The sequence below is a fragment of the Heloderma suspectum genome, chromosome 2 (genome assembly GCF_057233095.1).
Source record: "Heloderma suspectum isolate Gila_16-S chromosome 2, 16-S_ref, whole genome shotgun sequence".
Classification (NCBI taxonomy): domain Eukaryota; kingdom Metazoa; phylum Chordata; class Lepidosauria; order Squamata; family Helodermatidae; genus Heloderma; species Heloderma suspectum.
In genome coordinates, this window is record NC_139459.1 from 86,108,020 (window position 1) to 86,252,198 (window position 144,179).

At 43.8% G+C, this 144,179-nt stretch overlaps 1 protein-coding gene across 2 annotated transcripts; it reads right to left on the bottom strand.

Annotated features, from left to right (window-relative positions):
* Positions 1-38,272: 38,272 nt before the first annotated feature.
* Positions 38,273-102,129, bottom strand: SYK (spleen associated tyrosine kinase). 2 transcript variants are annotated; one of them, XM_084834038.1, is made up of 14 exons: positions 101,713-102,062; positions 80,052-80,502; positions 79,669-79,829; positions 75,544-75,682; positions 68,921-69,008; positions 65,374-65,423; positions 62,356-62,424; positions 56,342-56,426; positions 52,301-52,478; positions 50,854-51,063; positions 44,465-44,651; positions 43,697-43,837; positions 42,485-42,597; positions 38,273-41,206 (listed from the first exon to the last, which is right to left on the bottom strand). In XM_084834038.1, exons 2-14 carry the CDS (start codon positions 80,457-80,459, stop codon positions 41,134-41,136), a joined length of 1,902 nt encoding a protein of 633 aa, XP_084690164.1. In that variant the 5' UTR covers positions 80,460-80,502; positions 101,713-102,062; the 3' UTR covers positions 38,273-41,133. The 2 variants fall into 2 exon arrangements, with proteins under 2 accessions (XP_084690164.1, XP_084690165.1); XM_084834039.1 differs by lacking the exon at positions 62,356-62,424 and having other exon boundaries at positions 101,713-102,129.
* Between the last annotated feature and the right edge of the window lie 42,050 nt (positions 102,130-144,179).

Below are 144,179 nucleotides of genomic sequence, written 5' to 3' on the forward strand. Positions count from 1 at the left end.
CCTTCCTACAATTTTCGGATGCAGTTCCTTTTTGCCCCTCTCCCCCAACGAATGGTTGAAAATAAACAGGTCGAAAAATTCAGTGCAGCACTAGTGGATACTAACTAATGGTGGGCACTTCAGATAGTACACCAAAGAGAGAGAAGTGAACCAAGGCCCACATCATACTTTTAAGATGTCTTAGGAAGGTGGGGGAGTGTGAAATGATATGATAAACCAGCCAAGCTGGCCCAAAACATTTTGCTGTCTGAGGTAAATAGCACCTCTTCGCATCCCATGTACAAAAGTTGACCAGACTGGTGATAGAACCTTACTTCAACACAGGCATCAGGACAGCATAAAATATTTGTCGGAGCCTTTCCTCAGGTTATAGAAAAGAGACTGAATATACGATTAGCCACTGGCCTGCACATATTCTTAATGGTCAGAATTCACAATACCTTTTAAAAGACCCTTTAATGGAAAGATCATAGCTCAGCCGTAGAGCACATGATTTGCCTGCAGGAAGTCCCATGTTCAGTCCACAGCTCCTCCAGTTCAAAAGCTCAGGTAGCAGGTGATCGACACGGCCTCTGCCTGTGAGAGACTAGCAAGTGGCTTCGAGTCAGAGCTAACAATACGATGCTAGGTGGACCAATGGTCTGACTCAGTATATGATCTAAGATCTACATTGATGCAGAATAGGGAATATTACACCTGTGTCAGTAACCAAGTCTTAAGGCCCTCCCGTCTCATATAAAGGGAATCTTCGCCAACAGGAATCTGCCAAGCTCCTCATATGTTGGAGTATAAAATCACCTGTATATATCCCTCTAGTGTAATGCCACCTGTTTCTGTAAGTGCAAGTCGACAATGATGTAGAATGATATGTACATTTTGTTACACAGACATGGCCAGCCCAGTATGCTCTGTGCACATGCCCCCGCACTGAAGAACATAGGGAGCACAGACTATGTGTCCACCTAATCCAGTACTATAATCTGAAAGGAAATCATAGAATCATAGAATAGTAGGGCTGGAAGGGGCCTACAAGGCCATCGAGTCCAGCCCCCTGCTCAATGCAGGAATCCAAGTCAGAGCATCCCTGACAGATGGCTGTCCAGCCTCGTCTTGAAGGCCTCCAGTGTGGGAGAGCCCACCACCTCCCTAGGTAATTGGTTCCATTGTCGTATTGCTCTAACAGGCAGGAAGTTTTTCCAGATGTTCAGCCGGAATCTGGCTTCCTGTAACTTGAGCCCATTCTTCCATGCCCTGCACTCTGGGATGATCGAGAAGAGATCCTGGCCTTCCTCTCTGTGACAACCTTTCAAGTACTTGAACAGTGCTATCATATCTCCCCTCAGTCTTCTCTTCTCAAGGCTAAACATGCCCAGTTCTTTCAGTCTCTCTTCATAGGGCTTTGTTTCCAGTCCCCTGATCATCTTTGTTGCCCTCCTCTGAACCCTCTCCAGCTTGTCTGCATCCTTCTGAAAGTGTGGTGCCCAGAACTGGACACAGTACTCCAGATGAGGCCTAACCAGTGCTGAGTAGAGGGGAACTAGTACTTCCCGGTAATAGGAAGCTATACTTCTATTAATGCAGCCCAAAATAGCATATGCCTTTTTTGCAGCCACATCACATTGTTGGCTCATATTCAGCTTGTGATCGACAACAATTCCAAGATCCTTCTCACTTGTAGTGTTGTTGAGCCACATATCCCCCATCTTGTAACTGTGCATTTGGTTTCTTTTTCCGAGGTGCAGAACTTGGCATTTATCCCTATTAAATGTCATTCTGTTGTTTTCTGCCCAGCGCTCCAGTCTATCCAGATCACTTTGAATTTTGTTTCTGTCTTCCAAAGTATTAGCTATCACACCCAATTTTGTGTCATCTGCAAATTTGATCAGCATTCCCTGCACCTCCTCCTCCAAGTCATTCATAAAAATGTTGAAGAGCACTGGGCCCAGGACTGAGCCCTGCGGTACCCCACTCGTTACCTCTCCCCAGTTTGAGAAGGTCCCATTGATCAGCACTCTTTGAGTCCGATTCTGTAGCCAACTGTGGATCCACCGGATCGTTGTTTCATCTAGCCCACTTTGAGCTAGTTTGCTCATCAGGATATCATGGGGCACTTTGTCCAAAGCTTTGCTGAAGTCGAGGTATATGATGTCTACAGCATTCCCACAATCCACAAGGGAGGTGACTTGATCAAAAAATGAGATCAGATTCATCTGGCAGGACTTGTTTTTGACAAATCCATGTTGGCTTCGAGTAATCACTGCATTGTTTTCAAGGTGCTTCCATATGGATTCCTTTATCATCTGCTCCAGAATTTTCCCAGGGATTGATGTCAGACTGACTGGTCTGTAGTTCCCAATCCCAGGTTCCTCCTTTTTACCCTTTTTGAAGATAGGGACCACATTAGCACTCCTCCAGTCATCTGGCACTTCACTCATCCTCCATGATTTCTCAAAGAGAATAGACAGCGGTTCTGAGAGTTCTTCTGCCAGTTCCTTTATTACTCTAGTCTGTAGTTCATCTGGCCCTGGAGATTTGAACTCATTCAAAGTAATTAGGTGTTCCTTGACCATATACCTATCGATCTCAAGCTGCAATCTTGCCTCTTCAGCCTGTACTTCACCTTTGCCAGGGGGGTCATAGACCCTCTTTTGGGAGAAGACTGAGCCAAAGTAGGAATTGAGCACCTCTGCCTTTTCTTTGTCATCTGTTATCGTTTTGCCATCCTTATTTAATGGCTGAACAACCATTTCTTTCCTCTGCCTTTTACTATGCACGTAGCTGAAGAAAGCCTTTTTGTTGTTTTTAGCATCCCTCGCTAACCACAGCTTTAGCCTTCCTGACACCATCCCTGCACTTCTGTGCTACCTGCCTGTACTCTTCCTTTGTTACTTGGCCTTCTTTCCACTTCCTATATGTGTCCTTTTTTGTTTTCAGGTAATCTCTAAGCTTTTTGTGAAGCCACATTGGCTTCTTCTGTTGTCTTCCACCTTTTCCTTCTTGTTGGAATTGTTTGTAATTGTGCCTTGAGAATTTCCTTTTTTAAAAGCTCCCACCCATCTTGGACTCCTTTTCTCGTTAGCGTCGCTTGCCATGGGACCTTACTGATCATTGTTCTGAGTTTATTAAAATCAGCTTTCCTAAAATCCAGGGTACGCGTTTGAGTACGCTCGGTTTTTGCTTCCCTTAGAACCAAGAACTCATGGTCGCTTTCCCCCAGAGTTCCTGTAACTGCTACTTTATCCACTAAGTCATCTCTGTTGGTTAGGATCAAGTCAAGGATAGACAGTCCTCTAGTTCCTTCCTCTACTTTCTGACGTTATCTGCCACACAAGTCAGGAATTTCCAGGAGGGGCCATGTTTTGCAGAATTTGTCTCCCAACAAATATCGGGGAAATTGAAATCTCCCATTACTACTACATCAAGCTTCCTTAAAACATTGGCTATTTGCTTTTCAAAAGTTTCATCCTCGTCTTCTCCTTGGTTGGGTGGCCAGTAGTAGACTCCGACCACCAGGTTCCTTTATTCTTTGCTCCATTTATTTTGATCCAGATGCTCTCGATGGGGCTACCAAGCTCATCCTTCTGTATTTCTGTGACGAGATATGTATTTTTCACATACAGTGCAACCCCACCTCCCTTTCTGTTCCTCCTGTTCTTTCTGAACAAGTTATATCCTTCAATTGCTGTATTCCAGTCATGAGAGTCATCCCACCAAGTCTCCGTTATACCTATCAAGTCATAATTTCCCTCCTGTATTAAGAGTTCAAGTTCGTTCTGTTTGTTTCCCATACTCTGGGCATTAGTATATAGACATCGAAGACCATGTGCTTCATAGTCTGGCTTTCTTCTTACATGTGTCTGAAGACTATTATTGGGCGCTATTAGAGCTGTTCTCTCCGTTGCAGTGCATGAGCTTACATCCATTGTTGCCCTCAACTTTACATCTCCCTTCCCCATAGGATTCAGTTTAAAGCCCTCCTGATGAAGTTCTTCATGCTGTGGCCAAACACATTCTTCCCATCCTTTGTGAGGTGCAACCCATCCCTTGCCAACAGCCCATCTTCCAGGAAGTATAGCCCGTGAACCCAAATCTCTCTCGTCGGCACCACCTTTGTAGCCAGTCATTCACCAGAGTATTTTTCATTCCCTTTCTATCCCTCTTCTAACTACTGGAAGTATGGATGAGAAAACTATCTGGGCCCCAAAGTTCTTGAGTTTCCTTCCCAAAGCTTCAAAGTCTGACGTGATTTCTTCATAGCTCCGCTTGGCGGTATCATTTGTTCCCACATGGATGAGAAGACAGGGGTACCTGTCAGTGGGCTTTAAAGTGCAGGCAACCTTTCAGTCACATCTCTAATCCATCCTCCCGGAAGACAACATACCTGGCGAGTCCACGGGTCTTCGCAACATACTTGGGTCTCGATCCCACGCAGCAAGGAGTCTCCCACTACTACCACTCTTCTCTTCTTCTTCTTGTAGGCCTGGGTTTCATAGCCTCTGTTTGACTGACCTTCAGCCTCTTGCTCACTCTCATGTAGGTTCCCCTGTGATTCTTCCTCTGCAGGCTGTCCTCTAGTCTCATCCACAAGTACCTGAAATCGGTTCCACAGCTCCACTGCTTCCACTGGTGCAGAGTGGCGTCTAGTTCTTCTGCTGCTAACTGTCACCCTTTTCCAAGGAGTATCCTCTACTCCATTTTTCTTCTCCTCAGCATTTCCCACTGCCTCATCTTGCTGTTGCCCTTCAAGCTTCTGGTCTTCCCTTTGCTGCTGTAGTTCCCCCATTCTGTCCAAGAACTCTTCTTGTTCTCTTATTCCCCGGAGGGTCAACAGTCGCCGCTCCAGTCCACTTACTTTTTTTTTCAGCAGCGTGATCAACTTGCACTTGTTGCAGGTGTAGGCCATGTTGTTCTCAGGCAAGAAAGCAAACACTGCACACACCTTGCAGGTCACCACCACTGGAGAGTCCTGTCCTTCCATAGCCTCTTCTTCCTTTTTGTGTCTAGCTTTGTGATTGTTCTAGACTAGCCTGTGCCTGCTCCTCTACTCAGTAGAGGTTAAAAGCAGAGTCCCACTGGTGTGGAAGTGTGTGTTACAAGACAAATAAATGAAAAAAAGTTAGTTAAAAAATAAAATAAAATGAAAAAATGAAAAAAATGTTAGGGGCCTCCCCCTTGACCTCCCCTGCTGAACTCCCCTGGCCAACTCCTGTTTGCTCCCCCTGTCCGCTCGCTCTGGTCGCTCGCTCTCTGGGAGCTTGCTTGCTTCTGTAGTCCCTGGACTAGCTGGAGCAGTTTGCTCTGCACTGCTCTGCTCAGCTGGGAGGCGGGGAACAGACTGAAGCTTCCCGCCCACTCAGCTGCTGGGAGTACTCAGTCCACACACACCCAATTCAGTTTGAGCTCTCAGAAGCACCTGGTGAGCTCACAGCCACTCAGAAGGATAAAGGGCTTCCCTGGGCTTCCTGCAGCCCACTTACCTCTTAGCCTCTGTCTCCTTTGTCTCCTTTGTCTCTTCTACCACTGCAACTCCCCTGGCCAACTCCTGTTTGCTCCCCCTGTTCGCTCGCTCTGGTCGCTCACTATCTGGGAGCTTGCTTGCTTCCATAGTCCCTGGACCAGCTGGAGCAGCTTGCTCTGCTCTGCTCTGCTCTGCTCTGCTCAGCTGGGAGGTGGGAAAACAGGAGTTCAAAGGCCTTTCCCAACACTTCCCACCTGATCCATTTAACTGGAGATGTCAGAGACTGAAACTGGGATCTTATTTATGCAAAGCATGTGCTCCACTACTGAACTATGGTCCTTCCCTAAGAGAATGGGGCAACCCCAGGTCAGGTATACAATGTGTGCAGAAGTGAACCACAGGGCTCCATGTACATCCTTAAGCATACTGGCACAATGCATTTATGCTATCATTCCTTTCCATGTTTTTGAGGATGTTCCATTTTCACGCATGACATTCTTTAGCGTTGATGGGAAGCACTTTTTTTGTTAGATGGATACTTCTGGTCCCAGAGGGTGTTTCTCAATTACAAGAATATTAGTATGAAACTTAAATTAAAACTTAGAAATGTTCCTCTGTTATAAACAAAATATTCCCTTTGGCAATTAAAAAAAAAAACCTTGTGGTTTTAATTAAAAGGGCTTATGAGCTTATCAGAGAAATAACTGATTTTCAACCATGCTAATTATTTTTGTACATTTGCTGTTTAGAGTTGCAAATTACTTGACAGTACATCTAATTGCTTTTAAGGGATATGAATATTTAATGTGTGTACAGTGCTTGAAAAGCAGGATTTTCTCTTTCCCTTTTTTATTAGGAATTGTATATAGACTAAAGTAGTGCAAGGGTTTATTGGAAATGAAAGAAAAGATGAAGAGGTCTCCATACCCACAAGAAGCAAGCTAAGCAAAAGATGCCTAGATTAAAATTTACACCACTGACATTTTTTAAGCAGGCATTTTTAAAGCAGGCATGAACCAAAAGAAATGTAGATACTATGATGTCTGCCTTCTGTTTGGGGGGCTTTGTTTTCATTAATATTGGGGAAAGAAGGAATGGGTATTGATGTAAATGTATCTGAAGGCTGCCTTCTTCTATATGAACTTGCCTGTACAAGCAAGGCTTTTATTGTGCACGCATGATTGCTCACTCACAGTAGTTTGCAGGTCCTTTACATGACGTCATCCTCCTCCAGGGCCTTGCCCATGCTTTGCAACCATTGTTGTTGTTGTTGTTGTTCAGTGATTAAGTCATGTCTGACTCTTTGTGACTCCATGGACCATAACACAGCAGGCCTTCCTGTCCTCCGCTCTCTCCTGGAGTGTGCTCAAGTTCATATTCATTGCATCGGTGATGCTATCTAGCCATCTCATCCTCTGCTGTCCCCTTCTCCTTTTGCCTTCAATCTTTCCCAGCATCAGGGTCTTTTCCAGTGAATTTTCCCTTTGCATTAGGTGGCCAAAATATTTGAGCTTCAGCTTCAGTATCTGTCCTTCCAATGAGCACTCAGGGTTGATTTCCTTTAGGATGGACTGATTTGACCTCCTTACAGTCCAGGGGACTCGTAAGAGTCTTCTCCAGGACCACTGTTTGAAACCATCAATTCTTCGGCGCTCAGCTTTCCTTATAGTCCAGCTCTCACAGCAATACATTACTACTGGGAAAACCATAGCTTTGATTAGACGGACCTTTGTCGGCAAGGTGATGTCTCTGCTTCTTACTATGCTGTCTAGGTTTGCCACAGCTTTCCTCCCAAGGAGCAAACGTCTTCTAATTTCATGGCTACAGTTACCGTCTGCAGTGATCTTGGAGCCCAAAAAAATAAAATGCTATGATCTTAGTTTTTTGAATGTTGAGTTTCAAACCAGCTTTTGTACTCTCCATTTTCACCCTCAACAAGAGGCTCTTTAGATCCTCTTCGCTTTCTGCCATTAGGGTGGTATTGTCTGCGTGTCCGAGGTTGTTCATAATTCTCCCAGCAATCTTAATTCCGACCTGTGATTCATCTGACCCGGCATTTCCCATGATGTACTCTGCATATAAGTTAAATAAGCAGGGCGACAATATACAGCCTTGTCGTACTCCTTTCCCAATTTTGAACCAATTGGTTGTTCCATGTCCGGTTCTTACTGTTGCTTCTTGACCCTCATACAGGTTTCTCAGGATATAGGTAAGGTGGTCCGGTACTCCCATCTCTTTCAGAATTTGCCACAGTTTGTTGTGATCCACACAATCAAAGGCTTTAGCGTAGTCAATGAAGCAGAAATAGATGTTTTTCTGGAATTCTCTTGCTTTCTCGATGATCCAGCGAATGTTGGTGATTTGATATCTAGTTCCTCTGCCTCTTCGAAACCCCGCTTGTACTTCTGGTAGTTCTCAGTTCACATACTGCTGAAGCCTAGCTTTTAGGATTTTGAGCATCACCTTGCTGGCATGTGAAATGAGCGCAATTGTGCGGTAGTTTGAACACTCTTTGGCGTTGCCCTTCTTTGGAATTGGAATGTAAACTGACCTTTTCCAGTCTTGTGGCCACTGTTGAGTGTTCCAAATTTGTTGGCATATTGAGTGCAGCACTTTAACAGCATCATCTTTTAGGATTTTAAATAGCTCAGCTGGAATACTGTCATCTCCGCTAGCTTCGTTGTTAGTAATGCTTCCTAAGGCCCACTTGACTTCACTCTTGAGGATGTCTGGCTCAAGTTCAGTGACCGCACTAACATGGCTATCAGGGACAGTAAGATCTTTCCAGTATAGTTCTTCTGTGTATTCTTTCCACCTCTTCTTAATCTCATCTGCTTCTGTTAGGTCCCTGCCTTCTTTATCCTTTATCATGCCCGTCTTTGCACAAAACGTTCCCTTGAGATCTCCGATTTTCTTGAAGAGATCTCTCGTCTTTCCCAGTCTATTGTTTTCCTTGATTTCTTTGCATTGTTCATTTAAGAAGGCCTTCTTGTCTCTCCTTGCTATTCTCTGGAGCTCTGCATTCAGTTGGATATATCTTCCCATTTCTCCCTTGCTTTTCATTTCTCTTCTTTCCTCAGCTACTTGTAAAGCCTCATCCGACAGCCACTTTGCTTTCTTGAATTTCTTTTTCTTTGAGATGGATTGAATTGCTGCCTCCTGAACAATGTTACGGACCTCTGTCCATAGTTCCTCAGACACTCTGTCTATCAGGTCTAATCCCTGAAATCTATTCCTCACCTCCTCTGTATATTCATAAGGGATATGATTTAGGTCATACCTGAATGGTTTAGTGGTTTTCCCTACTTTCTTCAATTTAAGCTGAAATTTTGCAACAAGAAGCTCATGAACTGAGCCACAGTCAGCTCCAGATCTTGTTTTGACTGACTGTATAGAGCTTCTCCATCTTTGGCTGCGAAGGACATAATCAATCTGATTTTGATATTGACCATCTGGTGATGTCCATGTGTAGAGTCGCCTCTTGTTGGAAAAGAGTGTTTGCTATGATCAGCGTGTTCTCTTGGCAAAACTCTATTAGCCTTTGTCCTGCTTCATTTTGTACACCAAGGCCATGCTTGCCTGTTATCCCAGTTATTTCTTGACTTCCTACTTTGGCATTCCAAGCCCCTATGATGAAAAGGACATCTTTTTTTGGTGTTAGTTCTAGAAGGTGTTGTAGGTCTTCATAGAACCCATCAACCTCAGCTTCTTTGGCCTCAGTGGTTGGGGCATAGACTTGAATTACTGTGATGTTGAATGGTTTGTCTTGGATTCATACTGAGATCATTCTATCGTTTTTTTTATTGTACCCCAGTACTGCTTTTCCCACCCTTTTATTGACTCTGAGTGCTATGCCATTTCTTCTAAGGGATTCTTGCCCACAGTAGTAGATATAATGGTCAGCTGAATTAAATTCGCCCATGCTTATCCATTTTAGTTTGCTGATTCCCAAGATGTCAATGTTCAATCTTGCCATCTCATGTTTGACCACCCCCAGCTTACCTTGATTCATTGATCTGACATTCCGGGTTCCTAAACAATATTGTTCTTTACAGCATCGGACTTCCATTTCACCACCATACACATCCACAGCTGAGTGTCCTTTTGGCTTTGGCCCAGCCGCTTCACTCTTTCTGGCGCTACTTGGAAATTCCCTCTGTTCTTCCCCAGGAGTATATTGGACACCTTCCGACCTGAGGGGCTTATCTTCCGGCGTCATCTCTTTTAGCCTTGTGATACGTTCCATGGGGTTTTCTTGGCAAGAATACTGGAGTGGGTTGCCATTTCCTTCTCCAGTGGACCACATTTTGTCAGAACTCTCCACCATGACCTGTCCGTCTTGGGTGGCCCTGCATGGCATAGCTTATGGTTTCACTGAGTTACACAAGCCCCTTTGCCACAACAAGGCAGTGATCCATGAAGGGGTTTGTAACCATTACTGTGGTGTTTTTCCTTATGAGGAAAGTCTGGTATTATTTAGAAATGGCACAATGAGACTTTCATATAATTGTGCAATTCTGTTATACCACAGTGCTATCTAGTGGTTGTATAATGAAACACATAGGAAGGCAGAGAAAGAAAACCCCTGGAAAATGCACGTATAAAAGAGCCGATCTTAATCCCGCAAAGAATCTGCAAGCAGAAGCCTCGGTAAAGATAAAAGATAAAAGCCTCATGTAGAAATGCCCTGAGATCATCTACTGATGCTCTGCTCTAAAGGTCCCCACCTTCTGAAGTTAAGAGATTGGCTACTAGGGACAAGTTCTTTTCTCTTGAGATGCCCAGACTATAGAATGCCCTCCTGATTTCTTTAGGCACCAGATGAAAGCTGTCATTTTTACTAAAGCCTTGGGTGGGTTTTAATTCTGGAGGGATGATGTTATTTATCTGTTTAGTGTTCCTGTGTTGAATTTATATTTGTATTAGATTTTCATTTGGTTTTATTCTTAGTTTTGAATGGGCTTTTATTTTTGCAACCTGCCCTTGAATTTCAGTTTGATGGAAAGGCTGTTTGAAGGGAAGGCAAGGTTAAAATCTTTCACACAGATAAATAAGAAAATAAATAAATAAATAAATAAAATTCTTCATTGCTATGGAAGATGCAATTGTATATTTAGAGATGAACTTCTGCCCTCTATCACTTGGTCATACTGCCCTTCTAGTATGCTCAGTGCCAGCTCAGGACTTGGGGTTTCAGTTGGGTACGGCACTCTCTGTGGGGTCTGTTAACCTGAAAGTGATGAGATATACAAATGTGGTATTCTTACACAATGCCTTTGACCATTTTGGATGAACTGTGCAAGTGGGAATGGCAGTGCTACAGAAACTCTCATTGGGTCCCCACAAATGCTTGACCATAACATCCTCTGAAGCCTGCTCTGACTGAGCATACCTATGCTCAATAGCAGGAAATATGCAGCCTGAAGGGATAGCATGGCCATGTGACATTGGAAGAAGGAATGGGAGAGAAATCTGTTCAGCCCGCATTTTAATGCGAACTTATCTAATTTCGCACTTTTGAACCTATACGTGAATTCACAGTTTAACAAATTTTTCCATGGAGTCCTTAAATTTAAAAACGCATACACAAATACAGATATTAGGGGAAAGTGCACAAAAATGTGTATATTAGCGAAGTTAAATTTAAAAATGCATCGTATTAAGAAAACTGCATGCAAAACTCTGTATATCAGGCAACCATACATACCAGCATGCATGCGTTAGGAGAAATGCACACAAAAATGTGTATGAATTTTCATGCAAACTTTTTTTTTTTAAGTCCCTAAGTTTGGGACAAACCAAATTTAAGATGAGAAGAATTAGAAACTTGAGAGAAACCAAAATTGACAGATTTATCCATCCTTAATTGGAAGCTAGGCCTTGTGAAAGTAGTTGCTACAAGGAGCCATGCTATGCAGAAGGAATGCGGGCACCTCCTTCTCTTGGGGGCACAAAATGGCATAGGGCACTGTCCGATGGCACAGAAAAGGTACCTCTACAACCGCAAGACAACAAACAGCTGGTTCTCTGGTTCACCCAGCCAAGCTCACATCTTCCTCATGGGGCAGTGGTAGCTTCGATGATGGACTACAGGAAGGCAGATGGGAGAGGACTGCCTTCCTGCCCCCATCATCTTGATAGGCACTTCCATTTTAAAGGAATAAATTCCCGATGCTTCTTGAATATGGGTGATTATGTGATATTAAAACTAGGACAGACTTCCTCTCCAAACACCACTTGCACTTTCTGGGAAAAAGCTCATGGATGTTACTGAGGCTGACTACAGGGGAACTAGGGGAAGAAGAAGAAGAAGAAGAAGAAGAAGAAGAAGAAGAAGAAGAAGAAGAAGAGAAGAACTATTAATACATTTCTAGTGGTTTGAAGTTGCATCTCTCCACATGCGTTATGCCACCAAACACCAGCTGCACCCATTTACTGAAGTGGCACAGACCAGTACAGATAAAACCAAGCTGTATAGCTGTCAGTTTAAATTTACTCACAATGCTTCATGTAAAACAGCCCGCAAACAGAGAACTGGAGGGCACGGGCCCCTACAGATCTAACTAAATGTCTGCAAAATAGCTCTGTTGGAACATAGCATCTGCTTCATGCAAATCGTTGGCCATGAGCTGCTATGCAAATATGTTTGGAGCAGGCACAATATGCCCCTAATTCATTTGCATTGGCCTGTTATAGTAGGCTGGCTATACAAACGTACGTACATATGTACATACGTGTGTGTGTATGTGTGTGTATGTATATATATGTTGCTGCCATTTGCTAAGTGTTACCATGGATTGAGGGAGAATTTGCATGACATTGAGGCAGGGAGGGGGCAGCTTATCTGCACTGTGGGAAAGAGAGTGCCACAGAAAAAGCCATCTTCATTTCTTCAGCATGGCCTGGCTCTTCGAGAAGCTACTATTACTCAGAACCCAAGCCACTGTATGCAAATAGTCAGGGCTGGCATCAGAGATAGGCATTGTTGGACAAAAATTTGGGACAGATCAGACAAGGGGGAGCTTAGCTATGCCCACAAAACTGACTTTTTGCCCCTATAGGAAAAATGCGCGAAATGGTGTTCCCAACTATAACTATAGGTGGCCCAGTTGGGCCACCCACAGTAATGTACTTAAGAACAGTTAAAAGCTTTCACATTAAAGCTGATAAATGTATATAAAGTTAATGCAAACTTACTGCATATGTACATGTTGAGGCATAGTTCAAAGATGTATTGCCCTAATCATCCTCCCTCCTTCCCCACACTCTCCTGCTTTTGTTTGGGACGTTTTAAGGTTACAAAAAGCAACACCCAGCTCCTCCTCTCTCTTCTTTATGATTTTAATTATGCTAACATTCAGGGCCAAGGTGACAAAGAAATACTCTGGCCCAATAAAGAGTATTGGAGTATTTGTTCCAAGGATGCCTATTTTCCAACTTCAGCTAAGCCATGGATTCATTGGGCATCATATGTCATATCTAGACCTTGTTTTCACCTAGGTGCCAAACCTGTGTTAGGGTTGCACCACTTCATACAAGTAAGTGGGGGCTGGCATGATTGAATGTGCCTCCTTTAAAAAAAATACCTCCACATTGAAAACAAAATAGATATCACATTTAAGGATTCTATCATAGTCTTTTGTCTAGCATCCTAATTTTCTCTGTGGAGGGACTTGGAGTGAGGCAGGGGGAGAAAACCACTCTTTCACATTCAACCTCCCATCCACAGTTTTGGGACAAAACTAGACATGGCACAGGAGATCCATGATCAGGATATCTCAGGGTGTTTTTATTTTTATCTTTAAGCAATTATCAGCTCCACATGGCTCCTTTGAATATCGAGGAAGTGGTAACCCCCCCCCCCGGTACCCCTTCCCTGCTCAAATCAGACACATGGGTCTGAAGTGGTACAGCCTAGACTGGAGTTGGACAGACTTCAGGCTTGTGGGGTCTATTCTGCTTTTTGTTTTACTGGAACCCCAAGATCCACCAACTAGAACCCAGTGCAAAAGATATAGAATTAAAGAACAGAGTGCCTTTGAGTACATTTTGAAACTAGGAATTTGTGTTAAGTCCCAGATAAGGTGGCCACTTGTGAAAACAGGGTATGTATCACCAAAAAGAGGACAAAGGAGGAACCTATTTGCATGAAATTTGCATATACTAATTTATATGTATAGGTGCAAATCTAGAAATGATTATTATAATTTAAATAGAAATACTGTACATCTCACCATAGTGTGGAAGACTGTGACCAGGGGGTTGTCTCCACAAGTGATTAGCTGCGAGTTGGCTGTGCTTGGAGGTTGTTTGTGGCACATGATGTTGTGGCTATCTCACAGCCATCCCTGAAATTTTTGCGGAAAAAATGGTTTTCCTGAGGCTACTTTTAGTCCTATTGTTTTCCTTAACAACTTCTTTGTGAACCCAGTCCTCCAGAGCTCCCCCATCCACCCCAATTTCCCAGCATCCTAGCAATCTGCTTCAAATTCAGTCTTCAAATTCAGATTTCAGCTTGCCCATTTGGGAAGGGATTCTCCTTATCAGCATCAGCATCATCATTTCCTCTTTTTGTTTCTCTGAATTCCACTGGGAGATGTTGGCTGCAATACTAAACCCACATACAAGGGAGAATGGGGCTTACTTCTGAGTAAAGATGCATAGGATTGCAATGTTCCCTATTTCTACCTCCCCCCCACCCCAATTTCCCCACATTCCAGCAATCTGTTTCAAATTGTCTTCAAATTCAGATTTACGCTTGCCCATTTTGGAAGGGATTCTCCTTCTCTATCGTCATCGTCACCACCATCATCATCCATTCCTCTTTTTGTTTCTCAGAACTCCTCTGGGAGATATGGGCTGCAATTCTAAACCCACTTACAGGGGAGGAAGTGCCATTGAACCCAATGGGGCTTACTTCTGAGTAGAGATGCACAGGATTGCAATGTTCCCCACTTCTAGCCCCCCCCCCCCAATTTCACCGCATGCCAGCAATCTGCTGCGGAGTTACTGCTCCCCAGCCGATTTCCCCCCATGTGTGCACTTTTGCCTACTGCTTCCACCCACCTCTCTTTCTCCCTTTCTCCTTCCCCCTGCAGTGAGAAGGCAAGATCATTACTGCAATCAAGTGGAGAAGTAACATAACAGAGAAACTACAGAACATCAAAGAAGCACAACTTTGCAATCACGATTTCTCAGAGCAATGGAGAAGCGAAGGAGCGCTTTAGGGTGAGTTACCACAGTTAGCCTTTAACCCTTTCACTGCAGGGGAATGAGATTTATTTCTTACTTCTGAGTAAACAAGCACAGAAAGGGGGGGATGTTAAAGATTGAACGCAGGCTACCTAAAGTGATTTGAGTGATTGAGTGTCCCCATTAATGCAGTAATGTGAGGGGTCGTATTTAGTCCTGTTGCTATTGTGCTATTGCAGTTTTGGAGGGTACATAAATTTTAAAAAAATGGGTGAGGGACAGTCAGGCATAGGTTGGGGAGGGTGGGGCTGCTAACATACACACTGGCCCGAGAAAGCAGAAGGGGCAGAACAAGGTGGGAGTGGGAGGGAGGGAACAAGCTCTCTAAATGATGACAGGGACAAGCCTCTACCCAGTAGCCACCCAAACAATTCACAGTAAACTATGTCTGACCTGCCCAGCTAGCTCTGGAATAATCTGCATTTTCAACCCCTCTGTGTCCCCAGATGGAGCTGATTCAACTCCAGTAAAAACCGCAATGAAGTGGAGAGCGAACTAAACCCGTCGCTGTGGAGATTCCTCTCGGTGACCTGTGTGACTTGCTCAGCCTGCTGTCTAGGTGCTGTTGATGGGCAACTTCCCATTATCTTTAAACCAGATTTGGACTGGATATCCTTTCAAGTAGAGGACACCTTCACAATAGAGGACTGTCCTTTGGCAACATTTCCAATAGAAGATTGTCCTTTGTAAAAGAGGAGTCATGGCCACCCTACATCACAGCCCTTTCACACAAATGCCCACTCCTGGTTACCCCAAGCTTTCTGTATTTCAGCAGAAGAATTTAGGGTGTGTGTGTGGGGCAGGGGGAGTCATTTTATGGTTACTATTGTTAACCACTGGGAGTCAGAAACTCTGGGTGATCTATTGCAAATCTATTGCAAATCACCCAGAGGTCTACCAGTAGATCCTGATCTGTCTTCTGCCCACCACTAGCCTAGACACATGTTTACCACCACAGCGGGAATTAGGACTGAGCTTCAAATGCGTCTGTACAGACATATCTGCAAATCTGCATACACATCGAGATGACTGTACTGAATGTCCCCCTCCATTGGTTGGAGAAACCAGCAGGTAGAGGAACTGTGGATCAGAATGCAAGACTGTAATAGAGCAGCACTAAGTAAATATGTCACAATAACAATCTTTTTTTTTTTAAGAGAGAAATTTCTCTGTATGCCAGGCTTGATAATGTTCCTGCCTACATATGCTACTGTTTTAATATTTAACTCAGTACGATAACACTTTTAGCAAGACCTCCAATTTAGCCATTTTTAAAAGCTAATTACAAGGAGGCTTTGATGTCTTTCCCCTGGTGCAATGCTTTAAAAAGGCTTACAGAGTCCTGTGGACAAATGTGGCAGAGCTGGATTTGGTAGTTGTTCTGCTGTTCTCCAGACTAGGTTAATTAGAAAACATATTAAACAAATGGGGAGCTTAATTAATTTCTCTGACTCTAGATGGGAAGGCTGATTATATCTGGGAACAATCATGATAATCCCAGTTGCTTAATAAGGGTAATTCAAGCCAAGGTCAGTTTCATTTGCAAAGTGACCTTTTGGAAATGTGTTAATACATGTTTTGATTAGAATCTGGTAAGTAGTTATAAGGATGGTTATAAAGATGGTTATAAGGATGGTTATAAGGATGACAGCCTACTCCAGATGAAGGTGGTTCTACATAAGGCTGAACATGGACCACCCGATCCTCCTCGGAGGCCACTTTGGGGCTTCCGAGGCAGGCCCAATTCGCTTCAGGCTGATTTGGGGAGGAGGGGGGCTTCAGCCTCTGGATCCAAAGAGGGATTCAGACATCCAAATCCCACTTTACTCCCCCCGCCCGACATGCTGCCCAGCCCCCAGCTCCTTACCTGGGCCTTCTAAATGCATACCAACAGCCATCTTGTTGTTCCATGGGAGGGGAAGCCATTTTTTAAATGGTGACTCTCTGTAGTTCTCGAAATAGATCCTGCAGGATCTGTGTCTCCCCAGAACAACAGCACACGTCCAGAGGGCTCAGATAAGGAGCTGGAGGCTGGGCAGTGTTGTGTCTGGGCTGGGCTTCCAGATTGCTCCGAAGCCTGCTAAGGCACTTAAGAGCGACCTGACCCACTTCGTGCCCCCTCCATCTCGCCTCAGAGGTAGCACGAAGCACTCCACTTCGACTAGGAGTTCAGGCTTTAGGCCAAAGTGATGCACAGCCCTAGTTCTACAGCCCAGATAGTTCTAGAACGGAAGGAGAATTGGATGTCTTGGCAGTAGTTATTAATTTTTTTAGGTTTACAGATTTTTTTATTTTAAAAATTTATTTTAAAGAAAAACCCTTCATCCACAGGATCCCAGGGTGTACACAGCAATAAAACAAACGACAAATCCAGTATAAAAACCATCCAATTATGCAATGAAAAGCAAATTAAATAACAACGACAACTCTTCAAACAGCAAGCCAAACAAAAACACAACCATCAGTTTAGTTCAGTTTAAAGATAAAAGTCAAAATTTAAAAAGAGTAAAATTGAAGTGTTGAAATGCCTCTGCAAAAAGAAACATTTTAACTTGGCGCCAAAGAGAAAACAACATCAATGCCAATCATATCTCCTTTCCAAGGATATTCCAAGGTCGGGGCACCACCACAGAAAAGATCCCCTCCTTTATAAGTACATAGAGTGTATCTCCCACTGATGTCATTCAGAAAAGGGCCTCCTCTGACGATCTGCACAGACAGGATAGTATGGGAGGAGGCAGTCCTTCAGGTCCATTTATTAATGGTTATTGATTTGAATATAATGTGTATTAACTGGATATTTCTTGGCCTATTGGAAGGTACTTTTCTGTTTTATGCTTTTGACTTGATTGCTTTGGAATGGCATTATGAACGAATATTTATTATTTGACTTGTTACATGATTGATCTTATGTTAGTTATGCTTTGATGAATTGTTTAATTGCTTAGTATTTAAAATTTTGATATTTCTGTATTGTCTTATGAATTCTTCTATACTGAGATATTGTAGATTAACTGTTTCTGATGTTACATTTTTGTCAGTTTGATGTAAACCACCATGAGCATAAGACAGAAAAGATGGTGTATAAATAGCATTGACAGTGATGTTGTTGTTCTCTAACAGCAGTTCCCATAAGAAATGTAGTGATACGGTAGGTGACAAGTCAGAAAATGAGAAAACCTAAATACAAAAATAGGATCCTGTGTGGACCACACTTTAAGAAGGATGCAGAAAAACTGGAGGGGGTTCAGAGGAGGGCAACGAAAATGATCAGGGGACTGGAAACAAAGCCCTATGAGGAGAGACTGAAAGAACTGGGCATGTTTAGCCTTGAGAAGACTGAGGGGAGAGATGATAGTGCTCTTCAAGTACTTGAAAGGTTGTCACAGAGAGGAAGGCCAGGATCTCTTCTCAATCGTCCCAGAGTGCAGGACATGGAATAATGGGCTCAAGTGACAGGAAGCCAGGTTCCGGCTGAACGTCAGGAAAAACTTCTGGACTGTTAGAGCAATTTCACAATGGAACCAATTCCCTAGGGAGGTAGCAGGCTCTCCCACACTGGAGGCATTCAGGAAGACGCTGGACGGCCACTTGTCAGGAATACTTTGACTTGGACTCCTGCACTGAGCAGGGGGTTGGGCTCAATGGTCTTGTAGGCCCCTTCCAACCCTACTATTCTATGATTCTATGAAGAACTTGATAGCTCTTACGGAGTAAGGGCGCAGTCCTATGGCTGCTAGTCAGTGGCTAGACAGCCATAGGATAGGTCAGTTCCCTGAGAACCGACCTCCACCCCGTCCTGTGCTGCCTCGCAGGCAGCACGGATCAGCCCAGTGCTCCATGCTCATAAGAGGAGTACGGAACAGCGAAAACGGGGTGTTCCTGGGGGCAGGCCGGGGAGGGGAGGGGGGAAGTGCCATTCCAACGCTTCCTATGCATCATCCGGCATTCCCCCACCACCACCCTGCTCCGACTTCCCGCAGCTAGATAGCCGAAATTGGTTGTCTAGCCGTGAATGCAGGGCAGCTGAAATGCGGAGGGGATGATCCTCCCTGCATTAGATAGGCAGTGGTCTCCGAGTTTGGAGGCGGCCACCTATCCTGATAGGATTGCGCCCTAAGGCATTTTAAAGTTTGAGGTTGTTCCAGGCCCTTCTAGGGTAACGTGGTGAACCAGGGAGTAGTGCCAATGGAACTAAATGGCTAAAACTGGTCATATTCCCAGCACTGTGATGTGTAGTACCCAACCCATCACACACAGACATCTCATTTTGTTCCCAGAAAGTCTGCTCTCTGAGTCAGGAATCATGTAGAAGCACTGAAGTGTTAACAGAATAGCAACCTTTATTTCAACTACAACATAGCCTAGAACAGCTTTCCCCAAACTGTTGCCCTCCAGTTTTCACTACATGTCCCATCATCCCCAACCAGCATGTACGTTTCTCACATACTACTAACACTAAAGAGAATAGCATTGGTGATGATGAGCATATATACAACCAAGTTTACTATAGCCACTGTTTGTCCACTTGTGATACTTCTTTTCCTCTGACCCCATTATAGTTCTTGACATATTTTCACAGGCAAAGTAAGTTGTTTGCAAATGATTTTATACCTACACAAAAGTGACTTTATACCTGCCATCAATTCCAAATCTTTACCATTGGAGGGGGTGTGTTGTGTGAGCTAAGGAAAGATGTTTCTGAGAATTCAGGCCTTGAGTCCACATTGGATGTGTCGTACAGGCATTTCCACCCTCCCTCCACATTGGATGTGTCGTACAAGCATTTCCACCCTCCTCGCCCTGGAATGCCCCCCAGAACGCCCCGTGTTGGCCACTCTGCACTCCTCTTGCGAGTACGGGGCTTTTCCACACTGCCTGCGAGGCAGCACGGAAGTGGGGGAAGGTCTTTTCCCGGAAAACCATATAGCCTATGGCCATCTAGCTGCTGACTAGTGGCCATAGGATTGCTCCCTCCGGCAATTACCACATTTGCTAATAACGATGGGACCCAGACCAATATATGTAACTTGAAATAAAACCACACCATTATTTTGTTTGCTTTTCTTCATCTCTTCGCATAATGACAAAGGAAGCACAGGCGTAACAGCAACAAGAAATGTGGTGCCCTTCTTGTGTTTTGTTCTTACCCTTTAGCCTAACCCAGGAGGAGCATGGCCACTTACACATCACCTAAGAAAGAGGACAAGCAATGGCATGGATTTGCATACAATTCAGATATGCTAATGGATATATACAGACACAAATGTATTACTATAACTTAAATAGAAATACACTCCATCTCACCATAGTGGGGAAGACTGACCAGGTATCTGTGTGGCTGCCTGCTCGACCTGCTGTTCAGGCCCTAACTGTTGATGGGCAAGTACAAGGCCTGGCTTCTTACACTTGTTTTGGGTTTTTTTTAAAAAAATTATGCCAGACTTGGACTGGACAGCCCTTCAAACAGAGGATGCCTTCAAAGAGAGGACTGTCCTCTGACAGCTCTTCGAACAGAGGACTGTCCTCTGTAAAGTAGAGAGCATGGCCACCCTATCCAGGAGCAGAAGGTAGACTGGGATCTATCGGTAGACTGGGCCCGCTCATAAAACGTGCCTCTTCCTGCTCCCTCTTTTGTCGCAACTTTGTGATTCCCTGCTGATGTGCGATATACTTTATAGTCTCATGTCTGATATAGACATGCGTTCCCCATGTCTTCAGGTAAGGTCTTGCTTAATTATTCTTGATATAACAGAACACCCTGAGATGGAGAATATATCATAATCAGCCCTTTTAATTGTGCTTAAGCCTAGTTAAGATTTTACTCAATATTGTCTCATAAACATTTCCCAGTTGTGTCAAATCAAAGCATTTGCATTTTAAACATTGTCCTCTCATGTATATTACAGTGTCCTCAGATGAGTTACTGATATCATCCTTAAGTGAAAACACACTTTGCTAGGAATTTCAGCAGTTTGATCAAGCAGCCAAAACATCTTCCTAACATCCTCCCTTGAAATAGCTCAGTAGTACAGACAACAGGGGATGACTTTCTTCTTCAGACCTGACAAATTTGTACTGTGAATAGGGGAAAGGAAGGAAAGTAGTTGCAGATAGCTGATTAAATAAGGCAGCATATGGACAGCTAGTGTTGGTAAGCTGGGTTGATGTGACCTGGATCCAATATTCCACCAAGGAATGAAACTCACTGCATACTTACACTTCACTGCCAGTTTACTGTCTTTTACTGGAATCTGCTCTACTTTACAAGAAGTTGCCAGAAGGCTAAGAGTAGGACACCCCTATGGCTGGCCTTGGGCAAATCACTACCATTCTTCATAGCCTACTTTGCAGGGCCATTGTGAAACATAGAGCCCAGTTCTATTCCTGTTTACCCATTAATAAATTTGGTGGAACTTACTCCCAAGGTAGCCAAAATCTACTTTCCTGGAAAGTAGATTTCACACATGTTCATGCATTCACACATGTAGATCCATCACTCGTTGACAGCTGCACTGAATGCTAACTTGCACGTGTGAATGAACTATCACATCTCAAATCCTACATATATAACTATCATGACACCTCACATCATTTTGACCACAAGGGAATCAGTTGTGAGTCATCAAGTAAGCGATTGCGTTGATGAACTGGCCCCTACTCATTCAAATTGCCAGACAGTTTCAAATGCAAGTGGGAATTAAGCAGGGAGGAAATTGATCTGATATCCACTTCTGCATCCCAAAAAGAGAGAGCAACAGAAGACTCAGGTTTCCATAAAAGTTGGATGTGCTCATTTATATGTATAGATGCCAAGTTAGAAATAATAATTCTAATTTAAATAGAATTACAGTTCATCTCATCATAGTGGGGAAGACTGTGACCCAGTGACCTGCTTGCCTGTCTTGCTCAGTCTGCTGTCCAGGTGCTGTTGATGGACTGTTTCAAGGCCCAGCTCTTCCTTGTGATGGTTCTTTATCTTTATGCCAGACTTGGACAGGACAGCCCTTCAAATAGAGGATGCCTTCAAGACAGAGAATAGTCCTCTAGAGGCTCTTCAAATGGAGGACTGTCCTCTGTCAAAGAGGACACACGGCCACCCTAAATTCCCGCCTATTGGAGGCACTGACAGCAATGGAAAGGGAAAACCGGCTTCCTTGTACCATCTACTCTGGCTGCTGAGTGGTAGCAGAGCTCTGGCAGTAGCTTTGCTGTAGATCTCTCACCCCAGGACATAGGATTTGTCTGCCTAGCTGGACCCAAACCACTATATTAATTTCATTCCACTGCATTCTTTCTGGGGGTTGAGGTCAGATAGCTATATAGTCAGTACTGGAAATCTAAAATCTTCTGTCATTGATTTGTAGATGGAGTTTTCAGCAGACTTAAAACAGACTGACAATCTGAAATAAGCATAGGCTTAGATTTCTAACTGTTTTTCCTTGAAACAGCCACTTAAGTAAAGCAGTCACTAAGCAAATAATCACCTAAGCAGCCAACCCTTTGAAGGGGTAGATGGCGGTTCCAGTGGTGGAATTTTGGCAGTTGAACCACTGTGGACTCACATTGTTTGTATGTTTTTATGAATGTCTGCATGTTCTCCCTCTGTATATCTATGTATCTATCTCTGTAATAAACCCACACATACACCTGCTTACAAAATCAAAATCCTCCTATAATTAGGAGATACAGATGCTGTGGTTCTGCTTGTGTGAACCACAAGGTTAAGGCCGTACCTATGCTGCTCACAAAATAACATTATAATTATTGTTTTATTATTTTTTTGGTTCTGCATTCTCTATTTTTCACAAAATCCATGTCAGATGGAAACAGACGAGTTGATTGATATCAGCTTTGTATGAGTTGGGTTTGGGAGTTTCCCCTCTCCATTTAACCATACCTGAAAAGCAGTCCTAGGCTGTGGCTTTATTCATCAGCTTTGTGAGGGCAGCTGAATTCTGTCAACTCCCACAAATGGTGCCTGGTTTCCGGCAGATGTCCCAGATGCGAGGCTCTTGTATTCCACCACAAAAAACAGTTGTATAAAATGTTATGCTCTCTCTAAGCTGTCAATAGAACTGCTTTCAACTTAGCTGGGTTTTTAAAAAAAAATTACAGAAGCTTCCCAAATGATTTGTGGCTTTTGTCCACTAAATCTTTTCTGTTTGTGGTACAGCAAAATGCCTCTTTATAAAAAAGAAAGAAAAGATAAGGGGATGTATTTTTCTTATGGCTCATCATTAAAATTTGGATGCTATTAATAATTCCTATGGCATTTGAGCCCACAAACCCCCTTTACAGACCTTCACAATTACAGGGCCTCAGCTCTGGGCCTAGTGAATGGTTTGAAGGCATGACACGTGGGGTTGGATCCAATGCCGCCCTTACGCGGGCGGCCCAGGCATAACCTGCCCTTCCAGAAATAGGCGTTTCCGCTCATTTTGGCGTTTGCTCTTGGAAGCACCACATCGCAGGTGCCAGTTGGGGCCACATGCGCATCACTGCTGGCGTACCTGGGCCACCCATACAAGGGCAGCATTGGATCCAATCCATGGTCTGAATGTTGAAACAAAGCAAGTTCTCTCTTTTAAGTTACCCTGGTGGGACAGTAATTGGAAGGGAATCTCTCAAAGTGTGTGGCGATTTTGGGAAGGAAAAAAAGGGGGTAATAAGTAAGGTTAGACCTCAGAGACTCCGGTGGCACTGGGCTATAAATGAAAATATATATTTCAGCAGCAGGAACTAAGAAATAGCAGTTTGCTCAAGCAGGGACAGCCACCTCACTGTTACTATAACTACAGCCAATTCTTAGCACATCTCAGGCCGTGCTTGACAGGCAGTGCCTGAATTCCATCTTGCCTGGTTTCCATTGGATAGGTTTTCACATTCTTAGATTGGTTTGCTAGCCCCTTGACGTAAAGGGGGCTCCTGGGACTTTCAGAATCATAGAAGGGAACTAGAAGGCCCTCAAATCTAAGTCAGGGCACCTGATCGTCAACCTTCCTCACCCTCCCCGCAATGCACCGAACAGCCTACACAGTCTAGGCCATTGTGTGCTACATGCCAAGATCAGGTACATTATAGAAAAGGCACCTGCAGATCACTGATCCACTCAATGCAAATGAGTTGAACCCCTTTGCACAGGTAGCAACGTGGGCTTCTGTAGCTGCAAAGGGAAACTTCACTAATGGAACTAACCAATGTAATGCAGTGAGCTGTACTCATGATTGCAATTGGCTTTTTGTATATTGGCTACCATGCTAAAAGTCCTCTCTATCCCCACAAACAACGTATGTGGCAATAACTTTGGTTCTGCAATGTTGGATAACGATGGAACACAGTGAAATAATCAGCATGAGATCAACATGAGAAACTTTATTGGGAGCCTGTTGTGTTTCCTTGTGAAGCTGGTTTAATACATTAATTGGCTGCAAGGCTTTACAATGTGCTTGTTGTAAACAAGGACGTGCACATTAAGGCTACAGTCCTGTACATGCATGGTGTTATGTTACAATGCTGCATTAGCAGAACATGTAAGCTTGTGCTTAAGGTTTCTGATTCTAGCTGAAGAGCAAAACAACACCATTTGTAATGCATCTGTATCTGTGTTTAACTCTGCTTCTGTGGCAGCATAAAAATACTATGCAAGGGCAAATATATTTAAAGGGCAGTAAATAGGCAGAGTCAATTCATTGGGATAGGCTAAATGTGGCAGTTCATTGCTTGAGTCAGGGCTGGATAACATGTGGCCCTCCAGATGTTTTGGCCTACAACTCCTATCATCCCTCACCATTGACTCTGCCCTACTCAGTGAGCTTATTATGACCCTTTGCACGTATTTGTCACTAGGGAGATGCAATGTGCCAGAGAAGTAAGATTTCTTTGCCATCATCACTGCAACAGAGTAGGACCTAATATGGGCTCTGTCCTGGCCTCAACACATGTTGGGCTGTGTGTCTATACATGCAGTTACATTTATTCCTAATCCACTTTTGTACAACTCAAATCTTTATTTAACATAACATAAACAATAAACAACTAATAAATATAAAATCAGTAGAAGGCTGAGGGAAGGATAAGGTGGCTGAAGGGATGAACTGGAGGTGATGAGATGAAGTGGACTTGAGAAGTGAAAAAGCAATGCTAAACCAGGCTTTCAGGCTACAGTCCAAACCGGCACTAGAAAACTAGGCCTGGGGGAGGTTTCTTCCCAACTGAGGAAGAACTGGGGCAAACCATATAGAAACTCTTCTTAGGGATAACTAATCAATGCATGGCATCAAGGCCTGATCAGTTGCTAACAGATACATACAGCAATTGCAAATGCCTGGGGGTAACATAACAAAATAACCTGATGCTCAATTAGGGCAGAACACTCCCTGCCTGGAATCTATAGATTCCACTATCCATATAATTTGCTGACTTTACAGTATAACAGCTGTTGTTGTTGTTGTTGTTGTTCAGCCGTTCAGTCGTGTCCGACTCTTCGTGACCCCATGGACCATAGCACGCCAGGCCCTCCTGTCTTCCACTCTCTCCCGGAGCGTGCTCATGTTCATAATTCATTGCATCGGTGATGCTATCTAGCCATCTCATCCTCTGCCGTCTCCTTCTCCTTTTGCCTTTAGTCTTTCCCAGCATCAGGGTCTTTTCCAGGGAGTTTTCTCTTGGCATTAGGTGGCCTACTGATTAATGAAACCATATTAACTCTTTGTGTGCCTTTTCACAGGACATGAGCTGTACAACCTCAACAGGTCTAAAAAATGTTTTTACTGACCCTTGCTTTGTTGTCTTCACTTCAGTCTTATAGAGGATGTCTTTTTCTGCTTGAAATATTTCATCCAATGTACGTGGCCCAGTGCACAGATTCCAGTGGTGGCAGCTGCTGGGCAACTTTTCTGGCAACTGGTGAAAACTGTGTGCAGTGTGGATGAGACATGCTATAGCTCGTAAGAGCGTTGTCCACTTGGAGAAGCGGTTGAAATGCTGAGCACTCAAATAACTTGTGTGTGTGTGATACTGGTTTCAAGAATGGCCACCTGGGGATGAATATCTGCATCTGTAGTTGGGTTCACAAGTTCAAAACAGGCTTCTACCACTTGGGAGACATTATCTTGGTACAAGAGGAACTCTGGTCCCTTTAGCCACACAGACTGTATCAGATGAGCTGCTGGAATGGACCTTGTAGCATGGTCTGCAAGATTCTGATCTGCGGTAATGTAGCGCCATTGTTCTGGTTGCATTGATCTCCTAATGCACTGCATTCTGTTGTTTACATAGACATAGAATCTCCTGCTCTGATTGTGTATGTAACCCAGCACTTCTTTACTGTCAGTATAAAAAAATGACGGGTTGGATATCCATCTCACCTAATATTAGTTCTGCTGTCCCTACTGCAACCACTGCACCACATAGTTCCAGTCTTGGAACGTATGTTCAGGTTGTGGTGCTAGTTTTGCCTTGCCCAAGCATTTAAAGTCATCTAAGCTAGTGGATACTGCCACATCTTGGAGTGAATCTAAAAATAATGGTGACTTAAGAAGCATTAATTCAAGTTACAGAGATTATTCTGTACTTCAGGGGTGGGCAACATGTAGACCCCCAGATGTTGGATTGCTGTGTGGCATGGGCTGATGGGAGTTGCCACATGGTGCCCACCCAGCCCTTCCTTACCTTAAGAGTGACAAAGAAAATGATAATGTTTGGCCTTTCACTGGACAGATGAAAGTCCCCTGTATTTATCATCTGGAAATAGCATGGATTTGGGGGAGATGTTTTTTACCCCAAAACTCATGTTCTTGTGATTATTCAAAATCCTTTTATTCCTATTAATCACCAAACTAATATGCAAGTCTACTTATTCTAATGAGATTGAAGTGGCTGTAATACAAATTTTCAATTCCTCCATTTATTTTCTTATTTGGTACTGCCTCTCCAAAAAAAGAAATAGATGTCAGTACTTGTCGGAGGTTCAGTGAGGGTGGAGGTGAGGTGGAATATCTGTAACCAACCACAGTGTAATGGACTTAGGCATAGATGTGTCCTACATGTGATTAACTGGCTATTTCTGACACAGGGCGAGTCATATGAGTTACTCAAATGGGTGAGTCATCCATTCTGACCTTCTGTTCATAAACCCCCAACTGGACAGATTGCACTAATATATTCCATATTTTCATGGCACTAGAATCAGAAGGCTGAAGGCATACTCTTGAAATGGCAGCTATTCTGCTCTGGCCTCTATATTGCCCTTGGAGGCTCAACGAAGACCTAGTTCAGATGTAACATTCCCAGTCCAACAAACCATGATTTGCTGGAACAGGAATGAGCAACAGGAGCAAACATGCCTCCTCTCCCAACATGTGTCCAGTTCCAGAGAAGACTTCCTGATTTGTTAAACCACAGTTTCTTGTGATAAGGGAGTATTTAAATATAATTTCCCAGTTCAAAATATAGTTTAAACACCCTGGTATGTAGGATTTAAACCACAGTTTCCTGGTTTGGATCTCACTGGAAACTAGTTTACAAACCAGGAAGCCTCTGATCTTGATTACATTAGTGAAGGAGGGAGCGCTCAGGTTTGTTTCCCTTTCCTATGGTTTATTGGACTGGGAGCATTACTCCTAAATGCAGCCACTGTCTGAACTTCAGCATTACATCTTTAAGAAGCATTGTGACACTTTACTTGGGCAGGTATTTTAGGGAGCACCTGCTTCTATATGACCCCTCTCCCAGTACACTACAATTATTAGGTAAAACTATCTTCCAGATACATTTGCCTTCTGTGATTAACAACCACAAGGAACAGGGCCTTTTATGTGATGGCACCTTTCTTATGGAATCTACCCTCCAGAGAGGCTTGCCAAACCAGTTTTATAGAAGTTATACAGAAACTTTCTTGATGTGGCAGTTTATGTTGGATTTCTACTGCCAACTGTAGTTGTACAGCATTCTATTTGGTCTTTGGAATTATTAATGTAAGTTTTATCATTATTTTATTATCTTGCTTTTATGGCTTTATTGTGTGGACTGCCTTGACACCCCTGGAGGACAGAAGGGTGGCTACAAATACAAAAGTACATAAGCATAAATGCAAATTACATAAAACCTATTGGGCGTTATATAGGTGAATGGCAGCAATTGTATACATTTAAGACACAATCTAGCCAAAGTTAAACACTTTCTGTTCCTCTTGATTTCAACAAAAGATATGTTACCACATGCTGACTTCTCTCACCAAAATCAATGGAACTTGAAAGTTGTTGATTTTGGCTGGATTGTGTCCTCAGTACTTATTATTTTTAGCTTTCGTTAGAAAAACCTAGCATGTCAGTCGGGAAGAGAAGCCTGGTGCAGCACATAGCATACTTGTGCAAGCGCCATGGGCCTGTGGTTCTGGCGGGCCACACTGCTACTGCTGCTGCCCCTCCTGCCCTTGTTGTGGTTTCTGGGGGGGTGGCAGCCACCTCCACTAAGCTTGCTGCTGCTGTGCTGCCACCAACCACTTGCCCACCCACTGCCTGTAGGGACTGGGGGTAGCCTGAAAGGAGCTCTGGGCCCCTGAGCTTGAACTCGCCGGTGCTGCGATCTTCATTTCACTGCCCCTGCCTCAGTATTCATATGTCAGGAGAACTGAGCTCAGGGGCATGGGGTGTGCTGGAGCACAGTTTAGTGCCACTGCAGTCAGTGAGCAGTAGGGCCGTACTCTATGTCAGTTCAGTAGAGAATCAGTTTAGACCCAAATTTGGCAACTCTGAAAACAGCCCAATGTGCCTCAGACCGATTCGAAGTCTGTCTGGGTCTCTGTGGTCCTCCAAATCCGAGTTGCTAACAAAACTTTGGGAGGGTTCAGACTTTGCTTTGGAGGAGTCCCACTTTGATTCAGACTTCTTCCAAATCATTCCAAATCAGACCGATTCGATTCAGGATTCCAATGAATCCAAAGCATGTCCCAAGTAAGCAGGTTTCCCCCGTGCCAACTAGTAAACTACCGGGGACTGGTGCATACAGGAGAGTGTCTGCCAAAGGCAGCTTGCCATGGTCCCCTAAAACGTGAAGTTGGGCCTCAAGCACAAAAGCTGATTGTGACAACAAGAGAGATTGCAAAGTGAACTGAACTAGAGATTGAAAAGTGAACTGAACTAAAACTACTGGTGTGACACAGCTCTTCTACTGATACCATCCTCTCTCTGGCTGGGTTTGTATGTCACCTTAAGCCATAGTGGTTTATAAGCTATTCACAGTAGCTTATAAACCACCATGGTTTATTGTGTCAACTGCAAACGGTTTTCCCCAGCCATAGTGGCTTATTAAGCCAAAATAAGCCACCCTGATAAGCCATGGTCTGCAGTGAGGTTTATTTAAACCATCATGGCTTATCGTGTCATCTGGCGCTCCACAGTGGCTTAAAGATCACCTACAGAAGCTCTTGACAAGAGCGGTCAAAACAGCTTCCCCCGCTCTGCTCCAGCCAGCAGATCTCTGTTCCTGAGATCTGCCTAGCAACAGATTGTGCTCTGAGAAGGGAAGATGAAGGGATTGGGGAGCAAAAGGAGTGTCAAGAGGAGAGTCCACACCCCTCTTTTGGTGCACATGGGTGGGAATAAGGGAACGGCTTTGAAAACTGGCTGGGAAGTGGGCGGCAGAAGGAAGAGGCAGTGGGAGCAGGAAGGAATGCCATGAGGATCAGGGTGCCACTGGTTGGGTGGGGGGGTGGGGGAGCGGAAAAGTAGTTAACAATTGGCAACACGCCGATAATGGTGGGGATCCAGCAGAGACAGGAGAATATGCTCCTAGCGTGAGACAGGCCAATTGGAGAGATGCAGGTGACGTAGTGGCGGCCCAGGGGACACTAGGATTTGGTTTCCAACTCAAAGGAAGATGGGATACTATCCTGGCCAAGTGGGATGACTGTAGAGAGAGGAGGGGTGAAGGTGGGGAAAATAAGCTATGCACAGTAGCTTATTTGCCCGATCATTTGGGGGATACAGTGCCCACACTGCGGAAATGCCTGCGTTCAGACAATACAATAACCTATGGTGGGTTAGCGTGTTGAGTGAACCCTGTCTGTGAGTAGCTTATAAATCATCATGGCTTAAAGTGACAAGCGAACCCAGCCTCCATCTTTCATTCCATTTACACTTTGCAAGCTGTAAAAGTACAAGCTTGTGCTGCTGATGACCTGCCAAAGAAAATGTATACCAGAGTAAGTGAACAGCAGTGAAAAGGCAAGAAATAAAACAGGAATATATGGGACGAGAGAGAGAGAGAGAGACAGAGAGAGAGAGAGAGATCTGTGTTGCACTTTATGGCTGAGCCGCTTGAGTAGGGAACGCAGAGCAACCATTCTCAGAGCTGCTTGTTTTAGTACATTATGTCCTGCTTGTACAATACTTCAAGCAAAGCACATGGAAATTAAATGATAATAGGACATTGTCTCATCTAGTATGATAGCTTTTTTGGACAATCAGAGGACATTATCTGAGAACTCCGTTTTCCACGGCAAATCAATGTTTTTATGCTGTCAATGCCAAGCAGATATATCAGTTCATAGATACTAGTTAGGCTGTGGATTTTCCTCCTTGCTTCCTGCAACAATTGCCTTTCTTCATCTCCCCCTCCCCCCAAGTAGGAATAAAGACAAACATGACTGACAAACTAGAATAAAATGGTTGAAACACACCCCTCCATGCTTGTCCTGCTATTCTTATGTTGCTAGGTTGAGATCCTGAGATCCAACAACATGTAACAATGCTTAGTTATCTGTGTACATTAAACATTATTTCATTTGCAGCGAATGTAGCCATATTTGCCCTGATTGAGCCCGGAGCCATATGCATGGAAGCACACTTACAGACATGTCCCTAGCTAGACTGAGAACTGCAAACAAGAAATGCTACAGGCAAGACAGCATAGAAATGGAATGAATGAATGAATGAATGAAGGTTACATAAGGCAAACCAACAGCAGGGGCTATAGCTATGTAGCCCTTTAAAAGGAGCTGGAATCCCACCAACCAGCCATTTGGGAGGAATGAGTGCGGGAATGTATTCACTCATCCCCATTCCCTTCTTCCTAACAAACAGCTGATCAACATGATTCTTTTAAAGGATGATGCATGCACATTTTTGCATGCTATGTTCATATACCATAATATTAGACTGAGGCCTCTAGCTTCAATGGGTTTTTTTGTTCAAGAGGGGGGAAGGCCTCCCACAGTCTCCAGCACAAATGCATGGGCAAAGGGTTGGGTGTCTGACGGTCTTAGGTATTTATTGACTTACTGAATTTTTATCCCACCCAATGAGCTTCATGGCCAAGTGGGGATGAGAACCCGGGTTTTCTGAGTCCCAGTCTGACACTCTAAGTACCACACCACACTGGGCCTCCACTTGTTTTGACTATTTAGATATAGGTACTGGTCAGCACTGGATCCAAGCTGGTCCCAAGGGTCTCCCCATTTGCTGCCTTACTACCATAGATCCTTCAGCATGCATCTGGATAGGGGCGAATGCTCCTTCCTTGTTCTCCTCGACCTCTCAGTGGCTTTTGATACTGTTGACCACGGTATCCTCCTGGACCGCCTGGAGGGGTTGGGCATTGGAGACATCGTATTACGGTGGTTCCGGTCCTTCCTCTCCGGCAGGTACCAGAGGGTAACACTGGGAGAGGTGTCGGACCTGTGGCCGCTCACTTGTGGGGTGCCACAAGGTTCCATCCTCTCCCCGATGCTATTTAACATCTATGTGAGGCCGCTGGGGGCTATCAGGAGGTTTGGGGTGTGGTGTCATCAATATGCGGATGACACGCAGCTCTACCTCTCATTCAAATCTTCACCAGGGTTGGCTGTAGAATCCATGTCCAAATGTCTGGAGACGGTGGCTGGATGGGGAGGAATAAGCTTAAGCTGAACCCTGACAAGACCGAGGTACTTTTGGTGGGAGACAAGAGGAGGTTGGGGGATATTGACCTGGTGTTGAATGGGGTACGGCTACCCTTGAAAGACCAGATCTGCAGCCTGGGGGTCATTTTAGACTCCCAGCTGTCCATGGAGGCTCAGGTGTCAGCCGTGAGCCAGACAGCACTGTACCAACTCCATCCGATACAGCGGCTGCACCCCTACCTTCTCGACCATCTGCTCCCATCGGTAGTACATGCCCTGGTCTCCTCTTGTTTAGACTACTGTAATGTGCTCTACGTGAGGTTACCCTTAAAGATGGTTCAAAAGCTGCAGCTGGTACAGAATGCGGGGGCTTGCCTAATTAAAGGCAGCCACCGGCGAGATCACATCACTCCAGTGCTGAAGGAGTTGCACTGGTTACGTTGTTTTCCGGGCCAAATTCAAGGTGTTAGTTTTGATGATTCCGGCCCAGCCTGTCTCAAGGAGCGCCACCACCAACACCAGACAGGCCGCTCAACAAGATCAGCCTCGGATGGCCTTCTCTCTGTCCCAACAGCCAGGACAGCTAGGCTGGTGAGGATAAGGGAGAGGGCCTTCTCTGTGGTGGCCCCCACTCTGTGGAACTCCCTCCCTAGAGAACTCCACATGCCCCCTCTTTAATGAGCTTCTGCCACGCATTAAAAACATGGTTGTTCAGGCAGGCATTTGGGGTGGGCTAGGGAAAATTTAGAAATATGATGTTTTTAATCTAGAATTTTATTGTTTTAAATTGTTTCTATTGTTGTACATCACCCAGAGTGGCTGGGTGACCAGCCAGATGAGCGACTAATACATTTAATAAATAAATAAATAGATGAATACATTAAATAAATAAATAAATAAATAAAATGCACCTGGAAGCACAAACCTGCGGCCCCAGACAGCGGCTGGGGGGCCATAGGATTTTTTGGATTCCTGGATCCAAGGCCAGAGACAGCACTCCAACCTCAGACCTAGGAGTCTGAGCTCCCCTTCCCCTTGCGAATTCAAACTCGGAGAGGCGGAAAAGGGGGCATCCTGGTGGGCAGGGAGGTGACTGGGGAAGGGGGGATATGAGCTATCCCCAGCCATCCCCATGCTCCGTCCCTCTTCCTCCCCGAAAACCCATCTAGCTAAAAAGCAGAGCAGGAGAAACGATGCACCTCCCGCTCTGCACTGGACACTTGTAAGCATTGCAGTTCGGAGGCTTATGAGTACCGAGGATGAATCTAATAGGATTGTGCCCTTGGCTGGCTCGCTTATTTATTTATTTATTTATTTATTTATTTATTTATTTATATAACCGTTGTTATTTAACATTTATTGAAGTCTTACAGTAGAATGTTCACTGTTTTTAGCCCTGTTTGGAAAACATTTTATCACACCATTAACAGTCGCCTGAGTGCCTGCTGGCCCCGACCTGTCTACTGTGCCTCTGTCATCCCTGCCCCCCCATCACACATGTTGGAAGACCAGAGCCTGCTGTAGGTGTGTGTCAGCTCCCTCCATAATATAGAACTCTGATGACACAGGGTTACACATGGCAGGGTGAACTTATGCGCATAGAATTGGGGCCCATTTGCACATCACCCAAAAAGAGGAAATGTAGCACCAAAAAAGAGGACACAAATTTGCATAATATTTGCATGTGCTAATTTATAAGTAGAGATCCACATTTGGAAATAATTACTATACTTTAAATAGAAATTCATCATTTATTCATTTATTAAATTTCTATACTGTCCAATAGCCAAAGCTTGCTGGGTGATTCACAACACAATAAAACATCAATAAACTACCAGGACTCTATAAAAAACTACCATTAAGAAGACCTATCATATGCCATCAAACACCTGGGAGAAGATACACTGCATCTCACTGTTGTTAGGGTAACTGTGACCAGGTGACCTGTCAGTCTGCTGTCCAGCTGCTAACTGTTGGTGGCCAACTTCAAGGTCCCTCCCTGCTCTTCCTTCTTAGGGCTCTTTATCTTTACACCAGAATTAGGCTGGACAGCCCTTCACATAGTGGATGCCTTCATATAGAGGCCTATTCTCAGTAAAGTAGGTCACATGGCCACCCTGCAAAGAGTAGACTCCCCACAACATGTGTATGGGTTGGAGCAGGGCTGCAATGGTGAGAGTAGGACCAACAGGTATGGTCCTGCTCTTCCCTTCATGTGATTGTTTATAGGGCAAGGGGGAATGCTTGAATAGGGTTTTTATTCTAAAGGGGAGTCAGCTCAACAGGGAGAGTTAGGGGTGTGAAAGATTTATGACATGCATCCCCACTTGTACCTTATTCACTGCAGCCACTTGTTGATATGCTTTCTACCAAGAAGAGACATCAGACTGGGAGCAAGAAACATCACTCTCTATTATTTCCCTTGCTCCGATCTGACTTTATGTTGACATGGCAATGTGGCATCCTCATTAAGCCAAATCAGAAGGAGGGCAGAAGCAGCAATCTGTTTTTTCAGCCCTCAATGTGGTATCATCTGGATGTAACGCATTCAAAGAAAACAGTGCTGAATGGTAGCAGGAAACATGAACAGTGCCACTTGCCAAGTGGGATGAACACTTTGCCCCAGTTTGTGCCCTACAGAATCACCAAAATGCACCCTCAACAACACAGAGCATCTCTACAGCAGCCTAAAATCTCTAACTTAAAACAGGGCTTTCTGCTTCCATTTTAAATGCAGGATCATGACGGACTCCTTTACACGTGCTTCCTTTCCCCTACCTTCCCTCCCTTATCTGAGTCTTCCACATGTTTCATTGGTCTAGCTCCTCTTTTTGCAGCTTTTCCTTTTTCATGGTGGGAACTCAGAACTCAAACACTGTAATTTGATAGCTCATTATCTCTGATCTTTTAAAAAACAGAATAAAGACCATTTATTGCAGGAGATGCCCTGGAGGTTGACGACAACATCTAAAGGACCCACAAACTTTCATGAGTAACCAATCTCAATAGCAGAATAAAAGCTCCATGTGAAGAAGCCCACAGTCTGCGAAAAGGGTGGCAAAATGTGTGATCCCCCCAAAGATATTCAACTGAAATTTCCCATCATCCTTCATCATGGGAGCTGATGGGAGTTGCAGTCCAACAACACATTCTCCACTCCTGTAGTACAACTTCAGTGCATCTTCTTTCCACAGATACTTTGCATTTCTTTTCTATATGGAATTTTTCATGTTGTCATTGCATTTGTACCCTATTTCAAAAGCATCTTTACACAGCAGCATGATCTGCACAGGCATCCATCTGAGTCCTTAATTAAGGTATTGAAGAACAGTATATCAAGGACTGACAATGCAGGACTTTACTCAGATGATGATGCATTTTTTTTTACAAAGCATTCATGATTCTGCTGAAAGTTTGCAGTTCACTAACAACAGCAGCAGCAATACTGGGAAGAAAAAAATACAGAACAAAGGAATAATATATATTAAAAGACTGCCATCTGTTGGTCAAATGCATTCCTTACACTTTAGAGCTAATAACACTATTAGTATGGACATACTGAATATAAGGAATACATAAGGGGCTCTGATTAATAACAGGGGCCAAACATGGAAGGGTGTAGGGAAGGGAGATTTCAGCTAAATTCTAAAGGGGCCCAACTTGGGCTATAAGCCCATTACCATGAAGGAAAAATGTGTTTAAGGGAGCCATCCTATGCATGTTTAGACTGAAGAAAGTCCTACAACTCCCAGCATGCCCCAGCTAGCCATGCTATAGGATTGCGCCCTGAATGTTAGATCATACCAAACAGGAAATATATCCCAATCCAAAATCAAGAAGCAATAAAATAATTGGGATAAGTAAACTGATGAAGATGAATAATATCCAAAAAGTCTGATAATGTTACTTTATCTATACAGGCTACAAACATGCAGTCATTAAGCAACATAACATATCATTCAACACAAGAAATAACCGTTTTGACCATAAGTTTTCTTCAGTGGTCTAATATATAAAAAGGTACATGAAAAAGTATGTTTAGCGTGCAATCCTATGCATGTTTAGACAGAAAAAGTCCTACAGTTCCCAGTGTGCCTCAACCAACCTGACTGGCTGGAGGGACACTGGAAGTTGTAGGACTTTTTTCCATGTAAACATGCATAGGATTGCACCCTTAAAAACTTATATATATATACACACACACACACACACATTTCAGTGCAAGCCTCTCACACTTACTGACAATATAGAATACCGCAGTGTCTCCACCTGCAATTATAAAAACAAGTTTATTATTTAAAATACCGCTTCCTAAATATGATAAAACAGATATATGTTTAAAAAAAACCCTCACCAATTCAGACACAAATTCATGGACCTTGCCAAACCAAAAATAATATATACACGTGCAAAAGCATATGCTTATCTATGTACTGTCAAACGCAAAGGGGCCTTAGGCTCCACTGTGAATACATAATTCTGAAAAAGGCAAGGAACTGTAGCAGTCCTGAAAACAAATTTATAAAAGTATATTCATATACCTTTTTATATACTAGATCACTGAAGACCTTTGGTTGAAATGTGTTTGATCATTTCTGGCACTGAATGATATGATTGAACAACTTTTACTCTCTTCTATTGCTTAATGACTGTATGTCTGTAGCCTGTATAAGGTAACACTGTAAGACTTTTTGGATATTATTTATCTTCACCAGTTTACTTACCCTAATTGTTTTATTGCTTCCTAAATTGTAGATCATTTTTGAGGATGCTTGTTCAAACATATTTCCATTTATATCCAGACCTTGTGTGATATGCTGGAGTCAACTAGAAGCCATGTTAGAACAGAACTAGCAACATTCCAAACAGTGAGCTGCTGATCCAGGCTGTCTTCTTAAAGAGGGAAGGTCTGTACAGGAAACTCTTGGACATGTAATTTGAGAGAAATATGCCTCCTTATATGACAGGCTGTCTCAGGCTCCAGAGTTCCGTAGATCCTGCTAGTACTTCTATGCAGACAGGAGGAGCCAGTAGGCTGTGGTGAGCTGGAGGGAGGCACAAACACCATCATAATCAGAGACTATACAGCTGTTGAGAAGAGCCCCCTCCATAGGCTTTCTTTGCCTGTGGGAATGCTGCTAATGCAGAGAACCTACATGTACAGAGCTGTACGTACGCAGGGCCACCCTTACCAATGTTGTTTGCAGTAGTGTCCGTGGAGAAGTATTTTTCTTCCAGGAGGTTTTGAGCTCTTCAGCTGGGATCCCATAGATTCACTATGTATACTTAAGATGCAACATGCTTTGGCGCTGTCTTGCTATTGCAACTGGAACATCAGCCTTCCTTTCTCTGTGTGGCCCTGTCTACCTGGTAGAAGGGTGGCTGTCTGCAGGCTATTTGTGGTCATGCTGTCATTGTTGAGTGGCCATGGACAGTGTAGAGTGTCTACCAGTGTTGCTATATTATCTCATTTGTATTGGTTTTCTTTTGCTTTCTCCTTTGCTGCTTGGACCACAGCTATATTATGTCGGCAAGCATTAGCAACTGCAGGCATAGTGGCAACACAGGATTGCCCTGCCCATGAAACAGAGAAAGGCAATACACTGAAGTAAAATATTTACTAGCAATTTAAGGTAGAACAGCTTTTCCCAACCTGGTGGCCCCGGATGTGTTGGAATACATTCCAGTCACCCCAGCCACCATTGCCAATGATGATTGGCCATGCAATCCCACATTCCCAAATTCATACCTTTCCTACTATTTATTCTGTTGGGATTCTTGCAGGGCTGTGTGTCCTGCATACTAAAAAAAAAAAAAAATTAAAATTCTGCCCCAAGATCAATTCTGTAACCTGCATACATTAGTTAAAATATGCAAAACAGAAAAAAATATACTACATTTGTTCTGCCATTTGACTACTCTGCATACTTGCTGACGTTCCTCATCATAGAGAGGAACAAGGAGTTAAGACAGGGCCTTGAAGCCCTAGCATCAACTCTGGAAGTTATTCAGCTGCAGCTCAATGATAGATTACATGCTTTGCTTGCAGAAGGTCCCAGGTTAAATCCCAGTCATCTCTAGGTAAGCCTGAGAAAGACCACTTCTGAAACACTAGAGGGCCACTGCTTGTCAGTGCAGACCCCAATAGCCCAACTAGGTATAAGGCAGCTTGCAATGTTCCTAGTCACCTCTCTGGCCTTAGAGATTTCAGTAGGCACTGCCAATACAGTGTCAGTATATATTTCAGCTGTTTCATTTTTAAAAAGTGAAAGCTAAAATTCTCAAGCAGTTGAATTTTGCACCTGGTACAACAGATGGAGTGTATTCTGCACTCCTACATAATATAATAAACACAACACAACCCTGGGCTTATGCAGGACACCTTTCCTGAGGACTAGGCTCCAAGTTACTTGTGCTTCACCTTTCTGCACTCTTGATCTGGGTCACTCAAATACTGTATAATAAGTGCTTCATCAGCCAATTAGGAAGGCCTAGGCAGCTGCTGGCCATGCTAATATTGGATAATAAGTACAGTTTGGGCTATGGCAGGTATACATGTGTGGAATACCATATTCCTAATGCAATTCCTTCACTATCTGTGGGAGTTCTTCTGATATAAAATGGTACTGAGCACAGAAGCTGAAGAACTTGACCAAGAAAGACAACCAGCCAGAAAAATTAGCTAAACAGATGTTTGTTTTTTTAAAAAAATCAAAATGTAGACAATGGGAAATATAATAGAAACATTTTTCGGTATATCAGTGGATGATAAAACAAAACTGCATTTTAAAAATGCATTAAATGATGTTCTGTATTCATAGGATTTAGTGCTAATATTTCTGGATGTATTGTTTGTATTCTAATGCTCTGCTTACATATAAAAGAAGACTGTACTGGTTCTCCATTTACTGCCATTGCAGAGTGAACTTCCATAATTGTGGCATCTGGTGGTAAAAGGAGCACACCTGTTACTAAGGCTTCTGCATGCAAGATGGGGAGGCAGATTTCTATAGCAACTCTCCCCTTTCACTTGCTTGTGTATATTTAAAGCTTTCATGGTAAGTATTCCTAAAGGAAGAAGTTGATGATGAATGTGTGCACATGTATGTATGCACACGTGTGTGTTTGGGGACTGGGGGTCTCCTTGTATTCCTTCTCTGTCAATGAAGCCAAATGGAAACATGGTGTCCTGTTTCCCTGTTGAGCCACCAGGAAAAATGGGGGATATCTGGAAGATTGCCCCCTAAATCAAAGTGGGCCTGACTTTGCAAAGTAATATAAATTTTAGGTGACCACTGAATTGTCTTTGAGACCCCAAAGGAGAAATTCTGCATCACCCCTATCATTCATACTCCCATCTGCAAAACACAATATAGGCCAATTCTGAAGACTGTCCAGGACTGAAGTCTAGGATTTTATCATAAACATGATTTAACATAAAATATATTTGAGTTAAGATTCCTTTAAAAATTGCTAAGGTAGGCAAGAAATAGACATTTATATCTCTCTCCTTCAACCTAGCTACTTACATCAAACTTTCAGAAGAAGAAATCATGGATTTTGACCACTATCATACAAACTGAAGTGGGAGTCTTTCGTACAAACTCCATTACTAGATTTATATTCCATCAATGTGTGCATAAGAAATGTTGATATTTAGCTTCCTCCCACCAAGAAACTATGGTGCAAACACTGATCATATTTATTATACAGAAACTACAAGTGGTTTTGAATTACGCTACATCACCATTTTATTTTGCAATGGAAACAGAAAAAACACTTGTAGCCATCTATTATGATTCCTGAGAAGTATATAAAAATAGCAAAACAGCGTAATTCAGCACTGCTTATTGAATTCAATTATTCAAAGCCTTATTCAATTCAATTATTATAGAATACACATTAATAATATTTACATTCCTAAAGAAATATGTAAAATATTAAGTTCAAGTCAAAGTGACTTATGCTTCAGAATTAAAAACAACAACTCATACCTCTGTAGCGTAACTTAGTCTCTTCCTATTCCTAAGTCTTCATGACAGGACATAGGGCTACAATTGTCGCTGGACTACATGGCTACAATTAAGACAACAAACCTCTAAGAGCTTTAAAAGAATACCAAGTACAAAGCCTTTCAAAAAATTCAGCAGAAGGCTGCAGAATGGATCTAGCATTGTTTATAGACAGGCAGTGCATAAGCTCATGCATTCCAGTAAGCTCCAGTCCTAGAATCTCCAGCTATTATGGGTGCTTCCATAAAAACAGCTACTCGTGATACCAGTCAAAAGACACAGTGCAGCTTACTCATCTTTTCTTCCTTAACTGAATTTCTGTAGTAAGAAAAAAGACGGAAGAAGCAGTGGCCAAACACAGGAGGCTTACAAATAGAAGACAATTATGTCTGGACCCCCCTATCCCTTGTAAAATTCCATGAATGAGGCAAGGTGATTGCACAATCAAAGCCTAATTAGGAAGCACCCTAAATCCAGAGGCTCTATTAGTGGTAAGGAATGGAAATCCAGAGGAACTGTATTTGCCAGCTAGCACTACAGAGATAAACAGTCCCAATAATGCAGGTTCTAAGGGCCATTCCAAATGCTAGACTATATATGCAGGGCACTGAGAAGCCTTTGTGGGTGCAATATTTGAAAGCCCTTATTTTATTCACCAGCTCAAGCACACCCAGCACCTCCCTGCCAGAGCAAACCAATTCCTGGGATGCGCAGTGGTTGTCTGGAGATGTGTGTGATTGGATAGATCTGCCCAGCACATTTTTTGAAAACGTCATGCTGGGGTGTCTTCCCATTAAAGGACATTTTAGCAGCCTACAAGTTGGGACTGTAACATATAGCACATCTAAAAGATACAGATTCTAGGATCTAATGCTGGCTCTTGAGTACAGGGCCTGATATGCGTAGGATTGAGCTTAAGTGCTGATGTTAGTTCATCTGTTTTTTCTTACTGTGAAACTGATTTACACTGCTGTCTTAAATATGTACACTCAGAAGTAAGTCAATGGGACTTACTCTCTAGTAAATGTGCAGAGGATACATAATACATCCTCTGCTTTAGGTATACAGACCAAGACCAAGGCAGTGGATGCAGTATGTTTCTATTGCAGGAAACAGACTGCAGAATCAAGCCTAGCTTTGAGAGTCCCAAGGGAAGTGGTGGTATCAATATCCCATAAAGAGCAAGTACAAAATAAAACGCTGAAGATCTCCTGACCTTACTGAAAGCAGGAAATGTTCTTACAGGAGGGCTCAGACCCCTGGCAAAGTCCATACCAGCCTATAGTCAAAAGATTAAAAGCAAAACTGAAGTCCAAAACACTTACTAGAACCTGACCATTTCAAAATGTTACTTTAGACGTGGAAATATTCTGAAAAGCAGCAAGGCAATTCCATAGCAAAGCTCTTTTCTCAATAGTTATGCTGGAGAGCATTTTAGTACTGTCACAGGTTGTTTTGAAAAGGTGAAAATTCTTGTTGTCTCCTGTGGTATATTGATGTTTGTAAAAGAATACAAGTCCACAGTGCACTTATTGTGCAATGTCATAGTAGGAGTTGCGCAGCCTTAACTCAACTGTAGAAAATGATGGCCGATCATCAACACTGGAAAAGAGAAACAAATGTTTTGGTACGCACGTAACTCTTTGCTTCCTTGTTATTGAAGGCCTCTTCAGCAATTTCCAGGCTGCCTTTTATCTCCCTTATACCAGCTTACTAAACAGTGATTTGGGATCCTGTTGTCATGTAACAGCTTCAATTACTGTGCATCAACCAACTCCTTATCACATAACCTAATAGTTCTCCCACAGCAATGGCAGCAACAGTGGCCAGGCAAAATACTATATAGCAGATTAAATATTTTGGAGGTGAGTCTTGACCACAAATGTAGATAAATGCCACAAAATGTGCTTTTGTTTAATGTAAAATGGGGGAAATCTCACTGACCAGCATTTTGTGGAGCTACAAGATGGGGCCACCAGAGGGCAATGCACAAATCCTGCCACTAGACCTCAGCAACAGAGTCCAAGCTGCCACCACTGTCCCCTCCTCACCACATGAAGTAGATAATGGATATGATAAGATGTCATATATAAAGGACGTTCTCAGTGGGATATAAAAAAGAGTCTACTTTGCACTTTTGGAGAGCACTTGTGGAGGTTAGGAGGCATGAGCCAGTTCTTGGGCCTCCCTTGAACTCCAGGAGTGGAACTGGAGGTGCATCCATAGTGTTCCCTTACATCAGGCAGCATCTTTCAGAGAAATATATAGACCTCAGCCTAAACATTTGAAGGGCCCTTGACCAAGGACTGTACTTCAGATTAGTCCATTCTAGGTATGCATGGAACAATCATGCAGTGGTCCACTGTCTACCTGGGGTTGTCTCCCATATCCTCAACTACTGTCACCAGGACTGCTGTGCTCCAGTTGGAACAAAAACTTAATTGCATTTCACTGGTACAGATTTGGTGAAGTGATAGGAAGAATACGAAGATTGCTGTTGCAATGATTTATGACACCCTTGTTACTGATGGAATGGTTCTATGCTTGTGTGCTGACATGGGAAGAGCATCACCGTGGGCTGGTTCAGATATAACCTTAAACCATAGTTTAGCACAAACAGAAAGAGCCTAGGAAGCCTCAGGTTTCCACTCTCTCCCTCCAGTGTGACTGTGAGGAAGAGTTCAGAAGCTTTTGCTTTTGTTTACAGCGTTGTCCAAATCTGGACAAACTGTGGTTAATCCTAATTAGTGGAAACAATTCATAACCCATGGTTTAAAACATGGGGGGGGGGGGAGAAACAAAAACGGAGTGGAGAGAGAAAACCTGAATCAAGACAACTAATGTTTTTCTCAGAAAAAACATGAATATGATTATACTCACTCATATGTCCAACACATTTTCATTAACTCATAGATCTCAGGTGGGCAGCCTGATGGACAATCCATTCGTTCTCCTCTTTCAATCATCTGAGCAACCTCCCCTCCTTTCATACCCTGCAATAGAGTGACAAATCTATTATAGACCAAGAAAAGTATCAGGATGATGGCTCTGGCTCCAACTGAAATAGGAACAATACAAGCCCAGGTCCCTGCTTACCTGGGGATTCCATTTGTGCTGTTGTACAGGTGCCAGGGTGGGGTGAAGAGAGCAGACTGGGTAATTGCTCTGGCTGCATGGCCAGCTGGCCCAAGAGGCTGCACAGCCATGCAGCATGCTAAGAGCTCCCCTAGGGACAATCAGCAATGATATTTGATTCCCAGGGGCAGAGCCCAGGGAAGCTGACCTAAGAGGGGAAGTTCCCTCACTAGTCTGATTCCAGAGCATTTAATAAGAGCTTCCATGTGGCTTCAGTCAGTACCAGTCCAGACATCCTGAACCTGCCCTCCTTAACTTTTAGACTGCTATGGACCACTTTTAGTCACCAATTAATGGAGTACCTGTGGGCATGACTAGCTGTTAGTCCTCACAGTTTTTGCCTTCCTTGTAGCAATAGGTTTGCATGGAACATTCCTTTACTGTTGTTTTCTGTCACAATTGTATAGTGTTGGGTGTTGTAGACATGAAATGGTCCAGATCCATTTCAGGGGGTAAGTGGGGTGGGGCATCCCACTCCCCGAGAGAAGAGGATTCTCAAAAGGGACCCTGGGGGTGGGACCACAAGGCTCCAGCTCAGCTTGGGGACTGCTGCACACCCAGAATGCAGGAGGGACCAATGCAACTGGTCCATCCCATGGTGGTAACTCCAAGATCCTTCCTCTCCATATGTTACCCCAGCATGCAGGCTGGGGTGGAGAATTGGCCAGCAGGTGGGCAGCCGGATGACCAGATCTATGCCCTATGCCATGCCAAAACTCTGTGAACTGTAACCAATCTTGACTACATGTGATTTATTGCCATCCGCTCCAACCCCTGTACCCAATATGTGCTGCTGGCACAATTTCTGGATTATTTTTCTCCCAAATAGATGCTGTAATGGGCAGTTTTAGATTTATCTTCATGCAGGATTTATCTTTTGCCAAACTAGATTGTTTCTAGTTCTATGCTCAAGAGCTAGGAAGGGAAGTTTAATGGTGAAAAACGAAATAAACCTACCTTATATGGCTTTTGCCCATAAGAAAAAGCCTCCCACATTAATACACCAAAACTCCAAACATCACTCTTGCTTGAAAACTTGAAGAAGTTCATGCATTCTGGAGCATACCACTTGACTGGCCATTTCCCATAATGTTCTGCCTACAGTGACCCCCCAAATGAAAGGAAACAAAATTAGTTGATATTATATTATCCACAATATACAACAATAGGAGAAGTGTTTGTATATATTTTGAGTTAATAAAGCCCAGCCTGTCCTGTCTCTGCATCTACAGAGAGGAGAGGAGAGAAGGACAGTCAACCACCACCAGATCCCACTTTCCCCAGTACAGGATCATGCAGTGAACCAATTATATCAGTTGGAGGCAAACTGCTGGAGTCACCTGAGGAAGCGTAGCACAGCTGGACCTGCTGGACCTTGTTTCCTGCTTTGCTCAGCTCCAAAAAGTTATGGCTAGTATGTTTTCTAAAACCATCAAACTCTTTCCAGAATGTGTATACCAAGAAAAAAAATGCTTTACAGTAGCATCTATGTTACCCTGATAATATTTTATGTTGAAGGGTGGCATATACATTTATTAAATAAAATAAACTACAACATGATCAGGTTTTTAGGCAAATATAGGTAATTCCAAGAACAGATATTCTGAGCTACTCTGTTTTCTCTGAATGAGTTTGTAGATGATAGCATGTCCTGGTGAAACATCAGAATACACAGTGACAACATGAGAAATTTCCATCAAGAGGAGTTCAAGTGTGAAATATTACCTTGTAATAATCATTAGAGCCAAGAGCTTTTGAAAGTCCAAAGTCACTGATTTTGGCATAATGTTGTGTAACCAGCAGCACATTTCTTGCTGCTAAATCTCTGTGCACAAAGTTGTTTTCTTCCAAATATTTCATCCCCATGGAAACTTGATGAACCAGCTCTATGATATTCTTTTCTGTGACATCTCTGGAAAAATATTAAAAAGAGCACACTTTAATTCCTCATTATTTCATTCCCCAGTTGTATTGTATTTTAACTGGGCTTTATTGTATTTTGTCTGTATTTTTATATGGACTGCAGGGGGTGGGGTGGGTTTAGGGCCTACACTTAAGAATAAATGTGTCCCACTTCCAATGGTTACCCAGTAGAGGACAGAAACCAATAATGTACCTGACAAATATCCCAACTTAATTTGCTTTGAGAGTTACACTATGGAATTTGCTACCACAAGATGTGGTATGGCCATCACCAATTTGGATGGTTTTAAAAGGGGATTTGACAAATTTATGGAGGATAAGGCTATCAATAGCTACTAGTCCTGATGGCTATATGCTACCTCCAGTATCAGAGGCATGTACACCAATTACTGGGGAATGTGACCGGGAGGGTGCTCTTGCACTCTTGTCCTACTTGTGGGTATCCAACACTCAGCTGGTTGGCCACTGTGTGAACAGAATGCTGGACTACATGGACCCCTGGTCTGAACTAGCATGGCTCTTATGTTCTTATGAGAGCACATCTCTTATGTACACTATTTGTATGTATGTATGTATGTATTTATTACATTTCTGTACTGCCCAATAGCCAAAGCTCTTTGTGTGGTTCACAATGAGTAAAACCATAAAATACAACATGTTTAAAGTTTTTGAACTGCATTATAAAATTTAAAAAACCCAAAATAAAACCTAGCAGCAATGCAAAGATTTAAAATATAGTAACAGATTTAAAACAACAGAAACTGATAGACTAACATGCCTGGGAAAATAAGGTCTTCCCTGAAAAGAGCACAATGTAGGCACCAGGCAAGCTTCTCTGGGAAGCTCATTCCATAACTGGGGTGCCACAACAGAAAAGGCCCTCTTCTTAGCAGCCATTCCCACTTCACTTCCTTTGATGGGGACTCCCTGAGACAGACCACTTAGGATGATCTTAGGGTCTGGGCAGATATATATGGGAGGAGACGGTCCTTCAGGACCTGCCCCAAACTGCTCAGGGCTTTGAATGTTAATACAAACACTCTGAATCGAGCTTGGAAATGGACTGGAAGCCAGTGCAGATGGAAAAGTACTGGCATAATATAATCATGTTGACCAGTCCCTGTTAACAATCTCACCCTTGTTAACAATATTGAAATCATAACAGTATGATCATGATGACCTGTCCCCATTAACAATCTATTTTGGACCAGCTGACATTTCAGGACCATTTTCAAGGCAGCCTCACGTATAACACTTTGCAGTAATCCAGGCGAGAGGTTACCACAGCATGGATAACTGCATCTAGGCCAGATAAGGATGTAGTTGGTATGTCAGCCTAAGTGGATAACAGGCGCTCCATGCCACTGTGTCTACCTTTGCCTCTAATGACAATGCTGGATCCAAGGGCACCCTCAAACTATGAACCTGATCCTTTAGGGTGAATGCAACCCGCTCCAGAACAGGTTGAACACCAATTAGCTGGGCCGACAAACCACCCACTAAGAGTAACTCCATCTTGTCTGGACTGAATCTCAGTTTATTGGCCCTCATCCAATCCATTACCATGCCCAAGCACTAATTCACAACAGCTTTTGCCTCACCTGGATTTGATGAAAAGGAGAAATAGAGCTGGGTGTCATCTGCATATTGATGACACCTCAGCCCACACCTCCTGATAACCTCCCTCAGCAGTTTCATGTAGATGTTGAACAACACAAAGGATAGAAAAGAGTCCTGTAGAACCACGTAAAATAGCTGCCAGGGCACAGGGCAATAATCACCCAGCACCACCTTCTGGAATCAGCCATCCAAATAGAAGTGGAACCACTGCAGTGCACTGCCTCCAACTCCCAACCCAGAAAATCTATCCAGAAGGATACCATGACTGATGGTATTGAAAGCTGCTGAGAGGTCCAAGAGAATCAACAGGGTTGCACTCTCCCTGCCCCTCCCTAAGCAAAGGTCATCCCACAGGGTGACCAAAGCAGCTTCCGTTCCAAAACCAAGTCTGAAGCCCAGTTGCAATGAACCTAGATAATCAGTTCCATTTAAGAGTACCTGAAGTTGACCTGCAACCACCTGCTCAAGCACCTTGCCCAGGAAGATGTGGGCTACTGGCCTATCATTGTTAATATTATCCAGGTTAGGCTTCTTCAGAAGTGGCCTTATTACTACTTCCTTTAAAGAAGCTGGCCCTACACGCTGACTCAAGGATCAATTTACAACCTCCTGGACCCAGCCATATATCCCCTCCTTATTTGATGTAATAAGCCAAGAAAGGCAAGGTTTGAGCACACAGGTGGTAAACTGGACTTGGCCAAGTTCCTTGTCCACATCCTCAGGCCTCAATAACTGAAACTCATCCAATAAAACTGGACCCAACGGTGCTCTGAACGCCTCTACCAATGGAACTGCATTAATCATGGTGTCCAATTCATGACGAATCTGAGTGATTTGATCTTCAAAATGCTGTGCAAATTTTTCACAGCATGCTACCAAGGGTTCCACCATGTCTCCCCCTGGCCCAGATTGTAGCAGGCCATGAACCACTTGGAAAAGCTCCACTGGACAACACTGAGAAAATGCAATGGTGGTGGAAAAGAACTCTCTTTTCACCACCATCACCCACCACAGTGTAGGCTCAATAGTCTATGGGCTTCTTCACATGGAGCTTTTATCCTGCTATTGAGATTGCTCACTCACAGAAGTTTGTGGGCCCTTTAGATGACGTTGCTAACCTCCAGGGCGTCTCCTGCACTAAATGACCTGTATTCCATTTTTAAACACATAGGAGATAATGAGGTATCAAATTGCCCTGCTTGTTTGAGTTCCTTCCATGAAAAAGGAAAAGCCGTAAGAAGAGGAGCAAGATCAATGAAACATATGGAAGACTCAAATAAGGGGGAGAAGGAGGAGAAAGGGAAGCATGTGTGAATATTGTGATCCTGCATTTAAAACAGAAGCAGAAAGCCCTGTTTTAACTGTGGGATTTTAGGCTGGTGCTCTGTGTTTTGTCAGACCTGGCACGGGTTTTCCTCCACCTGCATTCTGGCCATCTTCCTTCTTGCTTCATTGCCCTTGGCTCAAGTGTACACCAAAGAGCTGGCTGGGTTCTGCTCAGAGGGAGAGGGTGCTTGGATGCAATGATGTCAACTGACCAAGTCATCTCTGAATTCCACAGAGTGACCTGGGCTTTGACAGTGAGCTGGGCTTTGAATACTAGCAGGAAAATCCCACAGAGCCCTTTGGAATCCATTAGCCTCTGTGGGTGGACTATTTTAATAAGCCCCCCACCCTTGCAGATGGGAAAGGCCACTGCGAGTCTAAACCTCAATAGGAAGTGATCCAACCAGGACAATGGAATAGATGTTAATTCCCATACTTTCAAATCACCATCTTCCTGCCCAGTTAAGAAAATCAAAGCAAGCATATGTCCTCTTACATGTGCTGGGCTGATGACATATTGAGACAGCCCTATGCTTGTGATGGTGGCCATGAAGTCCTGAGCTGCCCTGGATCTAGCAGCCTCAACATGGAAGTTGAGATTTCCAGAACCATCATTCTAGGGGTCCTCAACACCAAATCCAAGACCACTTCTGTCAGCTCAGGCAAGAGACTGAATGGTAGTGGGGTGGGCAGTACACCAGCAGAATCCCTAATCTGTCCTGGATTCCCGAATCAAAAACATTCAAGATCAGCACTCAAATAGACAGGAAGCCTAGATGGGGAGATAGAATTCCTACAGCCCACAGCAACCCCCACATCCCAACCATCAAGTTGATGTCAGTGGTGCACAGAGTACCACTCTTGGGGGTTGGACTCGATGGCCTTGTAGGCCCCTTCCAACCGTACTATTCTATGATCTGTGATTCTATACCCAGGATGGCACAGCTGGGAGAGACTAATTCTTCCCAGTTCTCCCACCCAGTTCTCCATAATACATACCAGGTCAGCACTCTCATCCACAATTAAATCACGGATGAAGGAGACTTTGTTTTGGACTGACCTGGCATTCAGCCAACCTGGCATTCAGATACCATCAGATCTGAGGGCAAACTAATAAGGCAGCCAGGAACCATCTAGTTGGAGGAAGAACCAGAAGAGGTGATAGGTGTAAGGTGTCTAGCTCTTCATCTCCTCAGCTGGTCTTTTAATCCCCCAATGCCATACATCCCCCTGCCCATGAGGACACTAACAGGGGCACACACACACAGAGGTTATCCAATGAATTTCCCAGGCACATATTAAAATAACAGTAGAAAATAGAGAGCCATGGCTCTCAGCGCAACAGCTAACAAGGAGCAGGTGAATGTCTGCAATTTCTCCTCTGTTCTCTGAACTGTTGCCCTTTGCTGCTGCTGGAGTGTATTGAGCTGAACAGCTGTGAAGTGCCCACTTCTGCTGGTATCTGTGTCTTTCCTCAAGCAAGCAGACAAGGCACCCTAGGCAGAGGAAAAAAGCCTTTCTGCCAGCAATGTTTGAGTTGCCCGGGCTGCTCTCCCCAGTAATGCCACAGGCTCTAGAGAATTTACTGTCATATTGCTAAAATTTAGATTAACCTATCAGTCATTCCTACAGTCTAGCTCGGCAGATTTTCAAAGCGTGACACCGACAACTGAATAGACAGAGGTTCACACTGGGAAGTTATGATGATCCATGGAAGTTAGCACAAACAAAGGATTGCCCAAAGCAGGCAATGAGTGTATAATTGGCAGAAACCCACTGCCTATCATGGCTTTCTATTATATGTATTTACACGTCTAATAGGCATATGTGCACTTATGATACGTGACTTTTCTATGTGGCAGTGATTTCTGGGCAGGAAATTCTCCTGTGGACTAATAAAGCCAGCAAAATGGCAGTCAAGTTCAGTGGGCTCCAGATAAGCAGGGATGTTTATGAACTTAGGATGGGCAGTCAAGGTGCAAGAGAAAATGCCATCCCAAGCAGGCCTTAACAGAGTCAGGTCTGTTAGCAATATCAGTGCTTCCTTAATGGTTCAATAGCCAATGTTTTCAAACATAACATAAATCATGAATTTCTGGAGTCCATTTTAGTGATTAATGTAAGCACTGTGCAGACATTTGTAAAGTATGTAAGCTCTACACATAATGATGGGAAGTGGGCACAAATATGCAAGCTCTGCCACCCCACCACTCACCCTGGGCTGGGTCCCCATTTTTTTCGCCCTCTACATGACAAAGGTGACTGTAATGGAGAGACTACTCTATTCATGGAGGCTCTCTGTGTGATTTAGAACCCCCTACACGTGGAAATCAATGACGGCAGGGGAGTTAGTGCACTTCTGTGTGTTCCCCTTCTTATGTATAGAGCTTACACACTTTGCAAATGTGTGCATAAGGCTTTAGGTTCTATCTATTTTGTTTATTAATGTTCAAATATTCAATAAAGGATAATGTCATGGAGGCCCAGGTGACCTCAGTGGTCCAGAGCACCCATTACCAACTTTGGTTGGTGTGCCAACTATGTGTGCTCTTGGATAGGAATAGCTAGCCGCAGTGATACATGCACTGGTAAGTTTAAGATTAGATCACTCTAATGCACTCTATGTGGGGTTGCCTTTGTGCCTGGTTTGGAAGCTGCAGCTAGTACAGAATGCAGCAGCTAGGATGCTCAGTGGAGCACCTAGCTATACACATATTACATCTGTGTTAAAAGAACTATACTGGCTGCCTATTAGCTACTGAGCCATGTTCAAGGTTTTGTTGTTGCTATTCAAAGCCCTAAAAACTCGTGACCAGGATACATTGCAAACCATCTTCTCCTATATATGTCAGATCGACCCCTGAGGTCTTCTGAGGAGGCCTTGGTGGTTGTCCAATGACAAACAGCATGTCATCAAGTAACAGCATATAAGTAGGCCTTCTCATTAGTGGCACCCACCCTTTGGAATGCTCTCCAATGTGTGATCCGAGAAGGAGAAACTGTGGTGAACTTTAGATGCCTCTTGAAGATGCACCTATTCACTCAGGTTTTCTCTGACATGTAATTGCACTGTTATGTTTTACTGTTTCTGTAATATTTTAATGTATGTATTATTTTATATTGTTTTATATTATATTTTATGTATTTATGTAATCTGCTTAGAGACCTTATGACATCAAGTGGCATGTAAGTTGTTTAATTCATTAATTAGTTTACTTAATTAATTAAAATGAAGGCCAACTTACCTGTGTTGTATCAAATATTTATTCAAGGGGCCAAGTTCAGCCATTTCCATTACCAACATCCAGGACTCAGCTTCGCATATACCAATCATTCGGACAATATATGGGTTATCCAGTTGTTGCATTACATTTGCTTCCCTCAGAAGTTCATCTTTTATGGCTGGATCATTACTTTCATTCTTGAGAATTTTCACAGCTACTGTCTTCTTTCCCCTGCAAAGGAATTTCCAGGACACTTAATTATATACAGTGCTTTTAAGTATTCTTATCTCTTTGGCATGTGCTCTATCTATCCAGTATTCTACTTCTAACTGTGCCTATGTGCGACACCTCAGAAGAGAGGCAGGCTACATTGCTTAATTCATATGCTGCATCCAGCCTTGCAAAGCTCCCTAGAATAAGCTTTGCTGGGCCAGAAATAGCCCTCAGGCCTTGCATGACTAAAGGTACAATCCTATGCATGTTTAGACAGAAAAAAGTCCTACTACTCCCAGAATTCCCCAGGCAGCAGTTCTGGGAGTTGTAGGACTTTCTGTCTAAACATGCATAGGATTGCACCTTACACCTTTTATAAAACAGGGAAAGGTACAAGGGAAAGTTCTCTGTAAGTTACATAGACTACTACCAAGACACCAGATTAAAATCAAGAGAAGTGCTACATTTTCTTCCTCTCTTTTTGACAACCACAGATTCACTCTCCTTTAAGTGCAAAATGAATATCATTTCTATGCTCTGCAACAAGAATATTTGTCTAACAACATGGTAATGAAAAATAGACTAAATTACAAGTGATTAAATAACAAGAAACAAACTCAAACAAAACAAAAATGCTAATTCAAAAGATGGGACTACTAACAAGTTGTTTGGTTGCTACCTGAAACACATTTACTAGGGAATAAGCCCAAATGAACCCAGTGTGACTCACTTCTGAGTAAACATGCAGATGACTGCATGTTAAGACTACAATCCTATGCATATTTACAAGGAAAATTCAGGCTGAAATCTATACCCACTTACCTGAGAGTAAGCCTGACTGAATTGAATGAGACGTACTTCTGCCTAATACATATAGGACTTCACTGTCAGTGGTCTTACTTTTGAGTAAACACAGCTAGCTTGAGCTGCAAAGCTGCAATCCTATGCAAACATCTGGTAATGTCTTACTAAATTCAGTATAACATCTGAGTAAAAATGTGTATGGCTTGGTATATTTTTTAAATTATTTAGTGAAAACAACTCTATATAGCCTTAAATTAATAAATCAGTTTGTAGATTATAGACAAATGAATCATAGTCATTTGATAGAACACACTCTTTTTAAAGTATACATTACTGCCTGCCATATCAAGGGTTTAAAGCATTTAATAGCCCTATCAAAAGACATATGACAAAAAGAATAAATAAGAGTCAAAATGGAGGAATAGCAAGATGACAGCATTTCAAAACTTACTTTTTCATTTCATAGGTGCCTTTTTTTACAGTGCCAAAATTACCAGAACCAAGTTCCTGTTCTTCCAGAGTCAGCAAATTTCTATCAAGGGTGACATTTTTAGCCTTCACCTCTTCTGGATCTGCATATGGACTCTCATAGACCTCTGTATCCATGGGCAGGGCTTCTCTCTGATCACCTGTACATTGAACAGCAGAGCATATTTTACTATCACATTCTTTGTGATCTGTTTTTCTGTTTTTTCTGTTTTTTACTGAGCAGAATACTTCTGAACTTCCAAATATTAGCTCTCTCTGTCTCCTTTTTCATCCCTGACTTTATGCCTTCTACTCAACAGTGCCCAATGCTAGCAATGGTCTCTTCCACTATTTGGCAAACCCCTTCCTTCCTTCGCCTCTCTCTCTCTCTCTCTCTCTCTCTCTCCCCCCCCCTTCTTCAGCAAAACTTCTTCTGGCAACCTTCCTGGTTCATTTTAGTTGCATTCCCATTGTTATATAACTCCCTCCTAACCCCATCTTCACTACCCATTTGTTATCCCTTAACCTCTTCCCTCCCACTTTCCTCTACTTTGTTGGTAGTTTAATACAGATTTTGAACCTTCTGGGCAGGGACTCGGCCACTTCTATTTTTCATATAGTATCTAGCACAGCCTTCCCCAACCTGGTGCTCTCCAGATGTGTTGGGCTGCGACTCCCATAATTCCCAGCCACCATGTCCAGTGCTGGTTGGGAATTATGGGGGTTGCAGTCCAACACATCTGGAGGATACCAGGTTACAGAAGGCTGATCTGGCACATTATTAGTAAATATTAAATAGTGGCGATAAAATTAGCAATGGCAAAGGAGTGGAATACTTTAAATGGTAATCCAAGATCATTTCATGTACATTAGTGATTATATGTTGGACCTGGCAGGGTGGAGTCCCCAACCTTTTTGGATGCTGTGCAGTTGTGACAGAGTGAAGGGTGAAAGTGGTGTCATGTATGTGGGGCCTTGGACTTTCTGGAAGGTGAGAGTTCATAAGATCATTCTGTGGTTTGGGCTTAAAGGCATACCCAGTGAAAAGGTAACTGATTTTCAGTTCCATCCTCATAAAATGGATGTTGGTCTTGGCCCAAAATGGTGACTTGGGAGAAGAACATCTGAACCAGCTTCTTGGCCAAAGCTGACCTATGCTTACTATCTAATTAATCTGAATTATTTCACAACTCTCATATTGATGCTACAATCATCTGGCAGATTTGATTTTTGACAATGATACCGTAATTCCACTGGTACAGGCGATTATATGGAATCCACCTTTGGTCCATTAACTTTTCTGTCAGGGGAAAAATTACAAGTGGCAGCTGTATGCACACACTCTTGTGCAAACCAGCTGGGGATGCACATACTCTTAAAATGTTATTGTTTTAAACTGTTGTATTATTGTATATTGCCCAGAATGGCCAGGTGACCAGCCAGATGGGCGATTAAGAAATTTAAGAAATAAATTGAAAGCAAAGATATCAAGACGTTCTGTATCATTTCCATAGACATCCAAGACCGCAGGATATAAAAGTGGAAAAGTCCATGGAAATGAAGGGGCAGATCTAACACATCCGTCATTTAACTGTTGTTTTAACTAACTGAAATTAGAAATGCATTAAAGCAGGGGTGGGCAACATGCAGCCCTGCAGTGCAGCCCCTGCCATCTCCTGAGATTTGGAGGTACCCCCCAAAAATCTGAAGTTTTTTTTTAAAGTGCAAACAAAATGGAAACAAGCTGATTGACTCTTTTTTATTTTGACCCCACAGTAGCTTAGGATGCCATTTTGTTTTTATTCTCTTATTTCCTCACTGTTTGACACACTGGGGGGGGGGGCAGAGTCCACTGGGGGTCGGAGGGGAATGGCCCCAGGCCTCCCCAAGTTGCTTACGCTTGCATTAAGGCGTAGGATATAATTATTTTCCTTTGCCTTTACTGAAATCTGGGAAAATGTCTCTTAGGCATCTGAAGGTGTAATTAGAATTGTGTGAACTTGGCTCACCTTGAAAACTGTTTGGACTTTGAGGATTGCTTTGGAATGCGGAAAACCTTCAAGGGATTTTTTAATTTATTTTTGCCAAGGGGGAAAGTATAGCTGACAGCAGGGAAACCCAGTCTGTGTGACTCTAAGCTGAATCATGACACTCCTGAAATTTCCTGCTGGGATTATGGGATTTGTAGTTTTCTTTGCAGAAGGAGTCTCAAAAGGGTATGGGTTGACTCAAAATGGTGCACACCTTTTCAAGTGTGTGGTTCAGCTGCATTTTGACACCCTCCCATTTGAACTTCCTATAAGTTTTGCTTTGTTAAATAGTTGCTTTTATAATCCCTAGTAAACTGTACATATAAGCAATATTTCTGGAGTATTCATTACTTTTGGAAACTGCATGGAACAGAACCTTAAAAGGGAAGGGAAAGGGCTTTCCATGGGAAATAACTCTTACATCAGCATCAGAAGTATGGTTACGTGGTTTCACCTTACAGCCTGCTATTTCTGACAAGTAGGCTTGTTATAAGCAGACAAAGCATTGGCAGGATATATTTTTAAAGGCTTCTACATTATAAATCACAATTGCTCAGGATCCTTTTAGTTTCTATGTTGACTGGATCAGTTTTCCACATGAATCTGTTCAACCGAAAATAAAAAGGGAAAGATGGCAATCCTCCAAATTTGACTTTAAAATCCGCTATGTAGGTCCTGGGTGGAACCCAAAAGAGCACTTACGCCCCCACTGATTCTCTTGGATCCCACTGATTCTGTTGCACAGAAAATTGGTGGCAGTGTAAGCACCCCATTGGATTCCGCCCCTTGTTTCCAGATAGTGTTGGGCCCTATTCTATAATCAAATGGAAAGGACAGTCAGAACACTGGGCTTCCTTTTCCTGAAGTATAGGGTTCAAGGTTGGGATAGATTCTTTCTGTAATGGAGTGTCACGATTGGCCCCAGGCTCCCTGTGGAGGCTGAAGATTCTGAATCAGATTGAGAGGTGGAGTTAGGGGGATGAGAGCTGGGTCTGAGAGTGGGGGAGGAAATTCCCCAAGAGATTCAAGGAGTCTGGGAAGAATCTTCTCAAGGGCATGATAACCAGTTGGGCTAGGCACAGATACTGTTTCTCTCTTCTGTGGGAAACCAGCAACTCACAGAGGGAGTGGGGCAAGATTTGGCAGACGCCAGATCCTGCCATTGCTCAAAGACAGCCAAGCATATGAGGGAACTAAGATGCTGTGCCAGATTAGCAACTCACCAGAGTCAATGGAGGGAGGAACCTCCCTGAGGGAGGGACTGAAGAAGCCCTTCAAGTTTTGTGCAAGACACCTAATCTTAGTTTAACAGCAACTCTCTTACTCCCCTGAAGTCTTTCTGTTAGAGAACTCAGGATTAGCTAATTAGGCCTGGGGCGGTTTGGGGCAAGTACTGAGTCTGTATTGTCTGAAAGACTAGGTGTTAGCATAATAACAGACTATTGACTTGAAGATCAGGTCTCTGCCTGCTGACTGCACAGCAGGAGGACTCATGGTTCTGACATGTAGCAAGTGTATTTGGGGACTGGGGAATATGGCTAGAGAAGTTTGTTTGGGGCATCTAATTAAAGCCAGCGCTCTAGGTTTCAACGCAATGGTGTGTGCGCATAAGGTATTAAGTTCAGAGTGGAAGAAAAGCATTGCAATACTTGTTAGCAAGCAATGAGGAACAGATGAAGTCACCTAATTGGTACAGTAAAGGCAAAACAGGTTTTTGAAGTCTAGAGTATACAAGGGGCAAATGTGAACAAAATCATGTATGTCTACCTTTAATTTTACAAATCTTAAATCAGGCCTCCATAGAGCAGGGGCAGGGGGGAGGGGACACTGAGGACAGTTAACAAGCATGACAGCAATTAAGATTTGAATCTCTACCAAAATAAGCAAAAGCTTTGACCAACATGCTTCTGACAAAATACTGAAAAGGCAAGAACAGTTTTTTATTGCCTAAGTTACATAATGTTTATTAACTGAAGTGAGATGTCATTACTTACCTCGCTTTGCCCGTGATAGCACATAACTGTTAAATGATGAAAGCGCAGAATTGTCACTCCGGGTAGAAGAACCAGCTAAAGGTGACTGTGGCACACAAACAAATTTTTCTTTTAGTTCATTTTGGAGGGTTAAGAAGAGGATTATAACACAAAAATGAAGCAATGAAAGATGTAGGCAAGGCTTAATGCATGAGAAAAGGAGCAAAGCTTACCTAAACCTTTAGGTTATTTCTTGCATTATATATGCCAGCAAAATAAGAGACATGCTGCTAAAGCATAAAGGATTCTGCAAATATTTTAGAGCATTTCCTGATAAGGGAATTAACTGTTGGCTTTTTGTTCAAACTGCAGCACTATAGAAATGTTGATTTTATTTCAGAATCCTGTATCCACTCACACTGGAGCTGCTCAGTATTTTTCTTCCAATCTGTTTTATATTTTCACTGCTTCCTTTTATGGGATCTGCATAATATAAACTAGTCTCCAAAAGTGCATGGACTTTGAATCAATGGAGCATGAACTCAGATTTACACATCTACCAATTTTTGAAATTAAAGTGATTAACATAAGATCATCTCACTGACCAATTTATCCTATCTCTAGATGTTTTCTTTTGCATTGACCAACCCCTTGATGTATGTTCCTGGCCCCAGCTTTATTTTCAGCATGGATCTATCAAAGTGACAATCCAAAAGGCTTATTCACATATGATGCTTTCATCTTGCGTGCAAACAGTTCTGATACTTTATGGGTATACATTCACCTGCATAAAGTAACTAGTGAAACAGGCAATCATAGATAAAATTCCCAGAATTCTGGTGGATGGGAATGTATTGTTCATCTGGTACACCTATGTTACAAGCCAGTGCATACTTGAGCAAGGACTGTCTGTGTAAAAATTGTATAGAAGAAAATGTCTTGCAGGAACCAGCTCTAAGCCTGTGGGTGCTGCTACTGATCAAAAGGCACTGTGCAGCTATTCCGTTTTCCCCCCCTTAACCATTTTTTTTTCTAGAAAGAGAGAAAGAAAGAATCTCCAGTGGGAAAACACAGCTGGGTTGAAGACAGCACTGTCTGGATACCATGTAAAATTATTTGAATGAGGCAGGGTGACTGCACAATAAAAGCCTCATCTGGAAGCGCCGTATGTTAAGAGCAATAAAAACACCATGGCCTTCTCTGGGGGCCACTTGTTACGCTGTGGAACAGATGCATTTATTTTTGATCTGCTTCGTTTGCAAATTCTATTTTTGCAATCTCTTTTAAAGGCAATATGTGTTGAATAATACATGGCTATGCAGTTCACAACTATGGGAAACTTGTACCTCCTGTTTCCTTCAAAGCCCTGATCTTCTCTTCACCAATGAGGAACTGAGAGATGATGTCCCATTCAAGTAAGAAGATTAAATGATCTGAGAATTACTTTTAAATACACAGTTTGATCATATTAGAGTTCATTAGTTCTAACATGAAGGAGAGAGACATGCAAATTCACTTTATTCTTCCCATTCATTTGAGAAAAGATGAATATGGAACTGATTTGGCCTATGTGATGGGAAAAGAAACAGCCATGTGTCAATTCACTTTAAAAATCTGGAAGCATTTAGATTAGCACTTTTTCATGTAAGACACAAAGGAACAGCAAGCTCACTTCCTTTCACTTCTCCTCAAAGTAGCCTCTTCAATTAACACAAGCAACTGAATTTTAATATATTTAGTTAACAGTAACTAAGATTTAACTATCATCTTAGTTATCTTTCTTACAGTGCAATCCTATATATGTCTACTCAGAAGTACGCCCCACTGAGTTCAATGGTACTTACTCCCCTTTCCTCTTTCATTTGCATGAGTAGATGCCCCCCAAGAAGTCTTCCAGTAATTATGTTGTCCTAACTGGGCAACTATGGCTATCACCTTTGGAACAAGCCACACGTTTAAACTATGTGTTGGATCCAGACCCAGTTTCCCTCTGTAAACTCTGATGCTCTGTTACAGTTACAAAAGACTGACACTGGAAATTCTTGCTGATTGGTCCATAAGGTGATAGAATTCTTGGCTGTTACAAAAGCCTTATTCTGTGTTTGGTCTAAATAACAGGGGCAGAATCCAACAGGGCACGTACGCCTCCGCCGATTCTCTTGCACCCCACTGATTCTGTTGCACAAGTGGTGGTCCTGCCAATTTCGTTGTGGGAGTGGGACCCACTCCTTGCACAACGGAGCTTTAGTGCTTCCCAGAGGAAGCCCTGAAGTTAGTGGAAACACTCATTTCTTGAGTGGGACAGGTGGGCAGAGTTCCCTTATGTGAGCTCCGCTGCCCTGCCCTGTTCCAGAAATGAATGTTTTTGCTTGTTTCCATTTGCTCCGGAAATGCTATTTCTTCCTTCCATGAGTGGTGGGTCCCACTTGTGGACAGGGATTGGCAGGGAATTGGCAGAGGCATAAGCACCCCATTGGATTCTAACTAATGCAACAGCTACGTACATTATGGCTTTTCCTTTCCTGCTTTTTAGAAACATAGGAAGCTGCCTTATCCCAAGTCAGACTATTCATCCAAGGTCTCACTAAGGTCTCTCTGCTTGAGTTTCTGTCAGTATAATCTCATCACCTGCTATCTTATTAACTGGACTCACTAGGGACTGAAAGTGGGAACGTCTTCATGCAAGTATGAATTCCACCACTGAACCATGGTCTCTTATAAGTAGGTGGGCCGAAGAGTGACACGGTGAAAGAAAATATATTTTGGTAGACGTCTGTGTAGCCAACTGTGGCAATTTTGCAGGAAAACAAGGCATGTGGGGAGGGTGCGTCTTGTTTCCAAGCAGAATCACACATCTGGGAGGCTTCTGGGAGCATAATTCTACTTGCAAACAAGGCGCGTACTCCCTCTAAACCTTGTTTACCGGCAAAATTGCTGCAATTTTTTGCCAGCGCTGCAATTTCAGTGGCAGCAGGGGCCACAAAAGTGGCAATAGGGGCTACATGTGGTCTGGGTGCTGTTCATTGTCCTGTACCACAGACTGTAAAGCAGTTTGGTATTTCATGCAAAAGAAATATTTGCTTAAAATAGAAGTTCAGAGAACAGTGGGTTTGATTTAGACCCAGGGTGCTTTCAGATGAGTGTCAAGAGCACCCTAGCTGCCTCTTTCAGTCTACTCTAGGGGTGCAAGAAAGTCACTTACCTGGTCTCGCAGCTTTTCGCGGTGGGGGGGAGGCGCTTCGTTGCTCTCCCCGCGAAGTTCAGGCCGGGGGGGGGGGAAGCTTCCCACCTCGCCCGGCCGAAATTCAGGCCGGGGAGGAGGCGCCTTGCCTCGCCCGGCCGTGAAATAAAAAGTTAAAAAAAAAAAACGCCCCCGTGATAGGCTACGTGACGATTAACGTAGCCTATCACGGCTAGATCTGCAAAGTCAGCCATGATAGGCTACGTAAATCGTCACATAGCCTATCACGGGTGACTTAAAAAAAAAAAAAAAAAGCGCGTACGCAAATGGCGGCCCCCATAGGGAGCCGCCATTCGCGTTCCTTATTTGGTCGCTGTAGTCTACGTAAATCTTTACGTAGACTACAGCGACCAATTAAGGAACGTGAATGGCGGCTCCCTATGGGGGCTGCCATTAGCCGTACGCGGGTTTTTTTTTTAAAGTCACCCGTGATAGGCTACATAACGATTTACGTAGCCTATCACGGCTGACTTTGCAAATCTAGCCGTGATAGGCTACATTAATCGTCACGTAGCCTATCATGGGGGCGTTTTTTTTTCTTTTATTGGAATGGCGGCCGTGGCAGCCGGTCGAAAGACCGGCTGCCGCTCCCGCCCCTGACGAAGACCCGACGAACTGCCGGCCGGACCCGCCGCCGGGAGGGACATTCAGGAAAGGTAAGTCCCGTCCCGGGGGGGGGGGGGTGCGGGGGGCGGGTGGAGAATTTCTTCCCGAAACTTCTTCGGGGGGCCGAACACGTTGGCGCTCGGCCCCCCGAAGTTTCGGGGAAAAATTCTCCGCCATCCCTAGTCTACTCCAATAGCTAACTCAAGACACAGACAAAAGGATTCTTTTCAAGGCTTTAATCCTTTTACAACTTAATGACTCTTTCAGATGCTAATCACCAGCGACTAAGCAAGGAACAGCACTGGGGAAAAGAGAGCAGAGTAGCCTATGCTCCAGGTTAGGCAGTTGGTCCCCATTTGAAGGAGAATCATGGGAAGACTCTGAACGTATGGGCTAGGAAAAGATCCTCCCTCTTTCCCTTGGGTCCTCAGGACGCGATCGTTGCTTGCATGCCAAATGAGCGCTACGCCTCCTTTCCGCGGCCTCCAACTGTCGACGCTCCCGGTGTCAGCATCGAGCGTCCAGCAAGCCCCCCTCCAGCACTCTCTCACTGCCAGGGTCACTATCTATCTCAGGAATGCTGGCAGGAGGAATCTCTGCCAGCTGCTGTGCCTGTGAGAGATGAGCGTGCTCCTCTCCCACTGATTGCTGTTCCTCCTCAGAATCATAACTGCTTTGGGGTTCTATCGGCTCAGTTTCCACCCTGACAATGAGGCCTTTATCACGCCATTGCCCTGCCCAATTCACACAATTTTACAGAGTCTAAATGATGACACCTTCTACTCATATTTCCCCACCACTTCTTTTGCCTCTTTCCTTTCTGCAGAAAATTTGTTAAACAAGAAAAGATGTAATATCTGCACAATGCCTTCTGAGTGGTAGTGCTAGATCCCCCCGCCCCCCAGTCTGGAAGCACCTTTAGTCATACATAGAGTAGACCCAGTAAAATCAAGATTATGTCCCACTGATTTCAATAGGTCTACTCTAAGATCTGGTTCACAGGTCATAGCAGCAATTCCTGGATTGTTTAAACCAGGAATTGTGGGGATAAGCAGAGCCTACAAGCTTGTCATTTCTGCCTTTAACTAACTACCCAAGAATACCCCATTTCTGAGTTGTTCCATGATATGTGAACCTGGAACTCTGGGCTGTTTGTGTGTTAAACAATCCAGAGTTAACTCAACAACTGCCCATGTTTTGTTGCTTGATTAACTCTGGGTTGTTTAACCTATAAAAAACCCATACTGAACTGTGTCTAAGTATGATTAAGTCTGGATCCAACCCTATATATAGTAATATATTTAGATAAAGGAATTCATGTGTATGAAAATTTGCCTCTTATTATCCCTTAAAAAACCAAAAGAATGACATCAGACATCATATGGTTTTACTCATCAATTATCACTCATCAATCAGACTCAGTCACAAAGAGGAAGCAGGTTTACTCTTGGATAGTTTCAGCTTGCAGTCACACAACTATACGTTTCTGCATTGTGATAGATTTCTGTTTTATCTAGGCATTAACCATGTATAAAATGCATGAAGAAGAGCACACATTTTTGACCATTTACTTCCAAACCAGCCACATGTGCTGAGTGCTGGTTCTCAAAGTTAGTCAGCTGGTTTAACAGGGGCAGAAATCCCAAAAACATGGATGATAGAAAGAGAAGAGAAGGATAGGATAACTTTAAAAAAAAAATGAAGCAGGGACCTCTATTCTATATTTTACCTAGTTCAGATAATTTTGTGTGAGGAATGGAACACTCACACACACAAAATTAACATTTAAAATAGGCTATACTTAAACGTTCTGTTTCATTGAAACACAAATATAGAGATTTTAAAATTAAGATGCACATGTGTTACAGGCATACTGGATCAATCTGGATTCTAACAACGTGATATTAGTTTAATTTTTAGTTACCTTCTAGCTAATTGATATCTTTGTATTAATATGAGATACTGCATATCAGTAATAAAATGCCATCTCTTTATTTGGTGGTAAATAAAGCATTTGTTAATTCTATAAAATAAGGCCAGAGGTAAAAGCTGAAGAAAGTTGCCAAATGTGCACAGAGGATTAGCAGCAAGGCACAGAATAAAACTATCAAAAAGAATTGTAAGTGAGCTGAGTGAGGGTAAGTCCTTCCACGCATTTATACATTTATAAAACACTGTGTTTATGCACCTTTTTGCTTCCCGGCTTTGGGAAAGTGTATGATTTGATTCTGGTGATAATTCCACCTGTTGACCAAGTCTAGAAACCATAAAGGATATCAAAAGGATAAATAAGCGTATCAGGAAAATATGAAGAAATATTTAACACACACATCTACTTGCTTAAGTCTTCTACAGTAGCTTTCCAAACATTCTGTGACTCAGTTGTGCACTTTTGTATTTTCCTCTAGGATTCATAACCTTTCCTTTGACCACTCATTTGAACCCTTCCTTAAAACCTTTTGTTCCCCATCTGTAAACCCCATTGTTCACTGACCCCCAGATTATTTCTGCTGAACAGTGGTGGCTGTCAAGCAACCATTTGGGGATCAATGTCCTGCTTTGTATGTCATGACAACCCAGGGTGTTTTTTTAAAAAAAACAACAACCCTGGATTGTTGTGAATGAACAAGCAAGCATACTGGTCCACACTGCCTGGTTGCTCCTGCCACAAGTGGGAGAAGCTAAACAACCCAAGGATATTGTCTCTGGGTTGTTCAGCATTGTGTAAGAACCAGGAATGCTGGCTTGTTGAGGGAGAGACAACTCAGAGTTGGAGCCCAGGATTCCAAATTATAAGTACATATCATAAAATGTGGCACTTGTGCAATTTAACTGGATAGCTTTTTCTGGAAAATCAAGTAGACTAGGGCTTCTTCTGCTTGTAAACCTGTTTCATTAAAATCAACAGGAGCAAAACTGCACCCTCCAAATATTGTACATAATTTAAGGAATCAATTATTTTTGCATAACCTAGAGGGACGGGTTCCTCATGTTACACTTTGAAGACATCAGAACATTCTGAGAAATCACAGCTTTGTCTTCAAAGTCATGACAACCATAGTGACAGAAAAGATGTCGAGACCTCAGAACATTTCTAGACACAGGTTTTGAAGCTCAAGCCCGCTTTGAAGCAATGCCACTATGACAGGTGTAGGGACCCTCTTTCAGCCCAAGGGCCAAATTCAATTTCAGAGAAGCTCTTAGGAGCCACATTCCAGTGATAGGTGGGGCAAAAGGGGTGAAGCCAAAATTCAAAAAATACCAGCACATTTTAGCTTCAAGGGTTCACTGCCAGCAACTAAGACTTAGGAGAGGCATTTTAACTTTTTAGAATGTGGAAAAGTGCAAAAGCTGGAAAATCACTAAATGATTGGCAGTTAGGTGGGGGAGAGAGGATGTGGCCAGGAAAAAGGGGCATGGCCAGATTGGGACTATGGGCCTGAGGTGTCCCACCCCTGCCCTATGATCAGGAAGTCCACTTCTCTAATTCCAGTGATGGGCAAGCTACAGTAGCACAGTTGTATTAAAAGCTCATCTTCAGGGAAACAATTGCGAAACTCACAATTCACATGTACTGATTTTATTTAGTAGATGAAAAGTTCTATTCTAAGTATAGAATGTTTTGTGCAGTACGCTGCAGTCCCTAGCTCTCTTCTGCATATTCGCTTTTTGCTTTTTGAAGCTATAAGAATTCTTCCCTCCAACAAAACTATGGGGTGCATTTTAATTATGTAATTTGGCCTCCTAATCAACTTGTCAAGTTGCTTATTTTAAAATCTACAAGTTAGGAAAGATTTTTAAGTCTATACAATTGGGAAATATTAATATAGGAGATGTCAAGAATTGCCACTGGATGGAGAAATATCAGTTTCCTTTTTCTTCTTTAAAGTTTTATTTTAGTATATCTCAACCCTGGAAGTAGAATATTTAGACTGTTTTTCTCTCAATAACCCTTTGTTATAATATGCACCCCCTAGAATGTAAACCAAAGTGAATCCTTACTTTATTTTTAAAACTTCTGTCTTTGCCACTGTCCACTCAAGCAAAGTAGGTATGTTAGTGGCTCCTTTGAACCCAACTGTGTAGAGACTGTCCCACATAGCAAAGCTGCTTCTATAAAGTGCTTCCCCTCCTTCCCATGGGTCCAGCAACTTTAATCGCATCACTGCAAACTGCAACAAGTGATGCCAGAACCACTTGGGATGCCAGAACCATGTGTGTCAAACAGCCACCCATGCAGCCATTTGCATGGATGAACTGGGACTAAAGAAGAGAAAAAGAGCTATGGCTATTTGAGTAAGTGTACGACCTTAAAATACCATTAACACTCAATTTTAAGTCACTGCCATGCCTTCAGCACTGATGTGAATGTCAAGAATAGAAGCTTAGTCAAGCCTTCCCCAACCTGGTGCTCCCCTGATGTGTTGTATCACGAATCCCAAAATTCCCAGCCAGCATGGGAGTTATGCCAATAATTATGGGAGTTATAGTCCAACACGTCTGGAGGGTATCTCTAGGATGGGGAAGGCTGGACTAGGTTTACAAAACAGGGAAGAGATTTTCATTGAATAGTGCTCAGTGCTTGAGACCAAGAAATTTTGTGCCTAGTGCTCTATTTCTCTCTCTCTCTCTCTCTCCCTCTCCAAATTGCGTTTATGGCCCTCAGTAATATCCTGGTTCCTATACCATCTAAGTACCCTCCCAATGATTTTCTTTCATCCTTTTCTCCTACTGTGCCCTCTCCCACTCCAATCTTCGTCCACAGATTAAAATTCCTTGCAACACTGGATTTTTGGAAGAAGGACAATGATTGCAAAATAAATATATGCTGAACTTGTTTTAATTAGCTATTCTGAATTTTTGTGTGTCTCAGAATTCAGAAGATTATGGCAGCTCATATACCCTATTCTGTACACAGCAGATAGGGCTAGTATCTCATTGGGCACACACTATTGCTGTAGTTACTTTCATACAAATTAGGTCTTACAAAGCATAAGACAGAACAAAAATATCCATATAATGCTATTCTATGAAAATATACCAAAAATCTAATTTTCAACATATCTATTTATGAAAATTATATCAGTTTACCATTAAACAAGTATGCATATATTATGAATTCAAAGAATAATAATTAATCTTGACGAGATTTAATGACATTATTAAAAACAACCCATTACTGTCTTTGGCCAGTATATTTTCTTACCTTGCCATGACGCTTAGGAAGTGCTGGGGTAAGGGTAAAAACTGATTTACCTTAAAAAAAATGAGATTAATTATTACAAAAATATCAATTGCTTCTTCTGTCAAGATAGGTTTCTAGGAGAAAAGAGTGGTGGAAAATATTCTCCAGGGAATACATGTGTGAAGATCAGTATAGTTCTGGCTTTCTCCCATTGAAAGGAATGTAGTCACAAAACTAACAAGAAAGGAGATGGATTGCCCACGGAGTGACTTTATGGTTGCAGCAACCTGTCAAATATAATCTTACTATCCATCCTATTTTATGTTATTGTTAGCCCCCACTTGCCTAATACAAGAGGCTGATTTAGCCTCTGCTTTCATTTACCTCTGCCTCTGCAGGTAATTTGGCAAAATAAAATTGGGCTAGATGGTTACAGGACATGTTCAATTTTCTAAAAAATGTTTAAAAAGTTATACAGTTTATACTCAAACTAGAGCATGTATTCTTTGCTCTTCATATGGGCTATAGTACATAATGCAAAGGTATCAGTACTTCAGTGATGATTCAGAAGATGAAAGGCCATCCCTTCAAAGAGAAAATTTGCCAGTCCTTCTGGGTCATGGCTGACTTCAAAATGTACCTAGTTGCTGTTAGACAGATTGCCTTTCTTCATGATAATCAGGGCAACAAGGAGAAGAACTTAAGAACTTACTCCCTCTGTCCTTCATAAAGTTTAGGATACAGGTTTTATTTCTATTATGTAGTGTTAACAACCCTTATATATAGAATCTAGAATGCCAGACAATTCCAGTTTTGCTAGAGCTATGATTTTTAACTTCCAAGAAAATGTTCGAAAAATGCATTCAGTGCATCCCTTTAGATCCTAACTTACTGTAACAGCATCTGTAGTCTGAAGGATATCAGCTGGGTCCCTTCTTTCCTCCAGGTAAGCTTGGTTCAGACTCAGAGCAAGTAAATGAGGTGGCAACAACGGTGAAAATTAGCCTGTTGCAAACTGGGCTTGAACTTTGGAGGGTCTAAGCCCAATTTCACATGCATTTTCAGTCCCTCTTTTCCAGACCCAACTAATCACTACAGAGAAGATTTGTCTAGATTTGCAGGAACTGTTCCAGGACTCTAAATACTGGAAATTAGAACTGTGCACCATTTTGGATTCAGATCTGAATTCCAAGCTGAACAGGGTGATTAGGACTGAATTGGTCCAGATCCAAAGAATCGCTTTGGACCAATCTGGATGATTCTGAAGCCCAGACAGCCTAGGGATGGACCAGCTTCATGCCTAGTTTCCTGGGTGCCCACCGAGCAGCTGCCCCTGCTTGAGCACGTCCGCCCAGACAGGCCCAACAAGCACGCGAGCCCCCACTGAGCTGTACAACCCCCCTGCTCCTTATGTGGGGCCATCATGAGCACCCACCGCCATCGGCCTCTTCAAGGGAGTTGGCATTTTCTTTTGAAATGGCGACTCATCTATTTCTGTATATCAAAATCTGTGCAAATGGTGGCTGTAAGGCAGTCATTTACACACCATAACAGGTGTAAATGGCCCATTTCTCGCTTTGGATCCAGAGTCTGAAGCAGGTCAGATCGAGTCAGAATCGGGCTGAGGCGTGTCAGGGCCAATTTGGAAGCTCCAGATTAGCCTCTGAAGTGGGTTGGGAGGTCTGAGCGCAGCCCTACAGAAATGTACATATAAAGCAACAAGTCTGCTATAAGAAATGCTGTCAGTACAAAAACATGTACAAATAGAGTGACACATTGACCTAGTTCACATGCTCACAGCAGCCCACCATGGGCTGCTTAAGCCAAGGTGAGCTGGAGCATGTGCCAGGCGGTTTTTCAATACTCAAGCTGTGGCTTGTTGTGTCATCCGAACGTGGACAGCAGGAGTCGTGCGAGACCATGGGTTATGTGAGGATTATTTAACCCTTGCACAACCCCCACTGACATGATAAGCCACGCCCTCAGCTATGCATTGCACCCCTCTGTGGTTTAAATTTGCCATGGTGGCTTATTTGATTGTGTGAACTGCCCCATCCTCTCATTTAGCAGTGCTTAAAATCTTACCATCTTAGAAACGGTGGGAAAAGGCAACAAGAACCCTGAGCACCAAGGGATCATGAACCAATGTTGTTTCCCAATTTGGCGGTCATTGTGCAGCTTCTGTAGTTAGCATAAGATAGACTCTTCCATGTTTCCACCTTGGCCCTGTCTACATGGCACTGCTTTCACACGTCACTCTGTCACAACTGCGCAGCATTTCAGCTTTGAATTAGGTTCTGCTGGGATACACTCACAGTTTACTGCATGCTTCCCTAACAGACTCCACTGTGCCCTTTTTTGCCATTATACTTTAATGCGCAGCTCTGCAATCCTGTGAGCATGGGGGTGTGACACTGCAGTGGCTGTTTTGTATTTTAGAGGTTCTGTTGTGTCTTTCCATCCCTCGTTAGGTAAAAAGTGGGTGTTCTGTGCTCCCTTTCCACGCCATCAGTTTGTCAGTTCCCCAGTTCCCCATGGTTCACACTCACAAGCGAGAGCGGTACATGCCTACCCATCGCTCCAAAATGGTGGCCAGAGTGAAGTCAGTCCTCCCACAAGGGAGTTGGCCCTTGGGCACCGAGTCCAAAAGCAACCGTTGTGAAGATACAAAGCTGCAAAAATGTGCAAAAGTGTGATTAAATAAATGAAAACGCCTCTCTGTGCTTCTGTAACTGTGCAGCTGCGAAGGCACAGGGGGAGTAAAGGGGCATCACAGAGTGACGCAAGCACTACGTATGCCTACAACATGCCCACTGCAAAATGCGAAGATGGTTTGGGGAAGTGACAGACAGCTTGTAACCTCAGGGAAACCCACAGCAAACGAAAAACATTGCAGCAAAACACCTCCTTAGAAATCCACATTTTCCAGGAGAAAACCATGAATGGCTGTGAACTGGCAGCTACATCGTCTGTCCTGAAGGACCTCAACTCACAACCACCCTGGAGTAAAAGGCTTGTGTAGATGAGGCCCTTGTGAGAGTAAGCAGCAGTTTTTCTAATTCTTTTCAGCTCTTGCAGACTGGCGTGTTTACACAGCCAAAGTAACTGAACTATTCCCAAGATGATTTGGGATGTGGCATTTCTTTGGCATTTTAAGTAATTTTCAGAAATATAAGCCTCAATACTGTGATCTAATCCAATCTAATTTTGGAATAAATCTAATCACACTGTATAATTTGGAAGGCTCCTATTTGAAAGTTCCCACATCACTGCTTGATGTATTTGCCTCATCAGAAAGTTTGAATATCTGTTACATAATCAACTTACTATTGCAATTGTATGAAATATTTAAATGTCTTTTCAGAAGGCATAATAGATACCCAACATCTTATTTTAAGCATGGGCCTTTCAGAGATAATTCAGACAATCATACCTTTAACACCATGAATAGGTTCTATTAACTTTCAATATTAGGACTTTGCTTGGAATGTTACAAGAGAATGGTCTGTGATAAGTAATGATGATTCATGGATTCACCTTCCATGTTTTAAAAATATAAATTGCTCACCATTTGGCAAGTTAAAATCTGGATTTGGAACTGGATCTGTGATTATTCTTAGAAGTCCATCGGCTTTGTAGGAATAATGTTCTACTAGCTACCATCGGGAGAAAATAAAATAGGAAAGATTAGAGTAGAAGGTAGAAGAAGTAAATGCATAAACAAGCTACGGAACTATTACTAATGGCCTGCAGCCAAAGATCTGGCCAATCATCTCCAGTTAATATGTAAAATTCAGCCACCCATCTTAGGCCCTTTGGAATCTCATCCTTAGCCTCCAAAATTTCTGTTGTGTGTTTATCCCACCCTATCTGATACCAATGCCACAGAGATCTTCCTGTTCCTAGGCTGATCAACAACTTACTATGTCCCATCCTTCAAGACACATGCTTCCCTTAGGTCCACACTTACCAGGAGGCAAGGGATACTAAGGTTTAACATGGAGGGGGAAAATAATTTTTGGAGCTCCTCCCTCCTTTGAGAGAGGAAAGGGTACCCTTGTGGTGAGCAAAAGACAGACTAGAATTCGATGGACAGGAATTGGTGAGATTTCACAGGAGAAAAGGGAATTGGTGAAAATTGCCTCCTCCCCACTTATGCCAACAGGAGTATCCTGTGAACACAGGTTTTTGCTCATGGGAATTCAGGATCCAAGACAAACTGCAGAGGACTATTTCAGAGGTATTCAGACCTCCTCTGAACCAAGCAGTTCTTTGCCAAAACAGAACAAAGCATAGTGAGATAGTCTCAAAGCTTTGGAGCACTGTAAGGTGTTGGGGGCATCAGGGCTTTGACAGCTGACTTGATACATGCAACTTCAGAATCTTTATTTTCCCCCATGCATGTTAAAGGACACAGCATGGTCTCCATTGACTTACATAGTGGGGAAGACAACTGAAGCAAGGCTCTGCTTTGGTCCAAGTTGAAGCAGGTCTGGCCTGAAACAAACTGAGGCAAAGAAACCCCCTAACCTCTATTGCTGGGGTCTTCAATGAACTCCCATGGACTCCTCTCTTGGCACACAGCAGGCTTCCTGCCACTCCCTATTTTTCTGGCCTTATTTAGACTTTTGGTTACATTCTGTTCAGTTTACTTGTATTATTTCTTTGGGAAAAATGCATCATTTTAAAAAACAAGAATACCTATATACATGACTTTCTGCATACGATTCTATGCACACAAATCACAATGCAAATGAATGAGGTTTAAACAAATATGTGTGAGGAGAGTGAAATGCAGCACCTGCCACTTATACAAAAGGAATATAAATACTACAAGTCTGTATGTTCTGTATGTGACATCAGACAGGCACAGTGGCAGTGAAATCTAAAGCATGGTTCTTGATGAGCAGAGTCTGCACAGTAAATTTTGACAGGAATAAGTCAGACTAAGGGCCATATCAGGCATGTTCAAGTTTGTTAAGTATATGCTCACTGGTTTGGCTGTAAAACAAAAGTAGAATCCCTACCCCCATTACTAACGGGAGTGAGGGGTGGAGAGGGTGAAACCCACCCCTTTCCTGTGCTCTGCTGCTTGAAAGGTTTTTCTCCAGCCAGCTCGTTTCCAGCATTGGACCCAAGCTAGGGGGAAAAGTAAAGAGGTGGAGCCCAAGAGGGTAAGGTGGGGGAAGGGAGCAGGGTCTGTTTCCATCCCACTGCACCCTATTTAGTGATAAAAATAGACCCTCACTCCCCCTCCCTTATAGCCAAATCAGCAGATATGCACATGTCTGGTTTGGCCCTAGCTTCTCATTCTCTTGTAATTAAGACACAGTCAGATTAATATTTCATCACATTCTAAAAACTAGTTTGAACAACAGAGCTGACATGGCAACATTTGAAGTATGACTCATTTATAAATTCATCTGCCTTCATAAGAAAATGGTAACTGTAGCCATGAAATTAAAAGATGCTTGCTCCTTGGGAGGAAAGCTATGGCAAACCTAGACAGCATAGTAAGAAGCAGAGACATCACCTTGCCGACAAAGGTCCATCTAATCAAAGCTATGGTTTTCCCAGTAGTAATGTATGGCTGTGAGAGCTGAACTATAAGGAAGGCTGAGCGCTGAAGAATTGATGCTTTCGAACTGTGGTGCTGGAGAAGACTCTTACGAGTCCCCTGGACTGCAAGGAGGTCAAATCAGTCCATCCTAAAGGAAATCAACCCTAAGTGCTCATTGGAAGGAGAGATACCGAAGCTGAAGCTCCAATATTTTGGCCACCCAATGCGAAGAGAAAACTCTCTGGAAAAGACCCTGATGCTGGGAAAGACTGAAGGCAAAAGGAGAAGGGGACGGCAGAGGATGAGATGGTTAGATAGCAGCACCGATGCAATGAATATGAACTTGAGCACGCTCCGGGAGAGAGCGCAGGACAGGAAGGCCTGGCGTGCTATGGTCCATGGGGTCACGAAAAGTCGGACACGACTGAACGACTGAACAACAAATTAATGTGTATGTCCACACAGAATATTTTCTAAAGTTTGTGAAACTAGTTACTTTATGACCAGGAGAAAAGTGTGCAAACCAAATGTGCAAACCAAAATGTGGAGTTCTAGCAATAATACTGGTTCCTTTCAGCTGTACTTGAATGTTGCAAGGGACTTCCCTGACTTGCATGGTTCTCTACATCATACAATTCAAATTACAACATAGCTACAACTTCTACTGTGAACAATTGATACAGCACTTTTAATTTGCAGTGTACTTTACGTTTTTTATTGCTTATGACCTCAAGGCAACCTGGTGAGTCAAGCCACTATTATTCTTCATTGACAAAGCATAATGTTAAGCATTAATTTTATTAATAATAATGGGGAATGAAGATAGTGGTTTCTTACATTTAAAAAAGCGGTAATGGCAAATGCAAAACTAACCTATGTATCCTTCCCCCCCCTTCCATTTTAACAAGTGAGGGAGAACTGTTCATAAATTTCACTTCAGGAAGGGGGGGGGGTGGCGGAGAGGCGCATGTTTCTCCCTTCTCCATGTCACACCAGAATCACAAAAATGTATGAGTCACTCTTGGATCTGCTATTGCTACTTTCTTGTAATGTGGGAAGTTCACCTAAGAAAATGCCTTCACTGAACCTACACAGTAACCCTGTTCAGGTGTTCCATAGCTGTGTGGAATTAATGTATGAGGAGAGGGAGCAGTCTAGCCCTGCCCCACTTCTTGCATGTTTCTGTCAGGTTTCTCAGTTCCAGAAAATCCTGGAAAATCAGGATTCTCGATCACATTGAGATACAGGAGGCTCTCCGCTTCAGAAAGTCACTGTCCGCAAGTAGAAGATAACACAACAAAGCAGAGCAGTAGGGCTGGAGCCCTTCCTCTCCTCATGCATTTATTCTACACAGCTACAGAACACCTGAATACGGCTAGCGTACTGGAGGTTGGGCCCGAGGGGCAGTCTGGGGATTCTGCTTGTGTACCGTCCACCCCGCTGCACGACTGACTCCCTGGCCAAGGTGCTTGAGGTGGTCTCTGATGTGCGTGTGCAGTCCCCTAACTTATTGGTGTTGGGGGACTTCAATGTACATTCAGAGGCCATCCTCACGGGGGCACCTCGGGACTTTATGGAGACCATGGCATCCTGGGATCTGCACCTATTCTAACTGGGCCCACCCATGTAGCCGGTCATGCGCTAGACCTTGTGTTTGTTTCTGGAGAAGTGGGGAGTGATCTGGAAGTTGGGGGTATATCCACCACCCCCTTGTCATGGTCAGATCACTATCTGGTGATGTTGGACTTCTCGGTTCCACAACCCCTCCGCAGGGGTGGAGGACCCATTAAAACGCCCTAGGCGTCTTATGGATCCGAATGGATTCCTGAACACACTTGGGGATTCTCTGGAGCACGCCAACAGCCACTCAGTCGAGACCCTGGTGGGTAGGTGGAATGCCGCAATCACCGGGGCATTAGATTGGGTGGCCCCGAAATGCTCTGTCCCCCTGCACAGGGCTCGGACTGCACCATGGTTCAATCCACAGTTACGAGCTCTGAAACAGGAGGTGAGATGGCTAGAGCGCCGGTGGCGGAAGTCTCGCTCCATAGACGATCAGACACGGGCTAGAGCTGTATCTTCAGCCTATCACGTGGCGGTAAAGGCAGCAAAAAAGGAATATTATGCTGCCTCTATCACATCCGCAGAGTGCTGTCCCAGGAGGCTGTTCCAAGTGGTCCAGAGCCTGGTCGGTCCAGTGGCTCCGGAACCGCTGGAGCATTCTAAGGCCTCCTGTGAGACCTCGGCCAGGCACTTTGCGGATAAAATTGATCAGATTAGGGGTGTTATTCCGTGCACTGTGGATACAGTTAGTGAGCAAGAGGCGGTCTGTGACAAACCAGTTTTGTGGAATCAGTTCCAGCTTCTTCCTTCTGATGAAGTGGACAAGGTGCTTTCACCTGTAAGGCCGACCACCTGCTTACTTGATCCTTGCCCATCTTGGCTCATTATGGGCTGCAGAGAGAGACTGGGTGAGGGGATCAGGGCAGTGGTGAATGCCTCCCTTGAGGAGAGAGTGATGTCATCAGCCATCAAGGAGGTAGTCATAAGACCACTCTTAAAGAAGCTCTCCTTGGATCCTCAAGTTTTGAACAACTTTCGCCCAGTCTCGAATCTGCCATTTTTGGGCAAGGTGATTGAGCGGGTGGTGGCGATGCAGTTGAGGGCAAACTTGGAAGAAGCCGATTATCTAGAACCATTTCAGTCGGGCTTCAGGCTTGGGCATGGGACAGAAATGGCCTTGGTCACCTTGGTGGATGATATGAGGAAGGCTCTGGATAGGGCCGATTGCTCCTTCCTTGTTGTCCTAGACCTCTCAGCGGCTTTTGATACCGTTGACCACGGTATCCTCCTGGACTGCCTGGAGGGGTTGGGCATTGGAGACGCCCAACTTCAAATCTTCACCAAGGTTGGCTGTAGAATCCCTGTCCAAATGTCTGGAGACGGTGAGTGGCTGGATGGGGAGGAATAAGCTGAAGCTGAACCCTGACAAGACCGAGGTACTTTTGGTGGGAGACAAGAGGAGGTTGGGGGATGTTGACCTGGTGTTGAATGGGGTACGGCTGCCCTTGAAAGACCAGGTCTGCAGCCTGGGGGTCATTTTAGACTCCCAGCAGTCCATGGAGGCTCAGGGCTCAGCTATAAGCCAGACAGCACTGTACCAACTCCATCTGATACAGCGGCTGCGCCCCTACCTTCCCAATCATCTGCTCCCATTGGTAGTACATGCCCTGGTCTCCTCTCGTTTAGACTACTGTAATGCGCTCTACGTGGGGTTACCCTTGAAGACAGTTCGGAAGCTGCAGCTGGTACAGAACACGGAGGCTTGCCTGATTACAGGCAGCCGCCAGCAAGATCCATCACTCCAGTGCTGAAGGAGTTGCACTGGTTACCAGTTGTTTTCTGGGCCAAATTCAAGGTGTTGGTTTTGACCTTTAAAACCCTATATGGTTCCAGCCCAGCCTATCTTAAGGAGCGCCTCCAGCAATACCAGACAGGTCGCTTAACAAGATCAGCCTCGGATGGCCTTCTCTCTGTCCCATCAGCCAGGACAGCTAGGCTGATGAGGACGAGGGAGAGGGCCTTCTCTGTGGTGGCCCCCACTCTGTGGAACTTCCTCCCTAGGGAACTCCGCCATGCCCCCTCTTTAATGAGCTTCCGCTGCGCATTAAGAACGTGGTTGTTCAGGCAGGCATTGGGGTGGGTTAGGGTATTTTTTATGATGTTTTTAATGTAAATTCTATTGTTTTAACTGTTTTGTTGTTGTACATCACCCAGAGTGGCTGAGTGACCAGCCAGATGGGCGATTAATAACTTTAATAAATAAATAAATCCGTGGGATTTAAATACAAGCTTCCTAGACCCAAGCCAATTATCTACCCACTGAACGAATGTGATTACACACACAAAAAAAAAATCCTGAAAAATCCCTTGTGCCTACTCTAGAGTAAAAAAGGAAAACTGTATCTACCTGCTAGACACAGATTTAAAGTAATGTCTGTTTTGGCCCAAAGAGAAGCATTTAAAGGCAAGAGAGATTTCAGAATGGAATCCTAACTTTATATTTCCTTTATAATTCCACAATATAATAGCCTTCTGTGTTTCAGATAGGGCATAACATACACACCCGAGCATTTCACTGTTTTTATATCACTTTGCCATTTTTGTGAGAAAATAAGATCTTATTCTAGGATTGCTGCAATCTGCTTAACCACAAAAATAACCCTATTTGTCTATCAAAATGGAGATCTGAACCATTTATTTTAACTTTGGCAAGCAACCTTTGGGGAGGGGCCATTGCTCAGTGGCAGAGCACATGCTTTGCATGCAGAAAGTCCCAGGTTCAATCCCCAACATTTTCAGGTAGGGCTGGAAAAACTCCTGCCTGAAACCTTGGGAGAGCCACTGCCAGTCAGTATAGATGGTACTAAGCCAGACGGACCAACGGTGGGGACTCAGTATAAGGCAGATCCTATGTTCCTATTTTTTGCTGCAATGGATGATAGCCAAATATGCAACTATGCAAAACGTATTTAGTTTGTTAAAGACTGTAGACCCCGCACAGCATAGTAAAACACATACTATCTGTTCTGCCAATATGCAAACCGCCGAATGGAAGACAATTGACAAACCTGGCAGAGAGTATCAAACTTCTTTCCATCTGGGATTGAGAGTTTCCCTTTCTTGTCTTTATCAATGCGATAATGTGCGACCTTTCCTTCATTGAGCAGACAGAGAGCATAGGATCCATTGTTGTCTCTTTCCCTGATTCTGAAAAGATCAAGAAAAATAAAGCAAAAAAACTTATTTTCAAATTGCAGGGAGCAGCATTTTTACAGAGACAAAGGTGGAGCTTCCCCACTGTTTCACATTAGCTGTGTAACGTTCCCAATTCTCATCATTCTACATTCTTCTGAATTTTCTGCATTACCCAGAGCTTGTCTAATGGCTGCTGGAGATCACTGTGGTGTACTCCCCCACCCCAGTTGTTTTCTATATTGAAATTCCACAGAATGGGTAGCATTTAGAAAAAAGCAGTGTTTTTAAAGCTGTTGCAGAAGCCCATGTCCACATAGCAAGAGGTGCTCATTACTCGGTTCCCACTTTCTCACTTCTGATGCAGAAAGCTATCCTTTTCAGTGTGCATAACATTTATTGTTATAAAATTACTGTTATTTCAAAATCATAAAAAGAGACCTGCTCAGGTCCATTATGTTCCTTGGAACAGATACAAACATTTACAAATTGTCCCTTCCCTGTATGCTATAGAAAAAATCTCTAAAATATGGCTTCATTTTATTGATTACAAAAAGCATCATGTCCTTACATTGAAGATTTTTTGGTATGCAATTGTCTCTTATTTAAAAGGCAACTCTACCCTGAAATGAGGAACAAATGTATGGCAAAAAAAATAAATCTACTGACATGCTTCTTTTACGAAGCAGACTGAAACGAGAGAAGGGGTGGGCAGAGCAGCTAATATGATTTTGTGAAGTCTTTTCCAAGCTACTTGGTGAGGAGGATTTTCCAGTTCCTGAACTGTTAGCACACTGTGCACTTCTTCGCCTATCTATAAATAGGTTAGATATTTGTTAACAGAAATAGAGAATGAAATGTTGCAAATGTGCCATCACACAGTATAGTCAGATAAAAGAGGGGAGACCCATCCACCCCAAATGTAGGATGTAAATGAAAATTGGAGGGAAACTCCAGTTAATTTGTTCTAGCACAAAGAAATGCATGGCCTTTAATATCTGTCAAGAGCAACGGTATGACAAATAAACAAGCTCAGAATAGTAAAGAATTCTTTTGGAGTACACTTCAATAATATCTGTTGGAAGTACTGTGTTGCAAGGGTTCTGCTCTTACTTGGATGGCCAATTTTAGAAGGTGGTGCTGGGGAATTATTGCTCTGTGCCTTGGCAGTTATGCTATGGGATTCCACGGGGCTCTATTCTATCCCCCATGCTGTTCAACATCTACATGAAACTGCCTGGGGAAGTTATCTGGAGGTGTGGTCTGAGGTGTCATCAATACATGGATGACACCCAGGTCTATCAATCCTTTTCATCAAATCCGAGTAGGCAGTAGCTGTTCCGAATCAGTGCCTGAGCACGGCAATGGATTTGATGAGGGCCAATAAGCTGAGGCCAACTCCAGATAAGGAGATACTCCTAGTGGGTTTTTCATCTTCCTGGATGAGTGATATTCAACCTGTTCTGGTGGGTGGTTGCGCTCCTGCCAAAGGATCAGGTTCATAGTTTGGGAGTGCTTGGACCCAGCATTGCCACTAGAGATGCAGGTGGCCTTGGTGGCATGGAGCATCCTTTATCAGCATAGGCTGATATGCCAACTATAACCCTGTCTGAAGAGAGATAGTCTAGATAGAGTTTTGCATACCCTGTTAACCTCTCAATTAGAGAAGCAGCTGTTTTTAATAGTCTTATTTTTATTGTTTGTAAGGCTTTGTTTTAACTTGCTACACATACCCTGATGGCTTTTTAGTAAATAAGGTGATATATAAATGTTGATAATAAATAATTATTGCAGTGAATTATATGTCAGGCTGCCTTTGAAAGTTTTCCAGAAACTTCAGCAGCAAGATTGTTAACCAGGGCCCTATCTACAAGGGGGGATTTACTCTGGTGCTACTATGCCACATGGACAATTGTGGCACACGGCGTTTCCCCCTGCCCACAGCAACTGCACATTTTCATGCCGTAAAGTCCACATTTTTGCAAAGTCATTCCGTGACAGATTTTCCTGTCACACTGGCTTCAGTGCGGTTTGGGAGTCTGTGTGACCTCAGCTAGCGATACTGCCTTTGGTGTCAGCTGTGGGATGCAGTGCTGATAGAACAAAGTGAAAGCTGTGTCATATCTGGAGGACCGGACCTGTGCATGATCGTGCTTTGTTTTCCCCCAAATGAGCCTTAAAATCAGCACATTGCTGTGGGATGGCATCTGTTCTTTTGAAATCTCTACATCCGCCCTGAAAACAGCCTGCTAAACATGTCTACTCAGAAGTAATTCCCATTGACTTCCACTGAGGTTCCAGCCCTTCACAGCTACAGAGGTATGGAGGAGGGGATAAAAAGAAAAGGGCTGAGCTGGGGGCGGGGAGCTGTTGAATCCTCCTCTTCCTTCCAGGGAAGGGCCTCTGTGGAGCCTGGGACACCACCGCCACCACAGGGAGAGAGGAGCCCCACAGATCCTCCATTGTACCCCCCACTTGGCCCTCATGGCCTGGCTTTGCTGTTGAGCATGCTGCTCTGGGATGCCTGGAGAGAGCAAGGTGCACACATACACTCTCTCCTTTCCCTCGATCAGAGCACTGAGTTCTACTGGACTTAGGAGTGGGCTAAGAGTGTGTGTGGGGAGGAAGCCTATGGTAACTTTTTTTTAGGAAGTTTGTTGATGCTGATAGACTGCACGAACAGTCTGCCATGCAAAAATGGCTCACTCTCTCTCTCTTTTTTTGATACCCTGCATAAACTGGCTGAATGTGCCATGGGAGGAGAAAATCCAATTTCATGAAAATGCAGTTTTAAACAGAATCACATTGGAAAGCATCTCTGTGTAGATGGGGCCCAGGAGTAATCGACATAATCATATTATCCTAACTTTCAAAGCCCTAAACAGCCTGGGTCCTAAAGGATTGTCTCCTCCCACACCAGCCCTCAGAAACCCTCTTCCAGATGCCCCCACCAAATGAGGTGAGGCGAGAGACTACTAATGAGAGGGCCTTTTCACTGAGCATGCTCAGTCCACACAGCCATTTTGGGGTTCTCCCCCCCTTTAGGGTTTTTATTTTTTGCCCTAAAGTTTTGCTTGTACTGCCCTCTTGTGTGTGGATGGTGCTGTTTTAGCTACATAAGGATCTACAGTGTGAGAATGAGGTTCCTACTAGCATGCAGGATACAAGACCCACCAACTTTTTTCTGCTTAGTCCTCTAGACACAGACATTAAGTGCAACAGAATTAATATTTCATTGGCAATGAATGTCACAGAAAGCATGTAGAATCCCTTATTTCAAACATTATATTCTGAACATCACCAACTGTAAACCTCATGACACTGCTTTGGTGTACCAGGGGATGGATTATGAAAGTTTAAGAAGTGAAATCTATTCTTAAAATCTTCAACCAGTTAGGTACAATTATTCTCATTGGGATTAATGGTGCTTGAGTAAGGGAAACAAATGACAGGATTTAGTGCTTGAGAAAATAAAACAGAGAAGAATGTTTGAAACACTGTTAATGTTTTTAGCATACTGAAGAACAGATAACCATTGCCTCTTTTGGAAATAGGTAATAAAGTTAGTTAATAAATGTTGAAGTATAATCTGCTATTAGCTTTTCAAAACACAACCGTTGTTTTGTGTGTTTTTTTACCACTTACTCATGGCAAGGAAAACTTGTACAATCCAATATTCTGCAAAGAATATTCTACCTTCTACCTAGAGTAGTAGGAAAACTGAATAGTACCACATGATGCATTAGTGTTTCTAACTATTCCCAAAGTTTACCAAGTGCATCAAATGCATATCTGTCTGTCTTACCCATTAAAAGCAACATACAAACAAGACATGTATGTTGCTTTTAATGGGTAAGACAGACAGATATGCATTTGATGCACTTGGTAAACTTTGGGAATAGTTAGAAACACTAATGCATCATGTGGTACTATTCAGTTTTCCTACTACTCTAGGTTGTCAACATTAATCTCTGGAAAATGCAAGGGATATATTTACTTACAAAAATTTCCCATTGGTCTTTGTTCCTAGAAGGACACGCTGCTCTGATTCCTCCCGAGATATCAGTCCATGGAACCAAGGCATCTTCAAATGTGCTGTTGTCGCAATCAATTTCTCTAGCTGTGGTTTCTGACTGATAATCGCTTGCTCAAGAGCATGTCCCTGCAAAGTGAACAACATGTGGAAAAGTGTCAGAATATACTATAAACAGTTCTAGATGTTGAGCTAAGCATTGAATGGTTTGGACATATTCAAACTCTCTTGCCTTGTGGAGGTTTGGCAAGTAGGTACTTTTAAAGTTATACCAGATCCACACTTTTCTTTATTAATCAGATGCCAAAAGCAAAACAGAGAAAACTACTACAGAAAGAGAACTAAACTTACATGCAAGTTCCATGTTCGTTTGACATATTCCCTGATGAGATTCTCCTTTAAGTCCTCAAACTGACTTGTCTTTGGTTCCACTCCTGGTGGCCGATTATAAGGTTTCCTGAGTAGGCAAACAAGGCCATCAACTTCATCTGAGTGGTAGTTAATGAGTTCTACAGGACTCCTGTGGGATTTTCCTCCTGTAATTGCATAAGTGCCACTAATTTCCCTCTCAATAGTGTAATGATACACTTTACCATCATGCACCAGGGATAAAGCAAAACCACCTAGATAGTTTCGGCTCTGTCGCAGTAAGTAGAGTCCATTGCTCAGCCCACCTTGTATGAGGTAATCTTCAGCTTCTTCACGTGCAATGTTGCCAAAGAAATAAGTGAGGTGGCTAATAGAATTAGCACTTGCCATTTTTTCTTCAACTTCTTAATTTCTTGCAGTAGTTATTTTATACCTGGAAAGAAAAAAGGAACATATTGGAGAAAAGTAACCTTAGAGGATAAAACAGAATGCATAATACTTTCATACAGTACTGAATGATTTTGCATGCCACCCTGAGGGCCTCCTTTGCAGCCATAAGGTAGGATATATGCCACACAATTATAGCATCTTACATTACCAATGGAATGTGATACTGAAATACCATAGTAGGGTTGGAAGGGGGCTATAAGACCATTGAGTCCAACCCCCTGCTCGAAGCAGGAACCCAAGTCAAAGCAACCCTGACAGATGGCTGTCCAGCTTCATCTTGAATGCTTCCAGTGTGGGAGAGCGCACTACCTCCCTAGGTAATTGGTTCCATTGTCGTATTGCTTTAACAGTCAGGAAGTTTTTCCTGATGTTCAGCCAGAATCTGCCTTCCTGTCACTTGAGCCCATTATTCTGTGCCCTGCACTCTGGGATGATCGAGAAGAGATCCTGGCCTTCCTCTCTGTGACAACCTTTCAAGTACTTGAAGAGTATCCTATCCCCCCTCAGTCTTCTCTTCTCAAGGCTAAACGTGCCCAGTTCTTTCAGTCTCTCTTCATAGGGCTTTGTTTCCAGTCCCCTGATCATCTTCATTGCCCTCCTCTGAACCCTCTCCAGTTTGTCTGCATCCTTCTGAAAGTGTGGTGCCCAGAACTGGATACAGTACTCAAGATGAGGCCTAACCAGTGCTGAGTAGATGGGAACTAGTACTTCCCAGGATTTGGAAGCTATGCTTCTATTAATGCAGCCCAAAAGAGCATTTGCCTTTTTTTGCAGCCACATCACATTGTTGGCTCATATTCAGCTTGTGATCTACAACACTACAACTCTCACTTGTAGCCAAGTATCCCCCATCTTGTAACCGTGCATTTGGTTTCTTTGTCCTAGGTGCAGAACTTGGCATTTATCCCTATTAAATTTCATTCTGTTGTTTATTGCCCAGTGCTCCAGTCTATCCAGGTCACTTTGAATTTTGTTTCTGTCTTCCAAGGGATTAGCTATCCCACCCAATTTTGTGTGATCTGCAGATTTGATCAGCATTCCCTGCACCTCCTCCTCCAAGTCATTAATAAACATATTGAAGAGCACTGGGCCCAGGACTGAGCCCTGCGGTACCCCACTCGTTACCTCTCCCCAGTTTGAGAAGGTCCCATTGATAAGCACTCTTTGAGTCCGATTCTGTAGCCAACTCGATCCACTGGATCGTTGTTTCATCTAGCCCACTTTCAGCTAGTTTGCTCATCAGGATATCATGGGGCAATTTGTCGAAAGCTTTGCTGAAGTCGAGGTATATTATGTCCACAGCATTCCCACTGTCCACAAGGGAGGTTACTTGGTCAAAAAATGAGATTAGATTTGTCTGGCAGGATTTGTTCTTGACAAATCCATGTAGGCTTCAAGTAATCACTGCATTGTTTTCAAGGTGCTTACAGATGGATTGCTTCATAATCTGCTCCAGAATTTTCCCAGGAATTGATGTCAGACTGACTGGTCTGTAGTTCCCAGGTTCCTCCTTTTTACCCTTTTTGAAGATAGGGACCACATTAGCCCTCCTCCAGTCATCTGGCACTTCCCCCATCCTCCATGATTTCTCAAAGATAATAGACAGCAGTTCTGAGAGTTCTTCTGCCAGTTCCTTTATTACTCTAGGATGCAGTTCATCTGGCCCTGGAGATTTGAACTCCTTCAAAGTAATTAGGTGTTCCTTGACCATATGCCTATTGATCTCAAGCTGCAATCCTGCCCCTTCAGCCTGTACTTCGTCTTTGCCAGGGGGGTCATAGACCCTCTTTCGGGAGAAGACTGAGCCAAAGTAGGAATTGAGCATTTCTGCCTTTTCTTTGTCATCTGTTATCATTTTGCCATCCTTATTTAATAGCTGACCCACCATTTCTTTCTTCTGTCTTTTACTATGCACTTAGCTGAAGAAAGCCTTTTTATTGCTTTTAGCATCCCTTGCTAACCTCAGCTCGTTCTCAGCTTTAGCTTTAGACACTATCCCTGCAATTCTGTGCTACCTGTTTGTTCTCTTCCTTTGTAGCTTGGCCTTCCTTCCACTTCCTATATGTGTTGGTTTTTTTCAGGTCATCTCTAAGCGTTTTGTGAAGCCACATTGGCTTCTTCTGTTGTCTTCCACCTTTTCCTTCTTGTTAGAATTGTTTGTAACTGTGCCTTCAGAATTTCCTCTTTTAAGAACTCCCACCCATCTTGGGACTCCTTTTCTCATTAGAGTCGCTTGCCATGGGACCTTACTTACCATTGTTCTGAGTTTATTAAAATTGGCTTTCCTAAAATCCAGGGTACACGTTTGGCTACACTCGGCTTTTGCTTCCTTTAGAAACAAGAACTCAAGTATAACATTCCCCCAGAGTTCCTGTAACTGCTACTTTATCCACTAAGTCATATCTGTTGGTTAGGATCAAGTCAGGGACAGCCTATCCCCTAGTTCCTTCCTCTATTTTCTGTAGGAGGAAGTTATCCACCACACAAGTCAGGAATTTCTTGGAGGGGTCATGTTTTGCAGAATTTGTCTCCCAACAAATATTGGAGAAACTGAAGTCCCCCATTACTACTACATCATGCTTCCTTAAAACATTGGCTATTTGCTTTTCAAAAGTTTCATCCTCGTCTTCTCCTTGGTTGGGTGGCCGGTAGTAGACTCCGACCACCAGGTTCCTTTTGTTCTTTGCTCCATTTATTTTAACCCAGATGCTCTTGATGGGGCTACCAAGCTCATTCTCCTGTATTTCTGTGCAGAGACATGTATTTTTAAGGTTTAGCGAAACTCCACCTCCCTTTCTGTTCCTCCTGTTCTTTTTGAACAAGTTATATCCTTCAATTATTGTATTCAGTCATGGCAGTCATCCCACCAAGTCTCAGTTACACCGATCAAGTCATTTCCCTCTTGTATTAAGAGTTCAAGTTCGTTCTGTTTGTTTCCCATACTCTGGGCATTAGTATATAGACATCGAAGACCATGTGCTTTATAGTCTGGCTTTCTTCTTACATGTGTCTGAAGACTATTACTGGAAACTATTCGAGCTGTTCTCTCCATTGTGGTGAATTGTTACCCCCAACTTTACATCTCCCTCCCCCATAGGATTCAGTTTAAAGCTCTCCTGATGAAGTTTTTCATGCTGTGGCCAACCACATTCTTCCCAGCCTTTGTGAGGTGCAACCCATCCCTTGCCAACAGCCCATCTTCCAGAAAGTATAGCCCGTGGTCCCAGAATCCAAATCTCTCGCATTGGCACCACCTTCGTAACCAGTCATTCACCCGGAGTATTTTTCTTTCCATTTCTATCCCTCTTCTAACTACTGGAAGGATGGATGAGAAAACTATCTGGGCCCCAAAGTTTGAGTTTCCTTCCCAAAGCTTCAAAGTCTGACATGATCCGTGAAGTAGTACTTTGTGGGCTATCACACGCCTCGATGATCTGTTGAAATGAGCCCATTTAGAGAAAGAGCCACAGTTCTGACTGTTCTCTTACAAACCTGATTGTTGTTACTGTCATGAGCTCACTTGGGCCGGATTTTTTTCCAAGTAATAGGTGAAACAAACTGGAAAAATACACTCTTAATTTTAAGGAAAGTTCATTACAGTAAGCTATTGAACTAACTCTTGCTCAGGGGTGTGAAATGTGTGGCCCTCTAGCTATCGGTGGACTGCAACTCCCATCAGCACCAGCCAGCCTAGCCAATGGTGAGGGATAATAGGAGATGCAATCCAATAACATCTGGACAGCCACACATTCCTCATTCCTGCCCTTGATGGTGTGAAAGATACAACTTAAACCTGAAAACAGAAAAGTAACTCAGATCTGACAGGTTTAGTCTTATTCCAGTTCGAAACAGTTGGAGGTGGTGCTTAAGGTAGGCTAACTGCATATGTAGAATTAACCCAATAAATTTTACATTATCACCATCCCTATATTATAGGTGTGTGGCTGAGTCTGAGAGACAGTGGCTTGCCTGAGGTCACGTAGCCAGTTCATAGCTGAGCAGATTTCAATCAGGGACTTCCTGGCTCACAGTCTTAGCCATTTCACTGTTCAATTACTTGCATGCGAATGCAAGCAAAGAGTTGGCCTACACTGTTGCTTACAGCTCAAACATATATGCTATTGGTTTGGTAGGCTTGTCACCACCAATTCAACTTCCTTTTTAATCTTTCTAAATGCTGAATTAAAAGCAAACTCTGTGTTTACTTATAATTCTGTAGTATGGCCTGTGCCATGCCCCAAAACCTGTTTCTAGGCTCTGTTATGTCTGTTCTCCTCCACTACCCCTTCTGATCTAGGTTTTTCTAGATTGTAATGCTCTTAGATCATCCCGTTTAAAATTATTATTTTAATCTTACACAGGAAGCCACAAATGCTCGGCTCTTCAGCACTTAAGCGTATGTACATTGTCTAACCTGTGTTTCTGTTTCCTCCTGTGGCTAGTGGACATTCAAAGGTTGCCTGCTTTAACTAAAACTAATCTTTAGTCAGTGTGCAGAGGACTGAATGATAGAAGAGAGACATAAGCATAGAACTTTTGATGTTTGAGGCACCCCTCCCTCAGAAAAAACCAAAATGTAATAAAACACTCTTAGGTGTAACTTCGGAATGATATGTTCTAGAGAATGCTAATTATTAATATATATTTAAAGTATTTTGCCCCACTCTTCAGCTAAAAAGGCTCCTAGAGTGGCTTATAAATATCAGAAGTTAAGACAGTCCCTGCCCTCAGGCATAAAATCTAAAACATGTGACATGCAAGGAAAAAGGGAAAGGAAGGGAAGAGGAATAAAGAAACCTCAGGCACCAGTTCTTAAAAGTTCTTATAACAACCATCTGGGATGTAAATAGTTTAGGTACCCTAATGGTATGGCTGCCACTAAGTGAAAAATGAGGGAGGCTAAAGGGAGCAGGTCTCTCAGCATGAGCAATGGAATAGCCTTGCTTTTATTTTCTCCCTCTGCTTCACAGCCTGATGGAAGACGAGCATAAGACCTGTACCTTTTTTAAAGTCAGGAAAAATAGCACCAGCCTGGCTAAAACATCCTGATTCCGAAGACACAATTCTTTCTTGACCCTTATATTACTGGAATATTTCAGACTTTTAGTGTCTGCTCTTCCTTTTCCTCTCAAAGTGTTCTGCTAAAGAAGAACTCTGTTGACTGGAATCTAGTTACTTGAGACATAAAACAGCAAGTTACTAACTTCAGCCATCTTCCTGTGAAGCAATTAGTGCAGCTCCTCTATACTGTGCAAGCTGCAGACCTTAATGGCTAACACTATACCACCAAATGGCGATGTTGAAACAGCTCAGTGGTTATTACAAGCCAACCTGACTACTTATTAACTTACATAGTGCCCCATGAAATATTATGCTCAGAAACAGGGATGTTTTTTTGTTTTGTTTTTTGCAAACTTCCTTTAATTTTTTTATTATATGCAGCTATGATAGCTGCACTGTTGATTCTTTTTTATACGTAAACAAGCATTTGAACTGCAGGGACAAGAACAACCACAATATTGTGTGGAGACACATTGCATCATATGTAACGTAACGCACAACGAAGAACCAAATGATGTACTTTTTGTGAGCTATATAACAAGAAATACAGCTATTCAAGTGAAGCATTCCTTACGGTGATCTCACATAGTCAGATTTTTTTATTAATATAACAAAAGGATAAAAAGAACTATTCTACTTCTTTTAGGTTGAGAAACAAGGTCCAACCTCTTTGGGTTTGACAAACTACCAGTTAGCAATTTTCTGTTAAAATCCTGCTGGGCATATTTCATCTTCTTAACATCTGTGAACTTCAAAGCAAGTCTTTCTATACAGACACACATATGCTGAAAAGTATACAACACAGATATGACAGTTTAACAGAAACATTACATTCATATGTGATGTTAAATATCATTACTGTATTCATTGTTGCTCTAGTCATAACCTTTCCCCTCCACCGATGTCTTTTCTTTATGCCCATTTCTTTTCTTAACGGCTTCAATCAATTGAAGTCAATGGGACATGCACAGGACTGTACTGTTATACAGTAAGGTCTTTGGCACAGCTTACGTAGTTCATGTAACTATTACTTAACAAAGGTGAAAGTTAATGAAGGATATATCAATGTGAACCATCAAAGTATATTTACAGAAGAAAACATGATAAAGGAACTAATTCAGAATGAGACATAATTGCCGAGCTCCCAGTTATCAGAGTTCTTCTCCTGCAAAACTGAGAAGGAAATGAAGAATAGATCTTCCTTCTCCCCCAGTTCAACTTGAAGATCAAGGAAGGTATGTGAGCCTGAAAAAAGGGAGAAGAATAGAGGAATCTGTCCAATAAAACAGGCTTACAAATAAATCTACAAAAAACACTTAGGACACAATCCTATGCATGTTTAGACAGAAAGAATTCCTCAACTGCCAGCCAGCAAAAGCACATAAAAGAGCCAACAGTTTCAATTGTGTAGGAAATTTTTCAAGTCTTAGCAGGCCACTGTAATGGTTTGCTGTGCCACAACTGCCTCTTGAGGTGGGCCAGCTGTGCATGCTTCTATCTGATCAGTAGGATGCTATCGCCCCCTCTTTTCCCTTTAACCCTGGGGTCATGAAGAGTCGGACACGACTGAACAACAACAACAAGGGGAACTCCAGAGCTATGAACTAATTATGTGCTTGGGGGAAGGTAGTGACCAGCTGAAACCTCTCATTATGGGCAGGCAGCCTGCTTTCCCTCTTACTTCCCTGTAGGGACAAATAAGTAAATGTGGGGAGATTGGCCTGAGTAGCTAGGCAGGTGGGGAGAGAAACTTCTCTTGGAATCACAAGAAGCTCACAGTGAAACCTCTAGTTCAAAGTGAAAGAAGATTCATTAAAAGAATCTCAGAAGGGACAAGAAGGGAAAGCAGGGTGGTACTTGAAAGAAGACATAGTAAAAAAGAAAAGAAAAGCCTGTTAACCCATGCTAAATGCTTTGAGGTAAAATGCTCACAAAGCAGGGGTCTCCTGGAGAGTTGCATCATGCACAACATCTGTGGAAGATGATTAGAGAGACTGGAGTGACAAAGGAATAAAGAACCATATTCCAATTTTATTACATTTGACTGTGAAGGGAAGGGAAGGGCTGACTCCCTAACAGGTTTCACAAATCAGAGAAGTGATATAGAGCATCTCTACACCAGCCTAAAATCCTGCATTTAAAACGGGGCTTTCTGCTTCCACTTTAAATGCAGCATGACAACAACGCCCTTTTTCATGCGCTTCTTTTCCCCCTCCTTCTCCCTGACTTCCGTATCTTTCATTGATCATGCTCCTCTTGGGGCTTTTCCTCTTTTCATGGAGGGAACTCAAATGGAACACAATGGTAATTTGGTAGTTCATTATCTGCAATCTTTTAAAAAATGGAACAAAGGGCATTTAGTGCAGGAGATGCCTTGGAGGTTCATGGCATCATCTAAAGAGCCCGCAAACTTGATTTAGCCATCTCAACAGCAGGTTAAAAGCTCCGTGTGAAGGAGCACATAAAAGCAGGGAGATCCTCCTCCCACCTTTTAGGTCTAGGTAGACTATCAAGCCCCTTCATGGATCACTGCCTTGTTGTGGCGAAGGGGCTTGCATAACTCAGTGAAGCCATAAGCTATGCCGTGCAGGGCCACCCAAGACGGACAGGTCATGGCAGAGAGTTCTGACAAAATGTGGTCCACTGGAGAAGGAAATGGCAACCCACTCCAGTATTCTTGCCAAGAAAACCCCATGGAACGTATCACAAGGCTAAAAGAGATGACGCCGGAAGATGAGCCCCTCAGGTCGGAAGGTGTCCAATATGCTACTGGGGAAGAGCAGAGGGTATTTCCAAGTAGCGCCAGAAAGAGTGAAGCGGCTGGGCCAAACCCGAAAGGACACTCAGCTGTGGATGTGTCTGGTGGTGAAAAGAAAATCCGATGCTGTCAAGAACAATATTGTTTAGGAACCTGGAATGTCAGATCAATGAATCAACGTAAGCTGGAGGTGGTCAAACATGAGATGGCAAGATTGAACATCGACATCTTGGGAATCAGTGAACTAAAATGGACAGGCATGGGCGAATTTAATTCAGGTGACCATCATATCTACTATTGTGGGCAAGAATCCCTTAGAAGAAATGGAGTAGCACTCATAGTTAACAAAAGGGTGGGAAAAGCAGTACTGGGGTACAATCTTAAAAATGATAGAATGATCTCAGTACAAATCCAAGGCAAACCATTCAACATCACAGTAATTCAAGTCTATGCCCCTACCACTGAGGCCGAAGAAGCTGAGGTTGATCGGTTCTATGAAGACCTACAACACCTTCTAGAACTAACACCAAAAAAAGATGTCCTCTTCATCATAGGGGATTGGAATGCGAAAGTAGGAAGTCAAGAAATCACCAGGATAATAGGCAGGCATGGCCTTGGTGTACAAAATGAAGCAGGACAAAAGCTAATAGAGTTTTGCCAAGAGAAAATGCTGATCATAGCAAACACTCTTTTCCAACAGCACAAGAGGTGACTCTACACATGGACATCACCAGATGGTCAATATCGAAATCAGATTGATTATGTCCTTTGCAGCCAAAGATGGAGAAGCTCCATACAGCCAGTAAAAACAAGACCTGGAGCTGACTGTGCCTCATATCATGAGCTGCTTCTTGCAAAATTTCGGCTTAAATTGAAGAACGTCGGGAAAACCACTAAACCATTCAGGTATGACCTCAATCATATCCCTGATGAATATACAGTGGAGGTGAGGAATAGATTTCAGGGATTAGACCTGATAGACAGAGTGCCTGAGGAACTATGGACAGAGGTCCGTAACATTGTTCAGGAGGCAGCAACGAAATCCATCCCCAAGAAAAAGAAATGCAAGAAAGCAAAGTGGCTGTCTGAGGAGGCTTTACAAGTAGCTGAGGAAAGAAGGGAAGCGAAAAGCAAGGGAGAAAGGGGAAGATATACCCAACTGAATGCAGAGTTCCAGAGAATAGCAAGGAGAGACAAGAAGGCCTTCTTAAATGAACAATGCAAAGAAATCGAGGAAAACAACAGAATGGGAAAGACTAGAGATCTCTTCAAGAAAATTGGAGATCTCAAGGGAACGTTTTGTGCAAAGACGGGCATGATAAAGGACAAAGAAGGCAGGGACCTAACAGAAGCAGATGAGATTAAGAAGAGGTGGCAAGAATACACAGAAGAACTATACAGGAAAGATCTGAATGTCCCTGATAGCCATGATAGTGCGGTCACTGAACTTGAGCCGGACATCCTCGAGAGTGAAGTCAAGTGGGCCTTAGGAAGCATTAGTAACAACAAAGCTAGCGGAGATGACAGTATTCCAGCTGAGCTATTTAAAATCCTAAAAGTTGATGCTGTTAAAGTGCTGCATTCAATATGCCAACAAATCTGGAACACTCAACAGTGGCCACAAGACTGGAAAAGGTCAGTTTACATTCCAATTCCAAAGAAGGGCAACGCCAAAGAGTGTTCAAACTACCGCACAATTGCGCTCATTTCACATGCCAGCAAGGTGATGCTCAAAATCCTACAAGCTAGGCTTCAGCAGTATGCGAACCGAGAACTACTGGAAGTACAAGATGGGTTTCGAAGAGGCAGAGGAACTAGAGATCAAATCGCCAACATTCGCTGCATCATGGAGAAAGCAAGAGAATTCCAGAAAAACATCTATTTCTGCTTCATTGACTACGCTAAAGCCTTTGATTGTGTGGATCACAACAAACTGTGGCAAATTCTTAAAGTGATGGGAGTACCAGACCACCTTACCTGTCTCCTGAGAAACCTGTACGAGGGTCAAGAAGCAACAGTAAGAACCAGACATGGAACAACCGATTGGTTCAAAATTGGGAAAGGAGTATGACAAGGCTGCATATTGTCACCCTGCTTATTTAACTTATATGCAGAATACATCATGAGAAAAGCCGGGTTGGATGAATCACAGGTCGGAATTAAGATTGCTGGGAGAATTATCAACAACCTCCGATATGCAGACGATACCACCCTAATGGCAGAAAGCGAAGAGGATCTAAAGAGCCTCCTGTTGCGGGTGAAAGAGGAGAGTGCAAAAGCTGGTTTGAAACTCAACATTAAAAAAACGAAGATCATGGCATCTGGCCCCATCACTTCCTGGCATATAGAAGGGGAAGAAATGGAAGCAGTGACAGATTTTACTTTCTTGGGCTCCAAGATCACCGCAGACGGTGACTGTAGCCATGAAATTAAAAGACGCTTGCTCCTTGGGAGGAAAGCTATGGCAAACCTAGACAGCATAGTAAGAAGCAGAGACATCACCTTGCCGACAAAGGTCCGTCTAATCAAAGCTATGGTTTTCCCAATAGTAATGTATGGTTGTGAGAGCTGGACTATAAGGAAGGCTGAGCGCCGAAGAATTGATGCTTTCGAACTGTGGTGCTGGAGAAGACTCTTACGAGTCCCCTGGACTGCAAGGAGGTCAAATCAGTCCATCCTAAAGGAAATCAACCCTGACTGCTCATTGGAAGGACAGATGCTGAAGCTGAAGCTCCAATATTTTGGCCACCTAATGCGAAGAGAAAACTCCCTGGAAAAGACCCTGATGCTGGGAAAGACTGAAGGCAAAAGGAGAAGGGGACGGCAGAGGATGAGATGGCTAGATAGCATCACTGATGCAATGAATATGAACTTGAGCACGCTCCGGGAGAGAGCGCAGGACAGGAAGGCCTGGCATGCTATGGTCCATGGGGTCGCGAAGAGTCGGACACAACTGAACGACTGAACAACAACAGACTATCAAGATCTTAATTATAAAGGAGATGGCTTTAGCTATCTTTGGCTGACTGGATACATCAAAAGGCTTCCTTTTTGTGGATCTGGAAGCCCAGGTAAATATGCGTGCTATTCCAAGTGGCTATGGATGCCATTATCTGGGTGAAGGATGCTTATACCTTTAAAGAAATAGACAGTGAAGGGCAGATCTGCATCAGAAAAGCTATTTACATAAGCCTCCTATGTGACAGATACAAAGGAAGCCATGGCTATGGAGTGTTAACCCACAAAACAGGTAAACCTGCAAGGCAGACGTCTGAAGATTTTTTTAAGCCATATATTTACAGCAAACCTAAACACTGGCTGCCAGTAGCTTTCGTAAATGTAAGGATTTCACCAACCTAGTAACATTACTTTGCATTCAGATCAGTATAGTATGTGCAAACTCAGGAGAATCAGGTTAAGTCAAGTCTTCTTAATCGAATTAGATGCAAGTGTATGTTTCACTCATCTATTAAGGAGAGTTACATGCAGGCTCATGAAGTTAGGAAATGTTTCATGAGAAAGCTATGTAGCATTTGTGAAGGAAACACTGCAACTATTTAACGATATGCAATTTGGGGAGAGAAAGTGAAGTAAAAAATGAAACTGAAAAGAAAATTACCTAAGCATACAAGGGCTAGAGGCCTGGATCCAAAGAACCACAGCTCTAGTTCTACATACTCAAGCGTACTTTGGACTTGTGTTTCCTGAACATCAGTCCCTCCTTTGGATGTGGCAAAGTTCTTTCAAAACTGAGGGGTGTTTTAGAAACAAATTTGTGATATAGAGATTTGCAATTCAAAATAAGAAGTTAAAGCTTTTACTGAGAATGCCTGAGCCCTTGGGCACACCAAAAACAGATTATGAGGAACAAAAAGGCACTAATACTAGAGCTAGTGAAGCAATATGCAAAAATGTAAAGCTCAGCTGTGGATTTTTTTACAAGTCAAATTGTAAGAAGAGATCATCTAAAAATAACTGTAATTGTTTATCCAATGACCTGAATACTTTCAGTATAAGTGAGGAAATTCTTTTTAAGTATACCAATGTAGCACATTTCCAGTTGGATCTGAACTTTTAGACAAGAGGAAGGATGCAATGTGTAGATTATGATGTAAACTAGAAAAGAAAGCTTAGATAAGCACCAACTCAATATTTCACACAAATTTGAACCAAACAAAATTCAAGGCAATACTTAACAAGAAATGTTAATTAAAAAGGTAAAGGTGTCCCCAGCCAGTCGGGTGGCGCTCATCTCCATTTCTAAGCCGAAGAGCCAGCGCTGTCCAAAGACACTTCCGTGGTCATGTGGCCGGCATGACTGAACACCCAGGTGCACGGAACGCTGTTACCTTTCCCACCGAAGCGGTACCTATTTATCTACTTGCAATTTCTTGCTTTCGAACTGCTAGGTTGGCAGGAGCTGTGACTGAAGACAGGAGCTCATTCTGTCACGCAGCACTCGGGTCTCGAACTGCTGTCCTGCCGACCTTCCGGTCTGCTGTTTAGCGTCTTAACCACTAAGCCACCGCGGTCCTTAAAATAACCCCTAGAGGGATGCCGTTTACTCTGGCGTTTTCATGGCAGACTATAGTGGGGTGGTTTGCCATTGCCTTCCCCAGTCGTGACTATCTTTCCCCCCAGCAAGCTGGATACTTGTTTTACCGACCTCGGAAGGATGGAAAGCTGAGTTGACCTGAGCCAGCTACCTGGGACCCAGCTTCTGCTGGGATCGAACTCAGGTCGTGGGGAGAGTTTCAGTTGCAATACTGCCGCCTACCACTCTGCACCACACAAGGCTCAAATGTTAATTAGTAAGAGTCAAATGATCTTACAAATTTGGGTTCACTCATTTGTAGAGGTTTATATGAGGAAGGAAAAAGAGAATCTCTCTCTGTATTTTCTTGCACGCATGCACACGCACACACTCCTCAGGTTCTCTTATATATGTATTAAAATAGCCTAGAAATATCTAATTATTTTGCAACTTGAAATATCAGTCTGGTGATACATATACATGTTCATGCTGACATAGGAAACTAGGGCAAGATACTATGTTAGTCTGAAAATCTTTAAATTCTCTTAAGCCAAGAAAAAATGTTTGAACGTCACTAAATGTAACTAAAGGCTCAGTCACATGAGCCAGCGTGCTGAAAAGCCAGTGGCAAGGGCAGCAATCCCAGAACTTGACTCCAGCACCTTGCACATTACTTTATATTCTACTGCTGCTTAAACCCCAGCCTCCAAGCAGCAATATGTGGCTCAAGAATAATTCTTCTTGCTTGGACTGGTGAAGCAGAGAGAGGGCTCACTCTCTAGTCTGGCATCCTAGGGAGCCAAAGAAGCTGTGGCAGCATATCTAGAGTTGCAAATTCCATGACAAACAGCAACAGCAGATCTCAGTATATGACTACATTTCAGCTGTCAGTACTTGTGCATCTGCAAGTTGCACTCATCCACAGTACTAATGTCCCAGATAAATTAGTTTGGTGGCACTCGCTATTGTCCTGGAAAGAAGCAAAGCGATAGTAAATAAGTACTCACCGAACAATCTTGATGTGGTCTGATGAGATGTGCCAGAGAGATGCATCCAATGCTCTGCTGGAACACAAGCAGCCAGTATACTGCTTTTCTTCTGGCAGAACTCAGACATTTTATTCTTCCCTCAAAAAAATAGTTAGGCCAGCCTGAAGCTGGTGTAGGCTGGGGGCTCAATCCTGAGACTTCACTGGGACATTGAGGATTTCAGGGCCTTTCACTAGCTACCACTGGCTGTAGCCTTACACCCACAGAGATTTCTCTCTCCACAGCATCCTAGCACCCTGCAGGCAGTGGATCTGTATGAGTCTCCCTAAGAAAAGCAAAATGACTCTTTTAAAAAGTGGAGATTTTTCAGTTATCTTTCAGCAGCAATTGCCTTCTCAGGCACCCTATATTAATTGGGGGAAAGAGGCAACAATGCTAGACCAGTGACATTGGACTGGAAGAGGTAAATACAGGGAAGTACATGCACTTGCTATGGAAAGCTACTGCAACTCACGAGCAACACTCTGAAAATTATTATCTTACAATGCAATCCTATGTATGTCTACTCAGAAATAATTCCCATTGAATTCAGTGGGGTTTTCTCCTAGGTAAGTGGGTATAGCATTGGAGCCATAGATGTATGTATATGTAAGGAAGGATAAAAAAAAAGGTAAAGGTGTCCCCAACCAGTCGTGTCCAACTCCAGGGTGCGGTGCTCATTTCCATTTCTAAGCCGAAGAGCCAGCGCTGTCTGAAGATGCTTCCGTGGTCATGTGGCCGGCAAAGCTTACTTCTACACTGCCCAGACTGCAAGTTAACTCTCATCTTAAGTACAGAAAGGCAAATGATAGGTCTTGAAGCCATAGAAATTTGCCTAACTTACGTACTGAACTTGTTCACAGGCACATCAGAAAGTAATACAAATGGAAAAAATAATATGCCTATAAAACAGGTAGCATTGCTCTTTTCCTTTTTTCTTTTGCATTTTCATAACAGTGTTCATATGTTATCTCTGATTGCAAACAAGTGGATATTCAAGCCTGGATATTCAAGCCTTTATTAGATATGTCTACTTGTGTCAATTAAATAGATGCTGCTCCAGGCTTATGAGAATCACACCGCCTTTATCAATTTTGAGAAAAGCTGCTTCCTGTGTTTCTCTGAAAATGTGTCCCTATGACCATAGCAGAACTAGTGACAGCACTATATTACTTTAAGGTTATTTGATCTTTCCCTGGTGAAAACAATAGCCTAGTCAGTTAGTTTAAAAAACAGTTTTCACTTGTTCATACTACAGTTTCTTATTTTAAAAGAAAATACTTATTTGTAAAGACTCTTAAATTGTCAAACAAAAATTCAAAGAATCATAGGATAACTGTGGACAGTAACAAAAATAAAATAATTGGAGTATATACACAAGGTAAACATGAAACAAAACCTATACCCATGTACAATAAAATCAGGGAGGCTCACCTGACACCTACTTTGTAATCATTTCTGTCTGTGGATCTGTGTGTGGGGGGGTTTATTATTGTGATTATATATATTCCCATTGGGTAAGCTAACTGGATGAAGGACTGCTGTGACCCAAAACAACTCTGTTTAAAAGTAACAAAAATACATAAAGCATTGCCAGACCAGACTTTAGCCCTGCTTCAATGTTATATAAACATGAAGGAGCAGAACACGATTGTGTGTGTTTGACCTTCACGTACTCATTAAAGTTGGAAATAGTCCTGTGTGTACAACTGTAAATACAGAGGGTGCTTACTGAACTTATTCCCCACAATTTGGGGGCACAGTCCATACAGTAGAAATGTATTAGAATATAAGGCAATTAAAGATGTGTACTCTGGCCCTCAGTTCCTAGAGGCAAGAGGTTTTCTCTTTGGTGAAAAGTTGTAGATTACTCCACCAAAAGTTAATAATAATTAAGCCACACTGATAGCAATGGAATGGGATGTTAGTTATGACTCAAGTCCCATTAATTTCTATAGGATTTATTTACTAATACATTTTGCTGGATCTGCACAGGGTATTATTACCTTGCTTTCTCTCTCAGCTTTTTAATAGTACCTCTTTCACTCATGCCAGCAAAGTGTTGCAGTTTTGGAATATTATAAAAGTAAAAGCTGTATTTAAAGAAATTATGTAATTAGAAGTTTGTGACTGATGGTCAACCCCACATAACTACCAAATTTGTTCATCTCTGATGCTGTAATAGCACATTACTAGTTGCACTATCTGGCTATGAATGTAGCAAGTTCTGAATGGTCTTTCCCCCACACTAGTTTGGTTCTAGCCTGCCCAGGAAATTTCCTTCAGAACAGTCTACTCTGTATAGAAATAGATCTTTCTAACCCTACCACTGCTAAGTATGCTAAATATCTTCAATAAGTACGGCAATACAGTGTTTAAAATGTTTCTGTACTTACTAATGTTTTCATATGCATAATTTTATAATAAGTATCTTCCTTGTACAATGTTAACTCTTTCTTTTTCTTTTCATATTGTACCCTTTATCTCCAGGATTCATGCCAACTTAAGCTAAATAGTTCTCCTAAATGGTTCATGAGCAGTGCTGGATACATTTTATACTATTTTTGCCAAAGTGAAACAAAACTCATTCTGCTATACAAAAGACACACAAGGCAAAAATGAAGTACTATTAATTTGTTAGCAATATTTATAATGCCTGGTATTAAAAGTTGTTTTTCCTTTCACTTTTTCCTGCAGTTCTTGTAATTTGCTAATTGGTTTTCTGTCACTCTTTAACTCACAACTTTTACAGATGAAGCAGAGAGTCATGTGACTAGCTTTTTCAGTTTTGAAATGCAGTTACAATAAATGCTAGCAATTCAGTTAGAAGAGCAGAACTGGGCATCTAGCGCCAAAATGGACAAAGTGAACACGAAAAACAGTGTAACATTTTTTGGAAGGCACAACTGTGAAGTTTGCAAAATGTATCTGGTCTAAGCCTTAAATCACAGTTGTTAGGGTTTGCACTTGAAAGTCTAAGAATTTTTTTAAGTTATCATCTTTCTAGTTCCCTACTTTGATGTCAAATGAGACATTCAGGAACATCCACCAGCCTACCAAATTTACTTTGGGTTTCTGCATAACACCAGCCATGAGTCATAATGAACTCGCACTACACAATAGTTTAGTGGTACAGGACAGAAAAGCAAGGGGCCCAGAAAACACTATTTGGATTGCAACTTCCAGGACAGCAGTAACATGTGGAGGGATTAGCTGTAAAAGAGACAAACTGAAGGGAATGGAGGCAGAATAAATAAAAAAGGAGCAGACAAGCATATAAAAGGGACTGATGAAAATTGGAACCCCTTCTGAGATTGCTGGTGGATGCCAGAGCCCAAGGCTGTGAAACTAGGTTTCCTAACCAAGCCTAATCTCCAATTCCCCGCTAGATAAGAGTTTGGAGTTCCAGAGCTTGGTGGACCTTCTTGACATATTCTGCCTAGCCTCAGTGTTTGAAGCTTGACAATTCTTAACAACCCATACCTTATACTCATCCCCAGCCAGCTTTCCTTGCCATCGTGCTCAGCGAAGTCTCAAACAAACTTCCTGACTTTTTTTGCCACATAACAAGGACCATCTAGTTACTCACTGTTACAGTAAAGCCATCCATATGCAACCCCTTTAAGCTGTTTCACTGCAATGTGGGTCAAGGTACTAAAACAAGGCAACAACTAAGGGAAAAACAAACAGGGTATACTAAAAAGAACACAATTCTGCATGTTAAATACTACTTCCCACTTCAGTTCTGAAAAAAGAGTTTCGAAGTTTGCCTTTAGTAACGTTTACAATGTAGCTTTCACTTCAGTTTTGTCACTCACTATAAGGAGACAAATAAGCATTCATGTAATACATCTTCACATTAAAAAGTGACATAAAGCACATCTATGTAATATTCATGCTCTAATCACTTTTTAAACATTATTATACTATCATTCTAAAATCTGGGTCTGGCAAATCAAATCCTGTCAGGAGTATCTATTGTTTATGTTTTGTTGAATTTTGTTTGTTCCAACATGTAACACCTTTCTGTCCCAATATTTCCCTATATCACATCCACTGTTCTCCCCTGATTCCTCCCTCCCACCCAAGAAAGAGAAAGGAACAAGAACAAACAGGGGAAATCTTTTATACACAGCAATGATGGTTTCTGTAACACATCCTCATGAAGTACTTTAAATAATGATTCATTTATGGACCTCATCGTGCAACAAACATCAATCTGCCTATGGAAATGAGTAGCACACAGAAGACTCCAAAGGTATTAAACATTGTAAGGATGAATATAAACTGATGAATGACGCATCAGCAATCATTAGAGAAAAATAATGTCTTAAGTAGTGTGCAAAAATAGTTCAAATTAAGGAATCTGAATTAGGCCTCGACCACCTGATGCTGAAGTCAGGCCCTGCAACAGTGGAAAGAAGCCACAACAACTCTTTATTCTGTGGGGCTTTAAGTTATCTCTCTCCACTGCATTACATAGGGCCATTCCAATAAAACAGTAAGGAGGGATATTGTGGAAAAAACAGAAAACATTTTAAGGACGGATAATTGACAGGCATGCAAGTCATCGGACTACAATATAATGTTTAAGTTGAATTAAAGGAATAATACCCGAAGTGCAAAATTTCTCTTGCTTACAGAATGAAATAAATAATAATTAACTTTTTGGAACAGCATAACTGTGTGTAATATTATTTAGCTGTAAGATTAATGTGTTATTCTCATTTAAAGGGCATGTTTCAATTGTCCATAGTTTAGAAATGTTTTACAGTGCAATCCTCGTGTGTATACACACACACACATACAGAGAGAGAGAGAGAGAGAAGTAATGGGACTAACTCCTGAGTAAGTATACATTAGAATGCAAACAATTTAGGCTACAATCCAAAACTTTTAGGCTTCAATCCTAAAGATTGGGAGTCAGCTTCATTGAACTCAATGGTGCCTATTTCTGAGTAGTCCTGCCTAGGTTTGCGCCATTATTTACTCGTTCTTTATGCATGCATCCCAGTCTTCCTCTGGAAAGCTCAGAACACTCTCCCATCAAAGCTCTAGCCAAGCTAGGACCTGCTTAGTGTTAACAATATAGATTTTGTCCCTCCCATCAGAAGTGTTCTGATTCTTGAGCTCAGTTTTATGCTGACTAGGGATAAAAGAAATAATGATATTCATCCTCATCCAGTAAGGAAGATCTGCATGCAAGATGTCTACACCAGATCCCTTGATGGATTGGAAATCATAAACAATGGATTGAATCCAGAATCTGCCTTCCATGAGAGGAATGGCTCTGCTCACATAAGGTCCCTCTGCCTGATTTGGGGAGGATCACCCCTTCCTCCCCCACACCACAGTCACCACATTCAGCACGGTCTCCTGATTGGGGCCAATTCTGAAGAAACAAGGTTATGACAGAATTACATTTGTTTACTTCTTCATTTATGAATCACAAAAATGCAAAAAAAAAGTTTCAAGGATTCTATGAATTGTCACCTAGAACTACAGAATGGATCCAAGTTTTGGGCCAAAATACCACTGTATATCAAGTACAGTGACACAAAGAATTTTGGGGAAAGGATCCTAGTATGGGGCATGTGAAGGACTGCATTAATACCATGTTAATAAATGTAGCATATTGTTTAAGATGTTAAAGGTTCAATCCTATGCGTGTTTAGTCAGAAAGAAGTCCTACAACTGCCAGGATTCCCCAGCCAGCAATGAGAAAGTGAACCCCATTAACTTCATCCATCAACTTCAATCCCAATATTATGGCAAAGTGAATTCCATTAACTTAATCCTTTTGTGTTTTCAAAAAATATTTGTAGCACAAAAAAGGAAAGATATATTACTACTGTCGCACACCTTAAATGAAAACCAAAGTGAAGCATATGGAAATAACCCAGTTTAACCACTCTGAAGTCAACAGGACTACATTTACTGTAATGCAGCACAGGTTGTGGATGTCAGTCATGGAGTGTGACAATTCAAACGGACCTCCTAAAAATAATACATTTCATGTTTCAAGTCTGGCAGGCTGTTTCAAAGGAGGAAGAAACAGTACTTCTTTATCCCAGTACTGAAACTTGAAATCTGTTTTGCACCCAGCACAAGCTTAACTGAACTAAGTCTCCATAATACCTCCTGCATTCCATTTTAAGATTCTAACAAGCTGCTGGCTTTGAGGTTTTTCTATGCCCAACTCTCCCTCCACCCCAAGTCTTTCTTTTTAACTTAATATCCAGTTTGAAGAAGAGTTCTGGGGGATTTGAAAGCTTGCTCACTATACTGTGAGATTTTAGTTGGTCTCATTAAAGGTTTTACCCTACTGTTACTAAAAGAACATCTTCCTGTTTCTTTCAAGATGAATAGTCCATGTTGTTGCTGACAAAACCAAAACCAGGAAATCCTTATGGTCTTTCCCCCACACTAGAACTCATTATGAAATCCTTCCAAGTGTTAAGTTATTGTTACTGAGATTTTTCTGTAGGAACTACAAGGAGGAACAACCAAAAAATGGAATGCCCATGGACTAGCAAAGAGAAAAAAGACTGGCCAGAAGTGGGTTCTTTTAGCTGTATCATATTTTAGTAGTATCATTATTAATTTAGACGGAAGCGTGGAGAATGCAACACTTTGACTTCTTTTGGTGTTAGAACCATCTTCATCAAGTGCACTTGCAATATGAATTTAAGATTTATTCAAAAATTTAATATAGAAGTATAAAAGTATAAAGGCATAGGGCACTCAGAGAACAGAACAGTTTGAAAGACTGCTTTTAAAAGATTAGGGCACATTATTAAAACAGCCATTGTACAAGATGAAACTAAGCATATTTATTAAGTGTGCCAAAGATAGCAGCCTTAAAGCCCAATTAAAAAATGCATGTTTACTTAGAAGCCCACAGAGTCCTCTACTCCCATCTAAAAGAAGAATGTAAAGGAGTATAACTTCAGCCTATAGTGTTTAAACACTATTTTCTTAAAATAAAAAGAGTATTTGATTGCTCAGATTGGAAGCTAATGTCGTATAGAGGAGACAATATCCAACTTTGGGAAGACTTGGCGTCATATTCTCGCTTAGCCAAGAAGCTCACAGGGATGGCCTCTAGCAAATCACCACCTCTTCGCCTAATCTGCTTCACACAACTATTGCGAGGCCAAAAAGGGATGGACTTACACACACTTTTCTGAGCGCTTTAGAATGCTCTAAAAACCCAAACTGAAAAGCCCAATCATCTGAGGTTCAAGGAAAAGCCAGGTGCACCTTTGTTTCAACAGGAAGCCCAACACATTCTCCTTGCTCGACCCTCTTCCACCTTAACGTTGGCACCCTTCCCCTCTCGGGCGGGCCTTCATCAGCTATATTTTTTTAAAGGGTGATTCATTTTCTGCCATGAAAGCGTACTGATGGAGAAAAATCGCACCTGACTTCAACCCTGGCAAGGGAGGGGGGGAAAGACCCATGGCAACGCCAAACGTACATGGGGACTAGGATGGCTGCCCCATCCCCTCCCCGAGGAGCCTTCCGTTCCCCCGCTTCCTAGGCTGGAGTGTGGCCACGCCTCTTTCCCTGAGGTGCCTTATGCCACTCCTCGCTTCGTTTCCTACGTGGGCCGCTTCGGTCTGGCCTCCCCCGCAGCCCCTCGTTTCCAAAGGCGCCTGCGGGTATTCCTTCGATCTCTTCCCACTAGTAAACCCCCTCCTGCCACAATCCCCACCCCAAAACCCCGGCTATTGAAATCTCGGGGACTACGGGAGGAGGAATTTCGGGAACCCCCCTTTCTCGCACAGGCGAAGTAGCAGCATCTCTTACCTGTGGGGAATGGGCGGGAAAGCTCTGGGAAGGTGGTCCTCTCCTCGCGAGCCCCGGCCCTCCCGGCGGGAGAGAAGCGCGCGGGGGGGGGGGGGCGGCGGCGGCGGCGGCGCTTGGAGCCAGGCGCGCCACCAGGGCCAAGCCGTGCGCCAGCCTGCGCCTTCGAGCCTTCGCGTGGGCGCTTCTCCTCCCTCCGCCTCGGCGCCCAGTCCGGAAATCTTCGTCCTGAAGCCCCGGCGTCGTGCCTCTCAGCGTCACGCCTGCTGGGCCCCTGCTGAAGCCCCAAGTCCGTTCAGGATGAGTGGAGCGCTCGCTTCCTCATTTTCTCTCTCGCAGCCCCAGCTATTTCCTCAGCGCTGGGTTTCAGCTGAGCAACACTTCCTCGTCAGGCAAAGGCGCATCTGCCTTCATTTGCTTAAGGGGGGGGGGGGGTTCGTGCTTGAGGAATCACCCCGGCTCAAACCGCGGGGCCGTTGGGAGTTTCACGGGGCTGAGCTGCCCTGAACTTTGGGACTCGGAGGGGGAGGCCCCAATTTGAGACTGGCCGCGGAATGCGCACTGACTCTGTCACAATCCATATTCATACTACCAAGTCCTGCGAACTGTATGACTGATGAGGGCCTAATTACGCGCAACGTTTAATGCGTATTTTTGAGAAGAAAACAAGGTTACTGAACGCCACTTTTATTTTGAAGGAAAAGCAGCCAATTGGGTGAGAACAGGCAGACAATATATATATATATATATATATATAGAGAGAGAGAGAGAGAGAGAGAGGAACATACAAAGCTGCCCTACATTGAGTCAGACCGTTGGTCCAGCTAGCCCAGTATTACCACCACTGACTGGCAGTGGCTCTTCAGGCAGCATTTTCCCCCTAGTCCTACCTGGAGATGTCAGGAATTGAACGTGGGACCTTCTACATACAAAGCATGTGCTTTATCACTTAGCTACAATCTCTCTCTCTCTCTCCCCCCCCCCTTCTTCTTTGAGTGCTGCCACTTCTGGGGAAAAGCAGGGAATTATGCAAACAAGAGAAGACAACTCCCTCACCCTCTCTGTGGAAGTTTGGGGCCACAATGTTGCCTAGAAAGAAAGCACAAATAACTATATCTGCCTGTTAACTCAGTCTGGCAATGCAGTATAGAAAGTGTGGCATTGAAGATCTTTCCACAATTTGAGTTGGGGGAGGGGACACCACAGAGAAGGCCCTCTCTCTTGGATGCTCCTGTTAAGCCCAATCCTTCCTACTGCATCACTCAAAGAGATAGGATGTGAAAGCAGGTAGAGCATTGGGGGGGGGGCAGATGAGCAGTCAAGACAGTGGCAACCATCTTTTTCCCAATTCTTGCTGCCAAGAAACTCTGGCAATCACATGGAGGCAGTGGCTGCTCCTGCAAAGTATCCCCACCACTGTGCTGCCCAGAGAGAGAATTCAGGTAAGCAAGTGAGAAGATGAGGTGGCTCCTCCTTCCATGACAAATGTATGCTACAAAGAAGAGGCGAATAAGCAGGCAGAGGCATCTACTCACATGCTCCCAGGGGAGGACCACAGGCCCAATCTTTCCTGCTGCAGAGAAGGCGAGCAAGAGCAAGGTTGCCACCTTCTATAGCTTGCACACTTCTGCGCTCGCCAGAAGCATGCCTCCCAGAGAAAGACTGGAGAGGAAAGAGCAGATGGTCCCTGCAGGAGCGGCCACTACCTCTGCACAATTGCTCAACAGTTCCTTCCCTTCATAGGATAGACTGGGCAACTGATGGTTGCTGCTCCTTCTGCTTGCTGACCTGCCGTCACCCTCTGGAGTTCTCTATCTGCTTGGGTATCCTATCAGCTTAGGCAATGCAGTGGGAAGAGTTGAGCTTAGCCATCCAGGGGGAGCAGGAGTCTGCTCCTTGGAGGGATAGCTGCTACCTTTGCCTGCTCACATACTCTCTCCCACAGGGTGATTTTATTTATTTATTTATTACATTTATATCCCACCTTTTTTCCTCCAAGAAGCTCAAGGTGGTGTACATAAACCACCTCCTCCTCCATTTTATCCTCACAACAACCCTGTGAGGTAGATTGGGCTGAGAGTCTGTGACTGGCCCAAAGTCACCCAGTGAGCTTCCATGGCCGAGTGGGGACTAGAACCTGGATCTCCTGAGTCCCAGTCCAGCACTCTAGCCACTACACCACACTGGTATGAACGATTGGACCATTTGGGCCAAATTCCAACAGTTCTGCCCCTCAGAAGAAGAGTGGAGGGGAGACAGTGAAAAGATTAGGTGACTGCTCCTTCAGTGGCTAACCCTCTATGCTGTACTGCCCAGAAAGAGGTGATGTTCACCCTCTGCCTCTATGCAGCATTGTAGGCCCAATCCTCCCTGTCATGGTGCTCAGAGAGGGTGAGCAAGAGAGAGGAGTTAGCAGCAGCAGCTGCCTTCCCTTGCTTCCCTGCTGCCCCCAGAAGGGCCAAAGCTGAGAGGAGGTGGTGCAGGGGAGGGACCATGTGGGCATCCTGGCTGGGGAGACCCTCCTTTCTGTTCTTTCCCAGCCTGTGCTGCAGGGCAGGAGAAACAGATTGATGTTAACTGATACCTCTCCTCACTCAACTGCTTTTCTTTCAAAATAAAAGTGACAGTGTTAAGCACCCTTTCTCAAATATATGTTTAATGTTAAGTATTGGTAGGCTCTGTCTCCTTGAGTTTCCCCCTCATCTCTTGAAAAGAACACTACAGCACTAGCATTACTAGCTCCTCCCACCCCAGTATGGGACAGCACCTGTGTCTTTAAATAGGTACACATGGGAAGAATTCACCAGGTACAAGCAAGTTTCCTCAGCACTTTTATTTCCATGCCAAGCAAAGCTGTACTTGTTGATTTTCTGCCTTTCACACTGTCCCTGAAGCATGGTTGTGCGGGGCGGGGGAGGAATGAGTGAATGGCAGCTCCTGGTCTTCCTCAAAATGTCTTGGCCCAGCTGTGGAACATAGGCGTATGAGCTGGAAGTATACACATACCCCGTTACTCCTGACAGCTGAAATTCCTATGTTCATGCATAGCTTCCTACCCACCCAACCCCCAAAGAAGCATGCCATATGATGGCATTTTTGTATTTTAATTTTTTATGTTGTAAACCACTTTGAGATGCCTGTTTAGATATAGTCAGGCTGGGTGCAAGCCATTTTTTAAATGCTAGTTTCTCCAAATAACAGTATTATTTCACTTGCTCTGTGTTGACAAATTCTTAATTCAGAATAATCCACCATCTAGGATTCATTTGTACCTTGAATGAATACCAGGATCACAGCTTATTTATATTTAAAATGTGCCTGCAAAAACATCAGTGTTTTCACAAGAGCCCTTAGCCATTTTACTTTCTCTATTGATGCCTACCTTGCCTGCATGATAGATCAATTGTGAGTAGCACAACCTTTCAGATTTGCGAAGAATTGATGCTTTCGAACTGTGGTGCTGGAGAAGACTCTTACGAGTCCCCTGGACTGCAAGGAGGTCAAATCAGTCCATACTAAAGGAAATCAACCCTGAGTGCTCACTGGAAGGACAGATACTGAAGCTGAAGCTGAAATATTTTGGCCACCTAATGCGAAGAGAAAACTCTCTGGAAAAGACCCTGATGCTGGGAAAGACTGAAGGCAAAAGGAGAAGGGGACGGCAGAGAATGAGATGGCTAGATAGCATCACCGATGCAATGAATATGAACTTGAGCACACTCCAGGAGAGAGCGCAGGACAGGAAGGCCTGGCGTGCTATGGTCCATGGGGTCACGAAGAGTCGGACACGACTGAACAACAACAACAAATAGTAGGGGGCTGCTATATTATTTACTTGTCAGTTGTCCTCACATATATGCTTTCCAAGTATCATCAATCACAACAGCAAAATAAATGAATAAAAACATAAAAAATTACCCCATGCTCCACCTACTCTTTAAATTATGCTTAAGCAGGGTTTCAACTCTAGCTACAGTGAATTCCCAGAATAGCAGGGCATTCCCAGCCACTCCTTCTATGCGAAGAGGTGAGTGGGGGGGGGGAAATGAAGAGCATGTTATGCAAGACCTAGATGTCTGTCATTTAAAAATTTCCCAATATGTAGAATTCTTATCCAGCAGGTTGAGTCAGTTTCTTCCCATCTTGGATATTGTGTAATAATTAACAAAGTTAAAAGTTAAAAAGAGGACACAAAGCTACAGTAAATAAATGATTTGGGATGGAGAGACTGAGAAAACCAAATGCACATCTTCTGTATTTTGTTATGTCTGTAAAAAATTGTCCAGGTTAACAGTATTCAAGCTTAGGCTATATAACTAAATTATATACAGATACCATTCCTTTGTAGAACATATTTCTTGTATGGTTCTTCAAACATTCTCATAAAATGCTTTTGCCTTTTTCTCTGATATGCAGAGATTTCATTGACAGCCCACAAACAGATGTTTCCCCTCAGTACTTCTGAGTTCACACAGCTCACCATGAGCAATTCATGTGCACACCATGTTGCATTTATTGGCGTTTGGATCCCACCTGCCATCACAGCAACCATTTAACTAAAATGTTGTGCTTCTTCATGTTTCAGAAGATTAGTTCAAGTTAAGACACAGCCTTGCTGAACAGTAGGTTCCTCTGGTGCAGTTTCATAGAATCAGAACGGAAAGGAAAACATTGAGTCTTCTCTTTTAGTCATTTTCAAACTTTCTTCACTAAAGAAACTCTTTCCATAACAGATTGTCTGCAGAGGAACACCTGTAAGTTTCAAGGGATTCTGAGAAGTGAACATAAGAAGAGCCATCCTGGATCAGACCAAGGTCCATCTAGTGTAGCATTCTGTCCACACAGTGGCCAACCAGCTGCCTGTGGGAAACCCACAAACAGGACATGAGTGCAGCAGCACCCTCCCGCCCGTGTTTCCCAGCAGCTGGTGTACATAGGCTTACTGCATCAGATACTGGAAGTAGCATATAGCCATCAGGACTATTAGCCATTCTAAGGTGTGGTCTCTTTGGCTCACCTCCACCTGGTTGGGTGGATGTGGCCCTGAATGAGTCCAGCTACAAACGCTGCTCCTATTGTTGAAGGTGCCGGAGATAGGGATGTCAGAGAATTCCGCCACGGATCTCAGTGAGGCTGAATGCCAGTGCATTCGGCCCCCCGAAATCTGTGGCAGAACGAAGCCCCCCGCCCCACCACCTGGCAAAAGGTGCACGAAACGGGACACTTACCTGGTGCCGTTCGTGCTGCTTTGCGAAAGGCGGCCGCATCTGTGGCTGCCATTCGCTTCCCTATTTTTGCTGTGATAGGCGTAAATAGGGATGTATGAAAATCACTTACCTTTCGGGGATTATGCTAATGGTTGGGGGGGAGGCGTTCCTTCCCTCCCTCTGGAATCCTCGCCAGGGGGGGAGGTGCTCTGTTCCTCCCCCCTCCCCGGAATCCTGGCCGGCCGGCTCCCCTCCGCAGGGATTCTGCGGAGCTGCCAGCCGGCTCCGCTAGCGGCCGGACATCCGGCCGCTGGCTAGCAGGGACGCAAATGGCGGCGGCCGTAAAACAGTAATGTTTACGTAGGCGGCCGTAAAACAGTAATGTTTACGTAGCCTATCACGGCTGATTTAAAAGAAAAAAAACACGCGCGTACGGAAATGGCGGCGCCCATGGGCGCCGCCATTTGCGTATGCGCGTTGCTGTTGTTGCTTAGGGGTGCACGAAAGCCACTTACCTGGTCTCGCAGCTTGCTTCGCGGTGGGGGGGAGGCGCTTCGCTGCTCCCCCCGAAGTTCAGGCCAGGGGGGGAGGCTTCCCTCCTCGCCCGGCTGAAATTCAGGCCGGGGGGGAGGCTTCCCGCCTCGCCCGGCCGAAATTCAGGCCGGGGAGGAGGCGCCTCGCCTCGCCCGGCCGCGAAATAAAAAGTTAAAAAAAAAAAACGCCCCCGTGATAGGCTACGTGACAATTAACGTAGCCTATCATGGCTGACTTTGCAAATCTAGCCGTGATAGGCTACATTAATCGTCACGTAGCCTATCACGGGTGACTTAAAAAAAAAAAAGTGCGTACGCAAATGGCGGCCCCCATAGGGAGCCGCCATTCGCGTTCCTTATTTGGTCGCTGTAGTCTACGTAAATCTTTACGTAGACTACAGCGACCAAATAAGGAACGCGAATGGCGGCTCCCTATGGGGGCCGCCATTAGCCGTACGCGCTTTTAAAAAATTTTTTAAAGTCACCCGTGATAGGCTACGTGACGATTTACGTAGCCTATCACGGCTGACTTTGCAAATCTAGCCGTGATAGGCTACGTTAATCGTCACGTAGCCTATCACGGGGGCGTTTTATTTTTTTTTATTGGAATGGCAGCGGCAGCAGCCGGTCGAAAGACCGGCTGCTGCCTCTGCCCCTGTCGAAGACCTGCCGAACCGCCGCTGGGACCTGCCGCCGGGAGGGACATTCGGGAAAGGTAAGTCCCATGCCGGGGGGGGTGTGGAGAATTTCTCCCCGAAACTACTTCGGGGGGCCGAATACATTGGCACTCGGCCCCCTGAAGTTTCGGGGAGATATTCTGCCACATCCCTATTGTTGTTTTAAATCAGCCACGATAGGCTACGTAAACATTTACGTTGCCTTATCACGGTGTTTTTTAAAAATCTAGCCATGATAGGCTACGTAAATCTTTACGTAGCCTATCACATTTTGTTTGTTTGTTTGTTTGTTAACTGGAAATGGCGGCGGCAGCTGGTCAGAAGACCGGCCGCCGGAGCCACCGCCACCGCCACCAGGAAGATCCGCCCAAAGTAAGTCCCGTCCTGGGGGGGGGGCAGTCCATTCCGCCACCGATTTCGGGGGGCTGAATGCGCTGGCATTTGGCCTCCCTGAGATCCGTGACGGAATTCTCTGACATCCCTAGGCGTAAATACTTACATAGCCTATCATGGCTAATGCAGGGACTCCATTTGCATCCCTGCGGAGGCCGTGATTGGCTACATAAATATTTACGTAGCCTATCACGGCAAAAAAAGGGAATGCAAATGGCGGCCGCTGTAGCCACCGCCATTTGCGTTCCCATTTTTTCCTGTGATAGGATTCGTAAATATTTACGTAGCCTATCATGGCCAAAAAACAGGTACGCAAATGGCGGCCACCATAGCCGCCACCATTTGCATCCGCAGGCTCCACAGGGCGCCTGCAAATGCACCCGGCTGGCGGCTCTGCAGAGTTGCTGCGGAGCGTAGCCGGCCAGGTTAGGATTTCGGGGGGAGGTGTGGAGCGCCTCCCCCCCCCGCCGCAAATCACCTTGTTGAAAAGGTAAGTGACTTTCATACATCCCTAGCCAGAGATAATCAGGATTAAGTTTTGCTGGAGGCACGGTTTAGGATAAGATTATTATTTTTGCTGTTATTTTGGATCTGTTTTATTTATGTTTGAATTATTAGTGGATTGTTGAATCTTAGTGGATTGTGTTCCCTACAAGAGGAAGTATGAGCCCAGGTGTACATGATCTGAGCTAGAATGAAGAGTGAAACAGCAACACTCCTGAAACAGATGTCCTGGCAAGAAATAGAAGTCTGAGGTATCAGAATCATCATCAGCTAATGGAAGCATCATGCTAACAACTGGAAGCCCAGAGACAGCAAAGCCAGCGCAAATAAAAGCTTCACAGCTGCAAATAGAGACCTGGTGACAGTGAAGCCAGTAATGGATTGAGGCCTCATGGCAACAATATTACCAACAGCTGGAGAGCTTGGTCTGTGAAGAGTTTCAGTCAGCAGCAGGGAAAGACAGGATACTTTGACCAGGAGCCTGCCAGAATTGGAGAGAACCAAGAGCTGGAGAAAATGCTCAAGAGTGGGAAATACAACGCAAGAAGAATCTGCAAGAGCTGAAGCTGGTAGAGATGCAACCCACACTGGAGAAAGGGGGTGTCATGGAGGAAAACAACCTGCAGCCTGAGGATGTGGAACTTCTGATAGATTTTTCTAGCCCAGGGATGGGCAACATGTGACCCCTGGGTCACATGCGGCCACTGCTGCTGTGCTGAAATTTGTGGTGGCAGCAAAAGAAATTGGTGGTTTGCCACCAAATTTCAGTAGCAAACTCCTACAGACAAGCTAAATCTGACCTTTTTAACCACTCCATAGTGGTTTGCTGCTGAAATACTCCAGGGTTTTTGTGTGTGTGTTTTGCCACCAATGAATTCACTGCAGGAGCAGCAGGAGTGTGACCCATAGGGAGGTATGGTGAGGTCAAAAGTGGCCCCCGGGCCCCCTGAAGTTGCCCACCCCTGTTCTAACTCATGTGCAGCACCCTCAGAAGAAAAAGAACTGTCAGAAGAGCCCAAGAATCTATGTTTTAATGCTTGTAGTAGTAATCTGTATTAGTTTGGGGCAGAGTATTCCCCCCCCCCCCAAGGTTGGGTTAGTATAGGCCTGGGGTTGATCTGAATGACTTTTCAGAGGTCTCTTGCAACATAGTGCCTATGACTGCAAAGAGATTCGGGATCATTTACAACTATATAATCCTTGACTCTTAAAGATTTCTGTAATTAGAACATAGGTTAGTGCCTTGAGGCAATGGCCCCATCTGCACCGTGTTCACCCCTCCACTTGTCACAACTGTGCAGCATTGCAGCTTTGATTCTGGTGGTATACACTCACGTTTTACTGCACTCTTCCCTAACAGACTCCACCGTGCCCCTTTTTTTGCCATTATACTTTAATGTGCAGCTGTGCAGTCCCATGAGTGTGGGAGTTCAACACTTCAGCGGCTGTTTTGTATTTGAGGCGGTCTGCTGTGTCTTTCCATCCTTCATTAGGTAAAAAGTGAGTGTTTTGTGCTCCATTTCCATGCAATCTGTTTGTCAGTTCCCCAGCCTGAGACTCTCGCGATGGTTCACACTCACAAGCGTGAGCAGTACGTGCCTACCCATCGCTCCGAAATGGTGGCCAGAGCAATGTTGATCCTCCCCCAAGACCCCGCCCCCGGCCCTTGGGCACTGAGTCCAAAAGCAACTGTTGTGAAGATATGAAGCTTCAAACATGTGCAAAAGTGTGATTAAATAGATGAGAACACCCCTCTGTGCCTCTGTAACTGCGCAGCTGCAAAGGGATGGGAGGAGTAAAGAGGCATCACAGAGCAACACAAGCATTAGGCACGCCTGCAACACGCCCACCACAAAATGCAAGGTCAGTTTGGGGAAGGGACAGATGGCTCACAACCATGGGAAACCCTCAGCAAACCAAAAACATTGCAGCAAAACACCTCCTTGGAAATCCGCATTTTCTGGGAGAAAACCACAGATAGCTGACAAGTGGTGACTGCATCATCTAATCAAAAGGACCTCAAATCACACCCGCCCTGGAGTAAAAGGCTCATGTGGATGCCCCAATATCTCTTAAGACCTGAGAAGGACAGTTAGGGCACAATCCTATGGGTTGTGTGTCCCCGTTAGACAGACGCCTCCAAACTCGGAGGCTTCCAAGTATCCAGTGCCCTGCAAGTCTGGTGTCGGGAGGGCAGGAGGAGCAACAGAGGCAATTTTTGCCTCTCTGTTCTGTTGTTTCCTTTTCCTTTTCACGGATCTCTGAGCCTGTCTAGAGGAGGTGCACTGCCAGTGGCAGGGCTTGGGCTGGAGAGGACATAGGATTCATTGTAACCTGGCCTCTTCCTCTCCCTCCCTCCCGCCGTTCAGCTGAAACTGGATCTGAAAAGGAGGCAGAGAGCTGACTTTGCTCTCTGCTCTCCTATGGCACTATGAGTTCCCCTAGACATCTGATGGGGATCAGGAATCTCTTTGAGTGTTAATGCCATGAACCCTCATCTTATAGTCAGCCTGTATATATGTGTAAATAAACCCCATATTGCAGAAACACCATTAAATCTCCAGTGACCTCCTCATAAGAAAACTGAATCTTGTGTAAGCGCTGGAAGCTATGAAATGTCTCGCCACTCAGAAGTGAGGTGCACAAGTGTAACACTATTAATATTTGTATGACTGTTTAAATGGTGTTCTATCTTGTAGTTGTTAGTAAACTATCTTGAAAAGTTGTTATATTTTATTATGTAAACTTCTCTGATGTGTTATGAGCTGCTTTGAACATGGCTTTACCATGGGAAAATTGCATGCAAATAAAGTGATGGTGACTCCCAGTTAGCAGAAGGGCCTGGCAGTAGCAAGGCGGGGGGGGGGGGGGATCTTCATGACAACAAAATGAGAAGCACGTTGGAGTATTGCCTGGATTTTCATGGAAATGGCTTTGGTCCATCAGGGACACACGAAGCAAGATAAGCCAAGTGTGTTGTTCAGTCGTTAAGTCGTGTCCGACTCTTCGTGACCCCATGGACCATAGCACGCCAGGCCTTCCTGTCCTCCGCTCTCTCTCGGGGTGTACTGTACCTTTAAAATCTAGTTTTCAGGGGTCACACAGTGCTTGAAAGGAACATACTTCCAGGTGGGGGGAGGGAGTAGAACTGAATGTCATCAAACTGTCAGGGGCTGCTCAACCAATGAGAGAGGCTTGTTTCCTGCCCCTGTTCAGGTTCCCCCCTGCTACTACATTATTATGAATGGAGACCAACTAATTTTCACCATGTGTGCAGATTTCCCTGAAGAAGCCAAAAACCCTGGTTCTTGAGTGCAGCATTTGAAGGCTCCCACTGAGAGCTTCCCCCAACCTCAATTTTGCCTTATTCCAGCATTCTGCCATGGAGTTATTGTTCCCGCCTCATTTTTCCCATGTTTGCATTTTTGCTTTGAGAAGCCAAAATCCCTGATTCTCAAGTGCAGCATCTGAAGGATCCCCCTGAGAGCAGACCAGCCCAAGTTTGCCCCATTCCAGCACTCTGCTCCAGAGTTATTGCTTCCAATCCACCCACCCACCCCTTATCCTTCTCCCTGCTCGTAATGAGATGCTCCGGTAAATCTGAAACCTGTTACTGTGATAAAGTGGAGAAGGGACTTTACATAACATTTAAGAGAGCAGTGAAAGAGCGCTTTATGGTGAGTTACTAAAGTTCGCCTTTACCCCTTTCACTGCAGGGGAGCAAGATTTATTTCTTCTGAGTAAACATGCACAAATGTTAAAGATTAAAAGCAGGCTACCTAAGGTGAATGAGTGTCCCCAGTACTGTGGTAATGTGAGGGGTTGCTGCTGCGCTCCTGAGGATTTTCTCAATGGGAAAAACTACTTCCATTGGGGAAACAAGAGGGAATAGGGTGTCCACTCCCTTGACCACATCACTGCCAGGTCACAGAGGCATGCCCAGGATTTAATGCAGGGGGACGTGGCACACTATGGTACAACCTCAAGAGAGCCGCATTCAATTAAAAAAAATGGAGTAATACGAGTTTCAGAAAATGCAGCTTTTCAATAGGGAAGTGGCTGGCTGGCAGCGGATTGGTGACAATGTCATCTGTTGCGAAGGAAGTCAGACTGCTCTAACTTTCCACTAAATTGCTTGTGAAGACAGCCCCAGGGTCTGTCAGGTCTTGATGTTGCCATATGCACAAATAAAGCAGCCAAACATCAACTGTATACTAAATATACTTACATATATTGTGATTGTATGTAATGTGTGTGTGTGTGTGTGTGTGTGTCTGTGTCTGTCTGTATTCCCTCACAGCCTCATGCTACCCATGCTTACTTTGCAGGATGAAGAAATTCAAAAAGACAGCATCCTATATCTTACCTATGCCCTTTGTATCTATAATGTAGAAAAAAAAAATTCTGGTAAAGCAAAACAGGCCATTTCCCTTAAAAATACTGTTAACATGGGTAGTAGTGAGAAGGGGAGGAAAACTCTGATGTCTTATAAGCAAAATAAAATACTTGTTATTAACTGTCTCTCCCTCTCTCTCTCATTTTAAAAATAACTTTTAGAAAAGCAGGAGTGGCTATTTGCAGTGTGAAACTAGCAAGAGAACTTTAGATTTACGATAGTATCATTAAAATAGTTAAAAGATTTCTCTTCTATGAAGACATGCTGAGTGTTATGGTTAAGTGCAGGTCAATAAGGACATTTTGGAGGCTTGTCTAGAAGAAAAAATTATAACCGAGGACGGAGAGGTGAAAATCACCTTGGCTACTCCTCCCACCTTGCTAGCAGCAGCCCAGCAGGGCACAGGATTGGAGGCTTCTGACTGGGGGCTTCCCATTGGATTGTGCCCTTATTTATTTATTATATTTTTAATCTGCCCAATAATGTTTTCTGGCAGATTACAAACAGTTAAAAGACTACAATGCAATACAAACAGTTGAAAATATAAAATACAATACAAATATTTAAAAGAATAAAGTACAAGGCAAGAAAAGCACATAGCACTAGAGCCCTTGTATTTGATTCTAAGGGTTCAGCCCCATCATATAGCCGACAGCCTCTGAACTCAGAGGCTGTTGAGTATCCAATGCAGAGCAGGAGGAGAGTGGAGGCTCTGTGTTCCAGCCACCCTGCATTTCTGCTAGATGGTCGATTTCACCCATCTAACATGAGCGTCTCTTAGAGGGGGAGGGAAGGAGGCTGGGGTGGCCATAGGAAATGGTGTAACACAGCTGCCCCAGTCTCCTCCCCACCCTGCCCCTGGGAACACCCCCTTTCCCCTGTCTCTGCACTCCATTTTCCAAGCACAGAGAGGTAGCCAGTGTGGTTCTCTCCACACTGGCTATGAGGGGAAGGGGGAGGGGAGCATGGTTTCCTGTCTCTGAGCTCGGAGCCAGGAAACTGAACTATCCTACGCCCATAGAATTGCTCTCCAATGGCTTGGACCCAGCCCAACTTTGGGAATCCCATACAATTCGTTGAGATCTTCAGCGAGGTCCTTTCCTGACTCATACTGATTTTAATAATAATAAATAGTGTCTATATGGTTAAAATCCAAACACTGCACCAGCTATTAGAAAACTAGCAGAACTTGTCCATATACTTACAATGTAAAAAGCCAGAAATAGGGAAGGGAATGTGATGGGGCGAAATAGATCAGGAAGGAGAGAGCCTAGTGGGAGATTCACAGTGCAATCTTATGCACGTTTCGACAGAAAAAAAGTCCTATAATTCCCAGCATGCCCCAGCCAGCATGGCTGACTGGAGGGTGTTAGGAGTTGTAGGATGTTTTTCTGTCTAAACATGCGTAGGATTATGCCCTTAGACTAGGGAATTTTCTGCAAATAGTACTCCTTCTCCAAAGCTTTTCCCTAAGGCAGCTTATTTAAACCTCTCAGAACGCTCCTTGAAGCAGAAATTTTTTATTTGGGTTTGGCAAGCTGTATAATATATTACGGCTGCTTGGGTTGACTCCCTTTACACTGAACTGCTTGACGATGTTATTTTATTGTAAGTCACCTTAAACAATATTTTATTCAGAAAGGCTATGAATAAATATAAATAAAATATCTATCGATCTGCATTGTTTTCTTTTTCTCATTTTTCAAATAAGGTATATAGAGAAAGTAAAAGTAACTGGCATGCCAGAGAAAACATGAAGTGAATATGAAATATCAATTTGATTGTAATCAGACATTATACTACTTGAGGAGCTGGTGAGAACGAGAACTACAACCATAGTGTCCACCTACCGTAACCATGTGTGAACAATTTCTCCTGTGGGATTACTCTGAGGATAAAAGAGCCTAAATAGTTACAGTCATACTATTTGTCCCCTAATATAAAATAATGGCTAAAATTGCACGCACATTATAGATGAAAATATAACCACTGGAATGTATAGGTTATTGGATTCAGTCAGCTGCCCCATATATAGTTTGCATCATTCTGACAAATGCCTGCTAGCGTTGGATATTCCTCCTATCTTCAGACTTGCACATTGTTTGCATAAAACGCTTGTAAACTACAACCAAAAGGTCTCAAAGTTCACTAGAATTATTTTAAAATAGTAAAATTGTTTATTGCATTTATATCACACCTTTCTGCTAAAGATAGTGCTCAAATACAGATAAAGGAACAAAGTTATAATTAAAAATGAAAACCAATAAGTAAGAAAAAAACAACATCCACCAGATTAAAACCTATTTCAGCAGCACGTCAGCTTAAATGCCAAAGGCCTGTCTGAATAAAAATATATTTGCCTGCTGGCAAAAGGACAACAGTGATGGAGATAGCCTCACTGCCTTGGCACTGTTGGCAGTGAGTTTCAAAGCCTGGGAGCAGCCACTAAGAAGACCCTCCCTTATGTTCACTCCCATTATGCCTCTGATTGCGTCCATCATAAATTGCCAAAACAGAGAACACCCAAAAAGAGGACAAAAGAGGATACATATCTACATAAATTTTCATAGTCTAATTTATATGTATAGATGTAAATTTAGAAATAATTATTATAATTTAAATAGAAATACAGTACATCTCTCCATAGTGTAGAAGACCGTGATCAGGTGACCTGTGTGTCTGGTTCAGTCTGCTGTCCAGGTGCTGTTGCTAGGCTTCTTCAAGGCCCAGCTCTTCCTTTCAAATATAGAACTCCTTCAAAACAGAGGAAGGTCCTCTGTTAAAGAGGACACATGGCTACCCTAGCTGGACAGAGAGAATGGCTTCTCCTGAGTATCTTAAAACCTAGGCAGCCTCATATGAGAGAATGCATTCTTTGAAATGGCATGGGGTTTCCCATCTGGCCTGCCAGCTTCTTCCACAGGCTTTGCAATCATTTCCCCATTTCTTGATCAGGGATAAGACATTGCTTCCCAGTGCTGAGAGAGGCTCCCGCTCATCTGAACTGCATGGAGATGGGGCTGGTGTGTGTGTGTGTGCATGAGACTGAGGGAGGGAGGGAGGGAGGGAGGGAGAATTTCTGGATCAATTCAAAAGCTTCTTGAACTTGAAAGCCATAAATAGCTTGGGACCTGGGTATCTGAAGTATGGCCTTCTCTGAGTATTTAATCCCTTGTATGCTCCATTTAACATTGAATGCCTGGTCTTGGTGCCCTCATTCCCTGAGCATTGATGGATGTCCACTAAGCGCAAGGCCTTTTTAGGGGTGGTGCGAAATTTAACTGGGGTTGTTCATTCAGACCATATCTCACCAGCCTTGGAAGAGTTCCACTGGCTGCTGATTTGCTTTCAAGACCAGTTCAATGTGTTGGTACTTACCTTTGAGGCCCTAAATGTTCTGGAACCAGCCCTGTAGCCAGCTTCCTTGTTACCAGGGGCAACCACATTTCTAGGTGGGCCATTTTTTTGCATGGAGGCTCATAGTGCCAGCCACTCCTCTCCCCACCCCACCCCACCCCACTCACTGGTGGAGAGGATATGAGGGCCAGGCCTGGAGAAGGGAAAGGCAGTGATGTTTCCACTCACTCCTCCTCCATGCAGACAGTGTGCTAACTTTCATAATTGGCTATGTAAAGGTCAAGTTAACTGAAAATTTAGTATGAACACCAGGCATTCAATGACTGGCATACTTTTTGTTTCATAAGAAAAAAGGATGTTAAGAATACAGTGAACAAGGGAATACCAAAAGGTGTAAAACAAACAAAATAGTTTATGCTGTAACTAAGAACTTAAGTGTGGAGCTTGTTTTCTCCAAAATTCAGTTTTAAATTTGTATCATGACAATACCAATACAAAAGAAAGAAAGAAAGAAAGAAAGAAAGAAAGCAGGTTTAGAAACAGAGTAAGAGCACTTTACAGTGCAACTGTAATCAAGCATTTAGGGAGAGTGGTGCTGAGAACAATATACATAACTTTATTATTCCCAGAAACCCTGACAAAGCCTCAGGCAGAGCTGCACACATTGGGAAAATCATAAATTCTGCCTGAGTCACAGCCTAGGAGGCTGGCCAGCCAGCTAGCTGCAGTGTGCACAGCAGTGTTTCTTTTGCTCTAGGGCTGTTTTTATCCTTTGCTATGAAGTACTCAAGAAAAAGAAGAAAAAAGAGTAAAAAAAAAAGAGAGAGAGAGTAAAAAGTAAGTTAGGGCAGATATTTTTTCAGATCACTTTAAGTTATCTCTTTATTTCACCCTTTAGCAATAAGCACCCAATCCTGCTCTGCTCAGCATAATAACTGCAGAAGAGACAAACCCTTACTTCTTACAGCAGGCAAACAAACCTGCTTCTTTACTGCTGACTGGGTAGACAACACAACTGAAACTGAAAAGCAGAGCAAAGGAAAATCCAAAGTGTGGAGTCTAACTCTAGCCCACAATACAAATTTCTAATATTTAACTCTTCAAGGGTCATGTTACTATACAGGCTGTTTTTTTCAGGATCGCTTAAGTAATTATAGGGTGATTGTGATCATGAAAATCCACTGTCAGTCAGGGAAAGTCTTGAGTGAGCAGACTTTGGGGGGCTCTTCCAGATGAGGCTTTTGTTGTTCACTTGCCTGGTCTTATTCATTGAATTCTTCAGAGGGTCCTATTCTTAAATTGCCCCTGTTCTTAAAACAAGCTGTCACTCTTTAAACAGAGGCTGTCATTGTCATGTCACAAATTAAAAAGATAATTCTAAAAAAAAAAGAAAAAAATGGGGGGCGGGCAGCAAGCACAGCTCTGGGGCAGGGAGGGTGCACCTATTTGTCCCACCCTGGCTACAAAGCTGCCTGAAGAAGTACCTACTGTTTATCATCCTGTCCTCACCTTACCGTCATCTGCCGAAGACATCCTCCAACTCTCTCGTTTATTGGAAGTGAGTCTGAGGTCAACCCAAAAGAGGGCTTCTTTGGCTGTAGTGCCCCAGTTGTGAAATGCCCTCTCCAAGGAGACGTGCCTGGCACCAACACCGATATCTTTAAGGCAGCAGACTAAAACGTCTTTATCTGCTGCATACAGATACTTTTCTCTGTATTGTATTTTTAAGTGGGCTTGTATTTTTACTCTGGGAAATACTTTAATAAGTAACAGAAATGCCTACATTTTATGGACTGCCCTCTCCAGAAGTCCAGCTAGGACTGGCTCTCTATGCCAGCCTCCCCAATCTGGCCACCCCTCCATGCCATCCAATGCTACAACTTCCAGTATTCCTGGCACTGACCATGCTGGCTGGGGCTGATGAGAGTTGTAGTCCAAAATATCTGGAGGGTACCAGATCGGGGAAGTAAAACACTTTCTCTTTCAGGAGGCCTTTGGAGTTAGTTGAAGCCATTCAGATTGATTTTCTGTTTTGCTGTTGGTTTTTAATTCTTCCTGTTTTTGCTGTTTTTAGTGAGTTCTTTTAAAAACAATTTTCTGATGCTATATATTTTGTGATTTTGCTCTTTGCTTGTTTTTGTTCACATTGTCCGTATGCAGTCGTATGTCCATATTACAGTGTTCTTATGACTTTCTTAGCTGCTTTGGGGGGTTTTGTAAAGAGAAAGCAGGATATAATTTTTAAAAATGCATACATAAATCATGGACATCATACCTCAGGAGTGGGGAACCTCAGGCCTGGGGGCCAAATCTGGTACTCCTGGGCTCCCTATCCAGCACTCTGGATTTTCCTAGATGGCCACACACCCTTTCCTCCCACCACTGATAGCTTGGTGGTTTTCTGACTTATGTGCAGTCTTCCCTGCCTGCCCCCAGCCTAACACTTTGTTACTGGCAGTAAGAACTTCAAGCTAAAATATGCTGATTTTTTTGCATTTTTGGCCCCACCCCTTTTGCCATTGGCTCCACCTCCTTTGCCCTCAGCTCTGTCCACCACTGGATGGTGGCCTTCAAGAACACAGCATTCCAGTGGTGGGCTGAATTGAATTCAGTCCTCAGGGTGAAAGAAGTTCCACGCCCCAATTTTACTGCATGTCCAAGTTCTTCCTTTACTACCCATCACTCCTCACCATGCTCTCCCCACCCTAGCGCCTTGGAGAAGGCTGCCATGCAGCTTAAGAACATAAGAAGAGCCCTGCTGGATCAGACAAAGGGTCCATTTAGTCCAGCATTCTGTTCACACAGTGGCCAACCAGCTGTCGACCAGGAACCCACAAGCAGCACCCTCCCACCTATGTTCCCCATCAACTGGTGCACATAGGCTCACTACTTCTGGTACTGGAGGTAGTACATAGCCATCAAGACTAGTGGCAGCCATCGCTACATCCTGTGGTAGCGAGTTCCATAGTTTAACTATGTGCTGTGGGAAGAAATACCTCCTTTTATCTGTCCTGAATTTCCCATCAATCCATTTCATAGGATGACCCTGGGTTCTACTATTTTGAGAGAGGGAGGAAAATGTCTCTCTATCCACATTCTCCACACCATGCATAATTTTGTAGACCTCTACCATGTCTCCCCTTATCCTTTCCATTTCCCCAGCAGACAGACAGCCTGTATTTTTTATAGTCTCATCAGTCAAAGATGGGTCTGCCTGCCAGCAGCAGCCATGGCTTGAAGAGAGTGAGGCTATCAGGGGCCCATCTACACTTGACTTTTACTCCAGGGCAGGTGCAAGTCAAGGTCCCTTGTGATAGATGACATAGTCGCAATTTCGCAGCCATCCATGGTTTTTGCCCAGAAAATGTGGATTTCCAAAGGGTCGTTTTGCTGCGATGTTTTTCGTTTGCTACAGGTTTCCCCGCGCTTGTGAGTTGTCTGTCCCTTCCCCAAACCAACTTTGCATTTTGCAGTGGCCATGTTGTAGGCGTGCATAGTGCCTGCGTCACTCTGTGATGCCCCTTTACCTCCCCCATCCCTTTGCAGCTGTGCAGTTACAGAGGCACAGAGGGACGTTCTCATCTATTTAATCACGCTTTCGCACATTTTTGCACCTTCGTATCTTCTCAATGGTTGCTTTTGGACTCAGTGCCCAACGGCCAGGGGGGGGGGTAACTTGGGGGAGGACCAACATCATTCCGGCCACCATTTTGGAGTGATGGGTAGGCATGTATTGCTCACACTTGTGAGTGCGAACCATCGCAAGAGTCTCAGGCTGGGGAACTGACAAACTGATGGTGCAGAAATGAAGGAGCACAAAACACCTACATTTTACCTAAAAAGGGACAGAAAGACACAGCAGAGCCCCTCAAATATAAAACAGCTACTGAAGTGTCGCACCCCCACACTCGCAGGACTGCACAGCTGCACATTTCAGTAAAATGGCAAAAAAAAGTGCACAGCGAGTCTGTTAGGGAAGCATGCACTACATTGCGAGTGTATCACAGGGCATGCTGATTCAAAGCCGCATTGCTGCGCAGTTGCGACGGGGTGGGGGGTCAAAGCGGTGCCATATAGATGGGCCTCAGGATGTGTGTTAACTGGTCAGTTCAGATCCTGAAGGCACAATTGTGAGGCAGAAATTAGTTTGTGCCATTTAAGGTAAAGTTGCAAATGGACAATATGTCAGTCTGTATTACATTCCGTCATGTGCATATCCTGAGGTTTTCAGATGAACCAAGTGATGACTGGGTGAAATGGCACTTCTGTGGATTGGGCATGCCAGGCAAGAAAGGATTCATGAAACAGAAGATAAAAAAAAAATGTACATCAGGGCTGTGAAGGTGAGATGCAGCAACACCCAATGTCTTTCATTGTACTGCTATGAAGACTAAACACTATCTTGAATTTGTATGCTCAGATTTTGATTTTGATTTTTTTTTTTTAGGTCCAGTGCATTTCATAAACATAGTATGACAACCTCTCCTGGTCTCATTCTTTTACTGAAAAATACAGTTAATTAGCAAATATTATTCCCTTCCTTTAAGAATCCTTGTATTGTTCATCACATCAAGCTGTGGGATAAGGGTGGGATAAGAGGAGGCGATCCTCTTCAGAAGTGGGAACAAAGCTTGAGAATTTTTTAAAAATTAAATTCACTTCATAAAACTTCAGCAGCCATGAGATAAGAAGACAGACCTGGACATTTATGGATAGTGAACAAAAAATGAGAAACAAAACGTAGGGATTGAATTAACTATCATTACCATACAGAGAGAATGTAGGGTGTAGCAAAGATCTGTTTGGGGACCGGGCTTTGTAACTTAGGATGCAGTCCTGGGGTTCCTGTAAGGGCATCCCAGGTGCCAATGGGTACCGGGGCCTCATCCTCTATGGGCAGAGAGGGAGGTCTGTCTGTGGCAAGCGAGGTCCTCCTATGACTGGTGTCAGACAGCTCCACAAATACTGTATGGCTGCCCTGTAGGTGTAAGGGCAAAAGGGGGTCATTCTAGAGATGTGAAATGGGAGGTTTGGGGTAGGCTTTGGGTTCACTAGATCCATAGCCTCCTCATTCCTTGGACATTCCTCCACCTCCAGAATGGGAAACTACGGCATCCTGCAGGTGCCATGCTGCCTATCCCTGGCTTAGATCTATCCCCAGCCATTGCCACTACATCTGTTGGACACAGGCTTTTTGTAAGGACAAAATGATGGATGTGGAGCCATGTACACTGCTCTGAGCTCCTTCAAGCCAGGGCATCATAAAACAAATATATAAATTGAGGCAAACTGTGTCCAGCATCTGAGGGAAATCTTCAAATGCCTCAGGCGACCTCAGGATACCAAAAATCAAAATTGTCCATTAATGTATGTCAGCATGCCATGCCAGTTCTTATCCTTCTTGAATAAGGAGAGAGCTGAGAGTCCCAGAGAATGGCTTGAAGGCATAGGATACATTTCTACTGCTGAAGCTAAGCAGGTCTGTCCCTGAAAGCTGCCAGGATGGGAAACCACCTAGGAATCACCTATAAACATTTCTTTTTGTGATACAGTGTTTATTAGGCCTCCACAGAGCAGTCTATAATAAATGCACACTGCATTACAAAAAAGAAAAGAGGACAGAGTTGATAATAAGCCAAAGGATTCATGTGACATTGGCATTCAGAGAGATCAAGTTAATGAGATGACATCTAATTACTTTGCTTAGCCTATACAATGGGTTGGACCCATTCTAGCTAGCAGAACAGAAACTGGTGGAACAGTTTTTCCAGACCACCCCATCCACCCCTCCTCAAATCTGATGTGGAGGGTAGGGGGACCTCCAGACCAGATTTGGGGTGCATGTGGCGGGCTGGAGAGGAGGGGAGAGGAAAGATCTGGGAAGTCCCATTGCACAAGCAGAAGTCTGCTCGCATGTCATTAGATCTAACACAATATAGTTATTCATTTATTTTATTTAATTGATTTATATGCCACTTTCCATATCTAAAAAACATCCTGAATTGGTTTACAAAATCAGACATTAAAATACATCACAATAAATACAAATACCTATCAATTAGAACATTTAAAACAAAAAAGCCCCAAACACAACTATTAAATAAACAAACTGCATAGCTCTATCAATCAGGGCTGGGCTGGGTAAAGAGACGGGTCATTAACAGGTGCCTAAAATGTGCCACAGTCATATATATATATTTCTGTAAACAAAACCTCTTCCCCTTTCATTCGCAAGCTTTAAGCGACATTCTTCCACGTTAGGATCAAGCTTTCTGGGCAATGCATTGATCCTGCCCCCATTTACTGTAAGTAAAGTGTCAAGTGACTTCCCTTTTTCTGTGTTGCTGTCAGTGGAACCTCTTCCTTTCTTATTAGAAAGCTGTAAGCAGCATCAAGTTTAAGATTTGATAGAGGTTTTGTTCAGGGCTGGAGCCAGCATGATCCAGATAAGCCCCACTGTACCCATTCTAGAGTAAAAATGAAAAAAAAAATCATAGTTGCTGCCTATGGATTTAAAGTTTTGGAGCCGACATCCAAACTGTGTGATAGCTTGATACATCGCATTCCGTGACTTATCCAGTGTGGTGTAGTGGCTAGAGTGCTGGACTGGGACTCGGGAGATCTGGGTTCTAGTCCCCACTCGGCCATGGAAGCTCACTGGGTGACTTTGGGCCAGTCACAGACTCTCAGCCCAGCCTACCTCACAGGGTTGTTGTTGTAAGGATAAAATGGAAAGGAGGATTATGTATGCCGCCCTGGGTTCCTTGCAAGAGGGAAAAAAAGGTGGGATATAAATGCAGTAAATAAATAGCCAGACTGAGACAGTTGCCTCAGGCAGCAGATGCTGGCTGGTGTGGAGGGGGAAGTGATGGCAACCCCCGGCCATTCTATGCTGGAGGACAGAGCTGTGTGTTCCAGGCACTTCTGTAGCTTTGATCAGAAGAGCTTCACAGTTATCATAGGTCCTGGATGTGTCATGAGTTATGATATGACTCACTGTTCAAAGTTGTTTTTAGGTATATGTTGTTTGTGTATATTGTCTGTGTGCTTTTATGTAAATGTCTTTTAAACTTTGTATATTGTATTTTAATGTTTTAACTTTTGTAAACTGCCCAGAGAGCTTTGGCTATGGGGCGGTATAGAAATGTAAATAATAATAATAATAATAATAATAATAATAATAAGGCAGTCTGCCCTGCACCCCCTAAGCTACCCTGCTGCCCTCCGGTGCATGGAGGATGCTGTCCTGTTACAGTGTCAAAGGAAGATTCAACCTGTTGGCTTCTGTAGGTGGCATGCAGAGTGGGGAGGGAGCTGTCTTGTCCTTGGCTTCAGGCCAGCCCTGGCTCCATTGTACACATCAGTATTCCCACATGATATTGTATTTTACGCTGTGTTGGCACGTTTATTTTATATTGTTGATTTTATTATGTTTTTATTTGCAGATAATGTCTAGATAAATTTATTTTTATGAGGCATTTAAATAAATAAATACATGTGACACTATACTACTTTTAGCCAGTGGGAGAAGTCCATCAAAAGTCATTGGATAAAAATGATACGCCCCAAAGGCTCAGTCTTTTCAGCTTGCTGCTTCCATGCACTTGTGTGCATCACTTTTACTTGCCTGGAATACAGTTTTCCTAACTGTCCACTGCAGCTATCTCCATCTGAAATTATTTTATGTGAAATCCCACAATTCTAATTTTCTTCTTGGAGGAGTCAGGAATTGATGACAAAGTTGCAGGGAGATAAACGGAGGGAGCAATCCTATTTATTTATTTATTTATTTAGTATCCAGATCAAACTTTGCTCTGCCAAAATGTAGCCACCGCCACAGCTTCGTCATTAGCTTGCTGCAGATCGTCAACAGTACAAGACTCCGGCGGTAATCGACACACCATCAGATGCGCTGGGTCTTGGATTTCTCCACATTCACATAATATATTGTCGTCAGCCAACAGCCCCCACTTAAATAAATCCATCTTACACCTTGGTACCCCTACCCTCATCCTGTTCATTGTCCTCCAAACTGTATAAGGGAGAGTATTTCCAGCGGCCATTTCTTCCTTCGTTAAAATACTCAAGTTGGTAATCTCATTCCTCCATTTACTTATTCGATTCTGTTCTTTGGTCCCCGCTAGGATATTAGTCAGGGGCCGCGGTGGCTTAGTGGTTAAGACGTTGAACTGCAGACAGGAAAGTCGACAGCAGTTCGAGACCCGAGTGCTGCATGACGGAGTGAGCTCCCGTCTTCAGTCCCAGCTTCTGCCAACCTAGCAGTTCGAAAGCAAGAAATTGCAAGTAGATAAATAGGTACCGCCTCGGCGGGAAAGGTATCAGCATTCTGTGCACCTGGGTGTTCAGTCATGCCGGCCACATGACCACGGAAGCGTCTTCGGACAGCGCTGGCTCTTCGGCTTAGAAACGGGGATGAGCACCGCACCCTAGAGTCGGACACGACTGGTTGGGGACACCTTTACCTTTTTAGGATATTAGTCAGTGGCTAGACGGCCATAGGATATGTTGGTTTCACCTCAGAACCCACACTCCAAGGTTGGTTTCCAGAGAACCAACCTTCCCCCCCCCCCCCCCGCATGCGTGCTGCCTCACAGGCAGCTTGGAATGTCCCCATGCTCCGTGCTTGGAAGAGGAACGCGAAGCAGTGAAAATGGGGCATTCCAGGGTGTGTTCCAGGGCGGGGAAGGCAGAAGTGCCAGTACGACACACCGTATGTGTCGTCCAGCAGCTGCTTCCCCCGCTCCGCCTTCCCACGGCTAGACAGCCGAAATTGGCTGTCTAGCTGCAAATGCAGGGCAGCTGAAGTGCGGAGGGGATGATCTACTCCATGCTTCTCCTGCCCTGCATTGGATAGGTGGTCACCTCTGAGTTTGGAGGCGGCAGTCTATCCCGGTAGGATTGCACCCTAAGTTGACTTTACTGGCTACTTCACCCCCTCCCAATAATTTATTAAATTGATTAAGAAAAATATTCCATAAATAAATGATTTCATTGACGTATATGACAATTAGGATTACATTCGTTTATTTATTATTCGCTCTCATCACGGACTCCAGCGATGAGTGCCAACAGATGCCAAAACAAAGCCACTGAGCAAGGAGAAGGCGGTATCAGCATGCTCAGGGAAACCACAAAAAAACTTAGTGAGGAGGGCTGGGCATCAGGCCAGCCCTCCCATGAAACAGGGTGAAGTGGCCAGGTCTGGAGTGGTGAATTGCGCTGCTGCCCTGCCCCCGCCAGGAGGGCCCACTGCTGCCACCCTGCTGCCTCCAGCAGGTGCTTTGGAGAACCTTGCCAGCCACTCTCCCACTGTGGCATTTGCTGCAGCGAGAGAGTGGCCAGCGGGGCTCTCCCAAGCAGCCACTGGCCCTATGTTTCCCTCACTGCATGCCCCCCTCACTTTTCCTGCTGCTGCTGCATTGGCTGTATGGAGATCTGCTTCTTTCAGCTGCATAGCTCTTTGCAGGGCTGATGCGATGATGGCGGCACAGGTAAGGGGAAAGGTGTGCATGACGGGGGAGGTGGCGCAATGCAATGGTGGTGGGAAGAGGCATGGCTCTGGTGCATGTTTTCTCCCACTTCAGACTTGTGGCAGGGCTGGCTGAGCATGCTCAGTAGCCATAGAATATTGGCATCCATTGGAAAAGGAAAACAGAAAACTGAAGAGGGAATGTGCTGCCTGAGTGTCTTAGAGCAGGGACATTGTTCCTCAAGCCTGTGGACCAAATCTGACCCATCTGGGGTCCCAGTCTGATCCCCTGAGATTTGCCAGATGGCCACACCTCTTTCTCTGGCCCCACACCTATCTTCTGACTGCCAATCATTTGTGGTTTCTCAAATACCTTTTAATCTTTTACGTTTAAACGTAAAGATTACGTAGACTACGGCGAAAATAAGGGCAACGCTATTTGCGTTGCCCTTATTTTCGCTGTAGTCTACGTAAAGATTTACGTAGACTACAGCGACCAAATAAGGAACGCGAATGGCGGCTCCCTATGGGGGCCGCCATTTGCGTATGCGCTTTTTTTTTTTTTAAGTCACCCGTGATAGGCTACGTGACGATTAACGTAGCCTATCACGGCTGACTTTGCAGATCTAGCCATGATAGGCTACGTTAATCGTCACGTAGCCTATCACGGGGGCATTTTTTAATTTTTTTTTTACTTTTTATTTCGCGGCTGGGCGAGGCGGGAAGCCTCCCCCCCGGCCTGAATTTCGGCCGGGCGAGGCGGGAAGCCTCCCCCCCCCCGGCCTGAACTTTGAGGGGAGCAGCGAAGCGCCTCCCCCCCACCACGAAGCAAGCTGCGAGACCAGGTAAGTGGCTTTTGTGCACTCCTAGGTCCGAGTTGTCTGCTCCATTCTCATATATCATCAGCAAATTAGGGATGTCAGAGAATTTCTCCACGAATCTCGGGGAGGCCGAATGCCAGCACATTCGGCCCCCCGAAATTGGTGGAGAAACGGTCTGCCCCCCCCGCCCCCCCCCGGGATGGGACTTACCTTGTTCGAATGTCCCTGGCGGCGGCGGCTCTGGCGGCAGTTCGGTGGCGGTGCGGCGGCAGCGGCCAGTCTTCCGACCGGCTGCCACCACCGCCATTTCCAAGTAAAAACAAAAACAAAAACAAGCAAACGTGATAGGCTACGTAAAGATTTACGTAGCCTATCATGGCTAGATTTTTAAAAAACACTGTGATAGGCTATGTAAACGTTTATGTAGCCTATCACGGCTGACTTTGGGGGGGGGGAAAGCGCGTACGCAAATGGCGGCGCCTATGGGTGCCGCCATTTGCGTTCCTTATTTTGGCACGTGCGGTCTACGTAAACATTTACGTAGACTACGGGGAAAATAAGGGCAACGCAAATAGCGTTGCCCTTGTTTTCACCGTAGTCTACGTAAATGTTTACGTAGACTACACGTGCGAAAATAAGGAACGCAAATGGCGGCGCCCATGGGTGCCGCCATTTGCATACGCGCTTTTTTTTTTCTTTTTCAAAGTCAGCCATGGTAGGCTACGTAAACATTTACGTAGCCTATCACGGCTGACTGCAGGGATGCAAACGGCGGCGGCTACAGCCGCCGCCATTTGCGTCCCAGCAGGACTAGAAGATTCGCGGCCGGAGAGACGGGGCGCCTCCCCCCCGGCCAGAATTTCGGCGGGGAGGGACGGAGCGCCTCCCCCCACCGCAAAGCAAGCTTCGGGATCAGGTAAGTGACTTTTGTCCATCCCTAGCGATGATTAATATGTGCATTCTAGAAAGGCATAAACCCACTCTAGCTGCTATCGTATCTTCTTATGTTATTCATCCCTTCCTTCCTTTTCGATATCTAGCCAGATGTCTCAGTACCAACTTTACACAATCTTTCACATTTTATTCAGCAGGTCAGCTACACTTAGATGAGATGCCATTTACTCGTGAATGGCTTTTAAAAAGTAAGTAGGTGCACGCTGATGGGGATTGGGAACCTGGCAGTGGTAGTGGAGTAGTGGTGGTTTAGGGGCTTTAATCCTTTCCCCCTGGTTGTGGTCCCTATCCCCATAGCCCTCATCCCCTGCCTTGCTTTTTTCATTGGAATAAAAACTTCAACTGGGAGGATGGGAGCATCTTTTAAATGGAAATATCGGGGCAGGCCTCATCAGGTTACGAGGGAGGAGGTTAAAGCCCCCCACCTCGCAATGCCCCTGATCCAGATCAGGTATGGCAGCTGTTATTTACTTTTAAAACCCCAATAACATAATTGTTAATTAGATGGACGATGTCTCATCTAGTTCAGCCTTTAGGGGAGGGCTGTAGAGCTTTGCATGCAGAAGGTCTTGAATTCAATTCATGGCATTTCCTGTTTGACATGCTGGAAAGCTGCCGCCAGTTAACTTAGACCCTGCTGAGCTAGATAAGACCGTGTCTTATGATCGCTTGGTCCCACAACTTCCTCTGCTTGAAAGTGAGGTTCTGACTTTGCCCCAATGGGCGAGAGAGTGTAACTAGAGCTGACTTAAGGCTGTTTTAAAGTTTAATATGTTTGAAAATATATTTTAAAACTTAAGCTGGAAAACAGTGGATGGCTTTTCAACTTGCTCAACAAATGAAAATATGCCATGCAAGAAGTCTTAAGATACAAATGGCTTATAGAAAAAAGGAAATGCAAATGAGCATCACATGCAGAAGTAGAATGTGAAACATGCAATGATTACAGAGAAAATACATTTGTACCCATGAACCACACAGGTTACATGCAAAGATTACAATATGGAAAGTAAACTACAGTTTAACTCTTGCTGAGGCCTATTAGAAAACAATGTCAGGAAAACTGTATTAGGGTGCAATCCTATTCAGATAGGCGGTCGCCTCGAAACTCGGAGGCAACCACCTATCCAGTGCAGGGCTGGAGAAGCACAGAGGGGATCGTTCTCTCCATGCTTCTCCTGCCCTGCATTTTCGGCTAGACAGCCAAATGCAGCCGTCTAGCCGTGGGAGGGCTGAGCGGAGGAGGAGGCTGCTGTATAACACATTGGATGTGTCGTACAGGCATTTCTGCCCTCCCTGCCCCGGAATGCCCCCCCGGAATGCCCCTTTTCGGCTGCTCCACACTCCTCTTGCGAATGCGGAAGACAGGGTTGTTCTGCGCCGCTTTGGAGGCAGCGCAGAAGTGGGGGGAGGTTGGTTTTGTGGGAACCAACCTTGGAGCCCCTGATCCGAGGTTGGTTCCCAGAAAACCAGATATCCTATTGCCATCTAGCTGCTGTCTAGCGGCCATAGGATTGCTCCCTCCAAGTATCAAATGGAATAGCTATGACATACAAAAGTTATAGTAGGCCCAATTAGCAGCAGTTTGAGTTGTTATTTAGTTCCACTTCCACGAGTCCAAGCTAGTTAAATGCAATGTTTGAAGTTTTCAGCTATATAGCAGTATAGTCTAAACCTTTAGGGAAAAGAAGGACGGATTAAAAGGAATGTATAGTTACCTATCCCAAGCAGAGACCTGAAAAAGAAGCTTTTGTGGACCTAGAGGAAGATTGAAGGTGACCTCTCCTAGAGTCCAAAGTGGAGGGCTCGGCAAAACCCAGATAGGAAAACTAATCCAAGTAGGAAGTTAAGATAATGTTTTAAATTAAAAAGGGTGGTGAAGTCTGAGCTTCATCAGTGAGTAAAATAAAATATTGGAGAAAAACTGAATCAAGCTGCTCAGGCCTAGGCATCTAGCCCCCAAAAGCTAGTTCAGAAACAATGGCCAGCTGAAGCCTTAAAAACTGAAAAAGAGACATGGTCAAAGTAAAAAATCCCCCGTTCTCTCAACAAGAAGGCAAGCCTACAAACTATAGCACAAAAGGGCCCCAAACTAGCAAAAATCCGATAGAAAAAAAAAAGAGCTTTGCAAAAAGGAAAAAAAACTAAAGAAAGAACTGAATGAAGTTCCTGTTCTAGGGTTCAGTTGCTTTTTGATTCACTAATTCCCCCAAATTTTCCGGCCTCCTGATTGGCTTTTTTCTTTCTTTTGAGTTGCCAACTACAAATTTGGTTCCGGATTGGTGGAAGACATATCGGATGCACAGAAACCTGCAAAAACAGTCTTTTCCCCATAGCTTTAGGCAGCTGATGTTACCCTAGGCCTTATCAGGGCATATGGGAACATTCTGGATTCATGGAGCTGCTAGCTGTGAGGAGTAACAAACACTGTAACTTCTTATACTGCTTCATTGTTCTGCAACTTGACCACAGCTTTGTCAGCCTGACTGTCTGCATCTGAGACTCCAGGAAGCAAAAACATTCTGTCCTTGAGGAAAGGCCATCATACTTGTGAACCAAAATTTTACTCCTGTTCCATTCCATGGCTTCTTTATAAGCCCTCTGTTCCTAGCACTTCAACCCAAAAAGGGACCTGTGTAACACTGCTTACTAGCTATTTCAGTTTGGGAGCTTCTATTAAGATTGATTGCAAGTTCATAACATTCTACAACTGCAATACAATATAAAACCTAGAAGAAAAATAGTCAGACTTAGGGCGCAATCCTATGGCGACTAGATGGCCATAGGATTTTTTGTTTTCTGGGAACTGACTTCGGAGGCAGCTGACTTTCCTCCCCCTCCCCTGCCACCTTGTAGGTTTGTCCCCGGCTCCGCACTCACAAGAGCAGCACAGAACGGCTGTAAAGGGGGCATTCCTGGGGGTGAGGAGGGGATGGCGGACGTGCCATTACAATGCTTCCTTTGTGCCTTCCAGCCTCCCCCCACCCCTGTTTTCGACAAGCCCTGGCTAGACAGCCAAAATTGGCCATCTAGCTACAAATGCAGGGTGGCTGGAGCTTGGAGGAGAAGAACCCCTCCATGCTCTGCCTGCCCTGCACTGGATAGTTGGTTGCCTCCGAGTTTGGAGGCGACCGACTATCCCCATAGGATTGCGCCCTTAATGAGGTAACTATTGTTGACATTTGTCTTGTTATTAATGGAACGTCTTTCCAAAAAGTCTTGATTTTATCACTGTCAGGAGCGCCCTAGAGGCCTCTTTCAGTACACGCTAATAGCCAACTCAGGACACAGACAAAAGGATTATTTTCAAGGCTTTAATCCTTTTTCAACTTAATGACTCTTTCAGATGCTAATCACCAGAGACTAAGCAATGAACAGCAGTGTAGCCTATGCTCCAAGTAGGCAGTTGGTCCCCGTTTGAAGGAGAATCACTTGAAGACCCTGAACTTATGGGCTAGGGAGAGATCCTCCCTCTTTCGCTTGGGTCCACGGGACGCGGCCATTGCTTGCGCACCAAATGGGCGCTACGCCTCCTTTCCGCGCCCTCCATCACTTGTCGCTCCCTGCGTCTGCGTCGAGCGTCTAGCAAGCCCCCCTCCCGCACTCTCTCACTGCCTAGGTTACTGTCTATCTCAGGAATGCTGGCAGGAGGAATCTCTGCCAGCTGCTGTGCCTGTGAGGGATGAGCTGGCTCCTCTCCCACGGATTGCTGATCCTCCTCAGAATCAGAACTGCTCTGGGGTTCTATCGGCTCAGTTTCCACCCTGACAATCACATTCCCTCATATCACAAATGAATGGCTTTCATTTGTGTTTGGCAATGGATACTTCAAATCTGAACTCCCCAAATATTAAGACATCAGGAGTTGATCAAAGCAAACAGTACACATTTAATGTTTATATTCTCATAATATTTATTGTTTGCAATGTTTATTCATGTTTATTATTGCTAACATTCAAAATGCTGTTTATTACTATAATTACTTAATTATTTCCCACTGCTAAAACTGGGACCAATCCTTGATGCACTTCTTGAACCCAAGCACATTGTGCTGTTGATACATTCATGCTCACCAGATTATTATTGGTTCTGTGAATAAGCCATCACTGATATAACTTCACAGACAGAACTTTGTATTGTCTGAAAGTGGCTTTTCAACTGTGCCAATGCACGCACATTCAGCTGCCAGCCATCAAGTACATATAACAAGTTATCCAGAGATGTACCTGTGTGTGTGAATCTAGAATCCATGGGACGTAGTCCCACATCATATGTTTAGGACTACGATGTTATTTGGAAATGGCCCACAGAGTTCACTTTGGCTCAATATGTGTGGTCTAAGCTCCTATCAAGAAAACCACAGGTACTAATCATTTCAATTATGTCACACACAAAATTCCCAAAGAAAACTCTAGCACCATCCCAGAGGGATGTGCAGTTCTGAATACTGTATTGTTAATTTGATCATATGATCATAGCATTAGAGACATGTAAGTTGTTGCAAGTGGGCCTATCCCTACGAGGCTTGTCAATGTTTCTTTAATTTTTTTTTTTTTAAATGAGCCAAGGGGTAACAATAACACACTAATGATAATACTCTTTTTTTTTTTTAATGGCAGGAAGATGACCATGCAAAAGGCTACTAAGCAAACACAAAAATTCCTCTTCTGAGATGATGCTGATCAGTCCCATGTTTTGACGTTAATCTTATTTAAGCAGCTTGAGATGGGTCCAAAAAGCAATGACAACTTTTGAATCACCTTTTGTAGCTGTGAAAGAAACTTCATTAGCTAAAAGTGAAACTGCAAGTAGCCAAATGTTCTGGATAAGTAAGCATGATTGTGTGAGACAAGCTTGATGAGGAGCATATTAATTATTTTCTCTGACTATGCTAGATTTTGTATCCAATCTACTGTTGCCAAACATGCCTTTGTCTGTATCCAGGTATAAATACCCTGAGAATTATTTATTTATTAAGTGAATCCACAGATTCTCTTCCATACATGTCTGTCTGTCTTTTGTTCAGCTGAATAATAAAAGCGAACACTTGGAAATAAACAGAAGAAAAGTTTGTCTTTGACACAGCCATGTTTTTAATAATGGCAATGTGCAAATTTTAGCAGCTTCAGGGGCTGATTTCTGCAAATCAAGCTGCTGCTAAAGTCACAAGAGCAGGCTGCATTTTTTTTCTGGTTAATTGACAACCCTTTTGCCTTGTCATAGGGTGGCTTGGACTTTGATATTGCCTTCTAATGGGACATTTGGCTGTTTTTTATTTTAAATAAAACTACATGAGATGTATATCACACTTGCCTCCGCAGTGCAGATTCAAGCCTCACCTTTTCATACTTGTATTATTTCACACAGACAGATTCCCATGAATAATGTAACATACTGTAACATTGGTGTGCTCTTAGTATGGCGGTATTATGCACGTGATGCAATAGCTCCGTCACTCAAACAAACAAACAAACAAACAAACAAAACCCCATTTGGTATCGTTCTGCTATTCAACTGGCAAGTGATCACAGCCTTGCACCTTGTTGGCCTGTAGAAATATCCATGTATGGGATAGCAGGAAAAGGCCAGAAGCTAACCCTGACTCAGATCTTTATTTCTTTCAGTGTTGGCTTTACATAGGGTGGCCACTTTTACATCTCCCCCCCCAAAGGGGGGGAGAAATGCATCACCAAAAGAATACAAAAGAGGACACAGATTTGCAAAAAAATTGTGTATGCTAGTTATATGGATAGACACAAATTTTAAAATTATTACTGTAGCTTAAATGGAAATACAGCCCATCACACCGTAGTGGGGAAGACTGTGAACTGTGTGCCCGCCTGATCAATCTGCTGTTCAGGTGCTGTTGGTGGGGGAGTTCAAGGTGTTGTTTGTGGTTTTTATTTTTTTATGCCAGATTTGGACCAGACAGACCTTTAAATAGAGCAGCGGTCCCCAACCTTTTTTGCACCAGGGACCAGTCTCGTGGAAGACAATTTTTCCACAGACCGGGGGGGGGGGGGGCGGTTTCACGGGCAGACTTCCGGCTGCTGGGATGCAAATGGCGTCCGCATAGTGGACGCCATTTGTGTCCCTGTTCTTTGCAGTAATAGGCTACGTAGCCTATTACTTGAAGAACAGGGACGCAAATGGCAGCTCCATGGACTTTGGGCCGATCTACTTCGCACCCGCCATCGCAATGAATTCGGTGCCCTGTCGGGTTAAACGCTCTCGCATTAAAATGTGATTCGCACTCACCCATTTCCCCCGTCGCAGTGCTTCATCGAATGCACAAGCTCGGTTCATTCGAGTGCTGTGCTGTTTTCCTGCTGTTTTCCTGCGCGCGCTTGTCTGATCTCGGATGCTAAGTGGGGTCGGCCCCAGTCAGTAGTTGGATGGGCGACCTCCTGGGAATCAGGCTTCCTGCATTGAGCAGGGGGTTGTTGTATCCCCTCAAATGAGACTAAGTTTTACCCCCTCCTATCCCCTGCTCCAGATGTTTTTTTTTTTAAATTCAGGCGTCATCCTCGCAGAATTGGGGCTTCTCCGCGATGTTTTTTTTTTCTAATTGAGGCATGATCTTGGAAGCTTCCAAGATCATGCCTCAAGTAGAAAAAAAAACATCATGGAGAAGCCCTGATTCTGCGAGGATAATGCCTGAATTTTAAGCATCCAGAGCTGGAGATAGAGTCTCATTTGAAGGGATAGAACAACCCCCTGCTCAATGCAGGAAGCCTGATTCCCAGGCAGTCTCCCATCCAAGCACTGACCAGGACCGACCCTGCTTACCTTCTGAGATCAGACAAGCACACACACATCCAGCCCTTAGCTTGTTGCTGATGAGACATGTGCTGCTGAGGAAGCTATGTGATCAGTAGCCGCAAGAAGACATGGGGCCGTCGAGAGCTGTGATTGGACAGGTGGAAAATACAAACACTGCCACATATGGACAGGCAGGGGAGGAGGGGATTATGACTGGATATGGTAGCGAAGGTGGAAAATCAGAGCACATTAAGGGAAAATACAGGGATATTAGGGTATTGAAAGTGAGAGCACAGAAGTGGGAAATTCCGGTTCCAATTCGAGGCGGCTACTGCGTAGTGTGAAAGGCGGGCGGTGAAACCTCATTGGAAGCGAAAAAAGGCAGAAAGTGCAGATCCAGCCTTTGTTTGATTGCCTCCCCCCCCCGCGGACCCCCGCGGACCCAAGGTAAGGGGGTTTTGACACCCCTACTGCGGCCTGGTTCCTAACAGGCCACAGACCGGGGGTTGGGGACCCCTGAAATAGAGGATGTTTCCAAACTGAGGACAGTCCTCTCTACTGTAGGACACATGGCCACCCTAGTTTGCACAAGCAAAGCATTCAGTGTTTCTCAGGTGGCAAATGTACAGTCAACTGTTAAAATTGCTAGATACTTGTGTTTGAATATATCCTTTGGATTCCTGTAGAGGGTAGTGAAGTTCTATGCTGCTGGATTGGTTTTTGTTTCCAGCAGATGGCACAATGCATTGCAGGAACTCAGATTAGCAATATGGCTACAGTTCTGAATCACTGGTGGTTTCAGCAGGAACAAATCTGCCTTCGCTGTCAGCATCTGCAGAACAAATCAAACACTGTTTCATTTCAGCGCCTGTACAACGCTGCAAGACTGTCTTATTCACTTCCTTACAGAAGTATGTATCTTATCTTAACAAACAACATATCTTGAAAAAAATGTTATTCAACTTCAGCTGGGAATGTCTGTACTTTTGTCTCTGCACTCAAAGCTTAAGAATCATTAACAAGCAGGCCTGCAAATATGACCCTGGATAAGATCTAGATAGTCTGGGACTGGTCCAAATGAGATATCTCATGATCCAAAACCCTGAACCTGTTTACAAAACAGGTCCCAAGATTTGGAGCACACCCATGCAGCTGCCCCCAACCCACCCTGGAAGCCAGGACTGGCCAGATCATTAGGCAAGTGAAGAAGCTGCTTCAGGCAGCTGGTGCTGGGGGAAAGAGACTGGCAGAAAGGTGCTGGAGGACAGAAATGTATATGTGCCACTCAGCCACCATATATGCACTCCCTAAGCTAGCCTGCTGCACTCAGGTGCAGTGGAGGACACTATCTCATTGCTAATGTTCAAGGAAGATTCAACTACCAGTCCTGTAAGCATCTGTACATGTAATGGGGTACCGGGGGAGGGGGGAGCAGAGGCCACCATCTTGTCCTTTGCCTCAAGCAGCAAAATGCCTTTGGCTGGCCCTACTGGACTTCATAGGGTGGCCATGTGCCCTACTTTATAGAGAACAGTCCTCTATTTTGGAGAGCTAGCAGACTGTCCTCTATTTGAAGGTGTCTTCTTTTGAAGATCTGTCCAGTCCAAATCTGGTTTAAAGTCAGCATCACAAAGGGGAGAGCAGGCAGGGGCCTTGAAGTTGCTCACCAACATTTAGCACCAGGACAGCAAACGGAGTAGGCACACAGGTCACCTAGTCAGTCTACTCCAGGAAGTTAAAGTATTTCTGTTTAAATTATAGTTATTCTTTCTAAATGTGCACTGTACGTATAAATTTGCATAGGTGCATGTTATGCAAATTGTATCCTCTTTTGTCCTCTTATTGATCTAGAATCCCTATGCAGGATCATTCTGGGGGTCTGGCCTAGGGTGGCCATTTACGCATCACTCCAAAAGAAGGAAATGCAGCACCCCAAAAAACGGGGACAAAAGAGGGCATAAAATTTGCTTGTGCTAATTTATATGCATAGATGCACATTTAGAAATAATTACTGTAATTCAAATAGAAATACATTGCATCTCACCATAGTGGGGAAGATTGTGAGCAGGTGACTGTGTGTCTGTTGCTCAGTCAGCTGTCCAGGTGCTAAGTCTTGATGGGCAATCCAAGGCCCCTGTCCTCCCTTCTTAAGGTCCTTTATCTTTAAACTGGACTTGGACCAGACAGCCCTCCATACTGAGGATGCCTTCTGATAGAGGACTGTAAAGTAGGACACATGGCCACTCTAGCGCCTAGAACCTTGCCTGAGGTCCAAGTAAAGCTGTGACCTCCTGCTGTAGACAGGATGACATTGAATTCTGATTAAGCATTGAAAGCCATTACTTGGTTCACAAATAAAAAGGCCTTTTCAGGTGTTCATTTGAAAAATGTTCACTGGGAGAAAAAAGCAGCATTGAAGCTTTGTGAGTGTGTCCATTTCCGCCTCCAGTAGTTTTCTCACAAAGTCAAGGTTACTACTTTTTGAACAGCTTGCTTTTTATTATACAAGGCTTGTAGTGGCTTCCCAATCAAGAAAGGTAAGCGGTGGTTTGTCCAGTTATGCCTGTTTCAAGACTGTGGCAGAGATCATCATTTAAAAAATAAATTTAGAAAGATCCCAGAATGGACTAGTGAATAAAATATTCATCTAAGTCTATATCAAAGGCACAGCCTCTGGAATGATTCCTCTGGGGATGAAACATCAGATTGAGAAGAAACCCAACCTGGGAGATGGGACAGGGAGCGGGGAGGAGAGAGAATTAGGATATCTATCTATCTATCTATCTATCTATCTATCTATCTATCATCTATCTACACACACACACACACACACACACACACATATGAATGTTACTTACGACACAGGCTGGACTAACAAGGTGGAGCAAAAAGATAGCTTTGCAAACATTGTTGCCATGAAATGTGCAGTACAATGCTATGCATGTTTATTTGGAAGTAAGTCCCACTGTGTTCAGTGGAGCTTACTTTCAGGTAAGGGTGCACAGGATTGCAGCCTAAGGATCCTTTTCTCTGCTGGATGCTGGAGGATGAACTCGGGATAGCTTTAGGGCCTAGTTACACATTAAGAAGTTTTCATTTCAATCCGTTTGTAATATGAGTATAACAAAATCAACCTTAATGTGAATGCTCATTTGCATTGCAAATGCCTCTCTCTTCTGCTTTTCTTTTGGATTGCGATGATCAGAAAAATGGAATATTGATTTTTTAATTTATATGCTGCCCTATAACAAAAACTTCTCAGGGTGGCTCAATAATTGATCTTTATTTGTTGATGATAAATATATTGTATTATGCAATATACTAAATACCAACTTAATAAAAAATAATGTAAAAAAGTACAAAAAATTCTAAAATGCCTGGAATAAATGTCTTTGTTTAGCATAAACAAAAAAAAAATGACAGTGTGGGTGCCAGTTGAGTTGACCCTTCTTGGCAAGCCATAACTGGGAAGACTCTCTCTTGTAGACATCCACCTAAGTTTATTCAGCAGGGGCACCTTGAGCAGGGCCTCCAAATATCAAATATGACATATAATCAGGGCCGGAAGTATCGGAACAAGGATAACTTGTTTTGGCAGTTGGCCTCTGTACACCACCACATTGAAGTTGAAAGGAAACACACCCAGATGGGAGCGAAGTCAGGACTTTCAGCTGTAATTCAAGGGGTTTGACAAAAGTGGGGCACTAACCATTCAGGAAGCACAGCCAGTGGCATACACACACTCCCATCGTTGGTGGCTCATAAGTAATGGAACAAATGACTGACAAGCAGCTGCATGGCCAGGTGTGGCCTGCTTCCTGGGTACCCCATGACCAATCAGGCAGATAAAAGGCCTGGAGGTGGTTCTGAGTGTTACATTTGCATTTGGTGGCTGTTCATTGGAACTCCCAACATGAGGCCAAAAGAGGTGTCCATGCAAGTGAAGGAGGCCATCATTAGGCTAAGGAAACAAAATAAACCCATCAGAGAGATAGCAAAAACATTGGGAGTGGCCAATACAACAGTTTGGAACATCCTGAAAAAAAAGGAATTAACTGGCAAGCTCAGCAACAGCAAAAGGCCTGGAAGACCACGGAAGACAACTAAAGTGGATGACCGCAGAATTCTGCTCATGGTGAAGAGGAACCCTTTCTCAACATCTAGCCAAGTCAAGAACGCTCTTGCGGAGGTAGGCATGTCATTGTCAACATCTACAGTCAAGAGACAGCTTTATGAATGTAAATACAGAGACTTCACAACAAGGTGCAAACCACTGGTAATGCTCAAGAACAGAAAGGCCAGATTAGCCTTTGCCAGCAAACATCTAAAGAAGCCTGCCCAGTTCTGGAATAAGATTCTTTGGACTGATGAAACCAAGATTAACTTGTACCAGAATGATGGGAAGAGAAAAGTATGGAGAAGGAAAGCAACAGCTCATGATCCAAAGCATACCACATCATCTGTCAAACATGGTGGAGGCAGTGTTATGGCATGGGCATGTATGGCTGCCAATGGAACCGGGTCACTGGTGTTTATTGATGACCTGACTGCTGATCAAAGCAGCAGGATGAATTCTGAAGTGTATAGGGCTATACTTTCTGCTCAAATTCAGCCGAATGCTGCCAAACTGATAGGACGCCGCTTCATAATGCAGATGGATAATGACCCAAAACATACAGCAAAAGCTACCCAAGAGTTTCTCAAGGCAAAGAAGTGGGATGTTCTGCAATGGCCAAGTCAGTCACCTGATCTCAACCCAATAGAGCATGCTTTTCACTTACTGAAGACAAGACTGAAGGCAGAAAGACCCACAAACAAGCAGCAGCTGAAGGCAGCTGCAGTAAAGGCCTGGCAAAGCATCTCGAGGGAGGAAACTCAGCATTTGGTCATGTCCATGGGTTGCAGACTTCAGGCAGTCATTGACTGCAAAGGATTTTCATCCCAGTATTAAAGGTGTTCCTTAAGTTTGAAATGATGTTGGCTTATTCCATTACTTATGAGCCAGCAACGATGGGTGTCTGTATATGCCACTGGCTGTCCTTCCTGAATGGTTAGTGCCCCACTTTTGTCAAACCCCTTGAATTACAGCTGGAAGTCCTGACTTCGCTCCCATCTGGGTGTGTTTCCTTTCAACTTCAATGTGGTGGTGTACAGAGGCCAACTGCCAAAACAGTTATCCTTGTTCCGATATTTCTGGCCCTGACTGTAAGAGTCAGCTGGTACATGTGGGAGGGGTTGTTCCTTTATGGCACAATCCTATGTATGTTTAGACAGAAAAAAGTCCTACAACTCCCACCACTTCCCAGCCAACATGGCTGGCTGGGGAATGCTGGGAGTTGTAGGACTTTTTTCTGTCTAAACATGCATAAGATTGCACCCTTAGAAACTCTTTCCTTGGGGCATCCAAAATGGAGAACTGAATGGGATTGGACCTCAAGCTTGGGACTTGGATCTTACTTTAATGTTAGCTTTTAAAATAAGCTGTGCTGTGGCTTATCTTTTCCAGAATTCCCTAATCACACACACCTCAAGAGCCCCAATAAAAATTGCCAGCTATCTGTCTGGTGCCAGGGATGCAGAATCACAGGGATTAGAAGGAACAGAAGATCATTCAATGCAATCCCCTGTCTCATCAAATCACATTCTCTCACTGAGTGACAGCTGGGGGACATTTTCATCAGCAACCTTTCAAGCAGCCTGCACATAGCAGTGGCAGTCCACAGACCCAGTGGAGGCTGTCTGGCTCCGATTTCCATGGGGCTGTAAATCCATTCTGGGTTTCAGTCAGAAACCAGCCAGAACTCTAAGGGAGCTATCCAGAGTGCTGAACCTTAGCACCAAATGGGTTCGGCACCTTTAGAGTTCTGGCTGGCTCCGACTAAAATGGGAATTCAGAATGGAGTCACAACCCCCCCCCCAATTGGGGCCACCAGCCTCCACTGCCTAGACCACCCCTTTCACATTGCACAGTAAGTGGGAGGGTGACTGATCTTGGTCAGGGAGTTTGGATGCAAATATAAATAATACACAAATAAGTAATGGTAACAGCATACACGAATGGCTCCCACAAATAAAAACTGTCCATTTCTTTCTCCGGTGTTTAGAAGTTGTTGTTCTGTCTGTTTTCATTTAGATTGCTGCCCATTGCCCTCACCCCCCACCTAACTCTTCCAGGATGGGGACTCTTCAATCACCTCTAAATTGCAGGCATTCTTTTCACAGCTTCCAAGAACATACTTAAGCGTCAAGGCAAAACTGGCCAGCTTTTCCTCACACTTCTAAACAGATGATAATTGACCTTTCTATAAAAATAGAACCAAAAGTGGTTTGCAAAAGAAAGGCTCTGAATGGTTATTAATACGGTTACATGTGACACCCCAGCAGCATAGAGTTCTGTTTGGTACATGGGCATGCATTTTCAAAAGGAGCTCTGTATAGAAGCCCTAATTTTTCATGTCCCAATTTCAGCTTTCAGCATGTTGTCATTCAGTTCAAGGATGACCTCTCGCCCATCAGATTCAGTTTCACAGAGATAATTTCACCAACGGCAAACATTAATTAAAATGCTCATTTAAAAAACCGAAAACAGGCTTTTGGCTTTCTGTCTTCCCTGAATTGGGAAAATAGAGAGCCAATTAGTTGTCAAAGCCATAATAAAATATGTCTGTTGTGTGCAGTTCCACCTTTGTACAACAAAACTGGCCATGACAAATGGATCTAGCCAAGCTATCATGGGGATAGAAGAGTTGATCTGAAAGAAGATGAGGACGATATGCCTATTTTCTTAGCTGAATGGGTTTCTATTTTTAGTCCATTTATAATAGATTCCCAATTTTTTTTATAATTAATTTTAAAGTCTAATTATGACTCATGCTGGCAGCACTGATGCCATTAAATAGAGATGTACAACGTATTTGACTCTACACTGAAGAGGACAATGACTGGCATCAAAACATCCCATTTTATCTAGTAAGATTTGGATAAATATTTTAATGCTGATATTCACAAGCATGCTTCAGATTCAGATTGATCATGATACAGAGTAGTCATCTTCCTTTGGGACCAGGTGTTTGTCATCCTGACACCTAGTAGCACCATTTTTTCCACTGTTGGAACATTGCAATAGGAGATACTGCGCCTCTGGCATTTGCGGGACAAAAATTGGAGACAGAGGCCCCCAGAGCAACACAGGTATCATCACAATGACTACATTGTCTTTCCCAAGATGTGAAGCTTCAAATGTAGACATTAACAGGCCACTGATGAGAGAGCCAGAGTGAGGCATGCAAAATGGGAGAGCCCCATGGGGGTGGTACCCTTTCCCACATTCTCACCACTAAGCCCCTCCTAAGTGCCTTGTCACAAGAATGATCTTTCAGGGATGCTATCTTTTATTCATCACTATTCCCAATCTCCATGTTTCTCCTGTTTCTACACAGGAAATCTGGCAGCCTTCCAATATGCATAAGAGCAAACATGTTTCACCCCTTCAGGGCCATGCAAGTCCAAGCAAGGCCTACAATGGCAGATGTGACCAAGGAAAGCCAGCTGGTCTATTCTGAGGTTGCCAGCAATTACCCTTAACGGGCCAACCCACTGGGTGCTTTTACTTGTTTCTTGGGCCTGCTGCCTGGTGTGCTCCCTACTCTGTTGGACAGATGAGGTAGAGCAGGAGGTTCTCCACTGAATCACATTTGGGGGGAAGGTGTCTGCAGTGGTTCTGGCTCAGCTTTTGCAGCAGTCTCCTGAAGACTAGCCTCAGGTTCAGTATCAGGAACTTGGTCCAGTTCCTCAGCTGGTAGTACAGCAGCTCCAGACTCAGGCAGTTCACCCTCCTCTGATTCTGAGTTCAAGGCTGGGGCCTTGACACATGAGGGGATTTGTATGAACATTACTGTGGTTTTGCTTTACCAGACAAATGTGTTTTATCTGAGCACTCTGGGAGGTATAATTTACAGAGCTTGCTGTGCTTTCCCAACCTGTTGCCACTACATTTTCTCCACTGCCCCCTTTCTTCCCATTCATGTCCATGTATGTGCTTCACTTGCTAGTTGTACTGGAATATCTGGCATCTTGACATCATTTCCTCTTGGCCATGTTATAGCATCCCTTCTCCACACTGCTGGAGTATGCTCAGCACTGGTCATGAATTTCTGAAGGGCTGGCCAAATATAAATCGAATTTGGATATTTGCACCTGGTGCCAACCCACAAAGATATAATGTGCCAGTGGACTCCTTTCCCCAGTTGCTTGGTCTTTCCCTATTTACCAGTTCCAGGGAAAGGGAGAAAAGGCAGGTAACAGTCTAGGGTGCCCATATGTCCTCTTTTACAGAGGACTGTCCTCTGTTTGAAGGCTGTCTAGTCCAAGTCCAGTTTAAAGATCACGAGCCATCAGAAAGAAGAGCTGGGCCTTGAAGTTGCCCATCAACAGGACCTGGACAGCAGACTGAGCAAGGCAAACAGGCCACGTGATCACAGTCTTCCACACTATGGTGAGATAGATTATATTTCTATTTACATTATAATAATGATTTTAAATTTGCATCTACAGATATTGAATTAGCATATTCAAATTTTATGCAAATCAGTGCTATCTTTTGGGGGGGGTGATGCATTTCCTTTTTTTTTGGTGATTTGTATGTGGCTGCTCTAGCTAGAACTTGCTAGACATACTTGACTATTGTCAGGAGAGCCCTAGCTGCCTCTTGCAGTCCCCACCAATAGCCGACTCAGGACACAGACAACAAGGATTATTTCCGAGACTTTATTCCTTTATGACTTTTTCAGATACTAATCACTAGCGACAAAGCAAGGAACAGCACTGGGGAAAGATAGCAGAGTAGCCTAACCTCCAGGTAAGGCAGTTGGTCCCCGTTTGAAGGAGAACCACGGGAAGACCCTGAACTTATGGACTAGGGAGAGATCCTCCCTCTTTCCCTTGGGTCCTTGGGACGCGACCGTTGTTTGCACGTCAAGCGAGCGCTACACCTTCTTTCTACGCCCTCCATCTGTCGTCGCTCCCTGCATCTGCGCCGAGCGTCCAGCAAGCCCCCCTCCAGCACTCTCTCACTGCCAGGGTCACTATCTATCCCAGGAATGCTGGCAGGAGGAATCTCTGCCAGCTGCTGTGCTTGTGAGAAATGAGCGAGCTCCTCTCCCACGGATTGCTGTTCCTCCTCAGAATCAGAACTGCTCTGGGAAACTATTGGCTCAGTTCCCACCCTGACAACTATAAGCGTTGGCAATGGCCCTGAGGTAAGAATTAGACAGAAGGGCAGCAAAGAAAGATGGGATCTGGGGAGAACAGACACTTCTCCTGGTTGCCCCTTTCTTAGAGCCAGCCCCGCTCTCCTTGTCAACTCTTATTTCAAAGA

Coding starts and splice junctions, on each gene's coding strand:
- SYK (XM_084834038.1), bottom strand. CDS start 80,459: ATGGCAAGTGCTAATTCTATTAGCCACCTCACTTATTTCTTTGGCAAC. Junction 65,424..68,920: donor AGATTTTAACTTGCCAAATG/GTGAGCAATTTA, acceptor ATTTTTTTTAAG/GTAAATCAGTTTTTACCCTT. Junction 41,207..42,484: donor AAAATGTGTTGGACATATGA/GTGAGTATAATC, acceptor TCTCTTTTCCAG/TGTTGATGATCGGCCATCAT.